The following is a 102,068-nucleotide window of genomic DNA, read 5'->3' on the forward strand; positions in this document are numbered from 1 at the left end:
GAGGATCTGGGAAACTCCAGGCCTGTCAGCTTGACGTCCGTGCCCAGTAGGATTATGGAACAGATCATCACCTACAGGATGGTCAGGCAACCGGACCCAGTCAGTGTGGGTTTAGGAGGGGCAGGTCCTGCCTGTCCCATCTCATCTCCTATGACCAAGTGACCCATCTGATGGATGCAGGGAAGGCGGTGGATGTGTCTACCTGGACTTTGGCAAAGCCTTTGACACTGTCTCCCATGGCATACTCCTAGATAAGCTGCAGCCCACAGCTTGGACAGGAGCACTCTGTGCTGGGTTAAGAACTGGCTGGAGGCTGGGCCCAGAGAGTGGTGGTGAACTGTGCTGCATCCAGCTGGGGATCAGTCACCAGTGGTGTCGCCTAGGGACCAGTGTTGGGCCAGTCCTATTTAATCTCTTCATTGATGATCTGAACAAGGGGATTGAGTCCCCCATCAGTAAATTTGCAGATGACACCAAGCTGGGAGCATGTGTCCATCTGTTGTCTCTGCAGAGAGACCTGGAACATTTGGATGGATGGGCAGAGTCCAATAAGATTAAGTTTAATAAATCTAAGGGTTGGATCCTGAACTTTGGCCACAAGAACCCCTGCAGCATTATAGGCTGGGGACAGTGTGTCTGGATAGTGCCCAGGCAGAAAGGGACCTGGGAGCACTGGTCAACAGCCGACTGAACGTGAGCCAGCAGTGTGCCCTGGTGGCCAAAAGGCCAATAGCATCCTGGCCTGGATCAGGAATGGTGTGGCGAGGAGCAGGGAGGTCATTCTTCCCCTGTCCTTGGCACTGGTGAGCCTGCACCTCCAGTGCTGTGTTCAGTTCTGTCCCCTCAGTTTAGGAAGGACATTGAGACACTTGAGTGTGTCCAGAGGAGGCAACAAAGCTGGGGAGGGGCTTGGAACACAAACCCTGTGAGGAATGGCTAAGGGAGCTGGGGTTGTTTAGCCTGGAGAAAAGGAGACTCAGAGGTGACCTTACTGTTGGATCTCAGAAATATGGAGTTTTTGAGTTTTCTGTGCTTCTTGGCACAGGCACGCTGGAAAACACTGCACTGGATTTGAAACCTTGGAGAAGATTTATATTGTAAATATAAAAATTGAGTTAGAGATCACAAATGTGTAGTACCTTAGATGTGTGTATTTTCACTGGGTGATGGGTTTTAAATCTGAGGTTTTTATGTATAGTGGTAGTTAGGGAACAAGATGGAGAATTTTGAGTGGTGTCTTTCTTCTTGTTCATCTTCTTCTCTTCCTTCTTCTTCACGGAAATTAGGTAGTTACCTTTAGATTGGTCAGTTGGAACTCGCTCTAAGGGTCATTGGAATCTATTATTGGGTTAAAAGTACAAATAATATAGGTGTAAAACTCTTATTGGTCTGTTTAGCTTTAAAAGGCCTTGAAACAGGCTCAGCTTGGAGCCATTTTTCCTACTTCTAGCAGGGAGCTAGAAGTGCTGTTATGCTTTCTATCAATTTTGATAAGATATAATAAACATTGAAGTCCAAACATGAGAATCTGGCTCAACTGCCTTTCTAATAATCCTGGACCTGAACAGAAACAGATGAGACTGATGACAAACCACTAATTAGTGGTGCAGAAAAGCCCAGTAAAGCCTTAAACAATCTTGCACCTTACCACTCTAGAAATCCCTGAAAGGTGGTTGTAGCCAGATGGGGGTTGCTCTCTTCTCCTGGGTGACCAGTGACAGGATGAGAGGTCACAGCCTCAAGCTGCACCAGGGGAAGTTTAGGTTAGATATTAGAAAAAAAAATTATTCACAGAAAGAGTGGTTTGGCATTGGAATGGGCTGCCCAGGCAAGTGGTGGATTCACCATCCCTGAAGATTTTTTAAAAAAGACTTGATGAGGCACTCACTGCCATGGGTTACTTGATAAGGTAATGTTAGGTCACAGGTTGGATTCAATCATCTCAAAGGTCTTTTCCAACCTAGTTCATTCTGTCATTCTGTGACTCTGTGTCTGTGGTCTGATCCCAGTGCAGGGACTCCAGGAATGCAGAACTGCCTCCTGCCTTGTATTTCAAGGCATAGTCTTTGCCTTCAAGCCCTAAAGGGACTGGTCTTGTTTCCTGAAATATTTCTATGTTGAAGTGTTTTGTGTTCCCTGAGCTTCAGTGTGCTGAGGCAGAACTGTGGAATCCAAGAGTGGTTTGGGTGGGAAGGGACATTAAAGCTCATCCAATTCCACCCCCTGCCCTGGGCAGGGACACCTTCCACCAGCCCAGGTTGCTCCAAGCCCTGTCCAACCTGGCCTTGGACACTGCCAGGCATGAGGCAGCCACAGCTTCTCTGGGCACCCTGTGCCTGGGTCTCATCACCCTTTCAAGGCCTCTCTGGGACTTCTGCTGTTGCAAAGCAGTTTCATGGTCTGGTCTGTGGCTGGAAGGAGCAGGACTTGGCCTGCAAAGGCACTGCTGTGAGAGTAGGAGCTGTGTTTGAGCAAGAAACAGCAAATGCAGTTGGAGTCTGACCTTTGCCTTTGGCTGACAAAGTAGCATTGAAGAAGTAAAATCATGGAATTACAGAATCCTTGAGGTTGGAAAAGCCCTCTAAGATCACCAAATCCAAATGTTCCCCCAGCACTGCCATCTACACCACTAACCCATGTTCCCAGATGCCACATCCGCACATTTTTGAACACTTTAACGAGTGGCAACTCCACCGCTGCCCCAGGCAGCCCTTGCCATGGCCTGATCACCCTTTCCAGAAATAAATTGTTCATAATATCCAACCTAAATCTCTCCTGGGGCAACTTGTCTTGTATTTTCAGTGATGAATCCTCTCGTCCTGTGCCTGTTCCCTGGGAGCAGATGCCGACCCCTTGGTTGTCCCCTCCTGTCAGGGAGTTGTGCAGAGCCAGAAGGTCCCCCCTGAGCCTCCTTTTCTCCAGGCTGAGACCCCTCAGCTCCCTCAGCCGCTCCAGACCCTTCCTCAGCTCTATTTCCCTTCCCTGGGACATGCTCCAGTCACTCGAGGTCTTTCTTGGGCTGAAGGGCTCAAAACTGAGCCCAGGATTGGAGATGGGGCCTCAGCAATGCAGGGGGGCAGTCACAGGATGGTTCTGCTGGACACAGCATGGCCAGACAAACGCCCCCAGGTCCTTTTCCCCAGCAGGCACTTGGAAGGACTGAGCTGGTTTGTGACCTCATGGCCAAGACACTTGCTCTGTAAAAATTAATTACTGGCAGAGTGTATCTGTCTCTGCATCTTTTTCTCTGCTGAGGGGATCTGACCTTGGAGGCAACAGGACTTGATGTGGAATTGTTCAGCTATTGACCCACAAAAATACACCTGATGCACCTCTCTGAGTTCTAGGGTGTGGACACAAGTGGTGGCATCTTTGCCGGGCACTCCTGGCATGATTCAAAGCCAGTCTGGCTGCATTTGGGTCACCTTAGGTGCTTTTATTATAGGAGGGAAATTTGTCTGATGGGGTTGATTTTGTTTGATTTTTCTTTTTTTTTTGACCACTCCTGCCTCTCCCTTGGCTTCCTCACCCCTCCCCAAGACGCCCAAAGCTTCTCTCTATGCCCAGGTGAGATTCTTTCTTATTTTTGCTTTCTTATGAGATTTATCTTGTAAAGTTTTCATTTGGGGATTGTGAAGTAGGGCTTGAAGTGTTTTTTCTCATCTCATTTCCTTTGGTTTGAGTTACTGTTGGTGGAAATGAGAGTGAGTGTTGTGGGTCACTTGTGCTCCAGTGAGCCTTTCATGGAAACCCAGACTGGTTTGGGTTGGAAGGAACCTTAAAGCTCACCCCATTCCACCCCCTGCCACGGTCAAGGACACCTCCCACTAGACCAGGTTGCTCTCAGCCCTGTCCAACTCATTTTCAGAGCTGCTTTAGTGTTTTGCCAACAGTGGAGTTGATACGCTATCTGCCTTCCTGGCTGTCGAGGAAACTTCCACTTCTCATAACAGGCCAGAGCTCCTGGGGGCTGCAGCTCCTCCCGAGGGCAGCTCTGATCTCTGCTCTCTGTGACAGTGGCAGGACCCAAGGGAAGGGCTGGAGCTGGGCCAGGGCAGGCTCAGTCTGGATATTGGGAAAAGGTTCTTCCCCCAGAGGGTGCTGGGCACTGCCCAGGCTCCCGAGGGAATGGGCACGGCCCCAGAGCTCCAGAAGTGTTTGGACAGGGCTCCAGGGATGCCCAGGGTGGGATTGTTGGGGTGTCTGTGCAGGGCAGGGGTTGGACTGGATGATCTCTGTGGGTCAGTTCCAGCTCAGGACATTCTGTGACTCTCTTCCTCCAATTCCTTTGTCACAGGAAGGTGACCAAAGCAGCTGCTCCCTGGGCAGCAGCAGCCAGGCTCTCTCTGCATCCTGCCATGTCACACATGATGGTGACAGCAGAGCTTTTGGAGTGGCACTGGCTCTGCAGCACCTCTGTGTCCCACCTTGGTGTCCCTGAGGATGGGATATACCATGATGGCCCTGCTCCCTCTGCCCCAGCTGCATCTCCACCTGACTGGCTCTTCCCTTGCTGGATGTCCCTTGGCTCTCAGGCACATAGTGGGATTCTTAGGGCTATACTGTGCAGAAATAGGAATTGGACTCGACAGATCCCTTCCAACTCAGGATATTTTGATTCTATGATTAAAAACATTTGCCAGTTCAACCAATTCCACTGGTTGTATTGAAGGACTGAAATCACAGGCTGAAAATAGGAACGATTATGTAACCTTATCCCTGAGGGCTTGCTCCTGGATGGTGACAGCTGGAACTTAGCCAGGAGTGACAGCAGAGGGAAATCCCACCTTGATATGGTCCCTCCAGGGCACGGGGGTCTGTGTGCTCTGACCTGCCCTGGTGGTGCTGCACTTCCCGTGCTGGAGGATTTGTATCCCAACACCTTCCCTTCCGCAGAGCAGGATGTCAAACAGCCCTCTGGCTGGGGCTGATGCAGTAAAGAGCCACCAGGAGATGTTTGATGCTAGGCCATAGCTGACCCTCCAACCAGAACCACCTCTCCAGGCCTCTGATGGATAATCCTTTTCAGAATAAACCTGTTCTCTGCGAATTCAGTGCACTGAGTCACAGCTCCAGCTGTGCAGGGCTGGGGCCTCTGGTGCTGTCCTTGAACCTTCACCACCTGAAGAGAGGGAAGGACAACCTGCCTGTCCCCCAGTCAACACTGCCTTGTTTAGGATGGATGTTTATGGGAGAAATAGCTGAGTTTGAGACTGATTGGGTCTTTCTGGATAACTAAACGATGTTTTCTCAGGCTCCTGCTGATAGGAGAAGTTTTGGGTATTAATCTTTGATATGAGTTTAATAAAGTTTTTTATAAAATCTTCTGAGTCTTTGTATCTATAAAACGTGCTGTCTGAGCTTAATCTAAATTATTTCCCATATCTAAACTCCAAGACCACAGAAATCTATATCCTAGTATCTTTCATTACATTATATGGTTGAGATACCACTTTGAAAAAAATGAGATTTTGAATTCCAGGTCATTAACTCCTTATTTTATTCACTTCATTAACAGGAACAATAATTACCCTGCTCTGTGGGAGGAGTGGAACCAAGGCATGGGACTTTTTCCCACAATTAATTTTTTCCATGGTTCAAATTGTCCTGTCAAAATTGCAACTTTCCTTTTTCACTCAACTGATTTTCCTTAATCCTGAAACTTCAAGCACGATGGTGATGGATCCTCAAACAGCCCATTGGCATTTCAGACTTGGGATGAGTTTTGAATTCTAATTCTTTGTGGTTGAGTGGAATGAGACGAAGAAATATCTTGAACAAAATAAGCACTATGACCCAGGATCTGGTGGGCCTTGAATAGGATTTCAAACATTCATTTGCTAAATGTGTAGAAATAAGAAGTGGAAGGTAAAATTCTTGTGAACCCTCATGAAGTCCGATTTGAATTAATATAATCAACAAATCCCAGACTGGTTTGGGTGGGAAGGGGCATTAAAGCTCACCCAGTTTCTACCACCTGCCATGGGCAGGGACACTTTCCTCTATCCCAGGCTGCTCCAAGCCCTGTCCAACCTGGCCTTGGACACTTCCAGGGATGGAGCAGCCACAGATGCTCTGGGCCAGGACCTCACCATCCTCACAGGGAAGAATGTCTTCCCAATATTCCATCTCACCCTGCCCTTAGGCAACTTTTATGGTTTAAAAACCCTAAATGAGGTTTTTCTAAGTCTAATGCCAACTCTGCCTTTCCAAGCTGCACAACTGGCAGTGAATTTAGCCAGTCTTACTACTTCATAGATGTCAATTTGCTTTACGTGGTGGAAAATATTAATTCAGATGTGTCCCCAAAGAGGTGGAGCCCTGCCTTTGTAGGACAGGTATGGCTTTGTTGACTCAGTTGTAAACACTGCACTAAGAACTGTAAACCAGTTTATAATTGATGTAGTACAGACTGAACACGGAACACATGGTAAAGTCTAACTCAGCACCATTTGGTGCTTTCAAGACTCAGATGAATTTTGGCACTAGTTCTGTTACAGCTCCTTTATCCATCTCAAGATACCTCAGTGGCACCAAGTTTGACAAGAGCAAGTATTCACAACATCCCTATTGACAGCAGTGGATGCATCTGTCTGACTGCTTTTTCAGATGAAATTTCTGACCAAGGAGCCAAACAATGCTCTTGAAGAACAGATTTGACCAACATCTGACAAATAAATAACTAATCAGTTCTGCACACAAGTCTCTGCTGACACCAGACCTCAATGTCAAACCCAAATGAGACCAAATGAACAGGCAGGAGAGGAGACAGTCAGATGAAATATTTTTTCCCCAAAATGTTTGTGTGAAGCCTGTGACTCTTTGATTGGCAATTTAGAGGAAGCTGAGTTAGACCTTGCTTAATGTGTTTGGATTCAACATGAGGAAAAATTCTGACCATGAAAAAAACCTGAGAGAAATTGTTAGCCTGGCATCTCATAAATGAGGAAGGCAAAGATTGACCTCCAGAGGCTGGAGGACTTTGCCAATTGAAAGAGAGCTTGAAAGACTTATCAAAAAAATTACCCAAATCTGAAGGAATTTGAATTTTCCAGGAGACCAGGTGGCATCTTTCTAAAAGGACTAGCAGTAAATACTGTGATCCTGGGAAACAGCAAGAAGTTATTCTCAAAGCCTTTACCTGTTTGTCCTGGACAGGTGACGTCCAGAACATGCATGATGCTGTATTTCCAGTTCAGTCAGATACCTAACCTTGTCCATTTTTTAGGATTAGGATCCATGTGGGAAAATAAGAAAATAGGAGAAAAAGCTTTTGCCTGGGTAGAATGAGGTGCTCTGGTGAGGCACCTGGAAGGCTGTGTCCAGTTCTGGGCCCCTCCTGGAAAGAGAAATATCGAGGGGCTAGAGCATGTCCAGGGGAAGGATTCGAGCTGGGGAAGGATCTGCAGCACCAGGAGCAGCTGAGGGAGCTGGGGGATGTCATGACCCATTGGTTGGTTCATTGTAAATCCTCATCAGGCTGAACTTTTATTGTACAGTTGCCTCAACTCCAGTAACCAGTCAGTTGAGTCTAGAGTACAGAGTCCAAAAGTGTTGGCCAACAAGGTCTTGAATATTTACAATGCACTTCCACAGAAGTGGTGGCTCCAAGCCCTTAATTTTTTGCATTTAACTTCTATAACTCATCAACTCCTACCACAACTCCTCAGAGGAGCTGGCTAACAAGCCACAGTACCACTACTCAGTCTCCCAACTCTCACAACAAACTTCCAGGGCACAGGATGGAATGTGCAAATCATGCTTTGCCCAGGCAAAGCAAGGGAGCAACTCCAGAGCACCCTGAAAACTATGGACCTGTCAGTGTCACTTCAGTGCCTGGTGAAGTTACAGAGAAAGTTACTGTGGGAGATATGAAAAATACACCTGAAGGACAATGCAATCATTGGTCACAGCCAGAACAGCTTCATGAAAGGAAGATCCTGCTTATCAAACCTGATTTCCTGTTATGACAAGGTGACCCACCTGATCCAGGAAAACCAGTTGATGGAATCTTTTTTGGATTTCAGTAAAGCTTTCAATACTTTCTCTCCCAGGATTCTTCTGGACAAAATGTCCAGCCCATAGCTGGATAAAAACATCATGGAATGGGTGAGCAACTGGCTCACAGGTCAGGCACAAAGGGTGACAATGACTGAGGTGACATCGGATTGGAGACCTGTTACTAGTGGGCTTCCACAAGTCTCCATCCTCAGCTCTGTGCTCTTCAACACCTTCATAAATGACTTGGATGCAGGACTAGAAGGGATACTGAGCAAGTTCACAGATGATACCAATCTGGGAAGGAGCAGTTGACTCCTTCAAAGGCAGGGAGACCCTACAGAGAGACCGGAACAAATTGGAGGTGGGTAATCACCAAACATAAGAAGTTCAGCAAGGGAAGGTGCTGGATTCTGCACCTGAGAAGGGGCAAACCTGGATGTTCAGACAGACTGGGGAATGAGAGCCTGGAGAGCAGTGCCTGGAAAGGGACCCAGGGGTCCTGGTCAATGGCCAGTTGGATCTGAGCCAGCAGTGCTCTGGCAGCCAGGCGGGACATCCCTGCCTGGGGGGCATCAGGCCCAGCACTGATGGCTGGGCAGGGAGGGGATTCTCCCGCTCTGCTCTGGGCTGGGGCAGCCTCACCTCCAGTGCTGGGGGCAGTTTTGGCCACCACAAGATAAAAAGTACATAAAGCTGTTGAAGAGCATCCAAAGGAGGGAAACAAAGACGGTAAAGAGCCTTGAGGGGAAGCCATAGGAGGAGCAGCTGAGGGCACCTGCTCTATTCAGCTGGAGGAGGCTGACAGGAGACTCACCACAGTCACAATTTCCATGTGACAGGAAGAGAAGGGGCAAACACTGATCTCTTCTCTGTGGTGACTAGGGACAGGACCAGAGGGAATGGCTGGATCCTGGAGTATCAGGGGAGGATTAGACTGAATATCAGGGAAAGGTTCTTCCCCCAGAGGGTTCTGGGGCTCTAAACAGGCTCCCCAGGGAATGGTCATTGCCCAAGGCTGCCAGAACTCCAGGAGCGTTTGGACAATGCTCTTAGGGACAGGGTGGGATTGTTGAGGTGCCTGTGCAGAACCAGGAGTTGGACTCTCCTTGTGGGTCCTTTCCAACTCAGGATATTCTGTGGTTCTGTGAAATAAAGACAGAAAAGGGGGAGGAAGAGAACAAGAGCGAAGAGTATCACTAGTCCTTAGAACCCACCTTGTTCCCGGAGCTGGGTTTGTGAGACGAAGCAAAAGTGAAAGAGAGGAAAATAGAACCAGGGGGCCCAATCCACCACCTTTCATAGTTAACCCAGTGCAGCCTCTTATGTAAATTAGACTTTTTGTGCTGTTTTGTTCACATACGCACAGCCAACCCTTTGAATCCTCCTTGAGAGCCCTCCTGGGCTGAAATGGTGGGGTGTTTCTCAAGGTAACCTCTTGATGCAGCCCAAGGGTTGGATCAGTTCAGGATCATCTCAGAATGGTGACATGGACAGACTGTGACCAGTCATGGTGTCTTTGCCTGGTGTCACATGCCAGATACTGTTCTCAAGTGTCCCCCTGACACCTCTCTGTCTGTAAGCCCACCACTGGTTTCATGGCAGGTTCCAAACTCAGTCTTAGTTTATAAAGGAATAGTAATTCTAAAGATTATAATTTTTTAGGTGTATCAGGAACCACAAAGATCAGAAGATGGTCTAAAACTCTGTGTCTTGAACCTCAAGATGTGTCAGTGGATGTTCAAGCTGGACATGAGAAGGAATTTCTTCATGGAAACTATGCTCAGGCATTAGAAGAGGCTGCTCAGGGAGGTCTGGAATCTCCATCCTTGGAGGTGTCCAAGGAATACCTGGATGTAGCACTTAGTGCTCTGGTCTGGCTGATAAGGTGGAGACCATTCACAGGCTGGAGTCAATGGTCTTGGGGGGCTTTTCCAACCTGAATGATTCCAGGATTCTGTGGATGACTTTATAACTCAACTCTTTGCCTGGATCATGTTGTACATAAAATAGGAGTGGGATGATTTGGTTTGGTATAAGCTACCCTAATGAGGAGGAAGACCTTGGATAGAATCAGTGGGTGAGTCTGCTCTCTCCCCTCCCAGCTGGGGATGCCTTCTTGGTAATATTTTGCATACAATTATTATTACCCCTGGTAGCACATCATGATTAGTATGGTTATTGTTGTTGTTGTTGATCATCATCATCAACACCACCACCACCATCATCATCCTCATCATCATCATCATCATCATCATCATCATCATCATCCTGGCGCATTTATCAATGGCAATTCCAAACCTGTATTTCTCTTGTTTCAATAATTTCTACTGTTTGTGACTCTGTGATTATGAAAGTCCTCATTGAACAGGACCAGACTTGTGGTACCCAATTGGTCATGATCAGAAATTCAACCCAGCCATTCCCAGCTCCTCTGAGGACCAGTTGGGATGCAGGGGGATTATTTTCTGCCAAATTCCAATAAACGCCATGTGACACCAATAATTGTCATGGGCAAACACTTGATGAAAAATTAATTTCGTTTATTGCAAATTAAAATATGGTTGGATGGTGAGAAACCAATACAAGATTTAAACCTCTTTTTTCCCCAAGTTCAGCTTCACATCCCCAACTCCCCTCTTTCCCTCCAGCCTGGGCAGTGCAGCAGGAATGGGGAATGGTTAATGGGTAATGGGGAATGGGGGATGTGGTCAGTCGGTAAAAACTCCCCTCTGCTGCTCATTCTTCCTTGCATTTCTGCTCCAGTGTGGGTACTCCATGGGATGGGTGTGGTTCCTTCAGAGAACCCAGCTTTTCCTGTACTACCCCAACATCCTGCTGTTACCACAGTCTGGATATTCACAAATCCAGAGAGTTTTGACTCATTCTCTTGCTTGGGGTGGAGGGGGGAAATGGGGGATGCATTGGTGGTGAAGTCACTGTCCTTGGACATTTTCAAGGAGTGACTGTGTGTGGCACTCAGTGGTCTTGTCCAGCTGGTGACTGGTCACAGGTTGGTCTTGATAGTCTTGTAAGTAATTTTCAACCTAAGTGATTCTGGGATTCTATGATCCTAGTCATGGAGCAAGAGAGAGAGAGAGGACAAAATATGAAAGGGTCTTTCAGTCTGTTCCCAAGGAACAACATGAGAATCAGTGACAAGAATCTCTCAAGCTGTTTTGTAACATCTCAGAATCCCAGAATCCCAGACTGGTTTGGGTTGGGAGGGACTTTAAAGCTCATCCCGTCCCATCCCCTGCCATGGGCAGGGACACCTTCCACTATCCCAGTGTGCTCCAAGCCCATCCAACCTGGCCTATCTTCATGGATAATGTGACATGGAGTACCATGTTTGGCCACACTGGTGACTGTCAGTCAGTGTGTTGGCTCTGGGCTGGGGAAACAGCTGAAGCTCTGGGAAATTGGGATTTGGGCTGACATGGTCCTTGTTTATCATCCAAGCCACATGGGCTCATCCCTGCCAGAGGAGAGTGAGCCTGGTGACATGGATGGAGGGACACATCTTCCAAAGCTGTCCTTCCACATGTGGAGAACAGCCAACCATGTCACAGCATTTCATATCACTTTGGCAATTTATGGTTGGTAAAGCAAAAATTTAACAGGTAATTTTGAAACCCTTCCCTTCCCTTCCCTTCCCTTCCCTTCCCTTCCCTTCCCTTCCCTTCCCTTCCCTTCCCTTCCCTTCCCTTCCCTTCCCTTCCCTTCCCTTCCCTTCCCTTCCCTTCCCACATTGCAGCATCAGAGTCTGACACTGCAAATCATGGAATCTTTGAGGTTGGAAAAGCCCTCCAGGATCATTAAGTCCAACCTGTGACCAATCCCCACCTTGTCAACCTGGTAAGTTTCACATAATAAATATAATATAATATAATATAATATAATATAATATAATATAATATAATATAATGTAAACATCTCCATCATATAGGAACACCTTTAGTATATGTATTTATACACATACATTCATGTCTACAAGTCCCTGTGTTTATGCAGACACCTTTCTATCCTAATGTTATACCATAGATCACTTAACAATATATAATGTGATTTGTGTTATTTTCACTCTCTCACCATTTTATACACACACACACATATATTTATGCTCTACAAATGCACACACTCCCCGGCACTCTTTCCTTTCTCATTATAACTTTAATAACACAGAATATATAATAAAATGTACATGATATTTTATATCTTCCATGTGTTATGCAGTGAATTATTGGTACTTATATTTACTATTACATCCCACAGAGTCATGTTATTGTTTGTTGTACTATACATGCTACTACATTAGAACATTATCTATAATTATATATTACATGCATATATATATATACACGCATATATATCTCACAACCTCACAGTCTCCTTTTATGTACACACATACATTTGTAGTCTGTGCAGGCTTAGATGCCTCTTTTCATAGCATCTACATATATTTACCTTATGTAATCTATAATACAGATTATGTAAAATGTAAGAGCATAATAATGATAACATTTTATTGTTTGATTATGTCATTATTTATGACTTTTATTTAAATTTATTATTTTACCACAATTAATTATAATTATACAATTATATCATTAAATGATCTATTATATTTAGTAATTAATTTTTATTAATATATTACATATACATATACCTATTAGATATACATATTACATATAAAGCTCACTGATAGTATACAATGCTTCTCACATGTGTATGCATTTGCTCTACTCCCTCTGACAGACACCTGTCCTTGCAGACATATTTGCGTATGTGTTATAAGTACATATTATATTATTGGCTTTTCGCAAATATTAAAATTAATGCTATATGTATGCTAATGAATGTTGGAAAACTTTGCTGAATGAATATAGTTTCTTTTAGTTCTGCTATTAACAAAACTTAGAAATAGTAGTGTGATAAATATATCTTTTCTTGGACTGTTACATGGTGATGTAAAAAGCTTTTGTTCATGTAAATAACTCAGAGAATGGTAAAAAGATAATCAGGAAATTCTTCACATTCTTGGATTATCCTATCTGGATGAAGACAGGGGTAACGAACACCAGAACTCCAGGGAAAGGATTTATTGATCTCCGTTATCAGGGAGTGCTCCGACAAAAAGGAGCTACGAGGAAAAAAAAAAAGTAAATATATTGATTTACAGGTTGGAGGAGGGGTGATTTTGAATAACGCATGGAAGGTCTATGAATATACAACAGCTTGATGCGTTTAACGAAGAGTTTTCTGAGTTAGGGTGTGCTCTTGGCGGAATGCCAAGCACCCGGCCGTTGTAATCTTTTGCTTTATCATCTTTATTGTCTTTTATTAAACTTTTAAAAATCTACCAAAAAACTGAACCTCGTTTTTCACAGTATGCAAACAGCCTTTTTAAAGAGCCGCTCACACTGAGCGGCGCAGTGCCGTAGCAACCCGTGGCCCATGCACACTAGAGCAAGCCACTGTGGCTCCCGGCCCGCCCGGCCTCGCCCCATTTCCGCCCGCACCGGAAGCGCCATGCCCGCGGTGCCGCTCGCGGCCGCCGGGCGGCGCCACTTCCCGGAAGTAGCGTTCCGGAAGTGGCTGTTGCAGGGGCGGGGCGGAAGGAAGTGACGCGCATGCAGAGCCGCGGCGGGGCCGCCCCGCCATGTCGCGGAGCTGTGAGCAGCGGCCGCAGTTGTGAGTACGGGCGGGCCCGGGGAACCGGCTCGCAGGGACACCCCGCCAGGTACAGTCCCGCCGCTCCCCACCCTGCCGGCACCCGTGGGCGGAAACGGGAGGGCGGCGGCGGCGGCCCCGGCGGGGGGTGGCGGGAGGGCGTCGTCCTATTTCTTCCGATCCCATCCCAGTCCTCCCTCCCTCCCTTCCTCCCTTCCTCCCTTCCAGACCCGCCCCGCTCCACGTGCGGTGCCGTCTCCGGCTCGACGCCAGTTGTGTTTTGCTGTCAAAGGCTCTCGGTATTTGTTGTCACTGCGGCCTCTTCGCGGTGAGAGTGGGGTGTGCTGGGGGCAGCCGGGAAAGGGGGAGTGGGGATGCGAGGGGTACTGAACCTTTCACAGACGTGGAATTATTTCCGTTGGAAAAGCTCTTAAAGATTAGTAAGTCCAGCCATTCCCCCAGCACTGCCACATTCACCACTAACCCATGTCCCCAAGTGCCACATCCACTCAATTTTTTTTTTAACACTTCCACAGTTGATGACTCCACCTCTGCCTGGGGAAGCCTTTACCAGTGCTTGGCCGCCCTTTCCAAAAAGAAATTTCCCTACTATTCAACCTAAACCTGCTCTGGCACAGCTTGAGGCCATTCCCTCTGCTCCTGTCCCTTGTTCCTTGGGAGCAGAGCCCGACTCCCCGGCTGTCCCCTCCTGTCAGAGAGTTGTGCAGAGCCAGAAGGTCTCCCCGAGCCCCCCCCAGCTCCCGCAGCCACTCTTGGTGCTCCAGCCCCTTCCCCAGCTCTGTTCCCTTTTCTGAACTCCGTGGGTGGGTTTCCCTGCTCAGGTCCCTCATTCTGATCAAAGTACACACAGGTGGCTGTGCTGGGCTGTCCTGGCTGGAATGGTGCTGAGGGAATTCTCTGGGCTGCCCAGCTCTCCGTGGTTCTGTTCCTGCTTTACGCTGGGGAGCTCAGCAGGCCCAGCGGCTGCAGCCGTGCTTGGGCTCCTGATGCCTTTCCTGTCTCTCAGGAGTTCTCAGGGTGCTTTGTGTGTTCAGGGATGAGTTTTGGGTGATTTCTGAATCCTGGGGCTGCCTTGGGATCCAAGTTGGATGTTTTTGATGGTCACAGATTCTCCGAGAGGTTTTGTGGCTGGAGGAGGATCCTGTCATGGATCAGGAGAGCTGTGGTCAGTAGCAGAGCATAGGGAGCGTTTCCTGACAGCTTGCACACCCACAATTATCTGTACTCCAGGGAATATTCCACAGTGGATGAAAAGGGTTCCCAGAAGCAATTACCATCAAACAGTTGTTTTTCTGCTATTATTGAAAGCTTCTGGTTTAGGATAAAACCTCAGGTCATTAGAGATGGCTTGAACTGAAATTCTAGTCAGGATTCCTCCAAATTCAACATCAATTTCCTGATTTCCTTTAGATAATGATAATAATGATTATTGTATATTATTTAGATTATATGTTACTGTATGTCTATTATTATCATTACTATAATTATTTTATTACAATTTTCAGATAATCCATGGGGTGAATGCAGCTGTATAAAATAAATACGTATCAACTACAGCCAATTTATTTTACCTTGTCCCTAGTTGCACATTTCCAATTGACAGTAAAGTGTTAGTTTGCCACTTCCTGGATCCAACTGAACCTATTAAAATCAATTCTTTTGGTTCTCCGGAGTGGCCCATAGTCCCTGGTTGTTTATTTGTATTTGTAGATGAGAGTTGGGAGTGAAGGCAGATGGAAAAGTACCTCATTGTTCCTTCTGATGACTTTGCAGGAAAATTGAGCCACTCTGTCTCTTTGGTCTCTCCACTGATGCATTTTGTAATGGCACAGTCAGGATTTCTCTGGGAATCATGTGCTGGTGGTTGCACTGGATTTGGTGAATGAACTTATTTAGCAGAAATAAATACTCGTGCTTCCTAAAAATATTCCAAGGGTGTTTTTGTTAATGCAAGCATAAAGGACAGAAGATGAGTGTTTGAATACTCAGTATTTTGTGTTTTGTGCTGCTTACTGAGAGTAATGAACAGTGAGAGAAGTTTAGGCAGTAAAACTGGTGTGTCTGGTCAAGAAAACAGGAATTCTGGTGAACTGAAGGAAATGTAGATTATTCTTTTTATTTTTCTGTCTTGAAATAAGTAAGTTAAGAAATAAATCTTCCAGTTTCTTTCAGTTCTCTCTGCTTTCCTGCCTTCCTTAATGGCACATCCATAGGGAGATGTTGGTGTTGCCACACATTCACCAAAATGAAATCTCCTTTTTGGGTCCAAAAAATGTGATCTGGTTGACAGATCCCTCTGTGAATGTCACAGAATTTTATTTGATTATATTTATTGAATTTGATAATTTCTCTGGTGATGTTAAATAAGATTTCTACAAGCCCACCATTTTTTTTTAGTCTTCCATGAGCTCTTTTCCCTTAAGGTTTGTTCATGGATATGCCTTAGACCTTTCTAAAGTATCATAACAACACAATTATTTCTGAGAGTTCATGTATGAGACTTGAGGAGTTTTATTCTTACAGGGTTGGGAAGGGAAGTACAATGAAGAGGGGAAAGAAAACTCTGCTTCGGTAACTATGGGAGAAATCCCCACGGACAACCTGGCATGATAGAGATTTCCTATTGAGTTTTTTGTTTTTGTCTTTTTTAGGAAAAAAATGAACCTGTTCTTTAATCAAATTAATCTGACACCCTAAAAAGGGGATGCTGAGGGAGTTTTTTTCATTCTGCTTAAGAGATTCTTAAAGATGCATTAATTCAAGGAAGCAGGGATCTTGAAGACTGAAGCAAAACAACTTCTAAGTCTCCTCTTCATCACTCAAAAATGTATGGGGATGGTGTTTTATTTTATTCTGGTAACATGAAACTTCCTCATGGTTATTTCTTTGTATCACCTGGGAAAAGCTTTACGATGTGAAATTGTTGCAATGAAGCCTTTTCAACTTAGAGAGCTAAAAACATTTGCAGTGATCCTTTCCTCTGTTGTTTGAGTAAATCTGTGTGAATTCCACTTCTCAGTATCTCGTTGGACTTTTCTCTTGCCTATCCTTTAGCTTTTTGTCCTTCTCCAAACATGTAAGTACCTGATACTTGTTTCAAGTTAAAGAATGTTATTTCCCAGACAATTATAACTTTGGGGAATCTTGCTCTTTTTCATGGAGATGAAAAGCTACAGTTGCCTTCAAAAGCAGAATGATCTGAAATTCAGGCAAATGAGTTTTTTTACTGGTGCTTTTTGCCCCAATTTACTTTTAAGTTCCTGTTTGTAGCACAGTCAAAACCTATTTTTAAGTCTGTCAGGCTGAAGGTGAATGGTGATTCCAGGTGGAATGAGGAGGTCAATGCTGGAAACTGGCAGAGGAAAATATTGATGCAAAGTTATCTTCAGCTCATCTCTCCCTCTTTTTCTTGCTTCCTCTCCCTCTGATCTGCTCCCCCTCCTCTTGCCCAAAAGTTAGAAGTGTCCCCTTGCTTTGACAGGTGGAGGAATGAGCCTCTTTGGAGGTTTCTTCTGCCCCTTGATGTGAATTTGCAGCCCTAGTTAGTTGGGGCAGGTAACCGTTAAGTGCCTGTTTGTGTGTTCAGCAGTTCCACGTTTGTGGGACTTGCTGAAAATTCCCTCTGAATTTGCCTTTACTTCTTACATAGAAGCAAAATGAGGCTGTAGATCATGGAATTATGACAGAAGTGTTGAGAGATTCAAAGCACAGAGCAGACAAAGTGGTGTCCAGGAGCTGCTGCTGTTCCTCATTTGCATTGTCAGTAGTGTTGGGAGGTTTAAAGTGCTCCAAAAGTCTTATTTCTCTGCTTTAATTATGTTCAAACACAAAATATTTCTTTTTCCTCTTCGTTTAAGCAAAACTGTTTTCTGTCAGATTGTTGCCTGTCAGTGCTAGTCCATCTCAACTCTCGTGTCTGATTCCAAAGCATCCAATTCCATTTTGCTCCTAAGCCATCCAGTGACAGCTTCTATTAGGAGCCATGTGATATACTTCCCATATTTTAATTTTCAATACCTTTAAAACAAAAGTGTTGCAGAATTTCCTGCCCACTGCATTGATACCTCATGTAAAAATCTCCGTTTTCACACATTGTGACCAGAAATGAGGCATTGTACCAAAATACTAGGTGTGGGAATTAATTCCAAGGTCACAGCAAGGAAAGCTCTGTGTGCCTGATTCCTTTGTGTGTTGGGCAGACAACACAGTAGTGGGGTGTTTGTGTCAGTCCCCAGAGGAATGGGATCCCCAGCAGCAACTGCCCAACTTTGGGAGTGAAGAGCATTCCTGTGACTTCCCACTTGATGGGAAAAGGCAAAGGTTGGCTGACTCCTGAGCAGACACAGTGGTGGGATGCAGGGACTGAGCTCTCCCAGGCACTGCTCCAAGCTGAATCAGGAGCCCGAAAAGACAGAAAAAATGCTGGTTTCAAAACTACCTGACAGAAAGAAGAACACAGCACTGATGTCATTGAGATGGGACTGGGAACTACTCCCGTGTGTGTATTCCCAAGGCATTTATTGACATAGGAAGTCGATGGGATGGAGCTGGTGCTCATGGTGACTCCAGGTGGAGTTGGCAGCTCTGCCTTTTAATTGCTCTGGATTTGCTGTCAGGAAACAACTTCCAATGATTTAGTCTCTTCTTTCCAGTGAGGGCAGCTCTGTTTGCCCACACATGTCTCTGCAGTGCTTTGGGCAGTAGATTGTTCTGCTCAGAGTCCAGGAATTTTTGCAGAAGAGCCTGCTTTGGGCAAACTCCCTTGGAGTGGGAAAGGTTTTGTCTTGCCATGGACTCAAAAAATCTTGGCATTTGGAGCAGTCACAACTGACTTATGTTTTGACAAGATCTGTCTGTCTCTTGGTGAGTTCTTCCCTTCACCTGCAAGAAATCTCTGTTTCCTCTCCAGATATCCCTGGTGCTGTTTCCATATGTTCCTCCTTGGTTTTGAAGCCTTTTCCTTCCCAGACTTAGACTTCTGTTCTCAAAAATGTTTATAACTCAGTAGCCTTTGAGGGTTTTCCATCTCTTTGAGGATGAACCACCTCTGTGGTCTGTATCTGCCTCAAAAATGCTGGGCAGCTGTGATGGAGGCACAGGAGCCACCTGTTCCACAAGATAAATGCATTCTGCTTCTAAATTCCTTTGTTGTGTCTGAAGTAATTTCTGCTTCCATCTTGCTGTGCAGCTATTCTCCCTGTATTTTCCTGAAGTGTTCCTGAAATTCATAGTTCATATCGCTCAGGAAGGATATAAATGTAACAGGGAGATGGGAAAGGGAAAAATAAGGCTTCTCTGGGAAATCGGGAGGTAGTGGCTTCTGTTTCATAATGAAAGGTCCCATAAGGGGAAGAATAGGTAATGTGAGGTGTTTCCTTGGGTCTTTTAACTTATTTTTAATCTGAAAAAAATGTCATTTCTTGCTACTCTGGGGTGTAGAAGTTGGACACTATTTTCAGATAGTCTGAAGTGGTCTGAAATAGAAACTTACGTAGGTCAGTAGGAAGCTCCTGAAGATTAGCTCAGGTGTTTCCCCGGAGTTAATCTGCTTCAGCCCTGGGTGTAGAGTTCACTGATGCTCGTGAATTAAAGTACCTCTGCTTGTTCACTTACACTGCCTTTCATTTTTCTCTCTTTTCCCTTTTCTTTGTTAAGCATTACAGGCTGTATGTACCGAGTCATTCAGACAACGGGACCAGATGGAAAAAACCTTCTGAAATTGCTTCCCATTTCTAAAACTTCTGGAAGCTTTATGCCAATTGTTCAGTCTCCAGCCATGCCAAATAATTCTAATGCAAATGTTTCTAGCCCAGTCCATCTTACTCTTAAGACACACCTTGGCAATACTACTGCACCTTCATCTGTTAAGATACCTATTTTTCAGCCTCCTAATCCTGGAAGAATTATTCTTACGCGAACATTAGACAAGCAGGAAAGTGCTAGGGCAGGTTCTGAAAAGGAAAGCTTGATTTCAAGTGCAGCTGCCAATGCCCAGAGCAGCTGTGTGCCCATGGATGGAGTGTCCTTGCAGAACATCGCCATCACGAGCTCCTCTCACCAGAGCAGCACAACCTACATGATGGTGAACACCAAACCAGTGACTGTCAAGTCTCCAGTGCTGCCCTCTGGACACCACCTCCAGATTCCAGCTGATGCAGAAGTGAAATCTGTCCCAGCGTCTCTTTTGCCACCTGCAATACAGCAAAAAATCCTGGCAGCTGCAGCCACCAATGTGTCTGGAGGGGCCGACAGTACAAAAACGCCGACGGTGATTTACGTGTCACCTGTGAACACAGTGAAAACTTCCCAAGTCCTGCCCAAGCGCTTGCAGAGCTTTTGCCCCAAACCTGCCCCCGAAGTTTCAAAGACGCTGATTGTGACAGCTGCCCAAAAGGGGTCTGGTTCTTCTCCTGAGCCAGTCACATCCGAGGGACAGCAGTGCCAGCAAACTCCTATGAAATGGATCGTGCAAGAAACTGCCCCGCTCTCAGCAGCTTGTCTTATCCCTGTAAAGTCTTCGAATAATGTGGCTTCCAAGATCTTGAAAACTTTGTCAGACACAAAGAATGTAGAAGTTAATCCTGCAAATATTTTGCCGCTCTGTTCTAATGGTCCTGGTGGAAACCAAACCAAAATCACACCTTTAAAAGATAATGCTCTGGTCATGTACAATGGGAAGGTCTATCTATTGACCAAAAGAGGCTCTGATGTACTGTCAACCCAGGATGAAAAACAAACATACTCTGATGGTTTACTTAAAAAGGAGACACCCAAGCAAATTGATTCTACTGAAGTCAATAAAATAAGCAGTAAAGTGGTGAATCTAGTGTTGTCAAAAAGCAAAGGAGTGGTGCTGTCTAAGAAAGACCTAAAACCATGTATAGTCTCCAAAAATTCATCACCAGTTGGCTTAAGAAATGACTTAAAATCCACACCTGCAGCTCTGCTGACAGCAAGTGCTAATCAGCAGGATCCCACTATGATCCAGAGACAGAGTTTGCCCTTCACCAAGAGCATTTCTTGCAGTGGAGTGATCCCAGTTCCAGCAGTAGGGATGCAGGAAAGTGTGTGGCAAAATGGCAAAGACATGAGTCATTCCCCAAGAGCAGCAGGGGCTATGTTACCTCAGGCTAAGCAGGAATGTGCTGTCAGTGAAGACTGGCCAAAGGTAATAAATCATAAACATGCCACCTCAGTGTCTGATCAGTGGTTCTTTGGTTCTGGTTTTAGGTGGATAAAATGGCTCTTGATGAGTTCGCACATTTTTATAACTAGGTATCCTGGAAATGCTGCTCCAAGGTTGGTTCTAGTCAATAAATTGCCTTTTTCCCAATAATTTTGCACTGTGCAAGTGAGAAATGCATAGAAAAGAAAAGGGCAGAGGAAAGGTGGCTTTTGATTTCCTCCCAGGACAAATGGTCAGCAATAACTGAACTCCAGGGAGGCTGTTCGTGGTTTGGGCTCTTAGATGTTGATGCCACATGCTCATGGCACAACTTTAGGGCTGTAGGGTTGATGTAGGGTAGAGAAGGACAAGTTTGTGGCTTCACAAGAGGAAAATAAGTTGGAAAAGCAGAGTTTGTCCTCCAGAGACAGCTCTGGTGTGGCACTGTTGGCTCCAGGCTCTGCTTGCTGTGTTTCCTTCCTCCCCTGCCCTGGTGGGGAGGGTCCACCTCCTTCACTCCTGTGTCAGGCAGAAGGAACTCTTGAGATCCGTAATAGCTGCATTGACATATTCTTTTAAGATCATAATGTTGAAAATACGTTAAAAATTGTAAGCCTCCAATGCCCAAGCACCCCATTCAGGATTGGAGGTCATGTTTTTAGTAGCTCCAGAGCCAGGATGAATTTGTCTCCGGAGAAAAAATAATTCTGAAATTTGTTTATGTTGTCTAGGCAGAACAGAAATGTCAGCTGAGTGTATTTTTGCAAATTTTAGACATTTAATTGTTGCAACAGACTGTAAGACCTAGTTTTTTGATTGTCATCTGAAAAATGGTTGAAATACCATTTATTTTCTTTAGTGTACTCTGGTGCCAAGTGTCAGCATTTGCTTTAACCTTGGTGAGAAGTAGCTCAACAAATTTGGTGTTCTTGTCCCTAAATTTGCAAACCTCTGGATTGCAGAGTAACGACACTACCTGCTCTTCCCTCTTCTTTCTTTGGTATTTTGAAGGGGTAGAACAAGTGATTCTTTTGTTGGTTCTTTTATTTCTGTGGTTGCTGGTTGGCTGGGATGTTTCTGGGTGTTCCACAATGTACTTGGGGTGTTAAATAACAAGTGTTAGACCTATGATAATTTGCATATAATTTATCAAAATTGGCTTATCTGTGTTAAATATTACGTGTGTTAAATGTAGCTCTTGAAGAATGGCAGACAAAATAAATGTTCACCTGTCTTTCTAGCACCTATTTTTTGTATATTAATATATTTTGTCTTTTTATATTTATATATATAGAAAGAGAGAGAAAGTGAGAGAGTGATTGATGGCTCTCTCACTGTTTCTGTATTTCAGATCCAGTGTGAAAAGATGGATTCACTGGGAAAGGTTACTCAAATCAAACACCAAGAGCACCCACACTGGAGACAATACTTGGAATTAAGGAAAAAATTTGGTCTCTTTAAGGAAGAGAGAGTTTACCTTATGAGAATACCATTAAACGCCTTCTGTGAGAATCCAGAAGAAAGGGTTTGTTCCACTGACAGCTTGGAAAGGAAAAATGATTCTTGCAGTTCATCCTCATTGGATATGGAAATAATGAGTCATCGTCAGGAATGTGTTAAAGAGGAAAAGGTATCTGGGATTTTTCAGTGCTAAACACACTCAGAAAACAGCGTATGTTTAGTCAGTACAGAGCTGAGGGTGTTCGGAGCCTCCTACTTCTGGATTCACCAGGAGACTCAGGGGTTGTTGGGATCTCTGTGAGAATTGTTCCTAGAACTAGTTTAAAATTTCTGTATGACTTGAGCACCCTCTAGGAATTTTTATCCTCGTTTTTGGGTTCTGCTGGAGGAAACTTGAACAACAAATGCTTTTGAGAAGACTGTCCCTATTACTGTGGTGATGGTCCTAGTTGGAATAGGGCCCAGACCTTGGGATCCTGATTTATATTTAAGCCTCTGCAGATGGTTATGTTTGTCTAGAGGGTTTGTTAAAAGAAATTTACTTGTGGATCTGTCCAATCTTTAGAATTGCAAATAATATAAACGTACAAATATAAACTTTGTCAATGGTTGGGTATTTCTGGAAGGAAGAACTTCATGTTAATGCATGGAAAGGATTTTATCCATCCAAATATTTCCATTCAGCTACATTCTCAGGTTTTACTAATTTTGTGCTAATAATTGAGCAGATCCGTGGCTGCTCTTAACATTAACAACATTAATGTTAACATTAACAAACATTAACCCATCCCTTAGAAGTGTCCAACGCCAGGTTGGATGGATCTTGGAGCAACCAGGTCTCGTGGAAGGTGTCCTTGCCCATGGAAGGAGGTGGAATGGAATGGGATTCAAGGTCTCTTCCAACTCAAACTAGGGTGTGATTCCCTGATTCACACCCAATAATAAAACATCTGTGAGGAATTTAGTCTGATAGGACATTTACTCCTCAGATTGAGGTTGTGGAAATGTAGACATGAAGAATTCTGCTACTGAATTTTCCCACCAAATTAGAAAGTTTTTGTCTGTAGTAGTGTTAACTTAACAGCCACAGGAGATGACGGATGTGCCCAGGAAAGGCAGGCGTGCAGTGTTGGCTAAGGAAGGAATTCAGTGTTCCGGAATTGTTAACTGGGAATCTTTGCTAGAAAAACATCAAACACAGAAATAATGCTTGTTCCTTTGCTGAAAGAAACTTCTTCCAGGCAATAATTTTAGAAAGCTTACAACAAATAACTCATAATTTGTGCTTAGAGAACTTGGTGTTATAATGTAGCTGATGCTGAGTTTAACAGAAGTGGATTTTGTTTGTTTCTAATTGTGCAGATCATTGTGGATCTGGAAGAGGATTTGATTAGGAAAAGGAGAACAAAATCCTCACCTTTGTCAGACAGTGGCAAGAGGAGGAGAACTTCGATCAAATCAGCCACAAGTCCCGATTTAGAAATCACCAGCTCGAGTTCCAGTGCACTTAACAGGAGTGTTTCACCTCCACCAGCCTCACCACAGCCAAGTGTTCCCACTGGCTCTGTCGGAGTGTCCCAAGGGAGGGACTCGGAGCAGGACATATTCCCCCAGTACAGTAACACTACCCACCCAGAGATTTCTGTTTTAGTGACTTCTGTAGAGGGTACTTCCATTCTGGAAGGCTCTTTCCGAGATGATGCTTTCCCTGTGGCTCCCCCGGACCTGGATGAGACGATAAGAGATGAAAAAATCAAGCGACTGAAGCAGCTGCTGCGGGAGCGGGAGGCAGCGCTGGAGGAAATGCGCCGGGAAATGCAGCAGAGCTGAGACACCTGCCCTGGGGATCCCAGCCTCCTGCATCACCTCTTCATGACTTCAATAGGAAATCCCTTGCTTAAATTAATATTTCTGGTAGATGGAAGAACTAGATGAAGTTTTTGTGTATTTAGAGAACTGTAGGTCTTTGTTAAATGCCAGAAATAAGAGACTTGGACCATCAATTCTACTTCTGGGACATGATCCAAGAGCACGGACAAAGGGCATTTTTACCAGCCTATTTCCCATATTTTGAATCGAGGGGGTTCTGTATTAGTCTTAGCAAATAAACTTTCCCCTTTCGAATTCCATGGCCTGGCTCTTAGAATCCCAGTGCAAATTGCAAACCCTAGTTGTAAATACTTCTTTGTTTATTTTTCTCATGTGCATGAGAACTTTGATGAATTCCTGAGAACTGTCAATTTTCAGAAGAGGTCAACAGTCAGTGATTAATAAATGTTATTTAAAGGATCTGGGAATTAGACTTCAGACAGTAACAATGCAGATATTTATACAAAACCTCTTGCAGATGTGAAGACAGAGGCAGGAGGAGCCCTGTGACAGTTGTTTGGATTCATGGCTCTCCCTGTCATTATTGTGAGCCTTTATAAGGCCATGGCCAGCTGTGCAATGTGGAAATTCTCTTGTGGGGTTGTTTTGGTAGGGTGGGATGTATTTTTTTTAACAATTCTGTTAATAATAATTTCTTGATGCTAAAAGACTTCTTTATCCCTGAGTGATATCTTTAACAATCCTCAGTGAGTGTCTTTTAATTTGTTGTTGTTTGAACATGTCTCTTGCCACCTTCAGTAACGGTACCTTAGTTTGCCTTGTAGGAGGGGATGTGCCCTCAGACTGTCTTTGCATCCTAATTTTTATAGAACTTTGTGTGTATTTTCCCACCATGCTCTGTTGTGTGTATAGGGTTGCCTTTCCTTGTCCTCTGTTCTCTGTATCTTTGATCCTTGCAGGTTCCTTCTGCAGTTTTCAGTTTCCCTTCCACAATTAATAACTTTTTTTTGCCAGCAGAGTTTGTCATTGTTTTGTTCACTGGCTGAGCTCTGGTGCAGATTTATGTTCACGAGAGGCTGGTTTCTTCTGTCCTTGCTTTTGTTTTTATTCTTATCTTGTTTAATTTGTTTAAGCAAATTTTTGTCTGTGGGGTTTTCATTTGTTATCCCATGGGTGCCCAGTTTATCTATAGGGTTTTGATGGAGGATGGATGTCTCTTGGAGAGCTTAGTCCCATATTTCTTATTTATATAAGTTTTGACAGTGGGAAAAATTCCAGTGGATTGGAGAGACAGGAGAGGTTTTTACAAGGGAAGAAAGAGGAAGTTCCTGCTCTGAAGAATCACAGAATCAGAGATTTGGGGTGTAAGGAACCTTAAAGTTAATCTCATTCTACCCTCTGCCATGGGCAGAGACACCTCCCACTAGCCCAGATGGCTCTAAGCCCCATCCAGCCTGGCCTTGGACACTTACAGGAATGGGGAGAGCTTGAGCTAGACCAAGGTGATGGACCAGATGCACTGTGGTGAGTGAGGAGGGAAGGTGGATAATGAAAATAAACTCTGCACTGATTGAGATTACTTGGTAGAAGGGAAATGTGGTAGAACAAGGAAGTCAGGGTGGTACTGTGGTATCCATGGGCTCACTGTATGGAATGGGTGTTTTGGGACAGAATTGACTGTGGCCAACTCCCAGACACCCACCTGCTCCACTTGCTCCCCTCCTGTGGGATGAGGAAAAATGGACGAATGGAATTGTGGGTGGAGATAAAGGCAGTTTAACAGGTCAAGCAAAAACTGCTTGCACAAAAAGTAAAATTAGGAATTCAGTCACCACATCCTGTCGGCAGGCAGATCAGCCATGTCCGGAGTCTCTGTGTGCACAGTATTCACTTGGAAGACAAATACTGTGACCAGAAATGTGCTTCCATCCTCCTGCTTATATAAAGCTTTTATTTGCTGAGCACGGCCTCTTGTGGCATGGAATATCCCTTTGATCAATCTGGGAAGACTGTCCAGGCTGTGTCTGTTCCCAGTTTCTTGTCCATCCCCAAATTCCTGCCCATCCGAAGCCTGCCAGGAGGTGCACAGTGAGAGAAGGAGAAAACATAGATGTTGTGGAAGCTCTCCTCAAAATACGGGTGTGTAATCAGCAGTCTCCTCAAAATCCCAAGCATGGCATGACGTGTGGCTACTATGAAGGACATTGACTCTATCCCACCTGAAAGGATGAAGTGGGAATTAGGAAGGAGATGGAGGGAGCCTTGTGTCATGTGTCTGGTGCTGCAGTCTTCCAACAGGCTCTGCTTTCTTACTGTCCTCTAACAAATGTCTTTCCTCTATTTTCCAATGATCTCCAAAAAAATAAATGAAGCTGAGTTCTCTTATCCTTTTATTTCACTTGAGGATTCCAGCATTGACATTCTACAATGCACCATCTTCTTTCTCCCAGAACCTCTTTTACCCTAACAAAGTAGTCCATTTACCTGATTTTTTCACAGATATGATAAAATGCTCAAAGCTGGGAGAAGAATCCTCACTGCAAAATTTTAAAGAAATATGACCAGGATTTGGTGGAAGAAAGTGAATGGGCTGTGTCTAATATAGTGATGGAAAACACCTGGTGCAGTTCAAAAAAACAGTGAAACCAAGTATGGAAGAGAGAGATCTTCCTTGGAACAACATCAGTGCAAGGTTGGAGGGATCACTGAGAGCCAAGAGAATCCTCTTGATGTGCCAATGGGGGAAAAGAAAGTTGTGCCAAGAGAAGCAAAGGGGCTTCTGACAGCCAAGGACCTTGAGGCTGTTGGAGCTGCTTCTCATCCAGACTCGCCATCAGAAGCATGGATTGGATTTTGCTGCCCTGTTCATCCTTGAACTCCCACGATTCATGAAGAGACTGTGACAAGAACTAGAGTTCTGGGAATGCTGGCTGTCACCCCAGGAGTGAAGGTGACTGGTGGCTATCCCTGAGTGCAGCCCAGACTGGCAGGAAGGTGTTGCACACTGAGATTGCTGTGCTGAGTACATACGAAATCCATGAATTTAGGATGAGTTACAACTTATTTCAAGCAAATTCCGGGGAAGAATCAGTGGAAGACTTTTTAGGAGTTTCAGAGTCCAAAGAGCAGAGGTGGCAGTGAGTGTTCGAAAGAAGAGATCAGGAAGAAAAGATGGTGCTGGGCAAGTTGTCAACATCAACTAAACCTGGCACCTTGAAGTTCCTGGCCAGGGCTGTCCCTGTGCCTGTCTCCTGTACTGGAGACTCACCACAGCCCTGGAACTTCTATGTGAGGCACAAACCTTAACAGAGGTCTGTCCCAGACATAGAATCATTGGATCATTTAGATTGGAAAAGACCCTCAAGATCATCAAGTCTGACCATTAACCTGAGGTAGCTGAGCCCAGTGCTCACCCAGATCTGGGCATTGCCAGATGCAGCCCAGGAAGTCACCTGGGGATCGCTTTTAGGGGGCTGTACCAGGAACACCCATCAGATGAAGCTCTGGACAGACAATAACAATGTCCTGTTCACAACACAGCAGAGCATTATTGAGCTAGGAGGTTCTGGAATGCATTGAGGGTAAAATCCTTCTCCAAGTGAGAGGAGCCAGCAAGGGGAGGAGCTGTGCTGGACCTTGTTCTCACCAACAGGGAGGACCTGGTGGGAAATGAGAAGCTCAAGGGCAGCCTGGACTCAGCGAACATGGAATGGTAGATTAAGGATCCTCAGGGCAACAAGGAGGGCACAGTGAGTCCTGGGATTCAGGATGCCTCTTCAGGGATCTGCTTGGTTGAGTTTATAAATAAATAAATAAAGCCCTAGAAGGAAGAGGGGCTCAGGAGAGCTGGTTGATATTTAAGGATCGCCTACAAGCTCAGGAGTGACGCATCCCAAGCACAAGGAAGTTGGATAAGAACTCCAGGAGGCCTGTGAGGGTGAACAAGGAGCTGCTGGACAAACTCAGAGTGTAGAAGCAAGGACAGACAGCCTGGGAGGAATGCAGAGGGATTATCTGAGTAGCCAGGGATCAGGTTAGGATTCCGGCTAGGAAACCTGAAGCCCTGGTAGAATTAAATCTGGCCAGGGGTATCAAGGGCAACAGAAGAGCTTCTACAGGTAAATTGGTGATAAAAGGAAAACTGGGGGAAATGTGGGCCCTCTCCAGAAGGAAACGGGATGCCTGCTTACCCAGGAGATGTAGAAGGCCGAGGTTCTTAGCATTTGTGCCTCAGTCTTCACTGGGAAGTCACCCAGTCACACCACCAGAGTCATGGGGCAAAGGCAAGGACTGGGAGAAGGAAGCACCATCCACAGTAGGAGAATCACAGAATCCCAGAACCTTTAAGGTTGGAACACCCCTCTAAGGTCATCAAATCAAACCTGTGTCATCGAGTCCAACCTGTGACCAATACCTACCTGGTCACTCAGCCCTGAGTACTGGGTGCCACGTCCAGGCACTCCTTGGACATCTCCAGGGATGGCAACTGCATCATCTCCCTGGGAAGCCCCTTCCAATGCCTGACCACCCATTCCAGGAAGAAACTCCTCGTGATGTCCAACCTGAAACTTTCCTGGTACAACTTGATGTACCTCTTGTATGTTTCCTCTTGTGCTGTCCGTTGTTCCCTAGGAGCAGAGCCCAACCCTCCCTGGCTGACCCCTCTTGTCAGGGAGTTGTGGGGAGGTAAAGGGTCCCCCCCAAACCTCCTTATCTCCAGGCTGGGCTGCCCAGCTCTCATTCATTCCTAATAGGACTTAGGCTCCATACCCTTCACCAGCTCCATTCCTTTCTCTGGACTTGAGAAGAAAAAATTCAGGAATATTTAGGGAATGTGAAAGTGCAGAGATTTGTGGGACCTGATGAGATGCATCCATGGATTATGGGGCAACTGGCAGAGGAAGTTCCTAGGCCACTCTCCATCATATTTGAGAAGTTGTGGCAGTTCAGTGAAGTTCCCACTGACTGGAAAATGGAAAATTTGACCCTATTTTTCCAAAGAGAAATAAGGCAGATGCAGTGCACTACAGGACAATCAGTCACACTGGTGACAGCAAGATCATGGAGAAAATCCTTCTGGAAACTGTGCTAAAGGCACATGGAAAATGTGATTGGTGACAACCAACATGGCTTCTCTGAAGACAAATTGTGCCTGACAAATTTGGTGGCCTTGTTTGACAAGGTGACAGTGCTGGTAGGTGAGAGCAGAGTGACTGACATCCTCCACCTGGACTGTGCAAAGCATCATAGCAGGACAGCCTTGTCTCAAAACTGGAGACACATGGATCTGATGGGTGGAACACTCCCTGGATGGTGGCACTCAAAGGGTTGTGGTCTGCAGCTGTAGATGAGGATGTCCGAGTGGAGCCCAGTGACAAGTGGTGCCCCCTGGGGTCAGTGTTGGGACCAGTGCTGTCTTTGTCACTGACATGGATGAAGTGGGATTGATGCACCCTCACCTGGTCACATATGGGAGGGAAGGGGTGGGGCATCCAGAGGGACCTGGATGGGCTGGAGAGGTGGGATGGTGTGGACCTCATGAAGTTCAACAAGGCCATGGACAAGATCCTGCCCCTGGGTTGGCACAGCTCCAAGCTGGGGGATGAATGGAGCAGCCCTGAAGAGAAGGAGCTGGGGGTGTTGGTGGATGGGAAGCTCAACAGGAGTGACTCCATCAGTGATGAGGGAAGGCTGACAGATGTCATTTATCTGGACTTCTGTAACCATTTGATGTGGTTCTCCCCCAGTGTATTTCACTACATTGGAGAGATGGATTTAACGGGTGGACTGTCAGGTGGATGCGGAATGGATTGGATGGTCACATCCAGGCAGTTGTGGTCAATGGCTCAGAGTCCCAATGGACATCAGTGATCAGTGGTGTCCCTCAGGGGTCTGTACTGGGACCAGCGTTTTTTAATATCTTCGTTAATGACAAATGAAGGGATCTAGGGCACCCTGAGCAGGTTTGTAAGTGACACTGAGCTGAGGGGGCAGGGACACCCCTGAGGGAAAAAGTGATTGAGAGGGACCTGGACATGCTCGGAAATGACCCATGGGAAACTCAGGAGGTTTCACAAGGCCAAGTTCCAGGTGCTGCACTTGGGTCAGGTTGACCCTGGGATGGATCCAGGCTGGGGATGAGCAGATGTAGCAACCTTGGCAGAATGACTTGGGGATGGACATGCCTCAGCCCAGAAACCCCCCAAGCCCTCAACTGATCCCTCAGTGTTGGGCAGCAGGGCAGGGGGGTTCTGTCCCTCTGCCCATCTCAGGTGAGACCTCACCTGCAGATCTGCCTCCAGCCCTGGGGGCAACAGCAGGAGAAGGATGTTGAGCTGCTGGAGCAAGAGGAGGCCGTGGAGATGCTCTGGGGGATGGAGACCCTCTGTTCTGGAGCCAGTCTGGGAGAGCTGGGGGTGTTCACCCAGAGACCCTTCCAGTGCCTAAAGGGGCTCCAGGAGAACTGGAGAGGCGCTTGGGACAAGGGATGGAGTCACAGGACAAGGGGCAATGGCTTTCCAGTGCCAGAGGGCAGAGTTAGATGGAATATTGGGAAGGAATTCCTCCCTATAAGGGTGGTGAGGCCCTGGCACAGGGTGCCCAGAGAAGCTGGGCCCATGCCTGGAAATGTCCAAGGTCAGGTTGGATGTGGCTTGGAGCAATCTGGGATAGTGGAAGGTGTCCCTGCCCATGACACAGGGGTGGAATTAGATGATCTTTAATGTCCCTTCCCACCCAAACCATCTTGGGATTCTGTGAATCAAGATCTGAGGACTGTCCACAGAATAAATCCTGGGGCAGAGCTGAACCATGGCCACCCACAACAGCTCAGGCCAGAGCTGGATGCTCAAGCTTGGGTTCATGTGGGGCTCATGGGTATGAGTGTGTGAGGAGGTCCCAGGGGGCTGGTCAGGGCAATTCAGGTGTACTAATGGATCCTCTAAGTCTGTTCAGTGCTCGGCTGCTCGGGCATTGGAGGGGGCTGCCCAGGAAGCTGGTGGAGGCACCATCCCTGGAGTTGTTTAAAGGGTACCTAGATCTTGCTGGGTGATGTGATTTAGGGGTTATGGGGCTACAGTGGCAGTGTGGGTTGGACTTGGATGGATGGAAGGTCTTTTCCAACCATGATGGGAGGTGGGAACCAACCCATACCCTGGATCATGACTATGTTGGTCGGGCTGCAGAGAAGGGGGAAAAGGCAGGGATTCACTGGGGGTGTGTAACTCTGGAGCAGCTGGGAGCAGGGAGCTGCTCCTTGGTGCTGCTCATCCCTGTCTCTTGGCAAAAGGTGAGACTGCAGGAGGAGGTTTTTCCTGGCACTGAGGAGGTTGTTAAAGAGAGAAGAGTTGGATGCCCTGAGGCTAAACTTCCATGGACCTGCAGATGAGCAGGAATCCCAGCACATGGTGCTGGGCTGGTAGGGGAAGAGTGAGGGGGCTTTGGGAGGGATTAATTGTAAACCCAGCAATGTACTGGTTTGGGGAGTAAAATCAGAATCTTTGAGGTTGGAAAAGCCCTCTGAGATCATGGAGTCCAACTGTTCTCCAGCACTGCCAAGGTCACCATTAATCATGTCCCCCAAGTGCTACATCCACATGGTTTTCTTAAATCCCTCCAGGACTGGTGACTCCACCACTGTCATGGGCAGCTGTGCCAGGGCTGGATAACCCTTTTGGGGAAGGAATTTTTCCTAATGTCCAACCTAAACGTCAGTTTGCCCTGGCTGGCTCATCACAGTGACATCAAGTTATAGAGAAATTTCTGCTCTCTGGGGCAGGAATTGCTTCTGGGAGCAGCAGGTTGGATGTCTGTTGTCAGGATCAACCTCTCCATGTTTCACAGGAATCCATGGAGAAAGCAGTGAAGGAGAGGTGAGGAAAGCCCTGGGAGCAGACAGATGCCTTCTAGATCCTCCTTGAAAGCTACATGAATGAATCAATTGGGGTGTTTTCTTCTCCTCCCATCATATCAGGCAAAGAGCTCTCTCCCTCCTTCTCCACAGGGATCCCATCACTGTTGGGACCATCTCTTTCTTAAACCATTTGTCTAATGAGCCTTGAGGGAGGTAAAGGATTCTCTCTGCTGAAGCATCACATTTTCTAAATTGGAGCAGTTAATCAGGAACTGGGGTTTACCTATTCCCTGCTTAGGAACTGTGTGGGCAAGTGTGCAGCTCTCCAGGGCAGCTGGGATCCCTAAGGATTCATCATCAGGTAAAGTACAATACTTGCGAAACGTTCCCAGGCCGTGGAGCCCAGGGTTCTTTGTGACTTCATGTGAATCACATCCACCTGTCCTTTCACCCCACTGCCCTCAGCAGTATGGCATCTTTTGGCCCCAAATGTTGTTTCCACCCTGTGGATTGTCTGAACTCTGGCTGAACCAGGCTGGAAATACAGTAACAGAGATGGAGACATCCCATTTAAATCTGGGAGAAAGAAGCTACTCAGGGAACTGTTGGGGTTTCCAGGAGACCTCCAGCTTAGATTCATTCCTCTCCTGGTGCTTTGCCTGCTCCTCTGGGAAGGGAAGATGCCAATGGAGGGGATTCTGGTGCGGGAGGAAATGGGCTGGAGCTCATGTACAAGCCTTGAGAAATAACTTGGGAAGGGAGCTGAGGTATTCCTACCAAGCAGGGTCAGAGGCAGCTGTGCAGGTGCTTAGTAAGTCTGTGTGCAATCAAATATCCCCTTAATCTGCTGTACGTTGGTAGAATTTGAGATACTTGGTTTTAAAGCTTCTGGCTTGGTCTTGGCATGACTGTGGAGTGTGGGAGGTTGTCCCTATGGATTGACCCTGGAACCAGGTGGTGTTCTGGCACTTAGAGGCTCGTGGAGCTCGGCTTCTTAAGTATAGACACTCCACAGGGTTGGGATATAGGCTGTCAGCACTGTGGGAGCTGCTGGAAGCAGCTGGAGGAAGGAGCAGCTGGCTTAGGTTGGAGGCTCTCAGGGAGCACCAGGGATGTCGAGGACATGAGAACAGGGGTTGCATTCTGGGGTATTTAAGGGACAGCTCTTGGCATGGGAGGGAACAGGACATGGGCTGCCTTGGCCAACTCTTCCACCTGTGCAACAGGGACACTTGGCATGAGAATTCCTGGGTCAGCCTGCCTGTCAGCTCCAACAATTGCCAGGGAGAGGGAGGGAGGGAAGGAGGGAGGAAAGGCCAGGTCGGACAGGGCCTGGAACAAGCTGGTCAAGTGGAAGGTGTCCTTGCCCATGGCAGGGGGTGGAATGGGATGGGCTTTAAGGTCCCTTCCAAGCCAGACCCTCCTGGGATTCCATGGCTGTGTGGTTCCTGCTGTCACTCCTCTCCAGAGCCAGCACAGGGCTGCCCTTCCAGCAGGAGGGAGCTGCTCAGCTCTCTCTGGACCTCCAGAGCAGGCTATGGTGTGAAGAGGTTGCTCAAAGGATGGGGTGGCTTTGGGGTCCATCCCGTCTGGCCCAAAGTGCAGGCCATGGATCAGCCCCTTGGGCCCAAAGGGAGCAGAGGTGAGGCTGGAGGCTCCACCATCCAAAAGGATTTGGCCTGAGGAGCACTGGAGAGAGGAAAAAATGGGTGTGGAGGAAGAGACGAGGAGACACAACTCATGAATAACCTTCATTTAATCCTTCATGACATTGGAAAATGTAGAAATGTCACAGACTCATTTACAGTACTGGTAACATTTGCATTGCTGTGGGTTAATAGCAAAGCCCTCGATGTCAAGTACAAGACAATCACTTCATATTTTTTTTAGTATAAAATAAATGTTTAGAAATAACAGCTGTTATTGCTATTCAATTCCTGAGTTCTCTCCATCCATCAGATGCTCCCTGCTACGAGCAGTGCCTGCTCCTCTGCCCTGAAGCTCCCTGGGCTCTCGTGCAGGGTTTGGCCCTGCAGGCTGACCACGGCTTGCAGGGAGATTTTCTGTGGAGGGAAGGCAAAGGGAGTCCCCATGAGTGGCTCCTCTCTGCCTTGGCATGGAAAGTTCAGAGGCCAGAGGAAACACCAAAGGAAACACCAACAGATCAGCTCAGAACCATGTGCTTGGCTCCTAGCTGTGCTCTGGACTGGCTCCATCATTTGCCTTGTCCTGTAGGAAAAGGCCCCTTTGGCTGTGACAGGTCTGGAAGTGAAGCCAGTCAGGGCCAGTCAGGACCAGTCAAAGGCAGCCTGATGCTGGAGCTGTGGTTACACAGCAGGGACAGACTCTATGGGGGTCACTTAGAGTTGCTCATGGGTGTCCAGCCCTGGTGACTGATTATGCCAGGTTAATGGCTGGACTCCATCACCTTAAAGGTCTTCTCCAACCAAAACAATTCCATGAGCCCATAAAATCTAAGGCTGCCCTGCTGCACCACACTGGGCTATTCAGAAACAGAGAACAGTAACTTCCTTTTTACCTGGAAGTCACGGATGTAGGTGAGGAAGAAGCTGAGGAAAGAAAATGCCAGTGACCACTCAGAGACAGTGCTGATCATGTGGGGGGTGTAGCCCTGTGTAAGAGAGGGAAAAAAATCCATGTGAAAACTGCTCTGGAACCTGCAGTGGCACAAGGATGGCTTGTGACATCCCATGTGAGATCCTACATCCACAACTATTCCCACTGGAGACCAAGTGGTCTTGTATCTGGAGTCTCCAAGAATGAAGTGCTGAAGAATGAGAATGACCAGAAAAACACCTGCTTTCACTGGGAAGATGCCCACTGGGAATTGCCCACCTGAAAAACCTGAAGGCTCAATCCAGAGCTCAATGAACAAAGAGAAGGGAGGTTCAAAGCTCTCCTCAAGATGCAGGAGGGATTAATTTAGAGTTACACTTGAAGATCCAACAGGTTTGTGAGATAAGAACTTCAGCAAGTACTGGCACAGGTTGCCCAGAGAAGCTGTGGCTGCCTCATGCCTGGAAGTCCAAGGCCAAGTTGGACAGGGCTTGGAGCAACCTGGGAAAGTGGGAGGTGTCCCTGCCATGGCAGGGGGTGGGACTGGGCAGGTTTTAAGGTCCCCTCCCACCCACCTCAGTCTGGAATTCTGAGGAGCTAGCAGCTGGTTCAGCTGGCCCAGCTCGTCTCGTCTCGTCTCCCACCCCAGTCTGTGTCATGAGCTGCAGGAAGTTCTCACTTGTCCCTCCAAATCCAGCAGGACTTAGTCTCCATTTCCCCCCACCATCACTTACTCTTTCCTGGGGTTCCCAGTGCAGCTTCTGCACCAGGTTCTGTCCATACAGGCCACTGTACAACACAACCGAGGACACAAACACTGAGGGAAGAGGTTAAGGAAGATTCAAGGCCAAGAATGAGGAATGTGGAACTTGCAGTCAAGGTTGTGTCAAGGCTGAGGTCTCAGCCTGAGGAGCAATAATGGTGTCATGGACTGTTCACATTGTGCCCTTCAACCCATAGCTTGTCCCAAGCCACTGCTTACTGTCATGTCATGGAAGTGTTTAAGCCATGATTACATGTGAGCACTTATTGAGCATTTTAATTTAATTTTACTGGTATTTACCACCCTAATAAGAGTCTAGATCTCTTTTTCTGATGGCTTTTCAATGTCTCAACCAACTTGCATTCTTGCTGTGGGCCACAGGTTGGAATTCTGTATCACCTGCAGCAAAGAGGAGTTTTGGCTTTTCTGTTTCCCTCTTGGTCAAGGTTTGAGAAGTGCTTTGGAGTTCACCCATGTGAAAATGATCCCCCATTTATTCCAAGACCTTGATCTTTCTGGAGTGTTTGATGTCAGTTTTTCAACAACTTACAGAAGGAAGGTACACCCAGAAAAGTGCTCCTGCAACACAACAAATGAAACTCAGATAATGAATTTGTTGACGACCTGATTTTCAGAGGATTAAGATAGTAACTTCTTCAGTGGTTAATGAGATTAAACATCAAGAGCCTCCTGATGTGAAAGATTAATTTTGATGGTGAACAAGGCTGGACTTCCTGGCACAAACATGGCCTTAACAACCCAGACTTCCAAAGCTTATTAAAAAATGGAACATGAGTGGTTTAGGAGCTCTGGTTACTGACTGGACCACAGACACCCAATCTTCTGCTAACCGAACTGGACAGCTGCAGGAACTGTTTGTTATCTGCCCGAGTTCCTGCTGCAGTGGCAAGAATTTAATCATTGTGATATAAAAAACCCTGGTTCTCTCTCCCTTCCCCCATTACAGTGGTTCATCAACTGCCTTGCTCTGGGCTGGCAGTTCTGCTACACTCCACCACAGGACCAAGAGTGTTTCCATAGATCTAGAGAATTGTTTAGATTGGAGAAAGACCTCTGAGGTCGAGTCCAATTGTTCCCCAAGGCCAAGGCCAGCACAAACCCATGTCCCTAAGTGCCACATCCACGTCTTTTAAATCTCTCCAGGGATGGTGACTCCATCACTGCCCTGGGCAACTTATTCCAGTGCCTGGTTAACTCTTCCAGCTTTTTTTTTTTGTTTGTTTGTTTTCAAATATCCTACCTGAACCTCCCCTGGCCCAGCTTGATGTCGTTTCCCCTGGCCCTTGCTCCCTGGCAGCAGAACCTGATCTCTCCTGGCTGTCCCCTCCTGTCAGGGAGTTGTGCAGAGCCAGAAGGTTCCCCCTGAGCCTCCTTTTCTCCAGGCTGAGCTCCCCCAGCTCCCTCAGCCACTCCTGGTGCTCCAGACCTTTCCCCAGCTCTGTTCCCTTCCCTGGACACGCCCCAGCCCCTCAGTGTCTCTCTTGTCAGGAGGGGCTCAGAGCTGTGCCCAGGGCTGGAGGTGCCCCAGCAGTGCCAGCACAGGGGACAGGCATTGCTGTGACCCAGAGCTGACACAAAATACATTTTCTTCTGTCTTCCAGTACCTGTTACAATCATTTAACTCAAGGCCACAGACTTCTCCCTTTCCCCATCTTTCCCTTTTACATTATGAGCTGTTAATTTAGAACAATAATTTCCCTTTTCTTCCCCTTTCATTGTTATATATGTACACATCATTATTTCTACTACTTCCCTATAATTTTGGTTAGACTACCTTGGCACAAAAAGCTCTACAGATTTGAGGTTTGTGGGCTTTTGGCATCAGTAAGAGAAGTGTAACTTGCAGCAGATCATACATAGAACGTATTTTAGTTTCCTCCTAGTTTGGTTCCTCCCTATTCAAAGCTGAAAATCTTGTTTGCTAATAGCAAAAAATTTATGTTAAATACAACAATTCTCCACGTTTCTTGGATGACGTCCTTGCTGTCTGCCAAGGCCCTCAGCAGGTGAGGGTCCTTCATGATGGATAACAATGCCCCACTGTCCCTGCTCCTTTGACTCCTACAGATGCTAAAATCCTGCAACAGCAGGATGGGAGCCCAGCAAGATGCTCCAACATTGGGAAATGGGACATATAGTTTAGTGTTGGTATTGGCTGCCAGACAGGAAATAAGGGATTGGTGGGGATTGTACCAGTGGCCTGGATACAGCTGCAGATCGAACAATGGTTAAGCAATGGGTTTTGCAACTTGTGTCTCCGGAATTCAGGAAGTTTGGTGGTGGGGTTCTGTTTGGCACAAAAACTGAGTTTAATTTTTAAATCCAGGTGAGCAAGGGAACTGTTCAGGTGCAGTTTCTTAACTGCTTCAATGATTCGAGAGAGGAAAAAGGCCTCTATTTTTGAGAGGGTTTGCCCACATTTGTTATATAAATATATGGATAAACGGGAATGGATTCCCACTGTGAGAGGGCAGGACTAGAAGATCCCTTCAATCCAAACCATTCTGTGTTTCTCTCTTTCTCTAAACCCCACAGCTGCTTCCAGCACTTGGAATTCAGAGCTAAAGGGGGTGATGGATTCCGATGCCAAGGGAAGGTGTAGGGAATGCCAGTCAGAAATATCTTGTCTTTTGAACTGCAGGATGGGCAAGGAGGAGATCAGAGGTCAAAGTCCCCCCTCTTGAAATGTTCTGCAGACTTGTCTTTCTGGCAAGTGCCAGCACACCATCCCTGTTCTAGAGCCAGCTGGCACAGCCAGCCCTGGCTCCACATGGTCTGTTAAGAGTATTTCCTCTTGTACTACATTCTGGGTTTCATTTTTAGTTGTATCCAACTCTAACACTCTGCACCATTCCTGCCCTCAAGAATACACTTTTATTTCTTACCTGTTCTTTTCCCCCATTGAAACCATCCACCCCTTAAGCATACTTCCCTTTGGCTCCATATTTCTTAATTTAGTCAGACCTCTTGGGGATAAACTCTTATTTTCAGTCTCTGGTGTGCAGTAGGAAAGGAGAGGAGAAAGGGTAGTAACCATCCCTCTTACCTTTTTTTTTTTAATATCCAGGGGGGATATTAAAAGTATTAAAAGGGATTAACCATTTTCCCTGAAATTCCCAGGATGGACTACAGAACAGGGCACGCTACAGGCTATACCATCAAGGATGACAGGCCTCTTGTGCCACATGGTGGTGGTCAGTTCAAGTAGGTGTAAATCCTGTGGAGGCTGCTGGGTTTTGGTGTCACTGTCCAGGCAAAGGATACTGCTCAGGATGCTGCAACAGCTCCACAGGAACACGGCCAGGCGGGCCCAGAAGATGTCTTTGCTATGAAGTTCTGGCTGCATCAGGTAAGACAGGATGGTCTGAACCAGCATGTAAATGGACCCCACCCCGAAGGTCAGGCAGGCTCCCAGCACGTGGATGTAGTACAGGATACATTTCTAGGGAAAGGAAGTGCTGCCTGTGAAAACTTGGTTTCATTTTCTTCTCTAAACCTCTGGCATCCACTCTTCAGTGCCCTTCGCCCATCCCCAGCCAAGCAATTCTGGACTGTGACAATGCTCAGGAGACTTTTTCTTGGATGCCCCATTGGGAGATGCCTGGAAGCCAGGACCTGCCAGACTCTGGAGTTTCTGCTTTTGTTAAGTTCTTGTGGTTAAGTTACAACTATACCTTCAGTACAGGAATTTGTGAGAGCTCTTCTCATACATGGACAATATCACAGGAACTGGGTGAGAAAATCCCTGCAGGAGGGCAGGGAATGGGAGTGACAACATCTCTACTCTAGGAACGTGTGCATGTATAAAAAGATTATGTGATAAGAAAGATTATGTAATACAGAACAGACACAACATGATATAATACCCAATTTTGGATTAAAAATAATAAGGTTTTGCATTTCTCTGAATGAACTCCCGCTTGAATAAAGATTGTTTGTCAAATTAGTATCTTGGAATACTCTGAGGGAACAAGGTTCAATCAGGTAGCAGTACTTAAAAACACTACCAGGAGAACCAAGTGTCAAATAGCAAAAATAACTAAAACCAGAAGATATTCCAAAAACCCCTAAACTAAAAATTTGTTATTAAAATATATGTGTGTGAAAACCCATGTGTGTTCAGCCCTTTCCTCTCATCCCCAGCTTAGCACACGAGCCAGAGACAGGGAACAAAAGTGTCATCTGACCTGCTGCTCAAGGCAAGGCCTGGCAGCCTCCTGCACCCCAATTTTGCAGATGTTTTCTGCCCTAAAGCATGAGGTTCTCTGTGTATTTTACTGAATAACTCTTAAGATCAAGCTTTTCCTTGTGCACTTTCTGTGCACAAATGAATTTTTAAGTGCTGCATCCACAGTGAGAATTTCTATTTAAGAAATAAGCAGGTTGCAAAGGTGTATGCTCCAAAATCATGTGCTGTGCAGGGAGGGGTCAGCAGAGAGAAATTCTCTATTTTCACACTTTGGGGTCTTCAATCACCAGTGGATTTCAGGGCAATATACAGGTGCATCACCTCCAACTTTTTTTTTGCTCAAGATTAAATGATACACGAACTTTTATCAAATTAACATGCACCTCCTGGGTTTTGATTGTTGTGAAATACAAAGAAAGTAGAAAAACCCTTTCTTGAGGGAAGTGGAGGGAAATCATAGAGTTGAGCAGAGCCTGGAGGATTCTTCTTGGTGGGTGTGGAATGGGAGGCTGGGACATCTGAGGGCTCCAGAAAATAGTAAATAGGTTGAGGCCTCCAAAAGAAAAAAATGACCAGAATGAGAGTGCTGAGGTTTCTAAGACAGGGTCTGCTGAAGCACTTGAGGACCTGTGCTAGGGAAAAGGTGGAGCTTCCCATAAGCTTTTCCTCTTTGGTTTTCCCTGTCCTAAATCCAGCAGGAACCCAAGGTGACACCACAGCCTGTGGTGGCTACAGGGACCACAACAGAGCCCCAAAATCCATCAGGTAATTAATGTAATAAGGATGGCAATTATACAATCACATGGAAAATAAAGCCAACGACAGGAACCTGCTCATGGTGTGATGGGTGAGAATATCAGATTTGGTTTTTTGGAGTGGAAAGTATTGGGGAGAAAAAAAAATAGAGACCTGGGATGGAGAAAATCAGAAGAATTAATGTTGCAGAATTTTCAAGAATTTGAGAAGGATTGAAGGAAAGTCTACCTGAGGGCAGGTTTTCCAGAGCTGGGCTTCTGGGGTTGGGCGGTTTTGTTGCTTTACTTCTAGTTGTAACAAGGTTTTACTATCTGATACCTGATTCTCCTCATTCCTGAAAGTTGTGGGCTTTCAATATGGATCTCAGGCTTTTAACCCACCTGGACTGAGATCCAAGTGTGGTGTCTGCAATGCTTGGTGGTTATGAATGTTTTGATATGTCATGAACAGCTGCTCACAAGTCCCAAAGCAAATAAAGAATAACTAACAAATTATAAGTCAAACTTTATAATTTTTAACCATTCTCTGTAAAGAATTTGCCAAAAAAGCAGTTTGTCAAGGAAAGCTGCTTTCCATAAATCCCCAGTTTATCAGGGATCTCAGAACAGATACAGCTCTGGCAGGAGCAGAGCAGAGCAGGCAGAGCACAAACCTGGAAATTGGCAATAATGCAGAGTCCAAAGCAGCTCATCCATCCCAGCCTGAGGCCCAGCTTATTCAGCCTGAGGATCTTGGGTTTCTCTGGGCTCAGGGCAGACACCTGCTTGTATCGCACGTACATGGTGGCCATCCCTGCCAAAGAGAGCCACAGGCAGTAAGATTCCTGCTGGGGAGCAGTGCCCTTGTTTACCTGGGAGGATGCTGAGTGACAGAGGCAACTCTTAAAACACAAGAATTTTTTTTAGGGCACAGTGAAATAGGAAAGCTGAAAGGCTGGAAATAAAAATGGAAATAATAGAATGGCAAACAAGTCAAATTAATAGATTTTTCTGATCTATTTAATTTAAAAACCATATTAGGTTGTTTTTCCTCTCCATTGCTGCAGCACAGGTAAGGTGACTGCCTTCAATTTGAATTTTTATTGCTTTTACTTTTCTGTTCGTTTTTTTAATGCATTTTTTGCCCTTCTGGAATCCGCAATTGCCATACTGGCAATTTGTGGATAACATCCCTGACACACACTTTGAATTGCTTAAGAGAATTCAGATTTATTGCTCAGTATTTAGTTTTTTAGTAAGAAATCTGGGCTGTTTAATGATCTGGAGAAGGAAGTGAACTTGTTTAAAGCTGTTGCATTCCAGAACTGCCTGCAGCTCACCAAAGACAGCTTTCTGTACTCACCCAAGAAAGTTGAAACGTTTAACATGATCCCAAATAAGCATCTTTCAGGTGGTATTGTCCCTGTATCACTGGAAAAGATAAATGGAGTGATACATCTCCTATATTATCTATATCTATATTAAAAATACTTCCAACGAAACTTTACTTATTTCAGACTACAAAGGACATGTAAAAAAAGCCCCTCCCAGATGTTTTTCGCTGAATTTTTCATTACTCAAACTGTGCTGTGCTGGTTTTAGAGCTGTAGAAATCACCATGGTAAAGACAAGCTAGCCTTGGAGCAGGGAATGATCATGCTCAGAGTAACTGTTCCTTTCATATCGATCTTGATGCCATAAAAGGTGAATAGAAAGAATAGAAATGTGAATAAAACTTGAAAAATGAAGAACATGAAAAACTGAAAGAGCAAAGCCTGAGTAATATATATCATTAATGGAATACAGTTGGCACTGTAGATTTTAGTGTGGATTTACTGGTGCAACAAACCTGGTGGCAGTGAGTGGCTTCACTCTGAGCAGGGGTGTGGTGAGGCACCCCCGTTCCCTTGTTCAGAATCATTTTAAGGGTATGTTCACAGAGCCAAAGCTTAGAGTTTTGCACAAAACCAGACACCTTTAAATACAGTAACACACAAATCCTGGAATGGGTTGGGCTGGGAGGGACCTTAAAGCTCATCTCAACTATCTCCAACCAGGGACACCTTCCACTAGCCCAGGTTGCTCCAAGCCCTGTCCAACCTGGCCTTGGACACTTCCAGGGATGGAGCAGCCACAGCTGCTCTGGGCAACCTGGGCCAGGGCCTCACCACCCTCACAGGGAAGGAATTTCTTCCTAACATTTAACCTGAATTTCCCCTCTGTCAGTTCAATATTCCCTGTAAACATATATATAATTGTTATAAACAGTAACTTTAGAACTGGAGCTGTTGGGTAGGAGCTGCTATTTAAGTCTGGAGTTGGGAAGAATTCACAGGAGTGGGATCAGTTCAGTTCTCTGACACAGGGTGGACATCACTGACCTGATGTAGGGCACCAAAGGGTCAACGTGGTGTAGGACAATTGCAGTAATGTAGGAGAACACAAATGATGCTGCTGACCACACGACCAGCGCCACGGGCAGGAACGAGAGGCCCTGCTGGAACCACCACATTTCAGAGCTGACTTCTGCCTCCAGACACTGTGAAGAACCAAATGCAAAGGTTTACTGAGTTCTCTAACATTTACTGAGAGTCTCAAATTTACTGAGTTCTCAAAGGTTTACTGAGAGTTCTCAAAGGTTTACTGAGATTCTCAAAGGTTGACTGGATTTTACTATGAGGACTCTGAAGTTTTGTTTTCCTTCAGGCAGACTGCTTCCCATACAACAATTTGATATTGCTCTGAGTCCTCTCCTGAAAACCCAAACTGAACACTGACTTCACAGAAGAAATCATAAATAAGCAGAATTAATTCTGGAAATGTTAATTTCTGAAATTCTTAGAAGAATATTAGAAACCAGTACTGTCATTTTACTACATGGCTTGGATGTGTTGCTGCCAGAAAAGGGTCAAGTGGGTCACTGCGAGTAAGTGACTCCATTTTCTTGTCAGTCTTGTGTCACAACACCAGGTCAGTAGAGTGAGCTGACAGAGAACGTGTCCCTGCACTGACACTGCAACTAATGGTGGCTGTGGTGGAGCCTCCAGCTCCTACTAACACTTGGCTGGGTAGATGTGGAGGAAATTACCCCAAATTACTTTAATATCTGCCCTCAATTATTCCCTATCAGACTGTGTGACTCGACATCTGTTATAGAGTCCCAGGGCTGGAAGGGAATTTAAACCTCACCTTGTTCCACCCCCTACCATGGGCAGGGACACCTTCCACTACCTTCCACTAGCCCAGCTTGCTCCAAGCTCTGTTCAACCTGAACTTGGACACTTCCAAGGATGGGGCAGCCACAGTTTCTCTGGGCACCCTGTGCCAGGGCTTCCCCACCCTCACAGAGAGGAATATCCCAATATCCCATCTAACCCTGCCATCCTATAGTTGCACACACATAAGTTTTATTTGCTATTCTTTGCTTCAGAGTTTCATTTCCTTGTCTCTCCATAATGGGCTGATGGGCTCTCTTAAAGCACTGGGAGGTTTCCTGGGCTCACTGTGCTAATGTTGAGCAAGCAGCTCAATTTCCCCACTTCTCTTCCTCCCATCCTGTCTAGATTTGGGTATTGCCAAGGAGAAGCCTGTGCTGAGGCACCTCACAGAGCGGGACAGAAAATTACTGTCATTCTGCAGCAATTTTTTAAAATTAGTTTGTTTTTAAAATTTATTAATGTTTAGGATGAAATGTCAGTGAAAATATAAAAACCCCCATATTTTGGAGGAAATTAAAACCGATGTGCTGTTTAAATCACTGCGTTTATTCTATGCTGTAAAGTTAACTTTTGGAAGGTATCACTGATGGAGGTTTGAGAATATAAACACAAGTCTTTTGTGGAGAGTGAATCAGAACTTTCCCATGGATTGTAGTATCAATAATAACAATACTGATATTGACAGTGCAGGGGCACCTTTCACTAGAGCAGGTTGCTGAGCTCCATCCAGCCGGGCTTCCAGCCTGACCTCTCAGCTACCTGAGCTCACTGCTACCAACCACAACCCTCAAAGTCAAGGGTTGCTCACAGCATTGCTGTTTTACAGCTGGGAGTAAAAGCTCCACGTGCAGTGCAGTGAAATGATGACTCTGTACTCACACTGTCCAGTTCCCTAAATCCCAGTCAGACAGCAAATCTGTGTCTCACCCCAGTTCTCTAAGAGCAAGAAGTGCCATCCTGGTGAGCTCACATAGACAGAACTGTGCCTCCTCGCTACTCTTGATGCAAAAGCAATTTGCTACTAGCTTCAAACACAACCAGAGCTATTCAGCATCCCAGAGTGGCTGAAGGGGAGAAGGAGCTCTGCAAATCACCTGGGCCATCCCCCTGCTCAAGCAGGTCCACCAGAGCCAGTAGTGCAGGATGACACCTCACGGATGGAGATAACACAACCTTTCTGGGCAGCCTGGGATGACCAGTGCCAGTCACAATCACAAGGAAAGAATGTTTCCTGATGGTCAGTGGAGAGGAGAAGTGTTTCAACCTACTTAAAACTGGAGACTGCAAATGGAAGAGGAAAAAGGACACAGGTGAAGAGCAAATAATTGAGAGTGCATATCCAAGGACATCTAGGCAAAGATCTGCATGTGAGAAAAGCAAAATAATGTTAAAAAATTAGAAGGAAGTACTGAGAGGTTTTAGAAGGGCATGGCCTGGGGTGGAGAGGCTGAAAGAATGGAAGAAGAGAAAAGGAAGAAAGAGGAAGCACCAAGACTAGAAAGTCTCATGGCAAGAAAAGAATTGAAACAAAAGTGAGTGAATCTTGCAAGAGATCAGAGCTGGTCAATCTTCACAACTCTTGCATAGAATGGACAACTACAGCCTTGTAGAGGTGAAGGTTCAGCTGCTTGTGAGAAAGCTGGATGGTGGCAGATAAAGGTGTGTGGTTACTGTGCTAAAAAGAGAAAGGACAGCAACACACACGGAGCTCTTTAGGGAAAAAAGGCCAACGTTATTGTATGGACAGCCTGTATTTAAAGTGTGTTACATGCAGCTAGGACAGGACAGGAGCTCATTGGACAATTGGGAGAAACATCCTTGAGACAGTACCTCAGGATTGTATCCCACGGGAAAGACACCAGGTGTTAATCTTTATTATGAATTCCACTCTGTTTTTCACCATGTTATCACCCTGGGAGACTTCCTCCCTAACTGAAGCTGTAGTCAGCTTGTCAGCCTGGGAATGGACCTGAGAGTCAGGAGAAATCCAGGCCTGGAAAGAATTCCCAAGCTGTAATTCCCTAGCTCTCTAAATGTGTGTCCACAAAGGTGTTTAACAGGATATGTAATTGTCTTGGGGTGACTGTATGATGTCTATATCCCCAAATCGCCTGTTCTGTTGGTGTTGAATATTAAATTCTGCAACTTTAAGACTGGTTCCAGGAGTGAAAGGGCGGGGGGGGAAGAAGAAGTGCAGAGTTTGTTATCAGAGACTGCACTGGCTCCCCCACATTCCTGCACTCGGACTGTGTTGTCTGCAGTGGACAGTGAGAGAGAGCTCTCCTTTGCTCTTGGTTAGTTTTTGGCTAGCTGAGGCAGAGAAGCCCCCCTGGATTGTTTTTTTTTCTTTTTCTGTTTTCCTGGAACTGTTTGAACCTGCTCTGGACTGAAAACCCAGAAGAGCACCGGGAGCTCACACCTGTGGCCCACCAGGCCTGGCCTGGGCCGCAGCATTCCCCAGCACAGGAGGGACTGAGAGCAGACTGAGTGAGCCGGGCAGCCACGGAAAGAACTCTTCTAAATCTGCCATCTCCTCGGAACGGCGGGAGGTTTTGCTGTTTGATATTGTTCATTGTTGTGCTGGGAGGTGTGTTGCCTGTTGAATAAACAGTTTTCTTTTTTTTCCACTTCTCTCCAATTTTTTTTCCTTTTTTTTCCAGAGGGACCTCATTCAGAGGTTTCCTCCCAAATTTGTCCTAAACCAGGACAGTAATGAATAAGAACAGATTGACAGAATTCAAGTTGCCTGATTTTTTGCCCATTTTTAAGCTAAATATAAAGTTTGCCATCTGATCATGATTTTAAGACTGCAGTGCAGTAATGACTGTAACTTCACAATCCTATCTCTAATATGAGTAAATTGGGAATTTGAAAGAGAAATGTAGATTTTGCATTACCTTCTCTGTTATAAATGTTATGTGCCTGGGTATGTAATTCCCAGCTCCAAGGAGTCAGTCTGAATATACTTTTCCTTTCACATTTAAATATTCATAGTGCCTAATTTTGTTTCTGAGCTAACAGATTCTCCCCTGCAAACCAACCAACCAACCAACCAACCAACCAACCAACCAACCAACCAACCATTCCACATACCTGAGCAAAATGGCATCAGAGGACATGTCACTTAAGAGGAATCCAAGGTAATTTTTCTGCTGAAGCTCCACATTTGCTTCATTTTTCTGACTCTCTGAGATAGAAAGAAAATAAGCAAGATGTGAGGTACTTCTGTATCTCTTGACTTGTTTATTCTTCTTAGCACCTTCTGTTAGTCACTGGTGCTGACTGGACGGAAGATTAGACTGTTGGCTTGCCCCATGATATTTTTCCTGTGGTTTAAGGAGTGAAGCTTCTGTGTGATGGGGAGATAGAAATGAAGAAAAACTGGTGTTTAAAGTTTTTTGATTTTAGGAGTTGTCTACACAACCATTTAACTTGAACTGAAGAGCTTTCAAGAGATGAAGTGAATGCAACTAAAACCAGTGCCTAAGACTCCAGCTTTCACCTAAGAAAGGGAACAGAACACAGAGACTTCCCATTTCATTGTGGACACACATCCCAATGTCCTGCTGGTGCAATGCTAAATACATGGCTGGAGAGGGGCTGGTGCAATCTGAGTATTATAGGATCACTTAAATTGGAAAAGCCCTCTAAGATCATCAAGTCTAACTGTTCCTCTGGCACTGCCAAGGCCACCATTAAACCACATCCCCAGGTACCATATCCACAGCTTTTAAATTCCTCCAGGGATGGTGACTCTACCTCTGCCCCGGGCAGCCTGTGCCAGTGCTGGACAACTCTTTCAGGAATAACATCTTCTCAATAACCAACCTGAACTTCCCTTGCTGCAGCTTGATGCCGTTTCCTCTTGTCCTGGCCCTTGCTGCCTGGCAGCAGAGCCCGATCTCTCCTGGCTGTCCCCTCCTGTCAGGGAGTTGTGCAGAGCCAGAAGGTTCCCCCTGAACCTCCTTTTCTCCAGGCTGAGCTCCCCCAGCTCCCTCAGCCACTCCTGGTGCTCCAGACCTTTCCCCAGCTCTGTTCCCTTCCCTGGACACGCCCCAGCCCCTCAGTGTCTCTCTTGTCAGGAGGGGCTCAGAGCTGTGCCCAGGGCTGGAGGTGCCCCAGCAGTGCCAGCACAGGGCACCACACTGGGCTCTCTGGACACATCATGGCTGTGACAGCTCGGGTGCCACTGCCCACCTGGGCACTCCTGGGTTCATGTCCAGCCACTGTTACCAGCACTCCCAGATCCCTTCCCAGTTTTCCAGCCACTCCTTCCCCAGCTTGGAGCATTCCAATGGGACTGTTGTGACCCAAGGGCAGAACATGGCATTGGTCTTGATGACTCTCCCACTGTTGGCCTCAGCCATGGATCCAGCCTGTCTACTTAATCAGACATTCCATAATTAATGACTTCTCCTCCCACAGGTTTGAGACACTTTCTTAGGGATGCAGAGGGGCTGAAGCTCTTTGGGGATGAAGCTCACAGACAATGCAGATTCTCTACCTGTTAAGGGTATTTACGTGCCTGTGCAGACTGATTTACCTGGGCTAGGATGAGCTTAGTAAAGCAGAATAGCTATTCCCTATTTCTCTCTGCATATTGCCCTTCCTACAAAATAAATGTGTCCACATAGGCAGCTCATCAGCACTGTCTGCTCCAAAGCAAGCTGGGCAGCAGAGGAGCCCTCACTTCATTAGGACTGGGAATCTCTGTACCTTGAGCTGTCACCAAGCCCTGAGCTGAGCCCTGCACACGTGACTTATCATGATTTTCATGGGGTCTGGCAGAAAGAGCATCTTTACTCACACCCCAGAGTACTGCTTGAGGCACAGCTTTTTTCTGAGAGTGTAGCTGCAGGCTGGCAGAATCATGGAATCTCCTGAGCTGGAAGTGACCCATAGGGATCATCCAGTCCAACCCCTGCCCTGCACAGACACCCCAACAATCCCACCCTGGGCATCCCTGACAGCACTGTCCAAACTCTCCTGGAGCTCTGGCAGCCTCAGGGCTGTGCCCATTCCCTGGGGAGCCTGGGCAGTGCCCCAGCACCCTCTGGGGGAAGAACCTTTCCCTGATATCCAGTCTGAGCCTGCCCTGGCCCAGCTCCAGCCCTTCCCTTGGGTCCTGTCCCTGCTCACAGAGAGCAGAGATCAGAGCTGTCCCTCAGCAGGAATCTGCAGCTCCCTAGGAGGTTCATCCTGACAGCACCAGTTGGGCTCTGGCCCTCTTGCCTTCCCCAGCAGAAACCCCTCACTAACTCTCCTTACACTACAAACAGTTTTGTAAATTTTTCCTCCTTTAAATTCTCTTATGTCAGTCAAGATCTACCCTGAGTTCTTATCTGGCTCAATCTCTCTCCTCATTAAAAACTTTACAGTGGAATCAAGTCAGTTTTCCCACTGTTCTTGGGGCAGACTGTACATCCTCAACACAGGCTTCACTCTGTGCAAATCCCTGGGCATAGTGAGGGCATGGTGTACTCCAGGCTGTCCCAACTTCCTGCTGTGCAGCTGTCCTGTGTCCCTGCCAGCTCTCAGGCTCTGGCACAGAAGGAGGCACCTCCAAACACCAGGAGGCAGAAAGGAATTGCCATGTGCCAGCTGCAAGGTCCTGAGACAAATTATTATGGACACCTTAACCTATCCCACACACTAAAACTCCTTGTTTTTTCATAAGCTCCTTTGCAAGCAGATTATACAACAGCAATGGCCAGTCTCAATTTTCCATATAACTAGGATTTTCTTAAACATTTATCCTGATCTTCAGGCACTTTGGAATTCTAAGAGTTGGGTTTTTTTTAGGCTCCAGTTTGAGTATCACAGATTGTTTCTAATATCAAGAACAAGTAAAGGAATTGTTTCAAAAGCAAAGGAGATTTTAATCCTCTTGAAAGTGTTTCTCTCAGTGCAAGAATGCAGCCACACCCTGCATGAACATGTAGAATAGAAACTCCAAAGGAAAATGAAAGGTGGGCAAGACCATCAAGAGCAGAAAGTTCATGTTACCTGCAATGAGAAAGCAGCAAAGATGGTTGAATTACGTGGCAAAAAGGGAAATTCCTGAATTACTGCTGACCCCTGGATTGTCAACCTGCCTCTTCCCTGCTCTGTCAGCCAGCCAGGCAGAGCTAAAGACCTACCAAGGGACACTTCTTTTTGTCTCCAGCAAATTGTCCATCAGTGGACAGTGCGGAGGGAAGGACAGAGGAATTTGTCTGTGCCTTCCTAAACAGAGGTTGGACAGGGCTGTGTCTGAAAAGCCTGCACAACTGCCTGTCAGGTCCCACTGATAAGCCACGGGTAAAGGTCACTGATCCTCAAAGCACTGATGTAAGGAAGCAGGAAATGTGTTACCTCTGCCCTCCCTGCTGCAGGGTAATGACAGGTGACTCATTCTGAGTGTTTTCTCAGTACAGACACCAAAAAATTGCCATGAAATCTTTCAGTCCTGGGGGGCAGCTTCCAGGGGGTCTCCAGTTCTGGCCCTGTTCCTATTCCCTGTCTGGGAAGGCACAGCATGTCCTGGAGCCAACCCAAACAGTGCCAGGCCCAAGACACTGACACAGGATGTCCCCAAGCCTGCTTGGGACACCTGGCACACTGTGACAGTGGCTGGGCACTCCGGCTGTTCCAGGAGCTCTGTGTCAGGGATGAACCCATGGCAATGGGCAATCCCACGTGCCTGACCACAGATTCAGCTAAAAACACCTGAGTCCTCGGAGCAGAGCCACCAGGAGATTGCCACGGGACAGCTGGGACTGGAGTCACTGCAAGGTCACAGGGGGAGTGGGGCTGCTGGGGGCGATCAGAGAGGAAAGGGGAAAAAGAACCAGGACGGAGGGAGGCTTAGGAGAGGAGGGAAAGGGAATGAAGAGGATAAAAAGGGAGGCTGAGGACAGAGAGATGAAGGGGCAGAGGGGCTCAGTGGGGACCTTGGGGCAGAGGAGTTACTGGCAGTGATGAGGGTCACTGGGGATGTGGTGGGGGGGGTCACTGGGCCTGACAGGGGAGCACAAAGGGGATGAGGGGGATTTGTCACGAGAGGGAGGGAGGACATCTGAGGTTCTTGGGGATCCCGAAGGGTAGTGGGGACTGCAGGGCACCCAGTGGGAGCTGCAGTGGGGTGGGGGCCCACGAAGTAGGATGGAGGTGACATGGATGGGATCAGGGGACACTGGGGGATCACTGGGGTGATGAGGGCTGGCAGGGAGGCCATGGCGTCACTGAGGATGGGGGAGTCTCTGAGGGGATGACAAGGGGTCTCCGAGGCGGGTCTCTGACAGGGTGACAGGGACACGGGAAGGTCGCTGAGGGGGTGACAGAGAATCTCGGAGGGGGTAACAGGGGGTGACAGGAACACCGGGAGGTCGCTAAGAGGGGTGACACGAAGGCCGGGGCATGGTCGCTTGGGGGTGAAGGGGAGGTTGTGGAGTCGCTGAGGGGGTGACAGAAGTGAGAGCGATGCGGGTTTGGGGTTTAGGTCCCCCCGTCCCTCCCCCCTTCACCTCAGCCGCTCCCGCGCCGTCCTCGCGCCGCCCCGGTCCCGCCCCCGGCGTGCGCTGCCACCGCCTCCTTTCCGGCCGTCGCAAAAGGGGCGTAAAAAAAGCGGCGCCCGGTGCGGGGAGCGGAGGTAGCGCGGGGAGTGCCCCGGCGGCCGCGGCGGGGTCTGCGCGGGCTCCCGGCCGGGCGGGCTCTGCAGGGCGCGGCAGGCGCGAAGGGGAGCGGGGAGGGCCCCGAGGCGTGGCTGGGCCGGGGTCCGGGGGCACCCGGGCTGCGCCGTGGGCGGGGGCGAAGCGGCGGCGGGGCCAGGGGTGCCTTGGGCCCCTCCCCGGCCGGGTGTTGGCCAGGCCGGGCGGGAGTCCCGCGGCAGCCGGGCCGGGCGTTTGTTTTGGGAAACGAGGCGCTCCTGGGCTGTTTTCCCTCTGGCTCATCCCTTCAAGATGAAGGAAAAGCCCAGTTTAATGCACTGGGAGTAGTTTTTCTGGTCATCCAGGGCAACACCCACAGGGACCTCCGCGGTGACTAAGTCTGCTGTCCAGGCGGTTGGAGAGGTGCAGCTCTGCTTCCTCCCGAGCTCACCGAGCACAGCGAAGGCCCTGCCACTTCTCCTCCCTCTGACGGGGCTGCCTGAGGTGGCTTTTCACTTCTGGAATTTGCCTTGCTGAGGGTGTGGAGAGTGGAGCTGAGAGCACTTGTTCTTAGGCCAGTAGTGACCTTTGACTGGCACAGTTTTCTCTACCCATGCAGTGTGGATGACTTTAGAGCTCTCTGTCTTCCTTTTTCTACTTTATTTGCTGAACTTCAACCAGGTTTTCTTATTTTTTTCCCCTCGTTGTCTCCTACAGATTAACAGCAAACTCTTAATTTTAGTCTCCTTTCTCTACTGCTTTTCTGCTTCCTGTGGAGGGTTACATCTGTCTGATCACCTGCTTTCAAGGGAGATGGAACATTGTCAGGGTCCTTGTTTGTGCTGGAAAATCTGGTCCTGACCCTGTATTTTCTTTTCACAGCTGCTTCATGCTATCTCTGGCCAGCTAAAGCTCTCTAGCTTCTGCATGTTTCTTGTATATCTTGAAAGTTGAACAGACAATGAGCTGGGTTAAATTTAGAGAGGAAAAAAGCTGCAGCAAAACTGGAATAAGGAACAGAGATCTGAAAAAAAACCCCATAATTGTTTTTAAGTGGTTGTCCAGCATCACTGTGGAGACAAAGCTGCTTCAAACCAGTTTAACTTAAGACTTCTCAGTATTGGTACAGTTTTTATTGCTGTCATTTGAGTGGTATTAGCTGCTCTCCTGGGTGAGGTGTGAGGGGACGGGCTGTGGCCCAGGCTGTAATACAGCTCACTGCTGTGCTGGGAGTTTCTGCTGCTGCTGGAATTTCGGCTGGTGGCTGCAGGGTTTTGCAGCTGCATTGGCAGCACTCGTTTCTTGTCATTCCTTCAGCAATTCTCCAAATAATTTTATCTTTAAAGGAGTGATCCTATAAAGTCATCTTACTTTGCTGATGGCAAATAAAATTCTCTTTAGGACAGCAGCTGGAAACTTTTGATATACTGAAATCTCATTTGTGTGCTCAGGTATGTCTTACCCGTTTTGTGTTGCAGGATCTTATGGTTCTCCAGCCCAGCTGCTGCCTGCCCAAGACACTTCCTAGGCTACCCAACCCATGAGTGGGCACCGGAGCATCAAGAGGCGATGTGGGGAGTCGCACCTGGAGGGCCCCGCGGGCTGTGGCCACGGCCCCAGTGCCGCCTGCGTGCTCAGCAAACTGGTGCAGCTGCCCACGCCGCCCCTGTCCAAGCACCAGCTCAAACGGTTAGAGGAGCACAAATACCAGAGTGCCGGACGGTCCCTGCTTGAGCCCCTCATGCAGGGCTACTGGGAATGGTTAGTTGGAAGAGTTCCAGCCTGGATTGCCCCCAACCTGATCACCATCATTGGACTGTTAATAAATATATTTACAACTCTGCTATTAGTATGTTACTGCCCAACAGCTACAGAACAGGTGAGTTATGGACTCATCACACTCTTTATTTTGGTTGCTGTCACTGGTGCTGTTTGGGTGGGTTGTTGCTTTGGGGAGAGCTGGTCCTTGCTGTTCAGCCCAGTCCTCGTCCTTGTAGCCTGCTCTCTGTAAATGTTTGTGCCTCTCTGTGACGTTGGCATGCAGAGGGAGCACGTGTGGATGCTGGAGTGACACAGCATTTCCCGAGGCCAGCACACGTGTGGAGCAGGGTCTGACACCAAAGCAGCTGTGAGTGACCTGCTGCACAAAGCTCAGCCCTGCCAGGAGTTGGAGCAGTGGCTCTGCATCTGCCTGGCCTGTGTGGCAGGAGGAGTTGGTACCTGTTTCCTTTCTGTGCCTAGAACAGGGTGACTCCCCCTTGGCTCTGGGATTGGAGTTGCCACATGAGCCATGTTGGACATGCTTGGGCTGCACCAGGGCCAAGGCATTGAGCTTTAGAGTAGTGCTGCTTAAGATATCAAAGCTGGTGTGACCAAACCCAGCTTGATGAGCCACAGGGACATCTTCCTGGTCCCCAGCAGGTTCTATGTCCTGGCAGCTCAGTCAGGACTTTAGCACAGTGTGGTGGAGCTGTGGGAACATAGAGCTGTGTCCCTGAGCTGTGGCTGTGCTGTGAGGAGGCCAGATAAAAGTCAGTGGTTTTACTTTTGCTCTGAATGCTGTAAAAGCTCCTGACCTGCCCTGAGCAGAACTGTTTTAACCTGATTTCAGGGGTACAGAAGTCTTTTTGAGGCATTTTAACTTCTCTCTATCACCAGTTACCTAATAAGGCACTTGAAGACTCATTTTTGTGCACTGGAAAAGTTTTCACTTGAATGTTGACTCTTAAAAGCTTTTATGTGTATGCACTCAGAAAGGAAGAGATTTGGTATAGAAGTTTGTTACACACCAAATGGCTGGGAATGTCTCAAGAGTTCTAGCTTTTAAAATATCAGAACTCTTTCCTAACCAAGTCTCCCAGCTGAGGTTGGGAATCCAGCAGGACACAGTTTGTTCCCCACCAGACTCCAAAATGTCACGTAGGTTGGCACAGTCAGCACTGCATCCCTGCTCCACGTATGACATGGGAAAGGGATGTTTGCCCTCCTAGAAATCTGTTGAAATAGATTGTTTCACAATAACTTGTGGAATTTGGCAGGTGTAAGATAAACAGTGACTATTCAGTTTGATCAGGGAATATATGGAGCAGCTCCTTCCTTTTCCAGGCTGTGGCATTGTGGTTTGGGTTGGTTTAACTTGTGTTTACTTCTGAGCATGGTTACGTGGGGGCTCAGACTCTGAAAACCAGTCTGATAGAGAGACTTCAGCTCTCAGGAACCCAGAGCTGGTTTGGGTTTTTGGTCACTAAACCAGAGCAGAATTTAGAATTTGGAGAACAGTTGTATTTTGGTTGGTAATCAAACTTCTGAAGTGCATTCCAGGAAGCTGCACTCAGAGCATCAGAAAGTCAGTGTTAGCTGCAGGCTGCTGTATGAAAGCACTGTTTGGTATTTAACAGTTTGAGAAGTACTTTGTATGAGGTGAATTGAGATTTTCTCCTCACTTGAACTGAAAAATAACTTAGTGCTGAGGCAGCTTTTGGGCTGATCTGATTTGCCACATGGCGTAGTGTGACCAGGGAGGTGCTTTTTAAGTGTCAAGGAGCTGTGTGGGGAAGAAAATGGGGCTCTGAAACTCCAGGAGCAGAATTTCTCCTCCTCCCCCCAAACCACTATTGATTTATGATGTAAATTTTCTCCTCTTTGTAGCTCAGCCTTAGTTCTGCATTTTTTCAAGAGTGACTCCTTTCCTGTTGCTGAAAGATGCAGCCGGGGCAGAGCTGTTGCTCAGGGCCTCATGCAGCCAGAGAGCAAAGGAGGTGCAAATACTTCCTGCTTAGCTGGGAAGACCCAGCTGACTGATGTGAAATGTGCTGACTGATGGAATGGTACCTGAGCTTAAAAAAAAAAAAAAGGAAAAATTACCTGGATAAAGAGAGAGCTGTGAAATCTTACTTGGATATAAATAGGTCTAAGTGGAAACACCTACACTGCTCATGAAAGGGGCTTTTAAAAAAGGAGAGCCAGCAGACTGATTTTTGAGTTTATAGAGAAACTTTCAGGGTGATGCAATTTAACTTAACTGTGATAGATAAAACCTGTACATGAAGGACAAAAATGGGAGGGAATTGTGTGGCGTCAGAACCTTGGCTAATTGTGATTTTCTGCTCTTGGGTGACATATTTCTCACCTTGTGCTGTTTGTACAGACACTGCTGAAAGCAGAGCACAGTGGCAGCTTTTGGGGTAGAATTAACTGTTTTGGTACATGCAGGAGCAATGCAAGCTGTAGAAGGAAATGTATTTAAGTTGATGTGCTACAAATTAGTAGTGGTTGTGTTTGCCAAAACCAGCTGGACTCCAGTGCTTTATGAGAGGCAGATCAGCTTGATTAAGCTGTATTTGGGATTTGTTGGTGTGGTCTGTAAAATAAAGCTTCTCATAAATGCTCACTTCTATAAAGTGTGTCAGATATGAAGATTGCAAAATAGCCAATAACCTCTGATTGATGGATGTGTAAATGGAGACAGTAATGGCAACTCCCTGGCTTTTGTGTTCTTAAGGGTTTATGTTTCAAAAAACATAAAAAAGCTTGGGTTGTAATCTTTGCTCTGGCAGGGATTTGGCATTGTTTGTGTTTCTGTCAGAGTAGAAGTTATCATGGATGTGTCCATTAAGTGTTCTTAACATAGCTTTGGCAAAGCTGCTTGGTGCCTTGTTCAGGAGGGAACAGTTGCTGGTGGAGGGGCTGTGCTGCTCCTGAAATGTTCTTGGATTCAAAGTCTGGGCGCTGGCAGTGACACAGCTTTCTACTGGTGACTGGTGAAGGGCTGGGGAAGATGAACTCAGTGTTTGTCACAAAGTCGGGGGCTAAAAGTTCCCAAGTTTCTGAAATCACGGGAACAACTTCCATGTATTTAATGAGGACTTTGTTGTGCACTGCTTTGCAAATGTAATATTACAATTTTTCCAGCTGTACAGTGCAGCTTCCTGCTTTAGAGCAGGGGCTATAGCTATTAATCTGTCACTAGTTTATTTACATTCCACATGTAACAACCCATTCTGTCTGTCCTTGCAAAGACCAGCTGCTGGCGAGGAGGACATACGTGCAAAGGGAAAACTGTTGTGTCAGGCTGTGGGACACTCAGCTGCAGACTTTCTTTTTTTTAAGGATTTTTTTAAACCTTATTGTGATTGCCTTTCTCTCTTAGGCACCTCCCTGGGCATACATTGCTTGTGCTTGTGGCCTTTTCATCTACCAGTCCCTGGATGCTATAGATGGAAAACAAGCAAGAAGAACAAATAGCAGCACTCCGTTAGGAGAGCTTTTTGATCATGGCTGTGATTCCTTGTCCACAGGTATTGTTGTCATTTTTAATTGAAGTAGGAGGATTAAATTACTCTGTTTCAGGGATCAAATCTGCAATACAATAAAAAAGCTTCTATACTGAAGAAAGGACAACTGATAGTTCTGAATGTATCACTTTCAACCAAAAAAGTCACCTTTCTTTCCATAGAACAGTGCTCTGGATCAGCTGAATGTCTTCTCTTGTATTACATTGAAAACAGAACTAAGCATGTGACTAATTCATCCTGAGACGGCACTTCTCTGTGATGCTTTAGCTTGGTTCTAAAATATTTTCTGTGAGAAGTTGTCAGAATACTCTGCTATGTTATTTCATATTGACTTTGATACAGAGTGATACCAAGACAGGTCTAAGCCTAAGCAGTGAGACTCTATAAGCCAGAGTTTAAGATTAGAATTGTCCAGGTCACTTCCTGGATAGGTGGAGTTCATTGAGCCAGCCTAAAGTTTAACCTCATTGCAAAAAAAAATTGTAAAATCACAGAATATCCTGAGATGGAAGGGTCCCACAAGATCGAGTCCAACTACTGATTGGGTGTTTTGGATTCCTTAAATTTTAAATGTCTTAGGCTTTAAATTTTATGAATTCTTTATCAGAGTTGTGTGTGGAAAGGGTGGAGGGGGAAGCTTAGGTATGTTGCACATTCTGAATGTATCCAGAGCTTTGATTTTCTTGATAGCATCAGAAAAATTCAGAAGACAGGGAAAATGTCTGGCAAATGCAAGAGAAAACCCTAAAACTTGCTGCAGGCTGCAGCTGCAGAAATCACTCAAGTCCCTTAATGAGATTAGGCATCACAGGGAATAAAAATGTAGGAGACTTAAAAACCCTTAATATTGATGTCTTCTAATAACTGATATGGATTGAAACCTGTGTTATACAGCCTGTATATTTTGAAGTGGAAGCTTTAATCTCTTATGTCTATGAAATAACCATGCCAGGATAACCTTCCCACTGTCCCTCCTCTGGGCCCTGTTGTTAGCTTTGCTTCTGGTGCGGATCCTTACACACATCCACCCTTTTCACTCTGTGACTGATTTTCTCCTGCAGTCTTTGTGGTTTTGGGAACTTGTATTGCTGTGCAGCTGGGCACCAACCCTGACTGGATGTTCTTTTGTTGTTTTGCTGGGACATTCATGTTTTACTGCGCGCACTGGCAGACGTACGTCTCGGGGACGCTGCGCTTTGGCATGTAAGTACCTGCCTGAGAGAAAGGGAAATTCTGCTCTCAGCTGCACCTGGTGTGGCCATAGTGCCCTCACAGCAGTAGCAGATTGTTTTTATCCACAGCGATATACTTGGCGCTTCTGGTAGATACTGGATCTGTAATTAATAGTGAATGTACCTTAGCTTATGTTAGGAGTGGTAAAATGTCATTTTGGCTTGTTAGTTAATTAGAGCTTTTGCTGTGATGTAAAGCTAAATAAGTTTAGTGCTGTTTTATCCCAAGTCTAGAATGCTTTGGTCAGATGGTGGCAGTCTGACTTTAGCATTCATTAAACTGTCTTGATACTGCTTGGTTGTGATGTGCAGTTATTCGTTAATGTTAACCATAACTCTTAAAATATACTGTATTAATTGCCATTGTGCCTCCAATTTAAAGTTCAGAATCCCTTTTGGTTAATGCAGACCATGGCTCTGTCAATAAATGGAACTAAAATTGCAATGCCAAGAAAGTCAGAAGCAGAAATCCTGTTTCCTGCTGACTGAGGCTGGGTGGGAGGTGTAACACAAGGATTTGGTGAGCTGTGGGATTCTCTAACCTTAATGGGGAAGTAAGTGTATTCTGTGTTGAGAATTTAGTGTGTTTGCATTCATAGAGTAAACAAACACATTTCAAATAAATGCACTGCAGATTTTTAAAAATTTTTTTTTGCATCTGGAAACTGAAATTTGCCCTTAGTTTGTGGGATTTTGAAACAATTCTACAACAACTACATACAGATGTCTAATAGACTGCTATTTATGGTCTATAATTGCTGGTCTATAGGTACCCAGATACTGCTAAAACAGTACAACTATGGGCTTCTTGGGCCAGCTTTTTTTGGCAGGATACTGTTTCAATAATGCAGATGCTCTTGAGAAACTTCTGTGTTTCTGCTCAAAAATTTAAGATGTTGGATCAGTTTTACATGTCTGTTAGAGGATGAAAAGAAGAAAATCTAGACTTCTGTTCCAATTCTGACTACACTAAAGCAGATGGACTGAAACTATCCCATTCTGGTACTTAAATCTTTAAAATAAGACATGTGGCTCAAATAGTTTCCTGTTTCAGGAGTCTCACTTTCATGCTGTACCAAAGGCCTGAATGCTTTTAGCTCCCTTTGAACTTTAAGGGCCCTGATAATCAAAGATTTCTGGTTATTGATCAAAGAACACAAAAGCCCAATCTTGACATGTGCTTGACCTTACAGACGGAATTATCAACCTTCCTGAACTGCTGTTGTGCTGCAGAGACGCGTTTGGGTCAGTGCTGGTGTTCACTGGGATATTCCTTTGTCTGTATTTTGGAGGCATTTTTCAGCAAATTAGATTTTTCTGCCTGGCCTTATAAGAACGTGGTGACCATTAATATGTAGCTAATTCAAAACAGGCAATAAGCACCTAAGTGTTTGTATCATTAATTTAGATGACACAGCACTGTGTAGTAAACATATTAATTTCTTCTTCTGCCCTGTTCACAAGGTTAATAGACTATCATAAGCTGATGTTCATTTTAATGCAAAAACCATGAGACTTTATCCAGTTAACAGATTCTCACTGTTTAACACTCTTTTTATGAAGTTTTCGTTTCATTAATGTAAAACTGAAAAAAGGGTATTTTACCAACCCTTTCAGATTCACTGCAGTGCACAGTATCCTGTTAAGGTATCCTTAATCCTGAATAAGTGGGGTCAGAGACAGCTGTTGAAAGTAGCCAAAAAGATCCTTGTGCACAGGAGCTTTTTCCTGTTTGTTTCCCATGTCATGACTCAAAAATCCTCAGAGGGTGTGTAGTAGTGATGTTTTAGGGAATGTGACTCTGTTTTTGACTTGCCTTAATTCTGAAGCAGCAGGAAAGAGCAGACAGCTGGCTCTCACTTACACCATTTGTGATATGTCCGAGAAATTGTATTTCAGTGCAGTGTACTTGCAATTGTATTTCAGTGATCTGATAATCAAATGGCTTGGAGAAGAGCAGTGGGTGCTAAAGGAGGAGATTGTATTTCTCTCCTTCCAAACAGGCCTGAAATGTTCAATTATAGAATCAGCCTGTCTTGCTGGATTAAAAAAAAAAACAGAGAAGTTAGTGTGTCAAACAAAGTGTGTGCTTGTGGAAGTGTGTGGTTTGTGTATGGGGGAGGGTCTGGAGCCCCAGGAGCAGCTGAGGGAGCTGGGGGGGTTCAGCCTGGAGAAGAGGAGGCTCGGGGGGCCCTTCTGGCTCTGACAACTCCCTGACAGGAGGGGACAGCCTTGGGCGGTCAGGCTCTGCTCCCAGGGAGCAAAGGATGAAATAAGAGGAAATAGCCTAAAGCTGCACCAGGGAATGGTCAGGTTGGATATCAGGAGGAATTTCTTCCTGGAGGGGTGGTCAGGCATTAGAAAGGGCTGCCCAGGGGGGTTTGGAGTCCCTATCCCTGCCCAAGGAACAACTGGATGTGGTACTCAGTGCTCAGGGCTGGTGACAAGGTAGGGAGCAGTCAGGCTGGACTTGCTGATGCTGTAGGGCTTTTCCAGCCTTAACAATTCCGTGATTCTCTCAGTCACTGCGCTAGCCTTGCCAAGTCCCTGAAGCTGAGCAGAACATGTCAGACTGCAGGGCAGGATCAGTTCCCCTGAGAGAGGAGGAAATGGGATCCATTCTGCTAGATTCCTACAGATTGTGCAGGTGGAGGAGGAAAACTTCATTCAGTTGGGCCCAGTTATTGAATCCACCAGCTGTGTAGGTTCTTTGTCTCCTCCCTGACAGCTGGGGGGGGGTCTCTGTGCTACTCCAGGACCTAGAATAATCAGTTGAGTCAGTAAAATCCTGTGATATGTCTCCATCTTCAAATGATCACATAATTCCATTAGATCCTGGTAACCACTGCACTCTTCAAAATGCAACTGATGTTGGTTAACAGCTAAAATAATAGCTAGAGGTCAGTATTGCTTAAAAATTTCCCAGGAGGAAGCAGGAAGTGTCTCAAGGCAAGTGAGGCAGGCTCCAGGATAGTTACTGTAATATCAGCAGTGCAAAGACAGCAGGGATAGAGTTAAATGCAGAAGTTTTACTTAAAACACCTGATCTAGGAATGATCTTGTGGAACAGCAGGAATACTCAGCACATCTGAAAAAGAAAAAGGTGACTTTGAATGGCAGAGAGCCACTTAATATTGAAACAGCCCAAATAATGACTTGGTTCTACTGACCTGGTTTCCAGCACAGGAACTGGTTTGTCTGGGTTGTGGATTTGCTGTGCTACACTACAGGATGAGCTGAGTCATGTATTGGGGCAGCTGTGCCATCACTGGGGCATCTCTGCTTTGGAAACAGAGAAATTTTTCCTGCATATCCCAGATATCAAACTGGCAAGCTGCAATGGACTTCCATGTGTTCTTGTGGAAGCAGGTGTGATATACTTCAGGAACATACTGCAGAAAACAGATCAGTAGGGAATACGGTGCAAAATCCTGAAAGGATTTTCCTGATTTTATCTGGAACCCAGGTGTGATCACTTGGTTCTTCCCAATCCAGGGTTGTCCCACTTGGATTCAGTAGTGGTCCTGGTCCCTGCAGGAAGTGCAGGAGGAGAAGCAAATGTGTGCAGGCTCAGGATGTTTCCAGCTGCTTGAGGTCAGAGCACAGCCTGATTGCAGAGACTGTCCTACATCCAGGGGGTCAAAGTCATCCATCCGGGTTGGAGCTGGATTCTGCACCCTAGAATTGGTTGAGTGGGAAGGGACATTAAACTCATCCAGTTCCACCCCTGTCCTGGGTAAGAACTCCTTCCACTATCCCAGGTTGCTCTAAGCCCTGCCCAACCTGGCTTTGGACACTTCCAGGGATGGGGCAGCCACAGCTGCTCTGGGCAACCTGCACCAGGGTCTCACCACCCTCACAGGGAAGAATTTCTCAATATCTTGTCTAACCCTGCCCTCTGGCAGTGGGAAGCCATTCCCCCTTGTCCAGCCTGTGTGTTTTCTTGAGAGACATGAGACACAAACTGCTCAGATGAAGTCCTGGTGCACTTTGTTAATGATGGAAGTGCTGGCGGTGTTGAATCCTATTGAAAAAACCCAGTGGGCACTGAACACTCAAGGGTCCATCCAGAGACATGAGGGTGCTGCTGTACCACGGTCTCCAGCATTTGTCCTACAAGTTACTGCATTATCTGGTTTATACCAACCCTTTTTAGTGAAAATACCAAGACCTGGTGATGGTGGGAATTATATCTGTATATATATGTGTAAATATAGACACAATGAGATGGAAATTAATTTCCAAGGAGGCTTCACAAAGGAATATCATAAATATGAGAGGCATAATCTGTTTTTACCACCTTTAACATAACTGAAAAGTTAAAATTGGTCACTTTGCTATTTGAATAATAATCCCCAGGGAAAGGAAAAGAATTCAGGCTCCTGTACAAAACAGCCTTTCTTGAGGAGAGTTGGAGAATTTGGGAGAACATTCCTGTTCAGTGACTCTGGAGCACCTGTACAAAGGCCTGTGGGATAATGGGTTGGTTCATCTGAGCCCTGTCACCAATACAGCCACTAAAATGCAAAGGAGAGGTGAGGAAATGGGGCTGGATTTCAGAAAGCAGCTAAGCCAACCTTCCTCTTCAGCCTCAGCAGAGGAGGAGTTGGTGTTTTACCTCACATAGACAACACACCCTAAATACTGAAATAAGCAATGGAAACCTACCAAGTGAGAGTTTAGCACACAGAGTTCTTGCTCCTGGGAACAGCCTCAGGATCTCCACTCTGAGATAAGGCAATAATCCCCATGATTGCAGAGCTTACAACTTTCCAACACTTCTTGGAGAACTTTTACCCCCAGGTTGTTTACAGAGGAGAGTCTGAGGTTAAGTAGAGCCTCTGTTGATGTCAGGGGATGTTGGGTTCTCTGTGCTTGCAGCAGGATGTGTTGAAGCGTGTTTGTGGTGAGTGTGAAGTTTGGTGCTGGTAACCTGCATCTCCTGCTCCCTCAGTCACACTGGCAGTGTCACAGAAAGCTCTGCAGCTGCTGAGGGCTCATGGAAAAGGGGAGGAGGGGCGCGGTTTTCAAATCCTCCTCCTCTTCCCTCCCACAGGTCCTTCAACCGCATTTTCAGCCACCATCCCATTGATCATGTGTGGAGATGCTGCTGCTGATTGTTCTGTTAAATCCTTGTAGGTCATTATTTCACAGAGCAGTTCTCACTGCCTGACCTGTGCAATTTGTATGTACCTCTGTGAGCAGCAGAAGGAAAAATTTACATATTGGATGTGTATAAGAACAAGGAAAAGGGCTTATGGCCCATTTTTAATATTATTTTTCCCTCAACATGAATTTCCTTGTGCTGAAAAGAATTCTAATTCATGTTCTTATTTTTTCTGTACAGACTATACACACTGTTGTGTTTCATTGCATCCAAGTGAAACTGCTGGGTTGGGATGAGTAAGGATAAAACTCCAATAACTTTATAACTAAGCATTTGCACTTCTAGCATGTGACACTCATCCTTTCTTTCTCTCGTGTTCTGATGTTGATACTCTTTTCTTACTGCTGTGGTTTCCTTAAGAAAACAGTCCTTTGTCTCCTGCTCGGATTCCCAGTTCATTGCCCAGCCTTAGTAATCCCACTTGCACGCTCAGTAGATACGGACAAGACGGATGGAAGAATCGTCATTTTTCAGACCAGAGCATTAACTGGTAGATAGATCCCTGTGAGTTTTCCAGCCCCATAACTTCAGTTTTCTGTTGAGGCAAGAGTGTTTTTCTTGTCTGCTATGATTTGGGACTTTTTCACAGAGTTTTGTATGTTGGGAGAGGAAGTAAGGATGGTACATAAACCTCCTCCATAGCCTTAAAAAGCTGTATTAGATCAGCTGTGTTGCTAGTGATTGACTTGATTTCAGGGCCATCTCCAGTGTAAGTGTCTGTTTCCTGTTGTCCTTGGATCATTTTCTCAGGACATATCTCCATTTGAATTCAGTTTGGGTTCCCTGTTAGCACAAGGAAGGGACTGACTGCAGCTGTCTCTGAGCCCTGAGCCAGTGGTGGCTCTTGAATTGTCTAATGACTTGTTTAGTCAAACAGAGCCTTTGAAGAATTGCCCATGGAATACACTCAGTAAATTAGCACTGACAAGGGAATATTCTGGATGCAGCACTAATCCCCTGTGTGTTAATTGGCTCCAGACTCAGGAGCCTGACAGGGTTCCCAGCAGAGCAGGCACAGGGATTGTCAGTGCCAGCATCTCCGTGGAGTGAAGCACATGCCAAGGTCAATACCCCTTCTTAAACTTCCCAGATGATGTTTAAAAAATGGGTCCATGTCTGAATTACAAATACCATGTAAAATAACATGGGGAAAAAAGGAATAGAAACTGCAGCGTTTGTGAAGCACCAAAGTAGCTGTGGGGTTTGGACATGGGGGTTTGTCTTCCTGTATGCCCTAAAATACCAACTATTACCCTCCCAACTATTTACTGTGTTATGTGCTGTGATAATTAAACTGAAAATGCTTATCAGGCTGAACTTCAGCAGCCCCTCTCTTCAGGCCTGATGTCAGGTCTGCATATCATCACTGCACCTGAGCCCTGCAGTGGGGCCGCAATGACTTTTCTGTGCTGCCCATTTTTAATCCCTTGGCATGGTGGGTGTTTGTTCCAGCACACTCTGATAAGCACAGCAATAAGCAGGAGCTGTGTTCTGGCTGACCCTGCTGCTGCTGAGTTACTTTCTTTTTAAACTAGATGGTTTGATTTTTAAAATTTGATCCCATTTAAAAATCTTTTTGTTATGGTAAAATGCAGGTTTATGGGACTGTATTAGGATAAAGGGTGGTTTCTATGGCTCTATTGGCTCCAGCATATTTTTTCATCCCTTTCTGTCAGGGGTGAGAGATAAATATATACAGAATGGAGTGTGATTACTGCTGAGCAGGGGTCCAGAGCTCACTTCTTGGAGCATTATTTGCTTAGGAGCTGCATGAGGAGGGAGGTGAAGGTTCTTCCTTTCCCTCAGGGGTGTCAAACTGAAATATAATCTGCATTTCTGCTCCACTGAAACATGCGGGCGCATCTTCAGCTAAGGAATTCATATATTCAGTGTCATTTGCAGACACGAACATGAGGTCAGGAGATGAGAGCCCTGGATTATGCTTGGTTATGGATTTTATTCACAGTGACTCCGAGCAAGGAATTTCATTTATTCCCTCATGCACACACCAAATGATTGTTTTTCCTCATGTGTTGGAGTGATACGGTAAAACTGTAAATTGCAGAAGTTCTGAATGAAGATTTAAATGTGTAAAATACTATGTGGGTTAGAATGGTTTTGTTAATTCATTGATACTCCTGGGTTTTGTTGTTAATCCCTTCCCTGACCTGCCCTTTGAGTCATCCCGACCTAAATTTTGTTCTTTAGCTGGACTGAAGATGTTTTAATGGGTCCCCTTCAGAGGAGTGCTCAGGAGAATGTTCTGAACTGTTTCTCTCCCTTACATGTAGATTTGATGTGACAGAGTCCATGCTCTGCACAGTGGCCATCCAGCTCCTCACGGGCACGCTGGGGCCCTCGTTCTGGAATTACACGGTAAAGCGTTTGCTTGGCAGTGCCATGCACTGAGCAGGGCAGCACCTCTGTCATGCACTGCTCTGTGGAAAGCAGCTTCTCCAGGGGATTTCACCAGTGTTTTCATATTTAACACAAGAAGGAAGAATATTTTAACAAGTAGGAAAAATTTGATTTAACTGGAAACAAATTTTTTTGAAAGCATCACATTTTATATGAAACCGGAGCAAAACCTACCTATTCAATAAAAGTTTGATTTAAACTTTTCTTTTTATCACAGTTTTGGCTTCACCTAAAAGCCAAGCAGGGCTGTGGAAGCTGTTGTTGGAACTACTTTTTTTAAAAGCTTCTTTTGTTGCTGCCATTTCAATACCTTTCCACCAAAAAAAGGAGAATTTCTTGGCTTTTTCAGGGAACTGTGTCTTGTGTAATAACTTTAAAAGTGTGGTTAAAAATGTCTGGTTTAAGCTGTGCATCTTGATCCCTGTACTTGTAGCTTCATGAAGAAGTAGCTTCCTTTCCATCTTGTCTTTATTTTCAAAATACTTTTCCTTATGTCTGTGAAAATAAGTCCTTCTCCCCTCTAGTTTGCTACTCTTAGAAAGGACTTTCTCTTCCTTATTTTTTTTTCCTAATACATTGTATGTGGATGAATTCCTCTCCCAATAAAATGTTATCATTAGAAGCAAATGAATTTGATCCCTTGAAATGTCTCACAGATTATGATTATTATTGATTAATTTTTAGCCTGGACTTTTCCTTGAAATATTTGAGGATATAAGAATAGCTTTTTGATCTCTTTCTTAGAACTGCATCAGATGTTAAACAAAAGTGGTTATTTTTTTGGCAGTTGGTTTACATAGCCTTCATTAAACCTATGTTGATGCTAACTATTTTCTAATAGGTCTTTAGTTTTTTCATGTAGTAGCTCTGTAAAGTCTCTGCTTTCAGAAAGTTATTTAGGAAGATGAATTACTGGCTCTGCTTTAGATGCAGTACCATCAGCAATCTAGTAAATGCTGACATGTCTCCAGCTGACTCTGGAAGCTGGGTGGCACTGAAAGGAGTCAGGTGACATCAATGGCTTAATTTTTAAAATACTTTGTTCATAATCTGTGAAAGGCTGGAAATAGTGTCAGGAAATGGTAATTTAGCAAGCAGTAATCCAAAGGAAGAAAGAGCTTAGATCAAGATTTTAGCCTGTGATATCAACATCTCAACTGACCAAAGAGTTGCTTAGGGCAGAAAAAAATTTTCAAATCATATAGTTTTGGAACACTCAATCTGAAATCATTCCCTGGTGGGATGGTTTTGGGGTGGAAATAACTCAGATTGGGTGATGAAAAGAAATTGTTCGAACTGAAGTAGGACAATTTACTGGGATTTATGGGATGGGAGAGAGAAGAAGGGCAGGTGCAGAAGACCTGGAGCTGCCAGAGATGTCCATCTGCAGCCCATCGTGGCAAAGGAGGCCTTTGCCATCCCAGGAGATACTGGTGATACTGGTTTTACAGCCAGCTGGGGAGAGGGGTGTGAGGGGATAGGCCAGGCAGGGCATTTTCACAGAATCCCAGGATGGTTTGGTTTAGAGGGACCTTAAAGCTCATCCGCTTCCACACCTTGCCATGGGCAGGGACACCTTCCACCAGCCCAGGCTGCTCCAAGTCCCAATGTCCAGCCTGGCCTTGGACACTGTCAGGGATGGGGCAGCCACAGCTGCTCTGGGCACCCTGTGCCAGGGCCTCAGCACCGACACAAGGAGAAGCTTCTTCCCAATGTCTCATCTGTTGTCAGGATAATGATTAGAGGTAGACACATGACTTAAACACACTGGTACAGCTTGGTTTATTTTTCCACACCTCCTTTTATAGGGGGTTCCAAACTCTCACACCTGAATCCATGGCTGGTTAAAATCTCTGTGCTGCCCAGCTCCTTGGCCCATGATCTGTTTGTATTTAGGATAGAATGGGGTGGCAGAGCTCTCTTGTTTGGGTTTGAATCTAACCTGTCATGGGGACTTGTTTACTTCTATAATGAGCTAGACCAGCTGCATTGGGTTTTCTGTTGTGGCCAGATTCATTTGTTCAGCCACAGTCCAGCTGTGCTGTGACAATCTATCCCTGCCCTCTGGAACTGGGAAGCCACTTCCCCTTTGTCCTGTCCCTCAGGCTCTTGTCACTGACTCCTGAGACAGAACCCCAGCTGTTGCCTGTGACAGGTCTCCTCACACACTTATTTTAACCCAGTTTTAGGCACTGAGTTGCAGGATAGACTTTTGAATCTATTTGAATTGTGGTATGAGTAATTTCAGATGCCTTCTGGCATCTTTAGTTTTAGTCTTAAGTCACGACTAAAGATGCTGCTGCTTCCAAGTGATTTACTCAGACACACCAAGCATCAATCACTCATTTACACACTCAGAGGTTAGGCAGAACAGATTTTTAGGTCAGAATTGCATATCTCAGATGAGTAAGCTACAGAAAATGCATATTCATAGTATGACTGTTTATTGTGACAAACATTTGTACTGAGAAAATATAATATTATCACCCTGTCTTGAAAATAATACAGGAGCTGGGGCAGTATGAAGTGAATAGCTTCAAATTCTTGCAGCACAGCTAAACTTTGTACTTGCTGGGCAGGAAAGTTTTATGTTCACCAAGGAAGGGAAAATGTCTTAAATTGTTAATGAAGTTTGCTATCCCTGTAGCCTATGGGGAAATTATTTAGAAGAAGCTGAAGGCTTAAAAAGCTGCAAAATAAAAATATTTTGAGAAACAAAATAGGTTTACTTCATTATTCCCCACATTCACACTTGAAGTGGCAGAGATTCATCCTGGCCTCCCTCTCCCTGCAGTTCTGCAGTGTCACCCTGCAGTTCTTGTACTGATGGAATGTGACTTTGGTTTGGAACATTTTGCTCTGGTGATTTTTCAAATACCAGAATTAGACTATTTAATACAGTTTAGCACAACAATATAGAGGAGGTGCAAAGAAAGATGTTGAGGATGATTCAATCTGGAGACCTCTCCTTATATATATATTATATATATTTTTAAAATTTATTTATATTTATATATATATTATCTGGAGACCTTTTATAGAAAGCAGAATGTTAAAACAGTAATGTTCCTGGGAATATTTGGCCACAAAAGTGATTAGAGGGATGGAAACCTCCTATGAGGAAAGGATGGGATTGCTGAGGATATTCAACCTGCAGAAAGGAAGAATCCAGGGAGACCTTAGAGCCCCTTCCTGTGCCTCAGGAGCTGGAAAGAGGCTTTGGACAAGGGATGGACTTCCAGGACAAGGGGCAATGGCTTTCCAGTGCCAGAGGGCAGGGATAGATGGGATATTGGGAAGGAATTCTTGGCTGTGAGGGTGGTGAGACCCTGGCACAGGGTGCCCAGAGCAACTGTGGCTGCCCCATCCCTGGCAGTGTCCATGGCCAGGTTGGACAGGGCTTGGAGCAACCTGGGCTGGTGGAAGGTGTCCCTACCATGGCAGGGGGTGGAATGAGATGAGCTTTGAGGTCCCTTCTAACTCAAACCAGGCTGGGGTTTTTCTCTTATTTGGGAAGACTGTACGGGTTTCAAGACTGGCAAATAATCTGCATTTCAGTTTGTCACAACAGGGAAAGGAGAATCAGTAGGGGAAAACACTGCAGTGTGTGCAGGAGAATCCATGGATGGCAGTGTCACCACAGGAATTGCAGCTGCCCCTGGAAGCTCTGCAGGAATTCTCCTGTCTTGTGAATTTAGGCAGATAGGGAGTGAGGGCTGAAATGTGCATTTAAAAACGCACAACTTTTATGCTTCCCTGACTTCATTTGAATTAAATCCTTGGGTATTCTGGTTTTCAGCCTGGGGTTTACCCCCAGTGCAGTGCTGACATTTCCTGACCCTGTCCCTGCCTTCTACAGCTCTGCTGGTTATTATCCTTCCCTAACATCACTTTGCTGCAGAATCAGTACTTCTCAGCATTACTGTGAGTGTTCTCCCCAGCCTTGCCATTGGATGTTCTGTCTGGGCATTTTCATTTGTTAACTATTGAATCTGGGCTTTTTATTCTGTTGTCAGCATCAACTCTTTGTTCTTGTTCTTCACCTGGATGTTCCTGCTGATCTTAAACCTCAATTCAGGGTCTTCTGTTTATTTTATAGAAGATGAAAAAGGCCCTGGTTTATTTGAAGAAGAGATTTTTTGAAACTTGATCCTTTGTGTCCATTGAACTTGTACAATAACTTTCCGTCCATCTATTGTAGTGTGGGAATGTCTTGGGAAAAGGGTTTGTTTCATTTTCTTCATTTCTTGGGGTTTAATGATCCTCCACACAATGTGCACAGTGTCTGGGCAGTGCTGACATGACTCAGTTGTCAGGAAACATCAGGCAGCAAAGCTGTCAGGTTGGGGGGAAGTGTGGCTCCAGTGATGCCTGAAAATAACCCACTTCATAAAAATATCCCCATTCAGAGGCTTTATAACCTCTTGCAGAATTCATGCTGCTTGCTCTTTCCATTTGTTTTTCTTAGGATTTCCACTGTAGTATTTAAATGAGTAAATAAATACAAACACAAGTTGAAAATAGAATCTTTGAACTGACTGATTCCCTTCTTGCTTTGAAATGGTTTTGCTTTCTTACAGCTCTGTGTGGTACGTGCTTGTATGTAATTAAATGTGATTATAGTAATTAAATGAGGCAGTCTGCAGGAACAAAAGCCTTACCCTATTTTCTGGTTTTTTTCCCCCTTATTTTTTTACTATAATTTGATAAATGATCCATTACTCCAGAATTGTGTTTTCTCTAATGTTTACCATGGGAGAGTCACTTAGATATGCAATGGAACTTGATGTAGAATAAAATACGGTACTAATGATGTCATATCTAAGCAGGAATATTATCACCCTGCTTTGTGAATAAATTCCCCATCCACTAAAGCAGGTTGCATATATTTTCCTTTGAAAAGAAAAGCACTGGTCAGTCTACATCCAAATGGAGCAAGTGCTTTCCTGTAGCCCTGCTTTTGCCTTCCCATTTTATTAGGTACTTCCCAGCTGTACCAGAGTTTAAAAACACTGTGGTGATTTTTTTGATTGCTAGCCCATTTTACCTGGACCCATTGCATAAATTGAAGTTAATTATTTAGGTGTAAGAATGTCTTCTGGATCACCTGACCCGTTCATGCTTTCCAGGCAGTGCAGATATTGCATTGTTGACATCTCTCTTGACAAAACCATTCTTGCTTTGGTTTATAATGGCATTCTTTCACTTTTTTTTCGTTTTAGGGGCTATTTAGGACTTTTATGAAGGCTAGTAGTCTGTCATTGCCATTTATTCCTTACCAGTCTGGAGCTGCCAAGTCCCACTGGCTCAGTGTTGGGTTGTGTGACTTCCAGGGGCTGAGCAGACCTTCCCTGGCTCCTCCTTGGGGCTCCCAGCATTCCCGAAAAAAACACCAGGGAAGCTGATGGGCTGGGAATTGGGACAGGAATTCCTTCTTTGGTTGGATTGTTTTAGCCAAGCCAATCTCCTGACCCCACTGATGGCAGGAGATCATGCTGACACAGGAGAGAAAGTGGGGCTGAGCAGATGTTTTTGGAGGAAGAAGGTGGTTGGATTTTAAGGAACCTGGATGACTGCTCCATGTAGCAGCATCATAGATGGATCTGGTTCATGCTGTGGTTGCACAGTTACCTTGAATTCAAGTTAAACCCAGAGAGGAACAGTGTGCCCCTTTCACCACCTTGTGCTTCCAGTTGTTTTTTCCTTCTGTGGTCCAGCTTTGAGGACCTGCCTGTGGATTTCTGTCTAGAGACCACTTGACATCCTGTGAAAAAAAAATCACTAAATAATTGCAACATCAGGCATGTGCTTTACTGCTATCAAGCCTATCATTTTAAGTCATCTTACAGTGCTTTTAATGAGCATGGATTGTTCCCAGGCTTTTCCCTCCTTGGGATTAAGAATTAATGCTTTCTTTCAGTGATAGTTTGGTGTTTAGTTTCTCCTCAGTAGATCTTAATGCTTTCGTCTTCTGTTTTAAGGAGCCATTTGGTATTAAAAATCCAGAACTTTAAGGTGGAACTGAAGTTAAGACTTGTATTTGTTTTGCAGTAGGAGACTCTTACTGCAAGTCAGGGAGGAGTTTTTAACAAATATCCTTGGCTGCCTGATGCTGTTTCTGTTTGAATTGGAAGGGCAGAGCCCTGGGCAGGGGAGTAAAGGTTGTGCCATGGCTGTGTAACGATAAAACTGTCTCCCTAACCTCAATCCAGGCACTGCTCCCCATGTAGTTGTTGGACGCTCAGCCTTGTGCAGAGGTTTGTCTGGCACAATAACTTAGCTTTCCATACATGACATTGCTTTATTGTGTATAAGATTTCTGCTTTCAAAAGAAACCTGGTTTCCTATCCAAGGAAAGCTGTAAATTCGAGTTACCTCCATGAGTTATTAGTCACTGTTTCTGTGAACTTTCTCAGTTTCTTTCTGTTCTTTAGGTGATTGACAGAAGTAGTGAAATGTGCTAAAGCACATTCCTGTGCTCCTGGAATGGAGCTGCTCCAGCCCTTTCTTGGCTGGGCACACTGAGAACACATTTCCATCCTGGCTCCAAGGGCTGGGAGGAAGGAGTTTGCATTAAATCAGGTGGTTTATGTATCTCTGCTGAGCATTTTAATTTTTTTCTTGCAAGGTACCTCAATGGCTCCATTTGTTTGTATCAAGACGGAAAACAGAGATCTTTTAGAACATTCTTTCCTCAGTGGAAGTTAATTTTTCCCCCAGCCAGTTGTGATTGCCTTGCAGGATTGTTATTGAGCAAATTGGATATCGGAGAGCTCCAAAGGTTATTTCCTGCGTGTCCCATCTTCCAGGTTTGTGTAGTGAAAAGCAAACTGACAAAGCTAATAATCATGGTATGGGTTGGGTTGGGAAAGACCTTAAAACTCATCTCATTCCACACCCTGCTATGGGGGGGATGTCTGCCATGGGATTAAGTGCAGCTGTGGAATTATCCCTTGTGTGTATGGTTCTGCTGCTGACCAGATTGGAGATCCTCAGATGAGAGCATCCACTCCCAAACTGAAACAAAGTCTACAGAGAAACACTGAGCTGATATTGAAATCAATTCCATGATCTTGTAGCTCAGTTAAGGCAGAGAGAGGAAAACCCACCCCATAATGCTCCTTCCCTTGCAAGTGATATCTGCAGGGTTTTGTCACAGCAAAGCCTATGTATGTATGAAGTGATTTGGAGTCTTTGAGGTAGAACTATCTAATTGGAAATAAGGATAAGCCAGAAATGTTTCAAAATGACTTGAAGGATTATTTTTGATGTAGCACTTCAGGGCAAGATACTATTATATGCCTATAATAGGTATGTTATATATAACATATTTTTTATATGTAACATACATTTATATGCATATATATAGATGTATAAAATGTGTATGATGTGTATGCCTATCTGTAACATATAGAGTGTATATATACCCCGTATATATATATATATATATATATATATATATCAATCACACTAGCAAGTCCATCCTCTTCATTTCACTTGTATTTTTATATGCTCCTATTTCTCGCTTTCATTTGTACACCTGTGTTTCCCTCTTTCTACCTCCAAGACTTTTACATGCTCCTTAAAACAAAGCCATAAATCCTTGTTTTCTCCCATTCTTTCCTGCAGCACGTCCTGGCTCTGCTGGAACCAGAAGTGATTTCTCTTCTTGCTGCCACTGTACCATTTCCATCAACCCTTTAGGGATTTGTATTTCTTTTCAAAGCTTGGTGCTATTCAGACAATATTCACATCAAGATAGTGTAGGGAATATCATAGGGGTTAAAAATACATTTTTAGAATTTTATCATCTTTTTTTTGGTGGACAAGGTTAAAACTGAATATTTATTTCTGCAGCTGCCACTGGGCAGTGAAGAGTTCCAATGTTTCCTGTTGATAAAATGGATTTCTGTTATTGCACTGTGAAGTAAAACAAAATTATAGCACAACATTGCTCTTAATTTGAACAATGAAACTAAATAGATTTTTGCCTTCTTAATGATTTGTGAGTTTTCATCTTTTCCTCAGCCTTTTGGGGTGTTTGTAATGTGCATGACAGAGTTGCGCCACTGAGCTTGCGAATAACTGACTTGAAATTGCTTTGAATAATTCTGCTTTTTTTTTTTTTTTGGCTATTTATACCTAATCAGAATTGATGTGACTGAAGTACAAATCTTCATAATAATCATGCATTTACTGGCAGTGATTGGAGGACCACCTTTTTGGCAATCTCTGGTAATTTTGCTCATGTTCTTATCTTATCCTTTGTAATAATCCCATGGTTACTGAAGGACTCCTGCACTGTCTCGAGACAGTTTCACTTCTGCAGGAAGGTTTCACTTTTCCTTATAAATGGAAACAGATTTTTGAGTTCAAATCTCATGGAATTAACTGTGGATTCTGGCTGTACCAGAGTCATTAAACAAGGTTATTTTATACTCTGTGCATGCAGGTAAAAACTTATGAAAACATGAACTTAAACCTTTGGTGAAATCCTGGCCAAAACGTGAATGAATTCCATGCAACAAACAGTGGAGAAATATTAAACTGGGATGATGATTTGGGGGAACTCTTGGAGAGCAGTTGGAAACCATCAGTATATAATTTCACCTGAATGTGGCTGATGACTCTTGATTTTTGTAAGGAGAAAACCCCCAATTGTCAGGTTTTTCCTTTTAAACTAAGATGAGAAAATGAATAAATGAGCTGCTGGCACAGCCTGGCTGCAGATGCTTCATTTATATCTATATCTATATCTATCTATATCTATATCTATATCTATATCTATGTATATATCTGTATATAATAGAGATATGTTGATGCAGGCTCACCAGCCCATGTCAGCTGACAGTATAATAATAATAACAACAATAATAATAATAACAACAATAATAATAATAATAACAACAACAACAATAATAATTATTATTATTACTGAAGCCACATTGAGTTATCAAAGTGGCATTGTCCACAGAAAAAGCATGTATGTGCATACATGAATTAAAAATATAAATTTAATTAAATATTATTAAATATCATTAAATATAATTAGTTAAATATATAAATTTACTGGAAATAAAATCCAAATCATGGATTTCTTGGAAGGTTTTCCTCGTTTTCCATCCTGGTTATTGATCTTCTCTCTGTATTTTCAAAATGCAGTTCTTAAGGAGAAAGAAATCTTGATTTCAATAGCACCAGGAGATGGTCAAAAGTCCCTGAAAAGCTTCACCCCAAATGGAAGAATTTCTAAACTGCTCTGTGTAATGGGAGCAATGAACCCACAGTATGTGGAGAGGATCCCAAATGAGCTAATCGTGGCCATCCTGATTTTGCTGCTTGTGCTTTCAGGCTTAAAACCCCAAAGCCCTTAATTAATTCTATAAACTGCAAAGTAAATACCATCTAAAGGGAGTGAGGGTGGGTAGGGCTGATTAGAAAATAAAAATGAGGCTACACATCACTTTACTGGTGCCAAGTTTTCCAGAAATATTAGTGTGGCCAACATCCCCATGCAGCTATAATTTAATATTCTGTGTTACCAAGAAAATTTCGCAATTCCTGTTCTCAGTTTCCTTAGAAAAAAAAAAAGGGGGAAAAGGCTGCTACAGCAACCTCTGGCACAATTCAGTGATGGTTGTGTGAGCTTAGAAATGGGTCTCTTGTTATTAAATAGCTTAAATAACTCTAAAATAGCCTTTTAAATAACCCTTTTCAGCAAAATCTTGAGATCTGTCATAAGTTCTGGGTTGCAGAAGCATTTGCCTAAGCTCACAAAAATATTGAACTATTCTGGTTGGTTTAATGGAACATTTCTCCAGAGAACAACCTGAATCAGGTCTCCCATGACAATCGTGTTTAATTCAATGAGTGAGATTTTGTGTTCATTTACAGATAAATGTTATTTACTGCTTGCAGAGCAAAATAAATCATGCAAGCCCTTCTCACCCAACTCTCTCTAATCCTTTAATACTTGATGCGACTGCAAAATTGGTGGTTTGGCATTTTTTATTTGCTTCTGTTAGGGGGAAATACAGAATAAATGTGATTGTGTACTCAAACATTCCACTTTTCGTGGGAAAAGCAAAACACTCCGAACAGGTGAAATGCAGAGGTGTGGATTTTGGCAATTGTTGCTTTCATTGCCTTTCCTTTATTCCATGAAACTGTGTGTGCCTGTCCTGGCTCCCTCCTTTCTGGCAGTGTAAATTCTCTTCAAAGCCTGTTAAATGCTGCTCCACAGGCTCCTGGCGCTGGGTAATTTCTGTGGGATGCTGAGTATGGCTCCAGCTTGGACCATTTGGGACATGCGAGTAAAGCAAGGAAGCTTAGGGTAACTCATTTAATAGATTGTATATTTGGAGTTGATTTTCCTGCTTGAAGGATGAAAGTGCTGCAGTTGCTGGAGTTTTCTCCCACAGGGTCTGGAATACGAAAAAGCACAAACACTCTGGGAATACGGAGCTGGAGTTCAGCCCTCAGAAGTTGTTCCTCGGGCAGATATGACTGCAGTGTATAGGGACAGCTCCAAACTCCAGCTGGGAGGCAGCCCTGTGGGAAGGACTCCAGGGTTCGGGTTGCCCAGCTGGTTGTGGTGTTTGTGGCATTGGTGACACCAGGAGTTCCTGGAGGAAGTGGCTCCGTGCCCGTTCGCGTGGTCTCTTGCATGCGCCTCCCTGCTGCTTCCATGAGCCCTTAGCTGGGCTCTGCTCTGGCCTGTTCCCTCATAATTTCATTTTTTAAATCCCAGTTCATTCTGCATAAAACTGATGGAATGTGCTCTGGAATCCTGGCAGTGATTTTCTGGCAAAATATCCCAGACTTGCTTTAATGCCGGCTCTGGGAACCACTCCCAACTCTGTCCGTTGCTGCTGCCACTTGCTTACTGCCATGCCTGGGCTCTTCCCAAACAAAATCTGGAATCGTGGAATGGTTTGGTTTGGAATGGACCTTAAAGCTCATTCATTCCCACCTCCTGCCATGGGCAGAAACACCTTCTAGATCAGGTTGCTCTAAGCCCCGTCCAACCTGGAATGCTTCTTTCCCAGGGTTTACCTGGATTCTGCAGCTCTCTGGGCAATGCAGCCTTCCCTCTGTGATCAGTCTCAGAGGGTTTAACAGAGAACATGATTTGCCTGTAAAAAGTGTGACTGGTGACACTTCCCTGCATTGCTGATGTGGTTTTGGGAAGATCTGCCTGGATGCAGCCCCTGGAATCACCAGGAAGGGCAGAATAAGTGCAGGGACTGTAGTGATACATGGAACACCAGACAGGGAAGCCTTGCAGCTGTCTTCCAGTGTCCTCTGAGTTAAAATTCAGGGGCTGCAGTGCCACTTTATAGGAACATTTCCCTCTCTCCCTCTACTCAGAGGGAAAAAATAAAAGCAATCTGATATTTGCTTGATTTTGCTGCTTCCCACTTTTAGCTTTGTTGTCCCCATTTTGTACACAGAGAGATTCAGCAGGTGCTGACTTTTTAATCCACTCCTGGCTTTCCTCTGCTAAATTTCTGCATGTGGCTTTTTCTCATTAATTTTTTCTTCAGACATGTTTTACACTGATGCAGCTGCTGTGGAGGCCAAAAGGAGGGTGTTAAGAATCCAAAACTTGCCAAACTGGATGTTGCAACAGTGGCTTATCTTCTCCTTCCCTGAGCATCCTTCTCCAGTGTTCTAGTGATAGCTGGAAGCTTTTCCCAGCTAACTCGCTTTGTCTTGGATAATGTCAACCATAATGTCTTTTGACTCCTGTAGTTGGAGTTTGCTACTGTTTCCTTTTGCTTGTAAAAGTGAATCCAGCCCCTTCTTTAAATACCAAAGTATCAGTTCTGAGGCAGAGGTCAGCACAGGTACCTGCTTTTAGTGGAGCTTGAGGAGTCCTGAGCCTCTTGACATTAATGGATGACTAGAAGTAGTGCTCCAGTCTGGCAATTCAAGCCTTCTCTTTATTTGTCTTTATTCTTCCTCTATAATCTTCTAGGAAGTGCCTTTTTTTGCCTTAGCAGGGCAGCCTTAGCAAGGGAGAAATATATTTAAATATCAAGAAACTGGGCAGGGTTTGGGGAGTGGGCTGAACAAGGCATGAAGGGTTAAAGCTCCTCTGCCTCCTAATCATGCCCTGGAAAGATCAAGAGATTCAGTTGTTGAATGGAATAGAAAACTTAGGATCTTCAAGAATGATCTTCAAGCTCCGGGAGTGTTTGGACAGCACTCTCAGGCACAGGGTGGGATTGTTGGGGTGTCTGTGTAGGAACTGGACTGGATGCTCCTGATGGGTCCCTTCCAACTCATAATACTCCATGATTTACCTGCTGAAAGCTACTCTGAGAGTGTAATTAAAGAAAAATAGAAGCAACCTGACCTCCTTTGGGCTTCTGTTCCTGACTGGACTCACTGGGGAGTCGAACGTTTATTCAGTTGAGTGCCATGACTTCAGTTCCTGAATAAAGAGCTTTTAGTAGTTGAAGAAGTTAGCAAGTTTTGGGTTGTTATCTCTGAACACTTGCTTCCATGACATATTTCCTGTGGTTTACTTTGGACTATTCTTCATTTCTAGTTTTTCCTGTTCTGCTTGAAACATGACTGTGAAAAAACGAAGGAAACTTTCAAAACTGCCTGTGCTCATTCTCCCCTTCTTTAGCAACCTCATCCTTCCTCTGCTGGGTCACGGACTGATCTAACTTGTCTGGTCTCTTTGCTTGCCTTGCCTTGTGCAAAAGATCAGATCCAGTACTTGAAAGGGTTTATCTGATCATCCCAAGTGGCCCTTGTTCTGCCCAGTTTGATCTTGACTGCGGCTTCAGGAAAGGTGATGATTCTCTTCCCTGGGATGACTTAGAGCAAGTTCTTGGTTTCTGTCCATTTCTCTGCTTTTGGTATCTCTTCTCTGGTAACTGAACATAAGTCTGGCTTTCTGGGAAGCTTCATGGAAGGATTTTTGGCAAATATATTTTTCTCTGTAGAAATGTCAATCTCTGTTATAGCAGAGAGAGAGAAGAGCAAATGTTGTGTTGGAAAGTGGAGTGTTTGAGTGCACCTGAAATATTAACTCATATTTGAGTTTGTGCGTATTTTAACCTCTTGTCTCTCTTCCATTAAGATTCCAATACTGAATATTCAGGTGAAAATATTCCCAGCTCTTTGTACTGTGGCAGGAACCATATTCTCCTGTACAAACTACTTTGGTGTGATCTTCACGGGTGGCGTTGGCAAAAATGGATCCACTATAGCAGTGAGTACCTTGGGCTGCCAGTTCCTCCTCAGCACGGAGGCTCTTCAGCCACAGTTTGTATTTAACATAATCCCTTCTCCATGGGAAATATTTTCCCTTCAGCTCCTTGCTGGCTTGGAAAAAAGAAGTTAATATTGTGTGTGTAAGAATAGTAGATTTAGGAGTCAAAGTTTTAAAATTTTTGATTAAAAGTACTCATTGTACTTTGATATTTGTTTTTGAATTAATGAGATAAACCAAGTTATAGAAGTGCACCCCTCACTGAAGAGTTCATAGAAAAATTCTGTGCAAAAATCCATTCAAAAGGAAATTTTTCAAGAAGATTCTGTGTTTGATCCTTCTGAAAAATCTGTATTATTTATATTACCAATGTAAAAGAACAAGTGGAGGTGTATACACAAGCACCTTCTGTTGCAGTATTCTTGCTGCCTAAAACCTGCTTTTTTTCCCCAGCACCAGAAAGTTTTCACCACATTCTCAGCTGCTGCATGCTCAAGTTTCACCACTTCTTGTTTCCTTTTAGCACCAGCATTCAGAAAGATGTTTCTAATGTGATTTTATTTTAACCCCTCATTGCACACCACGTGAGGGGCTCTTTGAGGTTTCTTTGCAATGTGCACATTTTATTAACCTCATGCTTCAATCTCACCATAGGGAACAAGTGTCCTCTCACCTTTTCTCCATATTGGCTCAGTAATCGCCTTGGCTGCAATGATCTACAAGAAATCTGCTGTGCAGCTCTTTGAGAGGCATCCCTGCCTTTACATCCTGACTTTTGGCTTTGTGTCTGCCAAGATCACAAATAAACTGGTGGTGAGTGTACCAGAACCTTTCCAAGTCTTCTTGCAGGAGGACTTTTTGTAGATTATGGAGCTCTCTGGGTATTCCACTGAATAACTTGAACTTCTTTGTGTACTGAAGAGATATTTGTGCTTTGCTTTAAGTAGCCTGGAGATGCAGCAGAGCTTTTTCTGTTTGAAAGGGAAATCTGGAGTTGATGCTGTGGCTACACAGGCAGCACCAGGACAGCTCAGAGCTGTTTCTCTTCATTCCCCAGCTGTTTCATTCACACTTCTGCAATGTATTTGTGCACATGTGTGAAGAGTTGGGCTGGAACAGAGGTGGCTGGAACCCCCCTCAGATGCAAAGGGGAGGAAGGTTTGGCAGAAGGAGAGGAGGTGATGGAGCTGCTGGGGTTTGGAACACTTGCTGAGGGTTTAACTTGAAGAATTGGAGGAAAATAGGGATTAAAATCATTAAGAGGTTTGTACAAGGGCAGAGGTGTCAATGAATGAGGGTTAAACAGCTCCTGCCTAAAACACCATCCCAGTTCTGCAGGCCTCTGTTGGGCTACTGTGAACTGGGTCAGTGCTGGACTTCACTAACAGTGGAAGAGTTTAAATTCATAGTGGAGTAAGAGTTTCTTTCTTACCAGGCCTGCTTTGGTGCTCAGTCCCATCCCAGCCATGCTGTGCAGTGAGGGTGGAGTGTGGGATGGGTTCTCTGCATACAGGGAGGTGGGAAGGGCACACTTGAACACCAAAAATGTTCATCAAATTGTAACCAGAGAGAAGTGGTGAACCTTATGGAATGGGAGAAAAAGAGGTAGAGAGAGAGGAACACCGAGTGTCTTTGACTTTTGAAGCTCCAGCAGCTGTGAGATTTTGTTTCCAGGCTCAACTTTAAAATTTACCAGTCTGCTTCCGTTTCACTGTTTGGTTTCTGGCAGGAGGAGGAGGTGAGCTAGAAAACTTGTTAGTTTTTTTCCTGTACTACATTCTCTGCTATAATAAAATGTGCCTCTCTGCAAACCTTGCATCTCTGTAGCTATGGTGCACCATGGTTCAAACAATATTGTTGTTGCAACTTGAGTATTGGATATTTTGCAGTAATGTGGCTTGAACTGTATGGTTTTGGCTCTGTGTATTCTGAAATCACTCTGCCTTGACTGGCACATTTTTATTTCTTAAACTTCTCTTTTTTTTTTTTTTTTTTTTTTTAACTGCAGGTTGCCCACATGACCAAGAGTGAGATGTATCTATATGACACAGCATTCATAGGCCCAGCATTGCTGTTCCTTGACCAATATTTTAACAGCTTTATTGATGAGTATATTGTCCTCTGGATTGCCCTGGTGAGTCCAGGCTCATTTTATTAATTAGCTCTGCCACTAATTCATTGTGTTGGCTGTGCCCAGCTGAATCCCCTGGAGGGGGTGGATTTGAAGCTGGTACACAGCGGAGCAGGGTCACAGTGTGCCTGGTTTGGTGTTGGGACAGTCCTGGGCACTGTCTTTCAGGACGGTCTGGGTGAGGGGATTAAGGCACTCTCAGTCAGTTTGCAGAGGACACCAGCTTGGTGGGATGTGGATCTTCTGGAGGGATCTGGACAGGCTGGGTCCATGGCCAAGGCCAGCAGTGGGAGGGTCAACCAGGCCAAGTGCCAGGTCCTGTCCTCGGGTCACAACAGCCCCATGGAACGCTCCAGGCTGGGAGAAGAGTGTTTGGAAAGCTGCAAAAGGATCTGGTAGTGCTGGTGACAGTGGCTGGACATGAACTCAGGAGTGCCCAGGTGGGCAGTGGCACCCGAGCTGTCACAGCCATGATGTGTCCAGAGAGCCCAGTGTGGTGCCCTGTGCTGGCACTGCTGGGGGACCTCCAGCCCTGGGCACAGCTCTGAGCCCCTCCTGACAAGAGAGACACTGAGGGGCTGGGGCGTGTCCAGGGAAGGGAACAGAGCTGGGGAAGGGTCTGGAGCACCAGGAGTGGCTGAGGGAGCTGGGGGAGCTCAGCCTGGAGAAAAGGAGGCTCAGGGGGAACCTTCTGGCTCTGCACAACTCCCTGACAGGAGGGGACAGCCAGGAGAGATCGGGCTCTGCTGCCAGGCAGCAAGGGCCAGGACAAGAGGAAATGGCATCAAGCTGGGCCAAAAAAAAAAAAAAGCTGGAAGAGTTAATCAGGCATTGGAATAAGTTGCCTGAGGCAACTTATGGAGTCACCATAGTTGGAAGTGTTCAAGAGGTGTTGGGATGTGGCACCTGGGTTAAGGGTGATTATAATGACTCTGGAGTGATGGTGGGACTCAATGATCTTGCAGGTTGCTTCCAACCTTGATGACTGTGATAGTTTAAAATTTCAAAGCACTGTAGCAAATATTCAAAACTTAGATTAGAATATTATGAAGATGAGTGTTGCTGTCTCGTTAGCAGGGGCTCTGTGGTGGGCAATCCAAGAGTGCTTTGGCTGTGCCTTAAGCTCTGTCATAGCTCTAGCACCCAGAGGGAAAAGTATATGAAATTCAACTTATCTGGGCTTATCAAATGCTCAAGTTTAATGTATAAAAACAGTGTTAACCTTTCAGTAAAATTGTGTTGGTATGATGTGAAAAGATGTGTGTGGTTGTCACCATTCAGAGTTAACGAGGCATTTCACAGTATCTCTGTAGCTACTGTAACTCTTCTCTACTTTCTGATTGTAGAATTGAGAGTCTGTCTTGTCTTAGGCTGGAAGAAAGCCCAGCATTCACAGAAACTCTTTAGGGAGTGAGACCCCATCCCTGGAAGTGTCTAAGGCCAGGTTGGACTGGGCTTGGAGCAACTTGGGCTAGTGGAAGTTGTCTCTGCTCACGGCAGGGGTGGAGCTGGATGGGCTCTAAGTTCTCTTCCATCCCAAGCCAGTCTGTGATTGCATGGTTATTCCTAGAGTTGGAGATTCAGCTCAATGAACCACAGTGCTGTGGCTGTGGAGTGTGGGCTGTTAGACCCTTGTGGGACACAAGGAAGGTGTGGGTATAACTGCAGATGATGTTTCCCTGTGCAGATGCTGTCCCTGTTCGACCTGCTCCGATACTGTGTCAGTGTGTGCAACCAGATCGCTGCCCACCTGCACATCCACGTGTTCCGCATCAAGGGCTGCCCCGCGCACTCCAACCACCACTAGGGATGGGAGCTGCCAGGGGAGAGAACGAGGAGCTGGGTGTCTACACAAGTGGATGAAGACTCGTAGGAGACTAAGGCTAAAAGCAGATAAGAACAAAGTAATTTATAATAATCAATGTTGTATAACTTTTCTTCTTTGTTATCAGTAACACTCCTTTAACTAGTCTCCTGCCTGAGAGAGTGAATTCCAAGTACACCCTAGTCAACTCTCCATGTAGTCAACTCTGTTGGTTCCAAGCCCGGGAAAGCATGCAGGAAGTAAATGCTCTTTGTAATTACCTTGATTACAAATTAATCTCTATATGGTGAATGGATCCCCACCAACTGAAGTTTCTAATGTAGTATAATTACAGCTGCAATCTGACTTGCTTTTAATTTTAATATTTCATCATCTCTTAGTGAAATACTTGTTTAGTGTCCACTTGGAATTTATTTACTAAAGACCTGAGCTGGTAAAAACCCAGAGATATCTCACTAAGTTGTGTGGCTGCAGCAGCTGCCAGGTGGGAGCCAGGCTGGGGTGGTTTTTGCTCGTGCATTGCTGACAAAGCGGTTTCATGCTGAACAGGGTCCTGCGAGCCAAGGGGTGCCCGGCATGCAAAAATAGTGTGGTATCTTTGTCAATTAATTTTATTTTTTTAAATAAACATTATCTAAAAAGACAACTTATTTCTCAATTTTCTTCAGTGGAAAAGACTATAAGAAAAAATTTTACTGTTTACTTTTTTATGTATAAAACTTAAGCAAAATTTCCTTTCTGCTCTTAATAAATAAGAATTCTGAGAGCAACAGTTGTCTTGAGATCTATGTGTTGCTCTGTCCTGCTTAGACTTGTGAATGACAAACTTGCCTGTGGTTTAGAGTAGTTTTACAGTGCTTTTATATGGATCATGTTGTCATTCCAGGATCTCTGAGAGCTTTGCCTGCTATATAGTGCAGTAAGTTGGGATTTCTTTTATCTGTCATTGTTTTAATACCATTTTAATTGCAGTGAACTGCATGAGGGACACTAAGGTTAATGGAGGGTCTAATTGCATGTTAATGAAGTTCACCTAGTGGCACAAGCCCTGGCACTGAGGGGAACTTCAGCCCCTGAGCAAAGGGGCTGAAGAGCTGAGTAGGGAGTGTCTCTGAGCAGGATCTGCCTTGGCTGTGGGGAAGCTGCTGGGAACAGCTGGAATGCTGGGATCCCATTGCTTAAATCCCAGCCCTCTAACATGGAGCATCTCTGTGAAGGTGGGAAGGAAATCATCTGTGCTGGGAGCCCAGGCCAGGGCAGTGCCTGTGGACAACGACATGGCTCTGAAGGAATTAAACACAGCTCATGGTCAGAAAAAAAAAACCAAAACAAAAAACCTCACACCTCAGTAACAATAAATCAAAAACTCTGTCATCTCCTGGAAGCACTGATGTGGATTCTTGTGATAGCCCAGTGATTAGAAAATGTACTCAGGAAGTGGAGAGAAAACTTAGTTCCTGCAGTGCCTGGAGAGGCTTGAAACTCTTGTTCCCCCTCTCTGGGCAGTGCTCAGTGTCCAGCTGCCATGGACTGAAAGACTGGGCTTGCTTGTGTCCTGGCAGGGACAGGACTGGAGGGGACATGGAGGAAAATAGTTCTGGTTTAGTGGTTGCAGTGGGGAGAGACCGGGCTGGCCCTGGTGGGAAGTGGAGCAGAGGTGCCGAGTCCTTCGGTTCAGGGCACAGGGAAGTGCCCGATCTTGTGCTTTCTGTGCTTGGAAGAGTCTTGGTTCCTTCCTGTGGGGTGAGCTGGAGGTCATGTGTCAGCCTGGGGGCACTGGGGGAATCAGGAACATGCTTGGGAGGAGGAGGAGCCTCCTGTCAGGCTTCCCCACTCCAGCCTTGCACTCCCACTTTGAATCTTGTGAGCAGCAGTTTTATGGCAAGCACAGCTGAGGGTTCTTTGGGGATCTGGCCGTGTGTCAGGGGTCCTCTCAGGGTTCCTGCCAGGCTGGAGGCAGAGAAGGGGTTTGATTCCTGCATCCTGATACACCTGGGGCACTCCCAAGTGTCCTGGAGTTCTGCTCCAAGTGCCTTGGTGCTGAGAACATCTCCATGTATGAGGTGACAGCTCTAGAATTACATTTTTAGATATAGGTAGAATTCAGGGAACTCATTAATTGAGTTTTAACTGCAATGAGCTGGGGAAAAGGTTGATCTGGACAATGTAGCCTCTGCTGCTATCCTTCAAGGGATGCAGGTAAAAGTCTGCAAGGGAAGAGCCTGGAAGGGTTTGAATGTGCCTTTTACAGACCACGTGTTTCCTTTCATCAGCACAAAGTAGGTGCAGAACTGCTGCTTGGAAAGTCCCTCTCTGGAGTGTGAGTGGTTTCCTCGAATCAGAATCAGTCTGGTGGTTCATCAAGCCCAACCTTTAACCAAACACCTCTGTGCCCACTTACCCATGTAAACAAGGAGAGTCCTTCTCTTAGTCCTCAGGGGTTTAAGATTAGGCCACTCCAAATAATTTGTTAGTAATACTTGAGACTGGAGAAGAACCAAAGCCTTTAAAAGGCTGTGCAGGACCAGACTTCCACATGCAAAGGTAAAGTCCGTTGCTGTTCAGGAAATGCAATAGGACATTTTCTTCTGAGCTTGTCACTCCCTGGCAGTTTAGATGCCCCCAGCCAAGAAAAAATTTCATTTCTCTGCTGATGTAGTTTCAGTGTTATCAGGGAACAGTGGCTGCTGGCAGCCGAAGCCCTCTAAAGTGCTGTGGCTCTGGGTATGGTGACAGATGATGGAATAAACTATCTTTCCACCGCCTTGTCTGTGGCTATGGATCATATCAGACGTGCTTGTGGGGTTGAAAAGGAGAACAGAGGATTTGTGGGCTCAGCCTGATCTCCTGATGGACCCTTTCACTTTTTGTTGTGTCAAGAAGTCAGGAGGAAGAACTTCTGCAGCAGCAGCACCTGGGACTGAGAACACGTCTGCTAAAAAGAATGCCGTTCTGCTCTGCAGGTTTTCCTCTCAGTTTGTAAAGAGAAGCTGGAAATTTCCACTGAGTGTTGTGTTGGCTCTTTAAGAACTGCTGAAGGAGTTTCCTTGCTCTGATAAGGGGTTTAACACAGGAAAGGGGCAGGTCAGGACACCTCAGGGCCTCTTTCTGTGTCATCAAACCGTCAGCTTTGTTTCAAAGTACTATTTTCCTCCTCTTCCCATCTTACCTAGCTTGCCCCAGGTACCTCCAGTGCTGCTGTGTCCTAGTTGTGAGCGTGGAATGGAGCTGCAGAGGAGTTTAATAATTTCCAGAGGGTGAGGACTACAGCAATTCAGCGGTTATGGCCAGGTGGGCTGGGAGTGGGGGTGGGAGCAGGGGCTCTTCCTGCCCTGGAGCAGTGGGAAGCACTGTGCTGTCACTCCCGTGCTGGCTTCAGCAGGATGAACCCTCCCAGGACTGTTTGCTGGCACTGAGGCCACTGGCAGAGGGTGACACATGCCAGAGCATGAAATTATCTTCCCCAGAGCAGCTGCATAGCAGGGTTTGAGTTGCCTACCCGCTGGACCCCAAGTTGCTTGGATGGTGTGAACTGGCCAGTGCTCTGCTGGGAACTATGTTAACAATTTAGCAGAATAAACGAGCTCTTTCCAATTCAGGGAAACATTTCTTGGTGCTGTTTTATTTACTGTTGTAGGATTGGATCAAGTGTTGGGCAAATCTCAAGCAGGAAGAAGGATTTAAAAATACGCTGTGGGTTATGCTGATGTGCTGCAATGTGACCCAGCCCCAGTGTTCCTGCTCCCAGCAGCCCCAGCGGAACCTTCCCAGTCTGTCCTCAGCAAACAGTCTGTCCAGCCTCTGGGCATTAAATGGAGGGTATTAAAGCCAGAACTTAACAAATACCTGTAAAAAAAGGAGAGTGACTTTTTACACAAGAAAACAGTGATAGGACAGGGAGGAATGGATTTAAACTAAAATAGGTTTTTAGACGGAATGTTAGGAGGAAACTCTTCCCTGTGAAGGTGGTAGGGCCCTGGCACAGGGTACCCAGGGAAGCTGTGGCTGCCCCTAGATCCCTGGAAGTGTCCAAGACCAGGTTGGATGGAGCTTGGAAGGTGTCCCTGCTCATGGCAGGGAATGGGACTGGGTGATCATTAACATCCTTTCCTGTAGCCGTGGAAAGGGGTTTTAACCCTTTAAGTGCGGCAGAAATAAGATGCACAACTACATGGTCGTCTTTCATGACAGGAAGAAAGAGCCAAGTTTATTCAGAAACACACTTGGTTTTATAGCATGACTGCAACTCCAAGAGTAGAGAAAAGGTGATTGGTTCAGAGAGAAGACACCCCATTGCCAGGGCCTGGGCACACACCACAACAGGGGTTCTATCTTGTTATTAATTCCTTTTTATTTTGACCAAGATATCACCCTGCGAGAAATTCTCCCTAGCCTTGAGCTGGACCAGCTTATCGGCTGGGAACAGAGCTGAGAAGCTCCAGCCTGGAATATTTTTCAGACTGTAATTTTCTTACTTTCTCCATATGTGTCCCTACACTTTCCAACTCAAACCATTCTGGGATTTGATGATTCGAAGGCAGCTCCCACCCTTCTGAAACTGAAGTTCACCCTAGCCTGACAGCTGGAGCACTGACTGATTTGAAAATGTATATATTTTTTGATTTAAGGATGCGGTTTTGTGTATATGTTTTCAGCAGTTTAGGAATAACTTTCTGTCAGTTTTTTCTCCAAGAGGAATTAAGCAATCACACAGTCCAGTCCCTTGGGTGATTTGTAATTGTTTCTAAAACAACTACTCCCACAACGACGACCACTTCCCAATTTCTCAATGAGATGATGTTTGGTTTCACAACCAAAAGGTTTGGCATCTCCTCACAACACCATGAACAAGAGAAGGGTGAGGCAAGTGGCTCTTTCCAAAGGGATTGTTCATGATAGGTGCCCTTGATTTTCCACACCATTTTCTGCTGTCAGTTGAACGTTGAAAAATAAATATATAAAAAACCAATAAAACAACAGAACAATACCACAAGCCTTTAATTTCTTGTAGTTAACCCTGTACTCTCTCTACCCATGGGGGGGAACTTGTGGAGCCAGAGAAGACAGCCCCAGTGCCAAAAATCCCCTTTTTTCCTAACAATTCCTTTTCCCCCTCCAAACACATGTGGGGGTTGAACAACAAATCAACGATTTTCTTTCAGCAGGGCTGGAGACTTTCACTGCTGTTTGTGCCCTGTGTCCTGCCGTGTTTCTGTCACATTTGTGCCTGACTGGATGAAGGGTTCGAAAATAAATGTCCTTTATCTCTCTTGTTTGTGGACGTTGCCCAGTTCTGAGAGTAAAAGCCAACTGGCAGGCTGGTGGATTTCAGTGCTTGTGCAAAATCCCCCGCTGAGGCTTCCATTACCACTGGAAAAAGTTGTGTTAAACTGGATTTGGAGCCAGGGGAGGAGACATCAAGGTGGTCAGAAGGATGGAGCAGCTCTGCTGTGAGGAAAGGCTGAGAATTGGTGTTGTTCAGTCCTAGAGAAGAGAAGCTTTGGGGTGACCTAATTATGTGCTTTCAGTACCTGAAGGAACCACAAGAATGATGGAGAGAGACTGTGGACAAGGGCCTGGAGTGACAAGACAAGGGGGAATGGATTCCCCCTGGAAGAGGGCAGGGTTAGATGGGATGCTGGGGAGAAACTGCTCCCTGTGAGGGTGGCACACCAGAGAAGCTGTGGCTGCCCCTGGATCCCTGGAAGTGTCCAATGCAGGTTGGATGGGGCTTGGAGCAACCTGGGCTAGTGGAAGGTGTCCCTGCTCATGGCAGGAGGTGGAATTGGGTGATCATGAATATCTCTTCCATCCCAAACCAGTCTGAGATTCCATGATCCCACGATATTTTTTATATTTTGATGCCTGGTGGGTACCAAGTGACCCAACAGCGTGGCTGTAACATCCCAGAGAGGAGAATGAAGCTCTGCCTTCATCCCCAGCCTTTGCTGGGAGAAGTACCTGGCTTGGGTTTCTGTGGGTGGGACCAGTCACATCTGCAGCCCCAGCCCAGCTTCCCTGCTGCAATGTTTATTTCCTGGGTGAGTGTATTCAGAAAGGAAGAGAGCCATCATTTAGTTTGAATGTGTTGCTGGCATCACATTTCAGAGAGGAATTGTGAGGTTTTAAGAGAAGTTGGCACCAAGACCAGACCCAAGGAGGATGGTGACGCATTTTACTCTGGGATGGAACAAATCCTTCCTCCCTCTCCAAAGCTATTGATCAGCTGTTTCCCCCTTGAAACCCCACAGCCATGTGGCCTTCACAGTTTGCTCCAGCACTGATAAATATCCAGCTGGAAATGAGTATTACTTTATTTTCTTAGAAAGCCAAACTTGGCTCTTTGTGGCACCAGTGATGTGGCAGCTGTGAGAGAGGACCCCCCCACCTGCTCTTGCTGGTGTTTAACAATGGCTCAATAAAACCATATAAAACAATTGTTAATAACAAAACCTCGGGAATTGTGCAATGGGATGTTCCTTATTTGCAAAACCCTGGTTTGTTTTAATAAGAAGTAACACTATTTCCTACTTATCTCTTTTTTATCCCCCTTCTAATAATTATTCTAAACCCCTGTCGTCCTGCAGCCAGCCCTGGCTGCCCTCCCTCTGTGTGAGGTGCTGGGGGGACAAGGATTGTGCAGGACCAAGCACTGGGAGTCCCAGTCTGTTCCTGGAGCAACCATGACCAGGACAGAAATCCCAGCCTGGTGCTCGTTCCATGCAAAGAGTTTTCCAGTGCAATGATGCCCTGAGGAAGAAAGAGTAGGACTGGTGCTCAGTGCTGCCCAGGCAGCTGAGGAATCCCAGGTGGGCAGGAACAAAGTGCAGTGTGGTGCTGCTGGCAGGGATGTGTCAATCCCAGTCTTGCTCCTATGCTCCCAGGCTGGACTTCAGGAGTCCCTTCGGTGCTTCTTCTGTTCATGGTACTCTATTATTTTCTGCTGGAAATAAGCTGTGGGGAAGAAAAGGTCATGGTGCTTGGAATGGAGGATACAGGGCTGCACAGCCCAAATCTTGGGAAGTGTTTGTGTCCCAAACCATCCTGGGTTATGGACACCTGCACCCAGAGAGGACCTGGGGGAAATGTGGAAATGAAGTGTCCAAAGCAGGCTGGATGGGGCTTGGAGCAACCTGGGACAGTGGAAGGTGTCACTGCCCATGGCAGGGGGTGGAACCAGATGCCCTTTAAAGGTCCCTCCAACCCAATCTGTTGGAATTCTGGGATTCTGTAAGTCTGTGAAATGGGGGTGGTTGCAATGCCACCCATCCTTCTCACCCAAAATGGGCTTTATTATGCTGGGTTAGCCAGAGGTTCTAACCCATGTGTTCACTCCTGTTCAGTTTTGTGTTTCCCACCAGCAAGGCAGGAAGAAAGAGCAGACCCAGCAAAAAGCCAGAATGGTGATAGAAACTGGGAATACAATGACAAAACAGGGATTGTGCCATCCCTCTTTCCCTCCCCAGGTTTGCCCTCTAAGGTCTCACATAAAAGGGCAGAAAAGCAGCACCTGAGGCAGTGCCAGCAGGAGTTCCCCGGGTGGGGTGGCAGATCCCAGCCCAGGATTCCTCCATCCAGCAATACAGTTTTTGGGTGGTTTCCTCCTCCTCCACTGCCCATTTGTCATCGTCCCAGGCTGGGAGGAGGCTCAGCTCTGCCCTGTGCCCTGTAAATCCCCGGGAAGGGGGAAGGACCAGCCCTGCTGCCACGGAGCTGGGGACTGAGCTGAGTCAGGCTCCTGGCAGCTGCTGCTGTGCCCAAGCCAAATGTTTGTGCTGCTGCTGCTTGTTTGCCTCAACAGGGAGCTCCCAGTGAGCCGGCCCCAGCTCCAGGCAAGTGACAAGATCTAATATGAATCATAGAATTCAGAATCCCACAGTGTTTTGGGTTGGAAGGGACCTTAAAGCTCATCCAGTTGCAAACTCTGCCCTGGGCAGGGACACCCACTAGACCAGTTTGCTCCAAGCCCCATTCAACATGGCCTTAGACACTTCCAGGGATGGGGAGTCACAAATGAGGATTTTTTTTTTGTTTGACAGGGATGGAGAAATGAGGCCATTGAGAAAAAACAGGATCTACTCAGTGCCCTAAGCACCCTCAGCTTGGGCTGCATCCCATCCCTCACCAGGCATGAGGCATCTCTGCCCCTAAACCAACCAGCCCGGGGTTCCAAAGAGCTCACCCGACAGCGGAGGGGATGAGAAATGGGACCATTACCTTCCTGTGGGATCCTGCTTTTCTCTGCTTCCTCAATAAATAGGGAAAACATGTTTGTCTTCACAAACTTCTTCACGAGTCTGCGGCAGCTCTTGGAGGCGATGGCCTTGCAGAAGGCTCGTTCCTGGAAGCTGCCAGAGCCGCTCCTGCCCCATTTGATGTGGGAGGCGTAGTGCCCGACCAGGCGCACAAAGAAATGCACAAAGGCTTCTGATACCAGGGCGTTCACCTGCTCCGAGGCTGGAAGGGGACAGGGGCATGAGAGCTGGGGATGGGACCTCCGAACACAGACAAGATGGGCTTATTTTAACCTGGTCTGTGTTTGCATCCCAAGGGATTACTTGCTCAGAGCCTTCCTCTGCCATCAAAGATCAGAACTAAATTTGTGAGGGAACCCTGGTTTTCCAAGGTGTTGCTTTCCTGGGTGGCAGCATCTTAATGTTCTAAATATTATCAAAAATCCATTTTTCCAGCAGAATTATCTGTTCCTGCTCTTGTGTTTCAAAAGGACAGAGGAAAAGCCAAGGGATTACCCCTGCAAATAAGGGGAGAAACATCCCAGACCAGGTGACTTTAGGAAAATCCCTTGGCTGAAGTCTCTAGCCATGGAGAGGGCAAATCAGGGCTGTTTTACCAAGACAGACATCCTTACTGTGCACGTTGTTGTTGTTGTTGTGCCTGTTCAGAGATACCAGCATCTCGTTCTGCAGCTTCCCTGGCAGGATCTCCTCCTCATCACCCACCTGGAAGGCAATGGGGCCGTCAAGCACCGGAGGGAATCCGGCTCAGGAGACCGTGGGTTGGTGCAGCCTGTCAGTGGGGCTTTCAGAGCTCATTAATTAACCATCATCACAATGTCCTGCAGAGATATGGGTGTGAGATATCCAGTGCATGGACCCTACTGTTCTGGCTCAAAAGCCAGATGCAGTGGCTGTAGAAATCCCCACATGGGATGTTTGCCCTGGAAGGGTGCCACTGAAATGACTCTGTCCCCAAAATCATAGAACCACAAAATCCTAGATGGGTTTGGGTTAGAAGGGACCTTAAAGCTCATCCCATTCCATCCCCTGCCATGGGCAGGGACATGTTTCACTAGACACATTGCTCCAAGCTCTGTTCAGCTTGGCTTTGGACACTTCCAGGGATCCAGGGGCAGCCACAGCTTCACCACCCTCACAGGGAAGAATTCCTTCCCAAAATTCCATCTAAACCTGCGCTGTGGCAGTTTGAAGCCATTAAAAAATGTGGAAGCTGCCAGGTAGCTGACACCTTCCTGGGGCTATCCAGGCTACCCCCAGCCCCCCAGCCCCACAGGGAGCACTTACCGCCCGGATGATCTTCCCTTCACAGAGATCAACGATCAGAGCCTGAAAGGAGAGCAGGGAGTGACCAGGTTTAGCCCTGCCCAGGCATCTGGGCTTCCTCCCACCCATTTTGGGATGGGACTGGTGTGTCTCCAGCCCGTGAGGGCGGCAGGAGAGGGATCAGCCCCTCTGCAGGAGGGACCTGGGCAGAGCGACCAGGGCATTCCCCACAAGGACAATTTTTGCTGCGGGTTTGGTAACTGCACAGCTTTCCTCTCCTTCAAGATTGGGACGGCCCCAACAGCAGCTCAGGAGCCGCAGGGGCAGGGCAGCTCCCAAGGGAGCGTGGAGGTATCGCCCCAGGTGCCAACAGGAGGGGACATGGAGGACACCTTAATTTCCAGCCTCCCTGGATAGGAAAAGGGCACAGTCAGAGCCTCTGGCCCCAGGGCCAAGCCAAACCCGGGGACATGGATTAATCAATGGCTCCATGCAGCTGCCCTCTCCCCGGGTGAAATACCTCCTCCATTGGCTGCTCCAGCACCCGCTCCAGGTGCCGCATCTGGATGCCGACCATGAAGGGTGTGGGGCAGCACACGGTGTCCAGCAGGCACTCGGGGACCACGGGGATGTAGGTGTGAGCCCAGGTGAAGGGGTACAGGAGAGCAGCCACGGCGTGGATACACTGAGACAGCACACTGTGGGACAGGCAGCCAGCAGTGATATCACGGCGGGGAGGAGGGAACATCCCACCTCGAGCTCTGCTGTGTCCTGTGCCACTTCAAGAGCATTTTTATGGGCATTTTTATAATAAAGAGATCGGGACTCACCTCAGCTCCTCAGCCAGGAAAATGAGCCGTCGCTCCAACATGGCTGAGGCAAAGATGTGCAGGATGAGGTGAGGGCTGAGTCGCTGGAGCAGAGCCTGGAACTCCACGTGCTCCAGATGGGCATCCACAGGCCGTGTGAGCTCGATGAGCTGCCAAGGAAGAGCCATGGAACCCCAGCTTAGGAAGGACAACACTTTCCCCGTCCTGCCCTGGCTCCCTGAGGTGATTTGGAAACAATTAATGACCCAGTGTTTGCAGCATCTGCTCTGTGTCCATGTGCAAGGGACAAACCCCATTTCATCCCGCCAGGACATTCAGCCTGTGCAGGGCTGAGGGCCAGGGAAGCCATCAGTGATGTGCACTGTGGGGCTCTTTATTTGGGCACTGGATTTTTAACCCAAATGCCTCTTTTCTCCAGTGCTCCCAAGTCCCTGGCAGGGGGTGGCAGGGACACATCCCATCTCAGTGTCTGACAGGTCATCTGTGAGCTGTCAGGAAAGGGAGGAGTGGAGAGGGCAGGACTTCTACAAATGCCACAAAACCTTCCTCTAAAGCCTCTCTGGCAGGGTCAGCCTGACAATTCCTGACTAAGATATCCCAAAAGTGAGGGATCTAACAGATATTTGCAGGCAGGCTGGCTATTCAGCTGCCTTTGCCCACAACTCTCCAGTCTCATCAATCCCCACGGCAGCCAGACATGGTGAGTACTGAAGGGTTAACAGGACTGTGCAGTTCATGACACAGTCCCGGCCCCTCTCCCCATCCTTCAGGGGGAAAAATCCCCTTCATCATGTACCTTTCCACTAAAGCAGCATCTTCCCAGCCAGCAGCATGAGGCTTGGCTGGGCTCCACAGCCCCTTTCCAGCACAAATCCTGCCCCATCCCCAGCTCTCAGCCCATGCAGTACCCAGGATTTATTTCCCCTCCTTTCCTCGTGTCAGTGATCTCCTTGCCTTGCTCCAGCCCCTGCCCAGAGCCCCACAGTGCAGCTCTTTCGAAGAACACCCTCATTCCTCCTCCTTCTGGCAGCCCAGGCTGTGCTTCCAACCATGGCACTGGGACAGAGCATTGAGCAACCTGCAAAGTCTTGCACAAGTTCCCTGGATGAAGAAATCACTTAGCTCACCAGCTGCTAAACTGCTCTAGGGAGGAGGGATCCTGCTCTCAGGCCCTCCCTGGCAGGGCATATCCATGGGATGCTCAGCTTTGAGGATATTTTGCCCAGTGCCAGAGTGGATCTTCCACTTTTTTTGCAGCTTGGCTTTGCCACGAAGGAAAGAAAAAGCAAATTAGTACAGGCATGTGCCGGTGTGAATCTGGGCTGTGTGTGGACATGATGAGATCTTCTCATTCATGCCTGGATCAGATCTTTTCTCCACAGGAAAAGACTGGGCTTGTCACACATGTGGACCTCCCTGGGGGGCTAAACCAGGCAGTAATTAAAACTGGGAGCTGAGTACAGTGGTATGGAGAAGAGCATAATCATGGAATCAGCAGGGTTGGAAAAGCCCTCTAAGATCATCAATTCCACGTTCACCACTAACCCCCATCCCCAAGTTCACATGTTTTTGAACTTCTAGGGATGGTGGTTCCAGCATTGCACTGGACAGGCTGTGCCAGTGTCTGACCAGCTCTTTTGGGAAGAAATTTGCAGCCCGCAACAGCCCTGGCATCACTGTGCTCCTCAACCTGCTGGAGGAGCTGACACTGGCTCAGGAGCAGGAACAGCTCCCAGCCCCTGGCACAACACTCTGCTCTGGCATCAGGGCTGGGCAAGTCCCAACAGGGTGTGCAGAGAGGTTTTTGTTTGGCAGTTCCAGCTCCAGGCTGGGGGAGCTGCAGGGGATGCAAAGATGGGGCAGCATCCCCTGGGGATGGGCTCCATCCTCATCCTCACTCCTCTCCTCCTGAATCAGGAGAGAGATAACAGCCATATTCCCAAGGGATGAGACCCCTGGCAACCTGACCCACCCTGCCCTGCTATGGGGAGCACCCCTGGGTGCTGCAGGTGTGGAGGATGCTCCCAGATGTAACCCAGGCTTCTCATGGTGCAGCAGTCCAGGAGGTGGCCCCGAGTCCCCCACCAACCTCTGTCCCTGACTCGGGGATGAAGCTTTTGATGGTGACAGTTTTCCCTGGAGCCGGGAAGGGCGATTCCCGAAGGCCCTGCATGAAGGGGTAGATTACTGCCATGGAGATCTGGCGCCTCTTCTCCACCTCGTCCAGGATCTGGGTGAGAAAGATGTGAACCAGGAATCCCCAGCAGACAAAGGAGCAGTCACCAGGGCCACCACTGGGCCAGAGCCACCACATCCCTACCTTGGAGAAGAGCCCAAAGCAACCCAGGCAGCTGATGATGCAGAAAACCTCAGGGAGCCGGACACCACGCCCGGATGGCTGGAAGAGTGTGGGAAAAGGATTTCAGCATCTCCCAGCCCCCGGCACCAACTCCACACTCTCCAAAGGCATCCCCTCAAATTCCCAGTTACTCATTGGGGGATTTTCAAAGCTAGGGCCAAGGCCAAGGATGCAGCTGATGTTGGAAAAGCATAGGGTGCCCAGAGAAGGTGATTTGGGTGCCTAAGCTGTTAGTTATTTTGGTGCAAAGTTCTCTGGAATATTTCTAAACTCTTCTCCCACCCAGACACACATTCTCCAAGACATCCTGCCCCTCTATCCTTGAGGTTAATCCTGCCTCCTGCTACAACAGGGGCCATTGAGATGAGTTCTCTGGCTATTTTTTTTCCCTTTCCAACTGGACTATCCTGGATCTGTTTGCTCTCTACACTTTCAGCCCTCCAGACAGCCAGTTCCAACAGCCTGAGCTCAGTCCTGGATGCTGAAATGGGAAGGTTCACAAGGATGAAGGGGTGGTGGATCCAGAAATTCCCCAGGCTCTGGCACAGGGATGTCCTCCTGGATTTATGTCCCTGTTTAAAGCAGTAGCCAGGGAAGACCATTGCACCTCAGAGCCCCTGAGCTGGTCGAAACCATGAGTTGAGAAACAGCCACTGCTCAGATGCAGTTTTTGGGGATGGCACTGAGGGTTCTCAGCTCCTTGGCACCTGGGTGGCTGCATTGAAATCCCCATCCTGACCACTGCAGACAAGGGAGAGGAGCCAGGGAAGCTGTGGAAGCCAGTGGGGAGTCACAGAACTGTTCAGTTTGGAAAAGCCCTCCAAGATCTCCAAGTCCAAAAGTCATACAAGCACCACCATATTCACCCCTAAACCATGTCCCCAAGTGCCACATCCCACACTTTGTGAACACTAATTTTTTCCTCCATCCAACATCTGAGTGATGCTTCAGCAGAGAGCTTTAAAAACCCTCTTTGGGTACCCTCTTGCTGCTTGTTATCACTTTGGTCAAGGCCAGTGGCTTTCTGAGGCAAGAGCTGTTCCCAAGAGCTGAACTCTGGGCACAGCAGGAGTGTCCCACTGTGGGGAGGGGTGACATCCCCGATGGATGTGGGGTGGGGAGGGCTCACCAGCAGCCGCCTGCAGTAGCCAATCTTCCTGCTGCCATCCACGTTTGTCAGGACAAAAGAAAATGTTTCGCTGCAAGGAGAGAAAACGTGAGGATGGGGTGAGCTGGGATGGACTGGGCTGGGCTTGGCTGGTCCTTCCAGCCCTCAGGAGTCCAACGGGAGGTGGGCCCAGCCCAGCTCCTGCAGTGGGGCAGGTACCTGGTGAACTCAGTGATAGGTGCCCAGTTGTTGCCGTCGGGGAAGCAGAAGAGGGGGATGGCTTGGAGGAGACGTTCCTCCTCCTCCTTCTGGCCCTTCAGCAAGTTCTCACGCTGGAAGGAAGCAACGCCAAGAGTCAGGGAGATGGAGAATCCCCATTGTCACCAGGAATGGGGTGGGATTCAGTGGAATGAGGTCTGTCCCAAAGAGACCCCAGCTCTGAATGATGCAGAAGGGGCCTCACATGTCTGGACAAGCACCTCCCAAAAATTCAAATTTTGACTTTCACCCCATGGACAGTGAGGCCAAGCAGAGGGACCCTCTGCAAACTGGGATCTCTTCCTGTGCCACGTCCCTGAGGTGTGATTTCCCCACTGATTTCTCCCTTTTTGGCACAGGAAGCCAGGGACAACTCCTGGGAGTTTCCTCCTGGGGTTTCTGGCCCTGGGCTGGGATCATGGGGAGGGATAGATGGTCCCAGCAACCCCAACCCAGGGCAGGCAAAGCCCTGGGGTCTGGGGCTGTGACTCAAGGGCATGGGGCACTTCTCTCTTCTCCTTCCGTGGCTTTAATGACAGGGAAGGAACAGCATCCCTTTCTCCTCTAAATGTGAAAAACTAATCTTATCAGAAACACAGGACTAAATACCTTTGGGAACTGGTAGGTTATCTTGGGTTCATAATGTCCATCTGCCATCTTCTTCAGTGACACCACCACCAGGTACTCGAAGAAGAACTGTCCAGAGAATACTGAGCTCCGCTCCCCCAGCTTCCCCTGTGGTACCCGTGGGGGGATGTTTTCTGCAGCAGAGGACCCATCTTTTCCATCTGAAGCCAAAAGGATCCCAAAAAACTCAGATCAGAGTGCAATGAAAGGTGTGAGGTGTCCTGAGAGCAAGGGAGGAGTTGCAGAGTTACATGTGAACTGTGTGTAAAGTGACTGGAGGGAACCAGGTCCTGGTGCCCAGAACTTCTGGTCCCCAAAAACGAACATCTGGGGAGATGAAAAAGAAAGAGAAATTGCTTTTATGAGTCTTTTAGGGAAAATCCTAAGACATGCCCAGCTTTCCTTTGCCCCAGCCCAGTGAGGGCAGAAGGATGCCGAGCAAAGTGGGTACATGGAATGAGGGAGAGCAGATGGGCTCTGCATTAAAACTGCAGGGAGGTGTGGGAATGTGTTTATAGCAGTTAATTTTATTCCCTTAGGGGAAGTAAACAGCAAAAAAACAGCCCAGATCTTGTTTGAGCACCTCCTAAAGCTCCAGTCAGATAAATCCCAACCTCTCCCTGCCAGATGTCCTGGGAACTGCTGATTGCAAATGAGCTACTAGAGGGTTTTCCCTAAACCACAAAGCAAAGCAGTTCCAGGAGATTACACCCCAATTCTTGTTGGGCTGGCTGGGGAGGTCAGCTGGGAAGCATCAGCTGTCACACCCTGAACAACCAGGAATAGGAGGGAAAAGAGTCCCATCCAGCATCTCCAAGGGCCCTGGGATGATCATAGTGGGACAGTGAGATCCAAGGACTGAAGAGGAGGTAAATGCCAGACAGAGACTGCAGCCAGGCTGTGCCACAGCTCTTCCCTCTCCCAGAGGCCTCTTGTGCCTTCGCTTATATCTTGTTCTTGACACAGAAACTGTCCCATATCTGATTACAGTGGGGAGCTGGAGCAGAAAAGTTGAGCTGCTCTTTTAGGAATAGCAAGGAAAATAAATATATGGCTGGATGAGATTACTAGCTCTTGCAGTTTGTCCCTGGGCTCTTCTGGATGTGCCACAGCTGGTTAGGGCAAGGCATGGACGTGATCAGCTATTCCCATTATGCTTCTCCAAGTATGGTATCCTCCTCCAAAAGCAGTGCTGGTGAACACCCTGCCCACATGTCCCTCCAGCTCCAGAGCTACATCCTTTAGTCTGGAAACACCTCTCCAGCCCTTGTTGCAGGTCACTGGGAGCTGATGGGAACAGAAGGATCATAGGAGGAGGTGACACTCATGGTTTCATCCCAGATGTTCCTTCCCAGGGACCAGAAATGCCTTTCCCAGCTCATGGAGATGCTCAAAGCCACCCCTTGTTGCACCCTGGGGCTGTGCCCCACCTCTGCATGCCAAGTCCTTCCTCTTTGGCAAGGCAAAATTCATCCCAAAGATTTTTGCAGCAGGTGGAGAATGGTTTAGCCTCTTTGAGGATCAACCTAGACCTGCCCAGTGAGGTGCTCCAGGCCAGGGAAAAGGTTGACAAGATGTGCATTCTACTTCTCCCGCTCTTCCTTGGGATGCTCCAGCAACGGCTTTGGTCTAGGCCCACCTCTGACCCAGGCAGGAGGATGTTGGGGGGACCCCAGGGTAAAAGGCTGAGCCATGGGAGGGCCGCTGGAGTCCCCCATCCGTGCTAGACACTGGCATTGGTTGTTTTCCCATCACCAGGGCAAGATGACAGTGCAGTTAAATCCTGCCTATCCAGTCCCATTCCGCATTTCAGAGAACACCAGATGTGCTTTCCAGCAAGGACTGGATTTGCATTTTGTCCGTGGGGTTTACAAGCAAACAAGCCAAACCTGCTCCTCTGGAGAACCTGGGCACGCCAGGCTACACATGAAGTGTGGATCCCCCTGCAGTGCCGGGTCTGGCTGCAAAGCCCTCACTGACAGAGCCTAAATCCCTCCAAGACCACAACTGCCAATCCCTGGGCTGGAGGATGAGCTCCAGGGATGTATGAAGTGAACTGTCAGGCAGGCTGCATACGGTGTCAGAGATCTCAGCGCTGCCCCAAACCGGCAGGATTCACAGTGCCTCGTCTCCCGGAACATGAGCCAGGGTCACAAGAGCCAACGACTCTCCCATAGCCCGTGTCAGGAGGACTGGGGGAGCACCGCCAGCCCCTCCGCAGTGGGAGCATCCCCTGCGAGGACAGGAAGGATGCGGGTAGCCAGGGAGACTCTCGCAACTCCCGGATGGAAAGTGGCTGCCGGTGACGTGGATTCACCCTTCCATCCACCGAGCACGGAGAGGGCAAAGGCTGCCGCGAGCTTTCCTTATCGCCGACGGCTGCGCTCAGCCCCACTCTGCCTGTGGCACAACCGGTTTCCTTCTTCCCGGAAAACCCGCGACCTCCGGTGTGCCAAAGTCTCCCGAGCTGGTTTGCTGGGGAGCTCAGCTTCCCGTGCCTCCCAGCTGCCCACCTGCCCCAGCGGAGAGGAAAGGGCTCTGGCTTTATCAAACCTCTTCTGCTGAGCTCATGCGGAGCCAGAGCCAGCACAAAACGGACGAGGAGGGGAGCGCAGTAAGCCCCCGAAATCCACAGATTGCTCCAACCTGCTTGTTCTGGCTTGAGATACAAGGGCCAGAAAACTCTGATGATCCATTCGGTATCTCGGAAAAGATCACAAATCCCAAAGGACCAATTTCTGCATCGCCTTCCGAGGGCTCTGCAACACCCAGCTGTCCCCCTCGTGTGTCCCCCACATGGATACCCCCACGGGTGTCCTGCGATGCCTTATTCAGTGGGGGTGTGGGGAGATAGGGGATGTGTGGGGCCGCCCCTGGAGCTGGAATGGGCTCACTTGGGAAGGGGTGGGCTCTCGGGAGATGGGGTGCAGCTCTCGGGATGGGATGAGTCCCCGAGAACGGAGGGTTGGAGTTGTGGTGAGTCCCGGGGCAGCCGGACCGAGCTGGGCTCCGCGGGGCGGGATGGGAACGGGCAGGGCTGCAGGGACCGAGCCGCTGCCGCTGCCCTGCCCGGGAACGTCCCCGTTCCACCGGCAGGCGTCGGCTCCCGCAGCCGCGGCACGGCGGATGGACCTGTCCCGACACCGGCACCTCCCGGAGCCCCTCCCGCCCCTCACCTCTGCGGCCGGTGCGCCGCAGGCTCCGTCGCAAGAAGTTGCCGAAGGAAGAAGCCATGGTGGCCCCGTCGCTGTCCCGGTACGGCTCCGGCCCGGCCCGGCGGGGAGGGCTCGGCTTCCGCCCGCCGCGCTTTCGCTTTCCCGGCGGAGGAGGGACGGCACGGGGCGGAGAGGAGGAGGAGCGGGGAACCGGGCAACACCTGGCACCGGCTGGGCACCGGAGACTCGTCCGGGGAGAGGGGGCGCTGGGTAACGGGGAGCTCGGAAAACCGGGAAAAACGGGCATGGGGAACCCGCTATCATCGGAAATGAGGGAAGCAGGGAGCCGAGAATGTCAGGAGGAACTGGGAGTGAGGGATCCGGGAGTACAGGACATGGGGGTAAGGGAAGAACTGGGAATGGGAGTCCTCGGGAGCATTGGGGACGAGGAGTCGGGAGCACCAGGCACAGAGGTCCTGGAAGGAACCTGTCGGGAGTGGGGGAGGTGGGAAGACCTGTTTGCAGAAGAGCGGGAACACAGGGCACGGGGGTACAGGGAGCACGGGGATTTGAGACCGAGCGGGAACGATGGTCATGGAGGCAGCGGGAATGGGGGAGCTGGTAACAGCCTGAGTTATAGGGATGCCAGGAGAATCGGGCATGGGGTCACCCGGAGCAGCGGACAAAGAGGGAACTGAGCATCCCCTCAAACGTGGCTGGGCATCCAGTGGGGAACCGGCCTAGGCTGGGGCACAGGGCGCGACTGGGCATAGGGTGGGAATCGGGCGTGGACACTTGGAACAAGGTTTGCCCTACATCACAGGGGACAGAACACTCATTCCCCAGTGCTACAACATTGCCCAAACCCTGCTCCAGCCTCCCGGCCTCCTCTAAGCCCTGTTCTCCCCGGGACCCCACCAGTGCCAGGACCGGTGCCCAGCGCAGCCTCTGCGGGGTCGGAGCTGGCTGGCACTGACCCGTCCCCTCCAGGGTACAGAGGTTTTGGCGTCCCTCGCTCTGCAGTGTGCTGGGGAGTCAGCCCATCACCCGCTCCGGTGACCCCACCGTGCTTCATTTCCATGCCGTGGGCTGCGAGCTCGTCCTGACCGTTCGCCTACGCCGGCCGGGTTGTGCTTTACCTCGGGCTGGCTTTTCTCCATCTGTCAGAGATTTATCCTCCCTCGCAGAGACACTGAGAGATGCTTCGTCCAGCTCTCGGGCTGGAGCTGGTTGCTATCCGCTTTCGTTGCAGGAAGGAAGAGCAGTGTCCTGGCGCTGCGATCCGGGGGTTTCCCTGTCCCTGGACACTGCAGAGCTGCTCGGCTTTGCCGGGTGGTTCCACTGCTCCTCACACACCAACAGGGAAAGTCCCTTAAAAAACAATGATATCTTTAAGAGAAAAATTCCCCTTTCCCATTCTCAGCCTGTCCACCAGTATTTCCTCTGCTGTTTTTGGGTAGTGCTTATGCAGTAACTAAGATCCGTTCCAAACTAAACAATTCTCTGATCCGAAAATTTAAATAATGAACATCTTCTATGATCCTAATTAAATACACAGAGGGATCTTGGGGACACAGCTACGAGTTATTAGACTCCAGGTATGATGAGCTGTGCACAGTTCTCAGCCCCGGTGCCAGCATGGGGCCGTTTGCAGCTGTAGAGCAGATTCCCTACACCAAATGTCCTATTTTTTTTTTTTTTTCCCCCCGCAACGTCTCCCATCCCTCTCCCTTTCCCGAGTGTGGGCTGGAGCTCGAGGATGAGTTTGCAGCTGCTAGGAAC

General features: G+C 46.7%; 4 protein-coding genes across 14 annotated transcripts; 2 read left to right on the forward strand and 2 right to left on the reverse strand.

The window, feature by feature from the left end:
* Positions 1 to 13,596: 13,596 nt before the first annotated feature.
* LRIF1 (ligand dependent nuclear receptor interacting factor 1) lies at positions 13,597 to 25,164 on the forward strand. Of its 3 annotated transcripts, none has more exons than XM_014891970.2 (4): positions 13,597 to 13,741; positions 19,348 to 20,860; positions 22,209 to 22,487; positions 23,681 to 25,164. In XM_014891970.2, the coding sequence occupies exons 1-4, from the start codon at positions 13,632 to 13,634 to the stop codon at positions 24,146 to 24,148; spliced, it is 2,370 nt and encodes a 789-aa protein (XP_014747456.2). In that variant the 5' UTR covers positions 13,597 to 13,631; the 3' UTR covers positions 24,149 to 25,164. The 3 variants fall into 3 exon arrangements, with proteins under 3 accessions (XP_014747456.2, XP_088036705.1, XP_088036704.1); XM_088180578.1 differs by having other exon boundaries at positions 13,623 to 13,692; XM_088180579.1 differs by lacking the exon at positions 22,209 to 22,487 and having other exon boundaries at positions 13,598 to 13,741; positions 23,681 to 24,857.
* Positions 25,165 to 33,738: 8,574 nt separating this feature from the next.
* DRAM2 (DNA damage regulated autophagy modulator 2) lies at positions 33,739 to 51,199 on the reverse strand. 2 transcript variants are annotated; one of them, XM_088180587.1, is made up of 10 exons: positions 51,008 to 51,120; positions 46,596 to 46,689; positions 44,597 to 44,783; positions 42,666 to 42,823; positions 41,648 to 41,715; positions 40,959 to 41,098; positions 38,626 to 38,803; positions 35,312 to 35,394; positions 34,540 to 34,632; positions 33,739 to 34,063 (listed from the first exon to the last, which is right to left on the reverse strand). In XM_088180587.1, the coding sequence occupies exons 3-10, from the start codon at positions 44,603 to 44,605 to the stop codon at positions 33,956 to 33,958; spliced, it is 837 nt and encodes a 278-aa protein (XP_088036713.1). In that variant the 5' UTR covers positions 44,606 to 44,783; positions 46,596 to 46,689; positions 51,008 to 51,120; the 3' UTR covers positions 33,739 to 33,955. The 2 variants fall into 2 exon arrangements, with proteins under 2 accessions (XP_088036713.1, XP_014747462.1); XM_014891976.2 differs by lacking the exon at positions 44,597 to 44,783 and having other exon boundaries at positions 51,008 to 51,199.
* CEPT1 (choline/ethanolamine phosphotransferase 1) lies at positions 49,835 to 83,074 on the forward strand. 8 transcript variants are annotated; one of them, XM_088180583.1, is made up of 9 exons: positions 49,835 to 50,276; positions 52,609 to 53,009; positions 56,280 to 56,427; positions 57,486 to 57,627; positions 73,392 to 73,476; positions 78,341 to 78,472; positions 79,127 to 79,285; positions 80,481 to 80,606; positions 82,291 to 83,074. In XM_088180583.1, the coding sequence occupies exons 2-9, from the start codon at positions 52,671 to 52,673 to the stop codon at positions 82,408 to 82,410; spliced, it is 1,251 nt and encodes a 416-aa protein (XP_088036709.1). In that variant the 5' UTR covers positions 49,835 to 50,276; positions 52,609 to 52,670; the 3' UTR covers positions 82,411 to 83,074. The 8 variants fall into 8 exon arrangements, with proteins under 8 accessions (XP_088036709.1, XP_088036710.1, XP_014747458.1 ...); XM_088180584.1 differs by lacking the exons at positions 49,835 to 50,276; positions 73,392 to 73,476 and adding exons at positions 51,047 to 51,132; positions 65,115 to 65,199; XM_014891972.2 differs by lacking the exon at positions 49,835 to 50,276 and adding an exon at positions 51,047 to 51,132.
* Positions 83,075 to 88,894: 5,820 nt separating this feature from the next.
* Positions 88,895 to 100,457, reverse strand: DENND2D (DENN domain containing 2D). Its single transcript, XM_014891959.2, has 12 exons — positions 100,308 to 100,457; positions 97,114 to 97,292; positions 96,466 to 96,578; positions 96,268 to 96,337; positions 95,100 to 95,177; positions 94,869 to 95,009; positions 92,780 to 92,928; positions 92,470 to 92,647; positions 91,971 to 92,012; positions 91,298 to 91,388; positions 90,646 to 90,885; positions 88,895 to 89,382 (listed from the first exon to the last, which is right to left on the reverse strand). Exons 1-12 carry the CDS (start codon positions 100,363 to 100,365, stop codon positions 89,321 to 89,323), a joined length of 1,401 nt encoding a protein of 466 aa, XP_014747445.2. The 5' UTR covers positions 100,366 to 100,457; the 3' UTR covers positions 88,895 to 89,320.
* Positions 100,458 to 102,068: the final 1,611 nt, after the last annotated feature.

Source organism: Sturnus vulgaris, chromosome 29 (genome assembly GCF_052056855.1).
Source record: "Sturnus vulgaris isolate bStuVul1 chromosome 29, bStuVul1.hap1, whole genome shotgun sequence".
In the NCBI taxonomy this organism is placed as follows: domain Eukaryota; kingdom Metazoa; phylum Chordata; class Aves; order Passeriformes; family Sturnidae; genus Sturnus; species Sturnus vulgaris.

Bases quoted from the DNA above. Each gene is read 5' to 3' on its own strand.
- LRIF1 (XM_014891970.2), top strand. From the start codon at position 13,632: ATGCAGAGCCGCGGCGGGGCCGCCCCGCCATGTCGCGGAGCTGTGAGC. The intron at 20,861-22,208 runs GTAATAAATCAT...TCTGTATTTCAG, and splicing joins TCAGTGAAGACTGGCCAAAG to ATCCAGTGTGAAAAGATGGA. The intron at 22,488-23,680 runs GTATCTGGGATT...CTAATTGTGCAG, and splicing joins AATGTGTTAAAGAGGAAAAG to ATCATTGTGGATCTGGAAGA.
- DRAM2 (XM_088180587.1), bottom strand. The intron at 41,716-42,665 runs GTCAGTGATGTC...TATCTTTTCCAG, and splicing joins CCTTTGGTGCCCTACATCAG to TGATACAGGGACAATACCAC. The intron at 34,633-35,311 runs GTAAGTGATGGT...TCTCTTACACAG, and splicing joins ACTGGGAACCCCAGGAAAGA to GGCTACACCCCCCACATGAT.
- CEPT1 (XM_088180583.1), top strand. From the start codon at position 52,671: ATGAGTGGGCACCGGAGCATCAAGAGGCGATGTGGGGAGTCGCACCTG. The intron at 78,473-79,126 runs GTGAGTACCTTG...ATCTCACCATAG, and splicing joins AAAATGGATCCACTATAGCA to GGAACAAGTGTCCTCTCACC. The intron at 80,607-82,290 runs GTGAGTCCAGGC...TTCCCTGTGCAG, and splicing joins TTGTCCTCTGGATTGCCCTG to ATGCTGTCCCTGTTCGACCT.
- DENND2D (XM_014891959.2), bottom strand. From the start codon at position 100,365: ATGGCTTCTTCCTTCGGCAACTTCTTGCGACGGAGCCTGCGGCGCACC. The intron at 95,010-95,099 runs GTAGGGATGTGG...TTTCTCACCCAG, and splicing joins GCTTTGGGCTCTTCTCCAAG to ATCCTGGACGAGGTGGAGAA. The intron at 89,383-90,645 runs GTAATGGTCCCA...TCTTCCCCACAG, and splicing joins AAGCAGGATCCCACAGGAAG to CTTATTTCCAGCAGAAAATA.